The sequence below is a fragment of the Eubalaena glacialis genome, chromosome 2, assembly GCF_028564815.1.
Source record: "Eubalaena glacialis isolate mEubGla1 chromosome 2, mEubGla1.1.hap2.+ XY, whole genome shotgun sequence".
NCBI classification, from domain to species: domain Eukaryota; kingdom Metazoa; phylum Chordata; class Mammalia; order Artiodactyla; family Balaenidae; genus Eubalaena; species Eubalaena glacialis.
This window is the reverse complement of record NC_083717.1, coordinates 167,997,607-168,114,187: the sequence shown is the minus strand read 5'-3', so window position 1 is coordinate 168,114,187 and position 116,581 is coordinate 167,997,607. Positions and strand designations below refer to the sequence as shown.

General features: G+C 41.0%; 5 protein-coding genes across 20 annotated transcripts; 3 read left to right on the top strand and 2 right to left on the bottom strand.

Moving 5' to 3' along the window:
* The first annotated feature begins 2,848 nt into the window (after nt 1-2,848).
* NEK9 (NIMA related kinase 9) lies at nt 2,849-38,991 on the top strand. 2 transcript variants are annotated; one of them, XM_061181079.1, is made up of 22 exons: nt 2,849-3,199; nt 5,398-5,575; nt 7,287-7,342; nt 7,891-7,961; nt 9,603-9,708; nt 11,372-11,503; nt 13,072-13,182; nt 14,272-14,336; nt 16,623-16,673; nt 17,129-17,321; nt 19,002-19,146; nt 19,795-19,995; nt 20,892-20,938; nt 22,120-22,275; nt 23,629-23,737; nt 24,244-24,405; nt 27,960-28,130; nt 28,845-28,904; nt 31,292-31,500; nt 32,410-32,523; nt 34,085-34,294; nt 36,325-38,991. In XM_061181079.1, the coding sequence occupies exons 1-22, from the start codon at nt 2,981-2,983 to the stop codon at nt 36,445-36,447; spliced, it is 2,889 nt and encodes a 962-aa protein (XP_061037062.1). In that variant the 5' UTR covers nt 2,849-2,980; the 3' UTR covers nt 36,448-38,991. The 2 variants fall into 2 exon arrangements, with proteins under 2 accessions (XP_061037062.1, XP_061037061.1); XM_061181078.1 differs by having other exon boundaries at nt 32,410-32,571.
* A 2,174-nt stretch (nt 38,992-41,165) lies between these two features.
* On the bottom strand, nt 41,166-52,899 carry ZC2HC1C (zinc finger C2HC-type containing 1C). Of its 2 annotated transcripts, XM_061182742.1 has the most exons (4): nt 52,786-52,899; nt 50,588-51,935; nt 42,182-42,265; nt 41,166-42,076 (listed from the first exon to the last, which is right to left on the bottom strand). In XM_061182742.1, exons 2-4 carry the CDS (start codon nt 51,914-51,916, stop codon nt 42,002-42,004), a joined length of 1,488 nt encoding a protein of 495 aa, XP_061038725.1. In that variant the 5' UTR covers nt 51,917-51,935; nt 52,786-52,899; the 3' UTR covers nt 41,166-42,001. The 2 variants fall into 2 exon arrangements, with proteins under 2 accessions (XP_061038725.1, XP_061038724.1); XM_061182741.1 differs by having other exon boundaries at nt 41,166-42,265.
* Nucleotides 52,900-53,009: 110 nt separating this feature from the next.
* Nucleotides 53,010-67,516, top strand: ACYP1 (acylphosphatase 1). 4 transcript variants are annotated; one of them, XM_061182736.1, is made up of 3 exons: nt 53,010-53,328; nt 59,232-59,329; nt 67,160-67,516. In XM_061182736.1, the coding sequence occupies exons 1-3, from the start codon at nt 53,166-53,168 to the stop codon at nt 67,373-67,375; spliced, it is 477 nt and encodes a 158-aa protein (XP_061038719.1). In that variant the 5' UTR covers nt 53,010-53,165; the 3' UTR covers nt 67,376-67,516. The 4 variants fall into 4 exon arrangements, with proteins under 4 accessions (XP_061038719.1, XP_061038720.1, XP_061038721.1 ...); XM_061182737.1 differs by lacking the exon at nt 67,160-67,516 and adding an exon at nt 64,611-64,942; XM_061182738.1 differs by lacking the exon at nt 53,010-53,328 and adding an exon at nt 58,355-58,825 and having other exon boundaries at nt 67,160-67,511.
* Nucleotides 67,517-69,039: 1,523 nt separating this feature from the next.
* On the top strand, nt 69,040-97,970 carry MLH3 (mutL homolog 3). Of its 10 annotated transcripts, none has more exons than XM_061181069.1 (13): nt 69,059-69,174; nt 70,546-73,897; nt 76,588-76,686; nt 77,390-77,475; nt 78,216-78,320; nt 79,358-79,430; nt 85,018-85,089; nt 86,371-86,482; nt 87,491-87,650; nt 94,326-94,349; nt 94,455-94,533; nt 96,455-96,606; nt 97,568-97,970. In XM_061181069.1, the coding sequence occupies exons 2-13, from the start codon at nt 70,609-70,611 to the stop codon at nt 97,688-97,690; spliced, it is 4,374 nt and encodes a 1,457-aa protein (XP_061037052.1). In that variant the 5' UTR covers nt 69,059-69,174; nt 70,546-70,608; the 3' UTR covers nt 97,691-97,970. The 10 variants fall into 10 exon arrangements, 9 of the variants coding, with proteins under 9 accessions (XP_061037058.1, XP_061037057.1, XP_061037056.1 ...); XM_061181076.1 differs by lacking the exon at nt 69,059-69,174 and having other exon boundaries at nt 72,681-72,805; nt 73,450-73,897; XM_061181073.1 differs by lacking the exon at nt 86,371-86,482 and having other exon boundaries at nt 69,053-69,174; nt 87,568-87,650.
* Nucleotides 97,971-107,280: 9,310 nt separating this feature from the next.
* Nucleotides 107,281-113,965, bottom strand: EIF2B2 (eukaryotic translation initiation factor 2B subunit beta). 2 transcript variants are annotated; one of them, XM_061182735.1, is made up of 9 exons: nt 113,720-113,965; nt 113,480-113,600; nt 113,194-113,342; nt 112,077-112,240; nt 111,020-111,115; nt 110,263-110,400; nt 109,146-109,212; nt 107,826-107,842; nt 107,281-107,482 (listed from the first exon to the last, which is right to left on the bottom strand). In XM_061182735.1, the coding sequence occupies exons 1-9, from the start codon at nt 113,880-113,882 to the stop codon at nt 107,450-107,452; spliced, it is 948 nt and encodes a 315-aa protein (XP_061038718.1). In that variant the 5' UTR covers nt 113,883-113,965; the 3' UTR covers nt 107,281-107,449. The 2 variants fall into 2 exon arrangements, with proteins under 2 accessions (XP_061038718.1, XP_061038717.1); XM_061182734.1 differs by having other exon boundaries at nt 107,281-107,842; nt 113,720-113,964.
* Nucleotides 113,966-116,581: the final 2,616 nt, after the last annotated feature.

Sequence of the window (116,581 nt, the reverse complement as noted above, 5' to 3'; positions counted from 1 at the left end):
TTGGCTGTGAAAAAGAGATAGAGGTTTAGTTAAATACAAGCACAGCGTACGTAGATCATCATGAAGTCTGGTACAATAATAGAAAAAATGGATCCAGATCAAGGAGGACAGAAGTCCTTTGTACCCTCCTATTCAGACCCAAAGTGGAAGGTTATGCAGAGTGTAGGATATCATACTTTAAAAGGAACATTGATGAACTCTAGAAAGGTCAGGGGAATGTGAGCTCATTAGCTCTCATACCCTTCACCCCATTCTACCAATTCTCTTCCTCCTGTATTTGCTGTCACTATCCACCTAAAAACCTAGATGTGAGTCTCCCGGACTCAGATTTGCCTCACCAACCATATCCTAACTGAGCACAAAGTTCTAAATGTTCCTCAGATGAATTTCTTAAATCTGGGCCCCTTTTCCACTCTCAGTGATAGTACCTCAGCGCTTGTCTCCCGGCCTCCAGTCTTTGTCTTCCATATTGTCATGAGAGTTCTTTGTAAAGTATAGCTTTGGTCTATGTAAGGTGATCATATTGGTTTTTGTCTGTGCTGGGCACATGAGCAAAAGAAGACTTACTAATTATGCGGGGGGGGGGAGGTATAAATTGGGACATCCCCCAGCAAATCAGGACATATAGTCACACAAATCATATACTCCCCTGCTTAAAAATCTCCAATATTTTCCATTGCCCACAGGAAAAGCCAAATTCTCTAAATAAACGTTTGAGGCCTTGTCTTCTGCTTCTACCCCACATATGCCATGGCCTCCGGCCACACTACCTTCTCTTAGCCCCCAAACATCCTGCTCTCTGAAAGAGAGCTGGAGCCATGTTGCTGGGTTTGACTCCCAGCTCCCCTCACTACCTATGTGACACAGAGCAGGTTACTTAACCCTTCTCTCTCAGTTTCTTCTGTAGAATGGGAATACTATGAGGATTAAATGGGATTATACATAGAAAACCTTTATTTTTTTTAATATTTATTTATTTAGGCTGGGTCCGGGTCTTAGTTGCAGCACGTGGGATCTTTGTTGCAGCATGTTTTAGTTGTGGCATGCCGGATCTTTTTTAGTTGCAGCACGTGGGCTTCTTAGTTGCAGCAGGCATGTGGCATCTAGTTCCCCCACCAGGGATTGAACCCAAGCCCCCTGCATTGTGAGTGGGGAGTCTTACCCACTGGACCACCAGGGAAGTTCCAAGAAAACCTTTAGCATAGTGCCAGGAACATAACAATAAATGTTAGTTGTTATCTCTGTAGGACATATTCCCACAATTTTACGATTAAAAAGTAACCTTGGGGCTTCCCTGGTGGCGCAGTGGTTAAGAATCCGCCTGCCAATGCAGGGGACACGGGTTCGAGCCCTGGTCCGGGAAGATTCCACATGCCTCGGAGCAACTAAGCCCGTGCGCCACAACTACTGAGACTGCGCTCTAGAGCCCGCGAGCCACAACTACTGAGCCCGCATGCCACAACTACTGAAGCCCGCGCGCCTAGAGCCTGTGCTCTGCACACAACAAGAGAAGCCACTGTAATGAGAAGCCCGTGCAATGCAACGAAGAGTAGCCCCCGCTCACCGCAACTAGAGAAAGCCCCGCGCACAGCAACGAAAACCCAATGCAGCCAAAATTAATTAATTAATTAAAAAAAAAAAAGTAACCTTGGAGGTGTAAAGTTGCCCAAGGTCACATAACTGATGGAACATGTTTTTCCACTGTATTGCAATTCTTTTAGTGACTTGAGGGCAGGGAGCACCTTTGCAGATTCCCCACCTCCAAATACAGTATCTGGCACTTAGTGCTCAAAGAATGTTGCATGAGGTCAGTTCGTCAAAGATTTGGAAAGACACGTGGAAGGAGAATGTGAAATCTGGAAAGAGTGTCAGGAGAGTTGACTTAAAATATTCTTGAAGTTATGTGGAAGATGGAGGGACCCAGCGTAGTCCTGGGTAGTTCTGGAAGAAACAACTGGGCCCACTGATTGAGATGACAGGAGGCAAGTATTTCCGCTGGGGGGGAAAAAGGTATAAATTGAGGGGAAAAGGTATAAATTGCTTACTAAACAAAGAGCGCTGTGCGATGTTGGAAGGGACTGTTTCCCCCGTCACTGCCCTTGAGATAGGCCTGGCGCCCATACGAGACTGGATGACCTCTGGACATCGAAACTGTCTGAGCCTAGAGTCTGTCATACAGAGTGAAGTCAGAAAGAGAAAAACAAATACCAAATACCATATGCTAATGCATATATATGGAATGTAAAAAAAAAAAAAAAAGGTACTGATGAAACTAGTGGCAGGGCAGCAATAAAGACGTAGACGTAGAGAATGGACTTGAGGACGTAGGAGGAGGGTAAGTAGCATGGACATATATACACAACCAAATGTAAAATAGATAGCTAGTGGGAAGCAGCTGCATAGCACAGGGAGATCAGTTGGGTGCTTTGCGACGATCTAGAGGTTGGGGATAGGGAGGGTGGGAGGGAGGATCAAGAGGGAGGGGACCTGGGGATGTATGTGTGCATGTGGCTGATTCACTTTGTTGTGCGACAGAGGCTAGCGCAGTATTGTGAAGCAGTTATACTCCAATGAAGATCTATTAAAAAAAACCAAAACTGTCTGGGGACCTGGCCAGCAATCAGGGGAGGGGTCTGCAGACCCGTCGATGACGCCCTTGCCCCCGCCAGAGCCACTGGACTGCACGCGGTCTCCACCAGGCGCCGCCAACCCCGCCCGAGGCCTCGCTTTCCCAGCCGGCCTGGAGGAAAAGCAGCCTTGCCGCTATGCTAAACGAGCGACCAGCGAAAGCGGAGGAAACCCCGCCGGGCCGGAAGCACCCAGAACTGCTTCCGGGTAAAGGGGGAAGGAGCCACCATGGACCCTGGCTGGGTGGCGGGGTGGCTGGGCTGACGGGGCCGCGGGCTGGCGTCTGAAGCGGGAGAGGCGCAGCGCCGTCAGCGCCGCCCGGGACACGCAGGCGGGTCCCGCGGCCGCCGCCATGTCGGTGCTGGGCGAGTACGAGCGACACTGCGATTCCCTTAACTCGGACTTTGGGAGCGAGTCCGTGGGTGGCGGGGACTCGGGCCCGGGGCCCAGCGCTGGTCCGGGGCCCCGAGCCGGCGGCGGCGCGGCGGAGCAGGAGGAGCTGCATTACATCCCCATCCGCATCCTGGGCCGCGGCGCCTTCGGGGAGGCCACGCTGTACCGCCGCACCGAGGTAGCGGCCCCCGGCTCCGGCCGCCCCCGCCCCGCCTGCGCGGCCGTGCTCTCCCTGCTCGTCGTCCTCGCTTAGTGTTAGGGCCCCGCAGGATATTTGTCTCGGGGTCTTCATCACTCGTTCAACTCTCCTGCACTAGGAGTTCGTTAGAGCATTGGTTTTACTGACTGGTCGTTTTTGTTTAAATCAGGCAACTGAGCAAGTGATTGAACCTTCTCTGAGCCTTAGTTTCCCCATCTGTAAATTGGAGTTAGTGATAGCTACGTACCTTAAACGTAATATTTATTTTTTAAGGTTATTTTGAGAATCGAACAAAGATACTTTGCAAACTGTAAATTAAAGTAGTTTATGAATGTGAGGTATTGTCAAAACTTCCTTCCTATTGTGCTGTACAGCTCTCCAAGGTCGAGGTGGAGAGGAGGGGATAGCTTCAAAATTCCCACATCCGTGGCAGCTCCCCTGCCTTTGCCATATCTTTATGTTCAGATATGAACACTCAGTTGGAGATTTTTCTTGAAGATCATGGGGAAGATTGTAATGTGTTAGTTTCTTCAGTGATTATCCAGCAGCGTTTATGCGTGGGAAATACTTTTTTATTTTGGTATATTCTAAGCCATTAGTTCTTAACTTTGGGAGGGCTAAGGACTCCTTTGAGAATCTAATGTAAACATGCCCTCCCCCCAGTCCACTACTGCACACATACAAGTCCTTTGAAGAGATTCGTGGATTACTGACCCTCAAGTTCAGAATGTATACTGATTAAAACCCTATACTGGGGAGTCTACTTCCAAAAACTAATCATAACAGGGTTTGATCACTAAAGTCTTAAAACTCTAGTTTTAGAATAGGTAAGCATCAATGAGAACTTGCTGGGGTTGCTGAAGGTGATTGATCTATCAGTGATCTATCTGTCTGCAGTTCTGGTGTGTGTTCCAAGGTACTTTTAAGGCTAAAAGATGGAGGAGGAGAGAGGTGGTTGCAAGATTAATGTATAATGTTAGAGTTACTGTTAGTATTCTGTTTTCTTATTTGTACTCAAAATATGGGAATGAGGAGATGAGCTTTGGTATTCCTATTTTATAGTTAAAGAAACTAAGATAGTATATTTAAGGACTTGCCCGCTTAAATTAGAAGCAAATCCTGGGCTAGAATGGAGTTTCACATCTCCTTGTGCATGCCTTTCCATTATTATCATGTTGAACTTAATTACCAAGGTTGTTTTAAGTTTGATTGCACTTTCCCTAAAATTGCACAGTATTATCCCTAACACCAAATGTTTATTACATCTGTGAATTTACAGGGGTTTAATTAGAAGCAGCCCTTTCCCTCAAGAAGCGTGTATTTCATTGGGAAGACATGTTAGTCTTGTTAGTAACAAATAGCATTTAAGTTGTATGTGTATATAAGGGGAAAAGAATGGACAAATATTTTAGTGTATGAGCTCTGAAAATTAAGGAAATGCCCAGTAGAAGGTTCATTGATCTTCCCCCAAAGTTTCAAAGGCCTAACGAAGCCATTCTAAAGGATAGGGAGGGTTATTTAGGTGGGGGTGCTCGCGGGCTGGGGAGCAGTATCTGTAAATAATTAGAGAGATTATAAAACGGAGTGAATATTGGGAGCCACAGGTAAGTCTTCATGAATAAAGGAAAACATGATAACATAAAAGTGACAGTAGAAACAGTTGCAGAATGGGACAGGGTGAGGAAACTGAACTCAGAGCCCTTAGACCTGGCTTATTCTTATCCAGAAAGGATAAATGAAAATCACTAGAAAAATCTAAATTTATAAAATTAGAGGCAATTTTAACATTTCTATTTTACAAGAAACTGTGGTCAGCCATAGGTAACCATTTTCCAGTTCTCTATTTCTCCAATACAATCCTCATCATGACTAGCAGTCTTTCATAATGTCCCTCAATAGAATCTTTGAGACCTACCTCCATCCCATATTTTTTACCTGGAATTGACATCATGTAAATTAAGTGTAGAAACAATGTAACAGCATCTTAATGCTTTCCCAGGCCTGCAGTAAATTATGTTGCTTGGTTGTATGCAGAACCTTTTAAAGTCTGTTCATGTTTAATGGAAAAAAAGGAGTCAGTCTAGGAAGTTTTCTTTCTAGGCTTACAAAGATCTGGGTGTGGATTCATTCTCTGCCAGGCGCGAGGAAAACATGATAGCTCTATTACTGTGTTACAGGATGACTCATTGGTCGTGTGGAAGGAAGTTGATTTGACCCGACTGTCTGAGAAGGAACGTCGTGATGCCTTGAATGAGATTGTTATTCTGGCGCTGCTGCAGCATGACAACATTATTGCCTACTACAATCACTTCATGGACAACACCACCCTGCTGATTGAGCTGGAATATTGTAATGGTAAGGTAGAATTCAGTGGGACTTCCTCCAGTGAGACATTCTTGTGCTTATACTTACCTTAAGGGGGATAGAAAAAGAAGATACATAAACAAAGAATAAGAACTTTAAATGGATTTCTAGAGTTTAAGAGAAATAGTTCAGGCCCTGGAGAGTTTTGAAATGATCTACAAAATGAGGGGAGGGATTTTCCCCCTGCATACTCAAATTCTCCTTTGTGATGATCATTCCATCTTCAAATTACTTGTTCAGTTGAATTTTACATTCATTTTTCAAGGTTTTTTCCTTATGAAATGACATTAGTCAGGCATTAGAGACATAGCATGGTTTGACACTTGATATAATATATAATGAAATGACTTGATATATAATGAAATCTTGTAGGTAATATTTATTTATATTGACTTCAGCTAAAGCCATCCTATTGAAAAGTGGTTCAAAGATCATAGCTGACTGAAAATGAAAATGATTTCTTTGAACCCTTTTGCTTGTAAAATAGCAGTATAGCCTGTTTGTTAAGAAAATAGACCCTGAACCCATATCCTAAGCTTCACTACATTTTAGCTCTGTTATCTTGCATGAGCAACTTAACCTCTCTGTGCCTCAGCCTCCTTATCTTAAGTGAGCTTGTTGATAAGCAATAGTTACCTCCTAGGGTTGTTGTATGAAATGAATATGTAAAGCTCCTAGCATAGTACTTGGTATGTAGCAAATTTTTGATAAATACTGTACAAGCTATTATCCTTATTATGTAAGAGAACCCCCAAAGCCCTTTCTTGAGCTGCATGCTAAAGAGGTCCCAGCATATTCTTGACTTAAATCTCTTAAGAGAAAGCTCCTAGACTTCTAACTTTCTTACTGGATTCTTGTGTACCATGATTGTTCCTTTGTTCAACCCTAAATGTATGAGATTATATTAGAAATTTTTGAAGTAGCAGAAGCCTCAAGTAGCTAACTTCCTTTGTGGTTAGGAGGAACTAGAACGAATGGTGTATTTATTGAAACTCTGAGTTACTAAATTGCAAGGGGGAAAAAGTTGTGAAACTTAACCAGGACTACAGTGTAAGTTACAGCTGCAGGTAGGAAATAAAATGAACCATCATCATTTGCAGTCTGTATTACTTGATAATGAAAGGGAGAAGCAAATTCAGACTTACTCTGCAGGAAGGAGTTAGTAAAGGGAGTAATGATTGGAAACAATCTAGAGTCTACCCTAAATTTTGGGAAACCTTTTCAGCATGAAGTGGAAAGAAAAAGAAGTTGATGATATACACCTATATATACAAAACATCACATCACAGCTGTAACCCAAATGTTCTAATAGTCACACTGAGAGAGTTGTTACCAAAACATTGCAGATTCCTTTAAAAGGAGTTTTGGAAAAGAAAATCATCTGATTTTGAAGACTTTCAAAGTAATTTTATAAATTAGGGTACTATAGAAAGTGTCTTTACTCTCATCGTTTCTAAAAATGCTGTACTTCCCGTTTTCGTATTGAGTCTCTTCTGTTAGGGAGGGGAATCTCTGAAGAATATTTCAGATATAGTCCTTGACCGATGGGAAGAATTTTGTACCCATGTACCCAAGAGCTGAGAAGGAAGAAGGGGAATCTTTTAAGAGGAAGCAGAATCCTTCACTTACTGTGGCACCTGTTAAAACCCTAGGAGCGTTGATCTCTATTAAGCAATTCAAACCTGTTTCTTGTTTATTGCAGGAGGGAACCTATATGACAAAATCCTTCGTCAGAAGGACAAGTTGTTTGAGGAAGAGGTAATTCATATTTCTGTGGAAAGAAGCTAGAATTGTAATGTTGTGATTCTTGCATTCTAGTTCTGTATTTACTCTTACAACAATGAAGAGTGTTTTTTTCCTTTTATTCAGACTCCTTCCAGGCTCTGATTGATATTCATGAGAAAGGAAACCTCTAACAAGGAAGCTGTCTATAGCTGCTTCCTAAATGGTTTACCTCCACATCATGATTCTCTATGAGCTTTCTTTCCTGGTTCTATTACTGCATACTGGTATGCCCAGTTTTCTATACCTTTGCATTCTTCCTGGATTTCTTTCCACAAGTCTGCTTCATCATACTATATAACAATATTGGAACTATTTTATAATGATCTGCTTTTTTTTTTTTTTTTTAAACCCCTACCACTTTTCTTTGCCTACTCAACCTACAAGCAAGAAATGTCAAGTCATGTTGAATCATAACCTCTGGTTGCAGCTTCATTTATTTTGTGTGTTCGAGTGTGTGTGTTTATTTATATGGTTTTTTTGGTTTGTTTCCAGTCCAAGTATAATTTATTTTTTCTCTGCAGATGGTGGTATGGTACCTATTTCAGATTGTTTCAGCAGTGAGCTGTATCCATAAAGCTGGAATCCTTCATAGGTAATGAGTGAAAGAATGTGGGATGTATTCCTTTCCACCAATCCAACCCTCACCTTGGGTACCTCCCATCAGCACTATTATTTTCTTGATTAAGCAGTCAAGGCTTTTCCGTTGATATAATTTAGGAAGGAAACAGTGAGTAATGAGGGGCGTTATCTTCACTTCCTAAAGTTAAACTGTTTGTGATCTAGGAAGAACCTCCTCAATAACTAAGTACTGCTCAGTCATCTCTTTAAGAAGTATTTTAGAGGTGAGTTCATTAATTCATCAGTAAAGCCTAGAAAGCCACTATAAAAGTGGTATTAGATTGGTTGGAACTCATTGTAAATGTTTTCTCTGAGCAATAAAATGGGCAATTGTTTTTAATTTTATAATTAAGTCTTTTAATTTAAGTAAAAAGGGCTTCCCTGGTGGCTCAGCGGTTAAGAATCCGCCTGCCAATGCTGGGGACATGGGTTCAAGCCGTGGTCCGGGAAGATCCCACATGCCACGGAGCAACTAAGCCCGTGTGCCACAACTACTGAGCCTGCGCTCTGGAGCCCGTGAGCCACAACTGCTGAGCCCACGTGCCACAACTACTGAAGCCCATGCACCTAGAGCCCGTGCTTCGCAACAAGAGAAGCCACCGCAATGAGAAGCCCGCACACCGCAACAAAGAGTAGCCCTCGCTCACCACAACTAGAGAAAGCTCGCATGCAGCAACGAAGACACAATGCAGCCAAAAATAAATAAATAAGTAAATAAATAAGTAAAAAACTTATTCATTTTGTACAATTAATTATACAGTTTTACCAGAGCTTTGGCCAGGGGAAACAGCTTTCTATTCACTTCTAGCTATAGGAGAGAACCATTATAAGAACATTTCCACGTCATTATACCCTGCTTAAGTGAGTCATGGATCATTGTTAGAGATTAATGTTAATACACTAGCATTTCCCTTTTTATTGGTTTGTCCATTCAGTTACCGTATATTTCTTGATAGCTGTCAAGTGGCTACAGTTGTGCATTGTTACTTTCTTTTTGACAAAGAATATTGTTCTGTTTTTTTCACATCTTTCAGTAAAGGAAGCCAGAGTATGAACTAGACACAGTTTATTTGTGTTACTTATGGTCAGTTCATCTTTAGAAAGATAGACAGTGATTTTATTTAGGTGACCTACATAGCCTAATCATTTTGCTGCTGGGATGTGCTATCTCTTCTGTTCTCTTGCCTTAACAAATTTGAAACTTTGGCACCAACCAAGTGTTAAAATTGCCTTGATAATCACTTATTTCAAGGCACAAGTGTTAATTGAAGAGGCAGTACACCTTATAGGAATTATGATTACCTAGGGCACCATTTTTTTTTTTTTTTTTTTTTGGTCTGACCCTCTCAACTTTTCCTAACGACTTCAGTGTTTTGGGGGACATGCCTGTGCTGCAAAGCCATGGAGGATGAAGTTAATTCTCTGCCTCCACTCCCCCAAGTCCCCTTCTCAATGTTAAAATGTATGAGAAAGTGATGACCACTCTTTGGGATCCCGTAACAGCCTGAGCAGTGGTAACACACTCTTTTTATTTTGTACTAATTTTGGGCGGGAAGGGGGATGAGATAAAATAGTTGAGTATATGGGCTTAATATACAGCATCTTTTTTTTTCAGAGATATAAAGACATTAAATATTTTTCTGACCAAAGCAAACCTGATAAAACTTGGAGATTATGGCCTAGCAAAGAAACTTAATTCTGAGTATTCCATGGCTGAGACGGTAAGTATGTGTTATCCTTGACTTGGTTGGTTTTGTTCTGTTTTGTTTTGTTTTTTGGTGGCACTGCGCGGCATGTGGGATCTTAAGCGAAGTCCTAACCACTGGACCGCCAGGGAATTCCCCCCCGACGTAGCTTTTTTCTTTTCCTTTCCTGCACTGTGAGATATAACTATACCCCCTAAATTTTGCACACTTTTCTCCATATTTTTGCAAGTTCTCCATACTTATAAAGCAAGTCTTCAGGAGTCTTTTTCCTGGACCCACTAACAGTCATTTACATGCTCAGGTGTTTTTTCAAGAGCCATTGTCCACATAACAGCTCTGACATCATTGCCCTTTCCAACACTGACTAGAGACTCTTCTAAAAGCAATAAAATACTTTACCATTTTTTCCAGCCTAGGATCTTTAGTAGATTTCACTTTATCTCTCATTTAATGTTTGTTCTTAGGGTGTTAGACATCTCTTGTTTTTCCTTTGAGTTTTTTCTGGTTCAGAAACCCTATATTACAAATAAAGGCTGATGCCCAGAGAACAGTCTCATCTTTAATATGATACACAGTCTGAACCGCAGAGCTCCCTTCTTACCTGATCCTATGAAAGACCATTTGTAAAGAGTAGACATAAGCTGATCTTTAAAGACAGTGATCTGATCCTTCTAGGACTTATAAAACCCAATTATTACTCTTCTGGTTTCACCATGCTTTGTCTTTAAAAGAACTTGAAAATGTAAATTAATAAAATTAATTTTGTCCTGATGATTATTTTTGATAATGTTGAGATGTGCCTGCAAGCAATCTAGAAACATCCAAGGATACTGATAGCCAAGGTTGGGAGTCGGCTTCAGGGACTCAGTTTGCTTGTATGACGGTGCCATATTGAGTTTCTGAGGAAGTAGTCATGTTGTTGCATGGATTTTTCTCATCAAGAGTAATCCGATAACCAAGATTTAACTTTTTTAAGCCAGTTAAATGCAAAGAAGGAACGATATGAAAATTTATAAATACCATGTAAGCCATCTGAAAAACTGCTTTGCCTTGCTGATGAAAGATGGCTATCAGTTTTATTAGAATTTCCAAGGTACTCATTGTCTCTCATCTTGGGAGAGGCTGACCTCCATTCAGGGCATTTTTTTTCCTTCCAACACATTCTTGAACTCAGAAGGTCTTTTTAAATTTGGAAGAAATTCACTAGCTGTGTTAGTATTACAAATGTTAAATTGAGCCATTTACAAAGTTTCACTACTATGCATTTCAGTTAGAACTTTTAACCCGTTTATTCAATTATCATCTCCCTACTACCAGTTTTTTTTTTTCCATTAGTGAACTTTTACCAAGTATGCTTTTTACAAAGTCTGTGAAGTCTTCAGTGGGTCTTGAATGCCTAAATCCTCTGTGATCCAGGAATCACAGAGCTTTTCTGTCTCCCAAATTACCATAGGCCTTTACCACAGAGATTGTCCCTTTATAATTGGCCCAAGAGATCTGATATGAATAAGATTTCTCCTCATAGTGGTATCATCTCATAAAAACCATTTTGGGATATGCTGATGAATGTTTTGTAATGGTTATCACTAGTTCTAGGAAATTTAATTTAGTTGTTGAAATATTAATATAGTTACCTCAGAAAAGAAGTCATTTTTTGATTGCTTTCTTTGTTGTTCAGCTTGTGGGAACTCCATATTACATGTCTCCAGAGCTCTGCCAAGGAGTGAAATACAATTTCAAGTCTGATATCTGGGCAGTGGGCTGTGTCATTTTTGAACTGCTTACGCTAAAGAGAACGTTTGATGCTACAGTAAGTTGATGTATTATCCCTGCATTGTCCTTGCAAATGGTACAGCTTGGTTGAGAGAATCAACTTTATCCCTGAGCTTCTGATTTCTTGAACAGAAATCAGCTGTAGGAAAAATAACCAGTATTCAGGCACTGGCTTAGTAGTGTATTACTAAAATTCTATAGACAAGATTTATTTCCAACTTGAATTCCCCACTGAAATAATCGTAATCAAGTAGTTTGAGCACGGTCCTTGAATCCGTTGACTGTAATTTTAAAACTGGCTCTAGGATCGACTGTGTGATGCAGCAATTTAGATAAGCCATTTCATTTCTTACGCTTCAGCTACATCGTTTTATAAAAGCTAAGGCAAGTTATATAATACTCATTAAAGTGTTTTGATCTTTTTTATGAAAAATTACACCCTGATTCTTGCTAAAGATTGCTACTGTTTTATAAACAACAAATCCCTTTAAGGCTCTTTTCTTCTTAAGTAAAGCCCAGTATAAAGCAGTGCTTCTCAAACTTTAATATACATAGGAAATCACCTGGGCATCTTGTTAAAATGCAGACTCTGTTTTAGTGTGTCTGGAGCGAGGCCTGAGATTCTGCATTTCTGACAGACTCCCAGATGATGCTGACGCTACTCGTCCATGGATCACAATCTGAGTAGCACAAGTGGATTCACATCCAATATCCTCTGCAAGCCAGATGTGAGAACTTAGGCAAATCACTTCATCTCTTTCATTCTCTATTTCATTAGCTATAACAAGGGAAAAAATACATATTCCTCTCATAGAGATGCTCTGCTAATGTACATGAAAATGCAAATGTAAGGTAATGCAGAATTCTTTGGCCTTTTATGAGACCTGTTTATTTTTCTAAGTCCTGAAGTTTATTCTGATCTATCATCTAGTTCTCTTAAATAACATAGTGGAAGGAAAATGAGTTTTGGAGTCAGATAGACTTTGGTTGAAATTATGGCTCAATTTTTTACTATCCATGTAGTCTTGGGCAAGTTACTTTACGTCTCTGAATTGGTAATGATAACCTTGCATGTTGTTTGCAAGGGTTAAAAAACATTATATGTGCAACTTATGTTTCTATTGGTCTCAGTAAAGGTGGTGGTGGCACTGTTATAATAATTTCTTATCATTATGAACTTATTATTCATTGCCTTGTCTGTTACAGCAGAGTATCACTTGTATAACCATTATTAGGATATATAAATTAGGAGGCAAATTAGTTGGCAAAGGACATACTTAAAGCCAAGAAGCATAGCTAACCTTGCTTTCCTTTTTCTTAGGATTCAGTTGAAGGGTCAGATTATAATATACTCTGAGTATTATTCTATTGGTCACATAGTCATACCTCCATGTTGGCCAGTTGGCTTCATTATCTGACAGCAGTAGTGCATCCCTAACCATTTCTTGCTGATATATACCAACAGTTGTAAAAAGAAGTCAGACCCAATTCAGAACTATTGCCATTTCTTTATATGATAGTCACAGACATCTCAAAGCCCCTACTAGTAGATTATATTGTCATCTTTATATAACCAAGGACAATACAATAATCATTTTCTCATAGAACCCACTCAACTTGTGTGTGAAGATTGTACAAGGAATCCGGGCCATGGAAGTTGATTCTAGCCAGTACTCTTTGGAACTGATCCAAATGGTCCATGCATGCCTTGACCAGGTAAGCGTGACTTAACATATTGATTTCAATTCAGTGCTTTCCCTTCCAGCCTCAGTGTTTGGAGTATGGCATAGATGAACCTGCACGAAACCACGTCCACTTCCCCAGGGTAGGATGTATTTGTGGCTATATCCGGGAGAATAGGCATTGGCAGTTCATGATAGTTGTGTGCTTCAGCCAACAAATTCTTCCTTTACTAATTTGCGAAATGAATTTACCATCTCAATTGTGCTCCATTTTTTATGATCAAGATTAATTTTTTTAAATTGATTTTATAAAATAATAGTTAGAGGTAATTTAGAATTCCTAATGTGCAGAATGTATACAGTTCTAAATGTCACAGTTGCCTTGCAGTGCAGTTCTAGGTCAGTATTATTCAAAGGTGGTCCAGGAGCCACAGGCATTAGAATCGCCAGGGGATGGGGGATTTTTACAAGAAGAAAATGAAGATTCCTGGGTCCCACCCCAGACTGACTGGATCAGAATCTCTGTGGATAAAGCCCAGAAATCTTTATTTGTAACAGGTACTCCAGGAGATTCTTATGTACTATGTATACCGAAATTTGAGAACCACTGCCCTAACAGTTAAAACAAGTGAGGAAGGTGCATTCTCATTCACATATAAGTGTTGATGATAGTGAGCATGAAGCATGGAATGTGACATAAGAAATAGGTTTTTTGAAACAGAAGGATGATATACAGTGATCTTTGAATAACAAACCTACAGCCTTCTAAGAGGAGGTAAATGTGTCTTTAGATCCCATTTTGCCCATTCCATTTATTTATTTATTTATTTAAATATTTATTTATTTATCTAAATATTTATTTATTTATTTATTTTGGCTGCACTAGGTCTTCATTGTGACGTACGGGATCTTCATTGCGGCATGTGGGCTTAGTTGGGGCACATGTACTCTTAGTTGCGGCATGCACACTTCTTAGTTGCAGCATGCATGCAGGATCTAGTTCCCCAACCAGGGATCAAACCCAGTCCCCTGCATTGGGAGCATGGAGTCTTACCCACTGGACCACCAGGAAGTCCCTTGCGCATTCCCTTTAAGTTAAAACTAACCCACTGATACTTTTTAGGATCCTGAGCAGAGACCCACTGCAGATGAACTTCTGGATCGCCCCCTTCTCAGGAAACGCAGAAGGTAAAGAACAAAGAAGTTGCTTCATTTTCTTTCTGTAGATGGCTGACTGACTATTAGAAGCCTGACCAGAGTACTACAAAGAGAGGGTGGTGTTTCCTGACTTTGCCACTCTGCTGCTATTTTCTTCCAACATCTCTGCTTTCATTGCTTGATGTAGTTCCTGACTTTCACCTCCTTAACCTGTGCTACTTTGTTCTGAATTGATACTGATGAGACCCTAGAGCCCTTCACTCCTCCCCATCTTCTGTGAGTTCTAATCTAGAGTTTGGGCACTAGAGTGTAGTAATTAAGAGAGGAGGGCTCTGGACTCAGACATCCTTATGTTTGTATCTGAGTTGTGTCATTATTTTTGTCAAGTTATTTAACATCTCTGTCCCTTAGTTTTCTCTATAAAGTGAGGTAGGGTGAGGATTAAAGGAGGTAATGCATATAAAGTGCTCAGCCCAGGGCCTGGCACAAGGTGCTCAACAATTGTTGGATAGTAGTGTGGGTTTGGACCAGGCCTTTGCTTTTTAGTGCATTTGTTTAGATGGTAGATTGCAATTGGAGGGGTCCTCTTCAGATACCTTTTGCCTGTTTCCTGTAGTCGAGGTTGATTGATTCCTGACAGGTTATTTCCTGAGGTTTATTTAGTGTTAAAGGTCTCTAGAGGTAGGAAGAAGGTCCTTTATCCCTCACTTTTTGTAGGAGGCTTCAAACCCTAACTCAAAGGAAGAGGTGTTCTTCATCCTTCTTAAATGCTCTAGTCTCTGTTTCATCCTGTTATACTATTTTTGCCTAACAACCCTTCTTCCTCCTCTACCAGTTCTTTGTTTTTGAGTCTTCCCAATATTCAAACATGTACTGTGCTCTTTTTCAAGTGTTGCCCTTAGATGCATTAAGTGTATACCTAATTCCATAATCTCTGCTGTTTGGTCAGTAACCTTTATTCTGTTGTATTAAATTAATCTTTTCTGGTTCTCCAGTTGATCTCCAGCCAGTGTTTTAGTGCATAGAATTATGTATAATACTCCAGATGCAGCACTGTAGCCTTCCATTTATGTTCTATTCGTATTCAGGCAATATCACCCTCTAGGGCTGGTTAAGCATATTCTAATTCTTTATCTGGCTTATTTTCCAACAATATAATCACTGTTTAAATCTCTTATTTAAATATTTCCATTGATAATGCAATTTTTATTGAGAGAGTTGGAGATTTACATGTAGTACTTTGTTAGAACTTTGTTCTTTGATGGAAAAACAGAAGACAAAGAGCTTTCCAGATAAAGCACAGACACAGGGAATTGTGGAAGTATTCAGGAAGCACTAAGTCCTGTTTGGCTAGAGGTTCTAGACCTGGCGTTCTCAATAGCAACACCTCAGGAACTTTAAAGAAAATGCTGGTTCTCAAGCACCACCCCAGGTCTTCAGCTATAATTGATTTAGGCAGAATGAGAACCCTGAGTTAGAGCATGGGAATGGAGACAGGGAAGGAAGGCTGGAAAGGTAGGCAGAGAATGTTGAATGCCAGATGAAGGAATCTGTGCTTTATTCGAGGAATAGTACGGAAGTGTTGGATATTTATGAGAGGGCAGTTCATGTGATGAGAGATGCGCCTTAGGAAGAGTTATTTAGCAGTACTGATATCAGTGTTAAATCAGTATAGGACTGATAAAAGTGGATTAAAACTGTGGTGAGACCAATTAGGTGCTACCACAGCCCAGTTGGGAAGTAAAGCTGCCCAGCACCAAGGTGGTGAGACTGGGAAGGAGACGTGAGTAAAAGGGCGTTGTATAAGTAGAATCTATAAAACTTGAATATTGAAGAAAGGAAGACAGCTGAGTCCAAAATCACTGAAGTTTTAAACCTAGTTCACTGGGAGAATAGAGGGTGCCCGCTATAGAATTAGGAGAGTCAGAAAGAAAAGCTGTATTGGAAAAAGATAATGAGCTGAGCTTTAGAGATGTTGAGTTTAGGGAGTCAGTGAGCAGACTAAAGGAAGATGTCAGCAGGTTCCTAAAATGAGCATCAGAGGTTCTCAAGGCTCTCTGGTCCGGCCTGGAACATTCCTCAGAGACAGAAAACAAATGGCCCCAGACTGCTGGCCCCCTTGTATTTAATGAATTGTCTAATGCTAGGCCTATAGAACTGTTTCAGTTGTATCGAAGTACTTTCCTAAAAGTATTGTAACATTGTGGGAGGCATATGGTTTATAGAAGATTAAGTCTGTGAAAGGTTTTAAAGAGACACTAGTGCAATATAGGAACCTATTATTTCTCTCATGTATCTTTGCTTTTCTTTTGGTAGAGAGATGGAGGAAAAAGTCACACTGCTTAATGCACCTACAAAGAGACCAAGGTAATGCTCAAGAGACTCTTGAAAAGTAATATATCTTAAATTACCACCAGCGGGTCTTTCTTTCTTGGGTCTGGACATTGTTTGATCCCAGTAAGAAGCCTTTGGCATCCTTTCAGAAGCCAACACCTGCTTAAATGTCAAATAGTCATTTCAGAGAAAAAGAAAGCTATAATTTTACCCTCATGCTAAAGTGGACATCATTATCATGATGAATGTTGAAAAGTTGAAAAGTGTAGGTGTTATGGATCAGACTGCTATCTGATCTGGCTGAGCTGTGATGAAGCCTTAAGGCAGGAATTGCAAAGCCTGCTATGATAGAGGGTTGAAATAAGTTGTCGAGAAAGAACATACTTTCTCATACCATAATTGGCAGTTCTCAGGGAAAAGACTGGAAGCATTTTTCTTTGATATAATTTTTATGATAAATGTTCCTTTGTTCTGGGGGTTGTCGGCAGGTCAAGCACTGTGACTGAAGCACCCATTGCTGTGGTAACATCCCGAACCAGTGAAGTCTATGTTTGGGGTGGTGGGAAATCCACTCCCCAGAAACTGGATGTCATCAAGAGTGGCTGTAGTGCCCGGCAGGTGTGTGCAGGGAATACCCACTTTGCTGTGGTCACAGTGGAGAAGGAACTATACACCTGGGTGGTAAGTGAAAGCTACGTACTTTAGAACAGTGACGTGCGCCTCATTGTTTACTGGGCCCAGGATGTCTAAGAATTTTGTTGGTTGAACATGTGCTGCAGAAGTGGCAGCATGGGATGATGGGATGTAAGCTCTTTTGAGAGTAGGGATTTTGTCTGTTTAGTTCACTGATGTATCCCCAATGCCTGGTACATGTTAGGTCGCTTATAAATGTTTTTTGAATGAATGAATGAATGAATGAAAGAGAGAGAAAGAAGGAGAGAAAGAATTAAAAGGCTTGGACTCAGGAGATTGGATTCTCATTTACCACTGGGTGATTTCAGAAGGTCACTTAATTACTCTGTTCTATTACCATGCATTTCAGAGCAACTCATACCTGTGAAATAGCTTTGTAAACAAATGAAGCAGTGTACCATGTCAGGAAAATTCTAAGACCTCCATCAGTGATTGAAGATGGAATATCTTGAGTAGAATTTTCCTTTGTTCACCTCTAGATTCTATCCTCTCTCTCACCTCGAACAAACTGCCCATATTTGTTGTCTCTTTTCTTATCTCCCACTCATTCCTCATTCACCTACAGTGCAGCTTCTATCCCTCCACTCAATTGAAACTACTCTTGACAAAATGACCTATAAATTGTGAAAATAAAACAGATAGGTACACTTGAGTCCTTGCTTGATCTCCTGTAGTATTTGACATAGTTGGTCACTCCCTCCTTCTTGAAGCCTGGTCTTCCCTTGGCTTCCACAAGAGCATGTTCTCTTGACTTTGCTCCTGTCTCTTCCGCTGTGCCTTCTCAGGCTCACTTCAGGCTGCTTTTTCTTTACCCAACCTTGTCTTATCTTAGGTTCTCAGTTCTTCCCACTCTTCCTCCTTCCTGCTCTTCCTCCTTTCTGAGGGAGCTCATTTTTTCCAGTAGTTTCAGATAACTTCTCCACGAGGACAGGCTTTATCCCCAGTGTGTGACAGAGTAGACACTCAACTATTGATTGATTGAGAGAAAGAATGAGTGATTTGGCCTCTATTATAGAGTTTTAACTTGCTGTTATTTCCTAAAATCCTCTCACTTAAAGAACTAGTTTCTGGGGGGCTGCCAGAGGTGGATTGAAATTAGTGCCTTAAAAAACATTTGTGTAAGGACTTACAGTTGAGTTATTGAATGGGAAGAATTACTTATGTCTTTAAAACTGTTGAAAAGTCATGTAGGACTATTCTCAGTGCTTTATAGCAGCGTCTTTGATGTAACCAGATTCCTTATGACGGTTACATATTTCAGGGAAACTGTGACCAAAATTTGTAAAACTTTTATAAGGATTTCCAAGAGACTGTACTCCTGTAAAAAAACAATCAAATTAGACTGCATAAAGAATTTTTTCATCATCACCCATAATTAAATAGACAGTTCACCTTAGACTTGAAGAAGAAAGACAAAATTGAGAATGGGTCCTTTTAAGGCCCAATGGATAGCAGTCTGGATACTTTAAAAATCTTTATCTGTTGGCAGGGGTTTTTTACTATCTACCATTAAAAGGTTTAATCCTCTTACCTTTTTTTTTTTCCCGTTTCTATATTTCCAACTGATTTTTTTCCTACTGTTTTTCTTAATAAGAAGTGATATTAAAGACTAGATTAAAGATTTGGCGTGAAAAGTTTAAAACTTCACAAGACCTGTTTATTTCACAGAACATGCAAGGGGGTACTAAACTCCATGGTCAGCTGGGCCATGGAGACAAAGCCTCCTACCGACAGCCAAAGCATGTGGAAAAGTTGCAAGGCAAAGCTATCCATCAGGTGTCATGTGGCGATGATTTCACTGTCTGTGTAACAGGTAAGCCAGCAGCAGAAAGCACCCAGGTGCATTTAATGTGGGGTATTTTACTTAATTCTATGCAGTTTTAGTTGGGATTTTACAACAAAAGACAGTATCCAAAGAACCAAAGACAGTGAGCAAATATTATACACATTAATAACAACATGCCCAACTTGCTATAGCATTAGAGTAGTGATGAGCAAGGAGAAGGCAGATGGATAACAGAGAAGAGGTGGGATTAGCAGAAATATATCATATGTCCCAGTTGTGGGGGGAGCAGAAATAACCTCACTACCTAGTCAGGTGTAGATAACGCTGAATCAGGAATCGGGAGCTCAAATTTAGTTTGGGTCTTGCCATTACTTGCTTTATGATTCCTTGGTGCTTCCCTTTTTCTCTGTAAAATAGAGATGGCCCCGGTAAAATTTTAAGCCTCTTTAATATATCATCCCACCATTCTTTTTTTAACTGTTACTGTAACAGTACACATGACCCCCTAAATACCAACAACTCTAGGTTTGATAGACAGTCTATCAGATTTCTCTGATATAATCATCCCATGTGAGCTCATTGGCTGAGGTCATCCTCATTCCAGCCCTGCCCAGCTTTCTGATTAGACAAAATAAGTCATTCCTTTGATGGGTTCTGCTTTCCTTCCTTTCACAGATGAAGGTCAGCTCTATGCATTTGGATCTGACTATTATGGCTGCATGGGCATGGACAAGATTGCTGGCCCTGAACTATTAGAACCCATGCAGCTGGACTTCTTCCTGAACAATCCAGTGGAGCAGGTCTCCTGTGGAGATAATCATGTGGTGGTTTTGACACGAAACAAAGAAGTCTACTCTTGGGGCTGTGGTGAATATGGTAGGTGTAGCCTTGACTCTGTCCACTTATTCCCAGGCAGACAACCTGACCTCATGCTTGTGTGCCTCTAAACACATCATGCAGCCTCTATTTAAGAAGTGTTAATTCAGTAAAAGAGAATCTTTTTTTTATTTATTTATTTATTTTTGGCTGCATTGGGTCTTTGTTGCTGCGCGCGGGCTTTCTCTAGTTACGGTGAGTGGGGGCTACTCTTCGTTGCAGTGCGTGAGCTTCTGATTACGGTGGCTTCTCTTGTTGCAGAGCACGGGCTCTAGGTGTGTAGGCTTCAGTAGTTGTGGCACACGGGCTCAGTAGTTGTGGCTCGCGGGCTCTAGAGCGCAGGCTCAGTAGTTGTGGTGCACGGGCTTAGTTGCTCCGTGGCATGTGGGATCTTCCCGGACCAGGGCTCAAACCCATGTCCCCTGCATTGGCAGGCAGATTCTTAACCACTGTGCCACCAGGGAAGTCCAGTAAAAGAGAATCTTATAGAATATTTTCATTGGGAAGGAAGCACTCATTTTATTTTATTTTATTTTTTAAGTTGAGAGGTACAGTAGATTTTATTTTATTTTATTTCTTTTTTATTTATTTATTTATTTGGTTGCACCAGGTCTTAGTTGCAGCAAGTGGGCTCCTTAGTTGCCGCTTGCCGGCTCCTTAGCTGCAGCACATGGGCTCCTTAGTTGCAGCTCGCAGGCTCCTTAGTTGTAGCTCGCCAGCTCCGTAGTTGTGGCATGCGAACTCCAAGTTGCAGCATGCACGTGGGATCTAGTTCCCTGACCAGGGATCCAACCCGGGCCCCCTGCATTGGGAGCGCAGAGTCTTATCCACTGCACCACCAGGGAAGTCCCTGGAAGCCCTCATTTTAATGATTTTCTTTCTTATGTGTGTCTCAGGAAGGCTGGGTTTGGATTCAGAAGAGGATTATTATACACCACAAAAGGTAAAATCAGAGGCAACTTCTTCCTAGAGCCTATCTAGGTCACACAGACTCCAGTAATATGTCCTCTTTACCTGACTCCTCATATCAAGGTGTTTATCCCTGAAATATTTCCTATCTGGGAGACTGACAATCCAGGATTCCTAATTTCGCACTATGTGGTCTTGTCATCTGACTAAATCATCAAAAGTTGCGAAAGAAGATGCAGCCACTGTGGACACTCTGGAGTCACATCTTGCTTGGGGATGAGCACTAAAATCAGAATGTATAACGAAGAAGTCACATTAAGCTAAACACACCCTGGATGGGAAATATTGGAAAGCAATAGAGTATCCCTTAACCCAGCACAGCCATTTCCCTTCCCCTTTCCACAGTTGGATACCAAATGAAGTAGTTGTTTGTATTTAGGGGTCATATTGTATGAAATGTAATAGCTAATTCATCTCAGTACTGCAAGAGCTGGCACTGTAAGGGCTGGCACGGGAGCTGAAACAAGCAGAGAGAGCACGGTCACATGCACCGTAGGACACAGGCTCACCCACTGTTCACTATTAACAATGTTTATTTACATTTTAAAAATTAACATATATCTGTGGGACCATTCTCAATCAATAGGATTCACAGCTATTCCTCTTCTCCTGAAAAGACGATAGGAGAAGGTTTGAGGTTTGAGTTTTCAGGTTTCACAGACATCCATCATGTCCCCCCACCATTCTTCAGCCCTGTCTAGTTAGCTGCAGAGGGATGTGAGCCTTCAGAAGTCTTGGCTGCTGCCTCAATCCTTGGTCACCTCACTTATTATATGACCAGACTGGCACCCCACAGGGCTACTGAGCTGCTTCTATAACTATCATGGGATCTCTGCATCTCAGAGGGCTAAATCAGTAATAGATCGAAGCTTCTCTTTTCCCAGTGTTTTCTGAGAAGTCTTCCTAAGTAGGACCTATTGCTAAAACTTTTAGCTGACCTGGAATTGCCTTCTTTTACTTTATTATAAAACTTGAGCTCCTTGTTGAAAACAGTAGCCTCTAAGCTGCTGGGCAAATCTGAAGAAAATAGAGCAACCTTTATTTCCTTGTAGTCATTCTGCTAAATGCAGAACATCATTTTTTAAAGAATTTGAGGGTTTTTCCCTAATACAAGTTATGTTTGGGAGATTTTCTGATTTTTTTTTTTTCTTGCAGGTGGATGTTCCCAAGGCCTTGATTATTGTCGCAGTTCAATGTGGCTGTGATGGGACATTTCTGCTGACCCAGTCAGGCAAAGTGCTGGCCTGTGGACTCAATGAGTTCAACAAACTGGGTCTGAATCAGTGCATGTCTGGAATCATCAATCATGAAGTGAGTACCCTGTTTGGTATCCTAAGTACATCATCAGAACTTCTCTAGGTTGGAATTTCTTTGGAAATGCTATTATTGGTTTGTGACCGTGGAATTTGACTTAAGAATAAAGTGACGATCTCACAGACATTATGTCCAGTAAAGTAGCCAGCCACAAAAGTGTAAATACTATATGATGCCCATTATATGAAGTTTAAGAACAGGCAAAATTAACTTATGATGGCAAAAGTCAAAACAGTGGTTACTTCTGGGAAGAAGGGCATAGGTGTTAACAGAAAGGGTAGGAGGGATCCTAGGGTGATGGAAATGGTCTATATCTTGATCTGGATGGTAGTTTTACATTTATATACCTTTAGAAAAATGTATCAAGCTGTACAATATTGTATAGTACGTTATACCTCAATAAATAAATTGACTACAAACAATCAGTGATGGAATTCAGATTCTACCTTATCACTGAAGTAGGTACAAGAAAATTAACATTATGAAAAGAAACATTTTTCCATGTATCACCTCTCTAGGGAGTTTTTATGATTACTCTCAAATCACTGATCCTATACAGGCTTATTAAATGTAATTACCATTCACCTCCTTCAAGGATGTCATAAATTCGCCACTGATATTAAGTACTAGTCCCCTCTTTGTGTTAGTATGATGAGTTTTTGTCATTTTCTAAAGAGTCATATTGAGACAAGTTTGCTGTCTCAATGGAAAAGACGAGAATTTTTAAGCAATCTCTAAAGTAGTGATTGTGAAATGGGAGAGTGCAAATTTGGAGCAGGTCTGGGGAGGGTGTCCATGTAGTTTGAAAAGGCATATTCAGAATTACCATTACTTGATTTGGGTTTTGTTATAACATTGTGTTTGTTGTGAAATTTTAAACTTACATGGGAAGATTTATTTTTATGCTAATCTAAAGGGAACGTGGGTTTTAACAAGTTGAGAATATTGTAGGTAAAATTAGATCACAGTAAACTGATGGGCTGGACAGAGTCTTCAGGATTTTAATTCCTTCCCCTGCTTTTGTTAGGTATGTAGAGTGTATAACCAAGACAAAAGTCAATGATTCTATCCTTATATAGATGCCTTCTGGGATGGAGAGTTCATGTTTTGCATACCCTAATTTAGGAATCTTAAAACTTTTGTGGTCAGAAAGTCCTGCCTCACACTAAATTCTCCGATTACATATTGAGCTTATTTCTTCTTTAATCTATTGGAGATGAAAAGCTACCTGGCACCTTCTTAATAACATTCACTTGAAAGGCCTTTTGGTTACCACGACAACATTTTCAGCCTGTTTCCCCTCCATTTTTTACTTCATGAGTCTTTGCTTTGTGTTCTACCTTGTTTCAGGCATACCACGAAGTCCCCTACACAACCTCCTTTACCTTGGCCAAACAGTTGTCCTTTTATAAGATCCGTACAATTGCCCCAGGCAAGACTCACACTGCTGCTATTGATGGTGAGTTGATGTACGACTGTGTACACAGGCCTTAGTATTTCAGGTTCTTTTATTCTATCAAGTAGTAGCTCTTCTTAACTATATGTACATTCTCCTGATTTCCCCCCATCATCCAGTATTATCTTATTAACAAATTGGGCATTCGAATAAATGTTTTGTTGGTAATCATTATAAGTATATAATCAATACATTCCTTAATGAGAATGCCACACCTATAATTTCTGGCAACTGCTATTTGTAATTAGCACCATCTATAAGTTTTCTAAGTTAAATAGTACCCATTTTCCACGTTTAAAATAGAACATATAATATTGAGTCACTTCCTGGGTCTAATTGGTCATAGTTCTAGATGCCCTAGCTGCCCTAGGTCCAGGATTGTGTAGCTAGCTTTATATTTGTATACTCTAACAACCAGAAGCTAGTCTATGGGACTCTGCATTGTCTGCATTTTCCCTCTGTTTCATGACCCATTTGTACCTGGTTATTTATTTTTGCTTCTGTCTCAGAGCGAGGCCGGCTGCTGACCTTTGGCTGCAACAAGTGTGGACAGCTGGGCGTTGGAAATTATAAGAAGCGTCTAGGAATCAACCTGTTGGGGGGCCCCCTAGGTGGAAAGCAGGTGATTAGAGTCTCCTGCGGTGATGAGTTTACCATTGCTGCCACTGATGGTGAGTCTGTACATGTTATTTCAGGCTTTCTGGATAGATGGCTATATTTTAATTTTTGCTTGCAAAAGAGGTGGACTGGTTATTTGTGTAGCTGGATCATATGTTTACTTTTTTATCTGTGTTAAATTGGTGGCCAATTTTTATGCCTGTGGAGCTTCATTAACTTTTCATGTGTCCAACATAGTGATTGCTGTAAAAAGGTCAGATTTCTAGAAAATGGCAAGTTAGTACTCTTAAATCCCTACTTTTTTTACTTTAACTTTTTTGGTACAATGTTTTAAGAATTATTAAATACTTATACATATACCTTGCCCAGTACCATGTTGGTTCCAATAAATGTTGGGTGGCTAGAGAGGAGAACAACATAATTTAACCTTGCTCCTTGGTTGGGGTCAGCTGCACTGCAGTGATGTCTTTAGGGACTGCTAAGGCTTGAAGGGCTATATACCATGTGTTTCTCAACTTTCTGAATTGGTCTAATGGAATTTTCTTCTCTCTTTCCTCTCAGCTATTTCTTCTCCTCAGCATCCTGCTCCTATCACCACTTCTTTACTGCAGCTTCTGCTAGCCTTCACTCCCTTTCCTCTTTCTTGTGCTTTCTTTTTTTCTTTTTTCTCTCTTCCTGTATCACCTTCTAAACTCTCTTGATTTTTGTAGCCACTTCTTTCTTGTGACTAGTGAATAACAAAAAAACATATTTCATCTTCTTATCTTTTGACTCATTTTGGCTTTTTTTGTTATTGCTCATGCTCTGGCATGTCTTTGTTTTCTTTCAGTCTGTGCCTGTCACTTACACAAGAGCGGTCCAGTGATAGTGTCAGATAAGTGATCTGTTACCATATTTAATTAAGTGAACCAGCCTTCAGAGTAGCACATTAACCTTCCCTGCTTGTCCCAAAACAAGTGGTTTTAGGGAACAGACTGGTTAGTTCAGGCTAGATAAATGGAAATGGTACCTAGAAAGACAGAATCAGGATGTCACTGAGGATTAAAAATAGTATAGCAAGTTCAGTAGCACTTTCTGACAGGGCCTCAGAGAGGTAATGTTTCTTCAGTATCTGTGTACTTCTCAAGTTAAACTTCAGAATGACGAGTATAGAATTAGACTCTGTGTCTGGGCATATTACCTGTTGATAAATGTTCCTCTACTCCTCTGAACTGTACTTGATCACCTCATTCACATGGCAGACATAAACTGAGTGCCTGCTATGCTCCAGGTCCTCCTTTAGGCTCTGGGACTGTAGAAGTGAGTCTCAGTAAAATTAGAACCATCATATGATCCAGCAATTCCACTCCTGGGCATATATTCGAAGAAAAGGAAAACAGTAATTCGAAAAGATACATGCACCCCAGTATTCATAGCAGCACTATTTACAATAGCCAAGACATGGAAGCAACCTAAGTGTCCATCAACAGATGACTGGATAAAGAAGATGTGGTACATATATACAATGAATGGGATATTACCCAGCCATTAAAGAGAATGAAATTCTGCCATTTGCAACAATGTGTATGGACCTAGAGGGTATTATGTTTAGTGAAATAAGTCAGAGGATGGCAAATACTCTATGTTATCACTTATATGTGAAATCTAAAAAATAAAACAAATGGATAAGTATGACAAAACAGAAACAGACGTACAGAGAGAGTGAGAACAAACTAGTAGTTACCAGTGGGGAAGAAGAAGTGGGGAGGGGCAAGATAGGGGTATGGGGTTAAAAGATACAAACTACTATGTATACCATAAATAAGCACCAAGAATATATTGAACAGCACAGGAAAATATAGCCATTATTTTATAATAACTTGAAATGGAATATAATCTATAAAAATATTGAATCACTATGTTGTATACCTGAAACTAATATAATATTATAAATCAACTATACTTCAATTTAAAAAAAAAAAGTGAGTTTCAGAAAGCCCCTGTCCTCAGGGAACTCACAGTCTAGTAGGGTAGGGGAGACATACATATAAACAGATTAGTGCAGTCAGGTAGGTTCAGTGCCATGATTGTAGTATCCAAGTCTAAAGCCTGGAGTGTCCAGGGCTCAATCCTTCTCTCCCTTTCTTTTTTTTTTTTTTAATATTTATTCATTTATTTGGTTGCACCAGGTCTTAGTTGCGGCAGGTGGGCTCCTTAGTTGCAGTTCCCGGGCTCCTTAGTTGCGGCATGTGAACTCTTAGTTGTGGCATGCATGTGGGATCTAGTTCCCTGACCAGGGATCACACCCGGGCCCCCTGCATTGGGAGCACAGAGTCTTATCCACTGTGCCACCAGGGAAGTCCCTCTCCCTTTATTTTCTAAGTGAGCTTATTACCTTAAATTCTCCCTGAGCACTGATAGCTTCAATTACCATACCTGACTTCTAGACTCACTGATTCAACAGTCCCTTGATTTGGATGTCTAAAGATAAAGTGGCTTTATAGCCCGGTCTTCCCAGGTTGGTCCTGATTCATGCCTACTGTCTGGGCTTAATCATTAATAGCACCCCCTTGTCATTAAAAAATGCCCTGATTTGGATAAGAGGTAATGGGCATCTCAAACAAACTTACTGTATTCAAAATCAAATTTCCGATCTTCTGTTCAAACCTGTTCCTCCTGCAGCCTTCCTGTTTCAGAAAATGGCAGCTCTATCCTACACCCCACATCCCATCCATTAGCAAATTCTATAGATTATCTTCAGAATATATCCAACCACTTTTTACCATCTTCACTGTTACAACTGATCTCCCTGCTTCCATCCTTGGGCCCCTGCAGTCAGTTCTCCTCATGGTAGCCTGGGGGATCCTTTTAAATACCTACTGTTCAGAATCTCTACTAGTTTCCTATCTCAAACAGGAAAAACCAAAGTCATTGGAATGGCCTGCATGACCCAGACTTCAGTCACCCCTGACCTCTTCTGTGGCCACCGTCCCCTCCTTTACTTTGCTCCAGCTGCAGAGGACTTCTGTGTTGTGTTTGTGATACATACTTTGCACTTTGCTATTCCCTCTGCCTGGAAAGCTCTTCCCCTAAATATCCACCTGGTTCTCTCTCACTTCAATCAGGTCTCTGCTCAAGTATCAACAAGTACTTCTCTGACTACCCTGTCTAAAGTAATGATACCCTACTATTATTGTTTATTTCCACTTTTCTTTATTGTTTATCTTCCTTCTTAGCACTTAATGCTACCTGAAGTAATTTATTTATCAGTCTCTCCCCACTAGAATGTCAGTTCCACAAGGGCAGCAACTTTGTTTTGTTCTCTGCTCTCTTCCTAGCACTTCCAGCAGTGCCTGTCATGAAGTAGATGCCCAATAATTATTTGAATGAATGACCAAAAATGTTGAATGAGTGAATGAATGGATAGCAGTATGTAGGAGCGGTGGTCATTTTTACCTGGGTGGCATCAGGAGTTGTTTAGGCTTTATATAGGGGAATAAATAGCTTTCCCTTGTTTTATACATGGTGGAAAATCTTTTTAGCTCCAGGGCATAAAGATGGGGAACCCAGAGGAGTTGGGAAGCCAGTGTTCTGTTCAATTGTCTGCTGTTTAAATTTTTTTGTCTAGATAATCACATTTTTGCCTGGGGCAATGGTGGTAATGGTCGCCTGGCAATGACCCCCACAGAGAGACCACATGGCTCTGATATCTGCACTTCATGGCCTCGGCCTATCTTTGGATCTCTGCATCACGTCCCAGACTTATCTTGCCGAGGCTGGCACACCATTCTCATTGTTGGTAAGGGTTCCATATGTGTTGGTTAGGATGGCTTTGACAGAGGATAGACCCACATCTAAGTTACTGGTGGTCACATTCTGGCAAACAGAAGTGTCCTGAAGAAAAGAAGCTACTTGTGTAAGTCTTAATAATTGTCAGTGATGCCATATCTAGTGGTAGGAATAGAACATTGTCGTTTGCTGTCTTATGATAACTTCGGGCTCTGCCCCCCTCGCCGTAGAATTTGTTACTTCTAGTAGTCCACTAATTAGTTTATCTGTGCTCATGCTTTTGTGAGAAACATACAGTACACCTTTAAAAAGAAACTAAATCATAACTGCTTTCTGCATAAAGATTCCTTTGTTATGAACAAATTGTAAAGGTCTGTGTGAGGGTTTACAAGTTCATTCTTTAGGTCAGTGGTTCACAACCTTGGCTGCGCGTTGAGGAGTTTTTAGAAATCCCATTGTCCTGACCAATTAAATCAGAACCTCTGGGGTGGGACCTAGGCATTTCTACTTTCTAAAGCTTCCCAGGTGATTCCAAAGAATAGTTAAGGTGGAGAATTGCTACATAGTTGAATATAGTTAGAGTAGCTATTGGTGCTTGGCTTATAATATTTATATCTGGTGTGAGAGATAGCAGTTATCTCCTAGATTAACTCCCTGTCCTAGGCTGTCACTTTTCCTGTCTCTGGCTGTAAACAATGCTTACCTACTGAATATTTTTCCTCAGAGAAAGTATTGAATTCTAAGACCATCCGTTCGAATAGCAGTGGTTTATCCATCGGAACTGGTAAGTAGCAGTATCTCAGGTACCAGTGGTTTTCTGAGGTGTGAGTCTTTGGGTTGAATTCCGTGCAGTCTCCCAAAAAAGGAAATAGGAAATATCTTTGGGAAATGAGGAATACAGTGATCAAGAGGGAAGGTCATAGTTTGGTAGATTTCACAGTAAGTTATGACTTTTACATTGCGGTCAGAGGGAGAGTACGTCTTTGCCACCACACATGTGGGAGTAATTATGTGGCTTGCCCAACATTGTATTGTGACTTACGTACTGTTTCTTTTCTTACAATGCTAGGGGCTATGGGTTCTGTCTACCCTTTACTTCCATAGTGTTCCCAGGGGTATTCCAATCTATAGAAGTAGTCCTTCAGAATAAGCCCTTAGAATTAAAAGTTGGCTAAACTTTCAGTGTAGTTGGGAAAATCAGCCCAAACCTCTCTAATACTTTTCCTTTGGCTGCTTTCTTCACGGTTCTCTTATTTGGGGCCATGCTAGGAAATTGAATCTGTGTTCCTTTTGGTTTTCCATTAGCTAGAGTACCTGTAGTCTTTGATGTCTCAGAACTGGATTCTGATATTTTGTGCAATCAAAACAGATGAAGACCCAGAATGAAAGCAGACTAATCCTCCAAAAAGACAGTTGAAAATCTGATCTAGACTTGTTGAGCTCTAGTTTACACAAACACACATCATACCTTTTATTAGTTTCCTTTAGTAATCCATTGCTCAGCATCTGTTTGTGCATATTAATATCTGTCACAAATGATAAAATACCTTTTTGCTAAGCACAGCTGTTACATTACAGCTCCGTTTTACTGGAACAGTATTTAAAGGAAAAACATAAGATTAAAAGCAAATGTCCATTGTCTGGAAAATATAAACTCTGTAAGGGCAACGATTTTTGTCTTTTTTATTCAATAATTTTATCCACATTGCCTAGAAGAATGCCTGGCAAATGGTAAATGCTCAATAAATATTTGTTGGTTGAATATGTTATAACCATCCAGTGGAATATTATATGTGTTAAAATGAACAACATCTACAAATATTTCCATAATGTGAAATGTAAAAAGCAAGTTGCAGCAGACTACCTGCCTTTTTATAAAGTTCAAAAACAAGCAAAATAAATAATATATTGCTTAAGGATACCTAAGTATGTGATAAAGTTTTTTTTTTTTGCAAGAAGAAATGAAAAATACAAAATTAATCAGAGTAGTTATATGTAGGTAGGAGGCCAGAGAAGGAAGGAATTCACAAGGCAGATGGAGCAATACAGGTAATATTCTTGTTCAGCCCTGTCCCATAGCTCTTTCTGCAATAATGGAAATGTTCTATGTCTGTGCTGTCCAGTATAATAGCCACCAGCCACATGTGGCTGTTGAGCAGTTGAAAAGTGGCTCTTGCGACTGAGGAACTGCATTTTTCATTCTGTTTAAATAACCATATTTGGCTAATGGCTACCGTATTGGAAACTAATTGTACTTTCATGTAGTAGATGCATGTATGGTTATTTTGTTAGGCATCAAAACTTACACATACGTTAAAAATAGTCTTAATATGTATGTCAAATGTAACATAATTTTTAAAGGCCATTTAAAACAAAAAGCAAGCTTAAAAGGTTATTTTGGCATCTACAGTTCTGCTGCTTCGGTAAGATCACAGTGTGGCATAGTCAGTCCTCAAGCCAGGTTAGCTGGTGATCATAAATAAGCTTTTACATTTAACTTCAGAATATACCATGCAATTTTTTTTTTTTTTTTTAGCTTTGGCAAATTACTTTCTTAGTTATATTTTTCTTTGGTCCATATTAAAACTCAGTTTCATTTCCTGACTGTACATCAACTCATCTTCATTAAATGTAATTCGGAATATGCTGCATGATATTTAAAGAACCAGCCATCATATTTTTAAAATTCTTACGAATAGTCATTAAAGAATTTAATGAATTTAACGGTTGAGGACTTCTCCATTCAGGTGTTTCCCCGGAAAGGGAGTTAATGGTGAGTTTATCTGGCAACTTTAAGAGGTGTTTGGCTCAAATGTGAAATAGCTTTGTATATAAGATGAACCTCTATGAAGGATGTTGGAGTCTGGGTATATCTGTTAAGGCATGGATGCTGTGGTTGGGGTGAGTATTCAGTAATGCTGTAGAACATTGATAATCTGCTGTGGACATAAGGATAAGCAAGTTTGGAAAGTAGAAGTGAATATTGCTATAAAGATACCGATACACAGTACCTTGTATAAAACTAAAAATTTAGTCCCAAGTATCTGACTTACACTGTTGCTGTTCTGCTTCACGCAACTCTAGGAACCTCTCCAGGGGTCGGTGGGGCTATCAGATGGTAAATCTTGCTGCATAGCAAAGCTTTCTATTTCTGTGCTGTGTATCTGTCAGTGGTTCAGAGCTCTAGCCCAGGAGGTGGCAGCGGTGGCGGTAGGGGAGAAGAAGAGGACAGTCAGCAGGAATCTGAAACTCCTGATCCAAGTGGAGGCTTCCGAGGAACAATGGAAGCAGACCGAGGAATGGAAGGTTTAGTCAGTCCCACGGAGGCCGTGAGGATCGGTAGTGGGGCCAGCAGCTCCTGTCCTGGCTGGCTTCGAAAGGTAATTCCTTTGGTAGAGGTACCTCTGTAGGGACTAGAAAGGATCTGTTTCCCATGTCCTATCCAAGCGTTTTGCAGCAGGCATCTAGGTTTCTGATTTCTACCTGAACCGAAATCACCAAACCTCTAATCCTTTTTCTTCCTGACAAGAAAAGATATAAGATGTGCTCATACCTGTATTACTTAAATGAATGGAAATTAATGCAGCCTTCCTTGAAGGCAGTTTTTATAATGCATGCATGCAAAGATTAAGCTTCTAGATTTTGTACTGTGGTTCGTAGAAGTAGAATATTGGGGCAATTGGAATGCCTTATGGTAGAGAAATGCTTTAACAGTGGTTATCTGTGGGTGATGGAATTACTGGTGATTTTTATCATCTCCCTTTGCCCATCTGTATTTTCACATTTTCTACAGTCAACATTTATAGTTAGAGAAATTTTAAATTTTTTACACTCCCCCCCCCACCAAAGAGAGAACCTGTAGATTTAAAGCTCCCTCTATAATAAGGTTAAACTTGATAGCTACATAGGAATATGAATGGAGGAAGCAGCACACAGTTCTATCTAAAGCTTTAGCCTCAGCCTTTAGCAACCTGGCAGTTGGCCTCACTGCCATCACCTTAGAGCTTCCCAACTTACTGAACAGCCTGTGTAGACTGAGTGTGTTAGAGAAACATGTCAGACTCCAAAATGTTCTTGGATTTGAGTTTGAATTCGCTTCACTATTCACTCCTCAGAGGAAGGAATGGCAGGATGTTGACAGGTAGGGCGAGCTATGTTGAAACCACAACTGTCCTGCTCCACTAGAGGGTGCTGATGTCACGACAGAGTGAAAGCTATAGCAAGAAGGGAATTTGGGCGAAAGTAAATGGCTCAAACAGAACTGATGAGATTCTTTCTCTTATACATAGGAGCTGGAAAATGCAGAATTCATCCCTATGCCTGACAGCCCATCCCCCCTAAGTGCGGCTTTTTCAGAATCTGAGAAAGATACTCTGCCCTACGAAGAGCTACAAGGACTCAAGGTGGGCTCTGAAGCTCCTTTGGAACACAAGCCCCCAGCAGGAGCCTGGGTAACTGAGCTTTTGCCTTTAAATCACAACTAGGTAAACAGTGGCTGTAAGCTCTGCCCAGTTCTCCTGGCCTCACTGTCTTCCCCTCTAGCTTCATTGGTTTCCCAGCTGCCCAGCATCAACTCATACTGTCTGTTCAGTAGTGCTTAAAGCCTCTACGCAAGGCTAAACTGATTTCTGTGGAAAAGTATCTGCCCTTTCACATTTCTGACAGGCCCACATCTTTCTATACCAGATGATTGTCTTTCTTTTCTCTCTGCCTCAGAAGTACCAAAACTGAAATTCCAAAATTCAAATCCAATTTTTCATGACACTGCTGGGGTAGGTTGGAGGTTCTAAATGTAAGTAAGAAATAATACTTGTAGTCTACTGGGGGAGCAATGCATGTATACCTAACTTCGGTAGAAATCAAATTGTGGTAAATATCTCAATAAAACTGTAAACCAGGGATCATCAAACTTTCTCTAAAGGGCTACATAGTAATTATTTTAGGCTATGCGGACCATACAGTCTCTTGCAACCATTCAATACTGATATCGTAGCACAAAAGCAGCCAAAAATAATGCATAATGAATGGGCATGCTTATGTTCCAATAAAACTTTATTTACAAAAACAAGCAGTAGGCTGGATTTGGCCCATGGGCTATCATTTGTTGACCCTTCCTATAAACAAAGTACAGTAGAAGAAGGGAGAAAAATCCAGGCTAGGATAATTGAAAAGCTTCCCAGAAGAGGAAATAAAGCCTTTGAAACTTCAAGGTAAACATTTTAATTCCTCTGTCAGCCGTCTTGAATTGTTTTGGCTATCCTGTTTACTGAACATCTCTTAAATCTCTTCTAAAGTGTGATCCACTACATTTCATGAATATTGACCCGTTGAATCATGGTGTCCTCACTGTGATCAGAAAGACTTGTTCCATCTGGGAAGATCCCACATGCCATGGAGCACATAGAGTAGAGTGCGCCACAACTACTGAGCCTGCGCTCTAGAGCCTGCGAGCCACAACTACTGAGCCTGTGTGCCACAACTACTGGAGCCCGCATGTCTAGAGCCCATGCTCCGCAACAAGAGAAGCCACCGCAATGAGAAGCCCGCACACCACAACGAAGAGTAGCCCCCGCTTGCCACAACTAGAGAAAGCTCGCGTGCCAAAAAAAAAAAAAAAAAAGACTTGTTCCAAACCAAATTGTGCATTCTCTCACTTCAGCATTTTAAATCGGAAGATATCAATGACTTTAAAATTTTTCACAAAGTTCTCCAAAATAGATGATTATTCTTTTACCTTACCATAATGCAGACTGAGGCACTGAGAGTTCTCTTGCTCTGTTGTGTTAGAGCCAGGTTCTACTGTAATCCCAGCAGTTTTCTGTTTCTCTTCCATTTACTTCATGTGTATGTGTTTTATATTGTTACTGTAAAAGTAAAATCTGGTAGCACTTAGAGGACATTTGGATTGGGGAGCTGTAGCATCCGGGCAGAACCTCCTATGACCCTTTCCTCCTGTCTCTCTAGCCACCTCGGCTGAATCCTGCAGGAACATGCGCTGGGAAGGGAACACCCTTGACTCCTACCTGTGCATGCAGTGCTCTGCAGGTGGAGGTTGAGAGACTGCAGGGTCTGGTGTTGAAGTGTCTGGCTGAACAACAGAAGTTACAGCAAGAAAACCTTCAGATTTTTACCCAGCTACAGAAGCTGAACAAGAAATTAGAAGGAGGGCAGCAGGTGAGAGCATTAAAAGAATAATTGAATTTCTAATTCTGTTTTGAAGAATCACAGAAACAAAACACCAATGCCTGAAATAGGCTTACTTCTTTGCAAGTACTTACCTTTTGATGATGTAACATTTGTAATTAATCCCAGATGCTTGGTCCTTCTTCAGGCACCTGGATTGAATCATTTCATCACCTAACTTCCATTGTATTTTTGTTACCTTTGTTTTTTCTTCTACTTATTATGAAAAACTTTAAACATTACAGTTCGGTGGACACCCATACATCCACCATCTAGGTTCAACCGTTGTTAACATGTTGCTGTAATTATTTCAAATGTGTTTGTGTCTGTGTATGTGTGTATGTTTAAAATATGTGTAGGTATTTATCTGTATATTTGAAATATGAGTGTGTGTATGTGCGTGTATTTTTTTTCCTTTTTCTCTTTTTGCTAAACCATTTTCAAGTAAATTATGAAAGTCATGACATAGCCTCCCGAAATACTTTATTACACATATCTAAAAATAAAGATGTCATTCTTCTGGAGAACCACAGTACTATTATCACACTTAACAAAAATAACACTAGTATTCTCAATTCTCATCTAGTACCCAGTTGATACTCAAATTTTCCCAGTTTTCCCATAAAAATGTCCTTTATAACTGTTTTTATTAGACCAGAAACCAGTCAAGAACCCCCTTTTACACTATTATGTTTCTCATTTCTTTTAATCTAGAACAATTCCCTCCATCACCACTCCTACCCCCCCTTTTTTTTTAACATTTTAAACTTATTTTATTCAGTGATCCATACTTCCCTCACTGATTTGAAAGATCACATTTAATATATTGTAAATATCCAAATACACACGGGTTCATTTTTAGGCTCTCTGTTGCTTTGAGCTATTTAATTAGTCCTATTTAAAATACTAGAGTTTTGAATGTCTTGATTCCCAGTAAGGAAAGTCCTGTGCTCCTTTTTGTTCTTTTCCGGGGTTACATTGGCTATTTTTGCACATTGCTTCTTCTGTATGAATCTTAGAATTCCTCAAAAGTGAAGTTTCTCAAAACTCCCTTTGGTATTTATATTGGAATTTATTAGATTTGCTTTGAATTGTATCTTTATTTGAGTAGAGTTGACACGTCTGTAATGCTGAGTCTTCCCAGCCTTGAATAGTTATTTATTCAAGTCTTCCTTTATGTTCTTACATGAAGTTTTATCATTTCTTAGAAGTCTTGTGCATTTCTTTTTGGATTATTGTTGTTGTCATCTACCCCCGTTTTTAAAAAAGATTTCCATGGCATTGGTTTGTTGAAGAAACAGGGTCAGTTTAACAGAATGTCCTACATTCTGGATTTGCCTTATTTTCCTGAGACATTGCTTATCTTATTCTTCTGTCATCCTGTCATTTCTGTGAACTGGAAGTTAGACTTAAGGCTTGATTAGGTTCAAGTTAAACATTTTTGGTAAAAATACTTCACCGGTGATGCTGCTTGCGTCGTTTTTAAAGGGCCATAGTATAGCTCTATATAGAGTGAACTAGGTTAGGGAAATACTGTCAACCTTGGCTTTGCCATTTACCAGGTTTATGTGTTTGGACAAATTACTTTGTTTCTCTGAGCCCTGGTTCTCACCTGAAAGAAGAAAATAGTTGTTGTATGGTTGTTTTGAGGATTAAATGAAATAATGTCTATGAAAGTACTTTGGAAAGTAATATACACACTTGAAGTAAGCATGGAGTGATTGGCAGCTGTAGGAGGGAGGAGGATTGTTTTGCCTAGGGCTGTTTGAGTTCTAAAACTGAAGAGTTCTGCATCCCAGAAAATCCTGCAGTCCTGGGCAAACCACGACACTTGGTCACCCTACCTGCAACAAATGTACGAGTGTGGACTTTATCTAAGGTCCTATTATTAAGGTAGTAGTATGAGCTCCTCACAAAACCATGGCTACACATTCTTAGAGGTCGGCATTGAAAATCTAGTCCTGAAATACTGTAACTAGGTGGCAATGTTGTTAACCTGGACCTGTGTTTTATCTGGACAGGTGGGGATGCATTCCAAAGGAACTCAGACAGCAAAGGAAGAGATGGAAATGGATCCAAAGCCTGATTTAGATTCAGATTCCTGGTGCCTCCTGGGAACAGACTCCTGTAGACCCAGCCTCTAGTCTCCTGAGCCTGTATAGCCTCCAGGAAACTGGAATCCAAAGACCTTCACAGCACACTTACTGAACGCAGAGAGCGCTTTCCTGGCTTCGTTCACTTGCAGACAAGGAGCGGGCGGCGGAGGCTCTGAAGCACTTTCCATGTACACTTGGAGAGTAGCATTGCCTATTAGATAGGATCTAGGAGTGGTTTTGTGTTGGAGAATGGAAGGGCCCCATGGCCCTGGCTTTGTCCTCAGTGACTGCCATAGCAACAGCAGCTCTGTACCTCATCTGGTGATCCCACCTTTGAAGAGGAGACACAATGCTTACCTTAATTTTGCTGGTAGCAGCTTACATCCCACTTACCATTTTCACCATTAATTGGAAGCTGCCTTGGGAATTCAACACCAGGCATTGCACCTCTGGGTGGAAGAGGTTAAAGTGTAAAGCTGGAGTGGGCTGGAACCAGGTGTGGCGCATCCAGGGTCATCTGGAGAGTGGTGAAGTGTTCTAAGCCCTCTCAGGAGCCTTAGTCCAGGAAAGTATGGTGGAGTCCAGGTGGAGTCAATCTCCGGCTTGTTTTCAGAAAGTTCAATTATTTTGTGCAGCTAAATGCTTGAGGAGGAGCAGTGGGCTTAGATGGCTTTTCCTCTGAGGGTTGAGTGAGACTTCTTCAATGAGGAGTAGAGAAAGAAGGGTAGGTCCCTCCTCGTCACACAGCAGGAGTGTCAGGCTGTGGCCAACGCAGGGTGGGATTTCCTAGCTTTGGAAGATTCCTCTGAGAGATGAGGCATCTCGTAGAGAATTGAGTCCGTGGGGCAGTAGGAATGGACTTCAGAGGAAACCGTGAGGGGAGGTCCTGCTTCAGCTGCCTCTACTCGGTGTCTTCGAGAGGGCCAAGAGTGACTGAGTCTTGTGCCCCTGAGAAGACTTCTTGTGCCTCTGCCTTCATGGCTCTTAGGGTTCTAATCTTGACATCAGCAGCCCCAACCGCTCCCTTTCTATATGTCTAGTCAGTATGTTTCCCCTTTTGGTGTTTTATGAAGCCATATCAGTGAATCTGTATCATCTTTCCTACTTGAGCGGCCCAAAGCCAGCCCCCAGACCAGGTAGTCCCTGAAGCCTAGCAGAACAGGAGGAGCCTGCCAAGTGAGAGGAATTTGGCTGAGAGCTCCCTTCCGATCCCCGTGTCTTCATGTCCTTGTAGACAAGAGCAAGCTAGTTTTCCCAAAGAGAGAAAGTGTCCTAGAAACATTTGATGGCTTTACTTAAGGATGTGAGCATTGTGGTTCCACCTAGCCTTTAGTATTTTGAGTCACAGGAGCTGCCTTGATGAGTCTCATATCCTACCTCCGTAGAAAGAGCTAAATTAATTTTTGTTTCATTTTCCCCAACCAAAAAATGAATGTTTGATATCTATTTAATATTTTGGAAGGACCTGTGCAATGGAAATTGCCATTTCCCTAAAACTGGTGGTGTAAAGGCTGCTGCTCCGGGAAAACCCCTCAGCTGGGGATGGGCAACTCTATTCAATGGGATCTTCTCTGGTTTAATATTCCCATTGTTTTCTCAATTCTGGGAAGCCTAGTACAATGGTACTAATGTAATCACTGAAGCCTTTTCTTAAAATAAGGGAAGGGGCCAACCCTGGATTAAAGTTGCAAGTTCTGGGGACTTGGGGTTTGCAACAAACCCTAACAATGGGTTTTGATTCATCATGTAAATGCAACTTTGATTTTTTTTTTTTTTTTTAAGGACTGACTGGCCTTTCACGTTCCTGTATCCCTCATGCTCACCATCTCAGCAGGCCTGAGAGGCAGGGTCATTTTGGGTGTTAATCATGAGTATTGCTTCTGCCATGGAACCGAGGAACATGGGCACGTTGCTGAGACTATGGGATGAAAGTGAGCACTGAAGGGAGGGTGAGAGCTGGGCTCTTGGTCCGGAGGGGAAGTCACTCTCTAGCAGTGGAACGCTGGGGTCGTTTTCTCTAGCATGTTCCCTTGGGAAGTCTAGGTTTGCTGTTAATCTGGCTGAGAATCTAAGTTCTGTGCCTTAGAGACAATTTGCACTTTCCCAAATTGTGCCTGGGATAGCCATATGATTTTTCCCACCAAAAAGCTACGCAAACAGAAACCAGTTCAAAGGTGGTAGCCATGCATCAGATAAAAAGTAAAAGGTGAGGCAGCAGAAATGCCTTTGAATGGTTTTCTGTAGCTAATTCTCTTAAATTGCGTCCTACTTTTCTTCTTTATGTAGCCCTAGGTGTTTTAAGTTTTCCAGTAGTATTGCTTTTGAGTTATAGTATAACCCGAGTTACTCCTCTGCTCTGACATTGTTGCTGAAGAATTAGCTTATTGTTAGCCAGATGTTTGAAAGGTTGAGGGTGGAGTGGTTTGACATTTCTGTTTTAAATAAACATTTAAACTCTCAATCAGTGCTATGCCTCAGTGAGCCTACGCATGGACCTTAGTCACTGGGGATAAAACACGCAGACTCTAGGCCTTCGTGAATTTTTGATTCAGTGAGTCTTTATATAAATAAAGAAATAAATGGTCTTGTAACAGAAACAATGCAAGGGACATTTGCACAGAAATAATCTTTGCTTCTTGCCAGTTTCTTTTTCTTACTAATAGAATCATTTTTGCTGCTGCAACTTTTTTTCCCCCCAAACTTCTACAATATAGTGCTTAAAATGCAGAAGGAGAAAAAGATGAGCCATTAAAAGAGGAAGGGTCATGTCTTGTACTTATCTCCACAGTGGGCTTTTTCAAGTGATACTGCCAGTTTATGTTTGTAAAACTGTTTTCCCTCACAAAGGCTGAACTGTATTTGGTCTCCCTGGCATAGCCAAGTTGTAACTTCTCTTGGCTGAACATTTCACTGAAGTTTAGAGCAAGAGCAGACTTAACTCACATTTCATTTGATTTTGCCGTATATTTGGAAACATTCATAATAGAACAACTCTGGTGCAAGGATGTATTGTAAATGAATTATTTCAAATGAGCATCCTTGGGCCTCCAAAGAAATATTATTCATGATAGTGTCAGGGCAGAGTGGGCTGTAGTCAGGACCACGAAACAAGTTCCTTCCTGCCACAAAGCAAAAAAATCATTTATTGCTTCAATGATTAACTATGGAAATAAACATGCTGATCACTAAACCTCACAGAATTACGAACATTAGGGAGAAAAACACTGTATCACATCTCTGCTACCTCCTGTGTAGTTGTGAAAAGTGACAAACTGATGACCTAAAGCAAATGTTGGCCAAAGGTGCTGTGCTGCATTCAATACACTGCATATACTTTTTAACGAAGTGAGTTTCACCGTAAGATTTTTTCTCATTGCTTAACCTTTTGAACTTTAAAATTTATAGCATCTACTTGCACTAAAGGTTCTTGGATAAAGTAGTATAACACACGGACATTAACAAGCAGCATTTATTTATTCTCTGTCATCCTCTGCTATCTAGGAAGAGACGTAGATAGAAAAAGGTTCTTCTTCCCAAAGATCCGATCAAGCTAAATTTAAAAGGCTAATAGATATTCCTGATATAATCAAAGGCCTAAACATGTTGAGATCGAAGGGAACACTATGGCATTGACGTTTGTTCCTCTAGCAGCATAACAAAGCACTCCCCACACACACAACAATTGTTCTCCCTGGAGGCCCCTGGTCTGTGACCTTTATAACGTCATCCAGGGGTTCCAGACCAGGCAGACAAGGCAAATAAGTGAAGCACGCCAGGCGGGGCTGTGGTGATCTGCGTGCTCCACCCCATCTGGAAGGAGCAACTGATTCTAAACCCCACTCAGTTGGTGCTATATAGGGTTGCAGGCCCAGGGTTTCCAGAACTTGCAGTTTTTCAAAAGATGCTCCATATCCTAATTTTTTAACGTCGGATTATATTTTTAATACTGTGTCAGTCAAATAAAACATACCTGCGGGGCAAAGCAGTCCACAGGCTACCACTGTGTGACCTTGGCCACCACTCATTCTAGTCACCTATTGCTTTTACCATCAAGTGTGAAACTTAAAGTGGGTACCTCATTAAACTTGACTGGAGGATGTATATATTGGGTTAAATATCCAGTGTCTCTCTGTGAGTTTTCTTTAAATGACCAACCAAAAGCCCTATTATGTGATACCTCTCTTTCTTTGTAACAGTTATGAAGAGCATAAAGCAATATATGCTGTTTTTTGAAGCATATGATTTTTTTTAGCCTAGTGTCTAGCAGCTTCACAGCTAAAGCCTTAAACTTGCATATCAAATTGGTCTGATCTGTTAGCCCAGCCACTCAGCAGAAGCTGCAGAGGAAATGGAACAAGAGTGAGTGGCCATCTGTAGTTTAGTAAATGTGGTTTTGTGGTCTGCACAGTCCCCTTTGCCCAGGTCAGGTTAGGTGATTTTTCTCCAGTGTTTTAAACTAACAATTTGAGTGATGCTCTCAGGACAGTAATCTTACTAGTATTTCAAATCTGTTGTGTTAGCTTCATCCTACCTGAACTGATATCTCCCCCATCAGACATTACCTTATCACATCACTTCTCCTGTTTGACAAGTCTAAGACTCACTCATTTTATTATTTGTTTAATTTTAAATTCCCCAAACCCATTTATTGAAGGCCTAATTATGAAGGTTACTTGCAGTAGGCACGATTCTGCCCAGAGAAAATTTTAGATCTGGTATCTTTTCCTTCAAAGTTTAGTTTCTAGAATAGAAGTTTACTGTGATGTGATCAGCAGGGACATGTGACACCAGAATGTCCCAGGTTGCTTTGATGGTACATTTTGCTGCTTCATTTTAAAAGTCGTTAAACCAACCTGATTTGAAAGCAGAGTGCTAGCAATAGCTGAAACTGAAGTTCCTTCCTTCCTTTTTTTTTTTTTTTGGACATATGAAATCCATTAGGAAGGAACAACTACAGAGACATAGTGTGCTTTCCCCCATCCCTACCCTGTAAAGTATTGTACATAAAGATGAGGTTCCCTTTATTACACGGTACAACATGGGGAGGGTTTAGGACATACTGGCGCCTGAACCTTCCATACTTGTATTGACTTTTGGCCAGGACCATGTATCGGGGAGGTCATTTGCCTTACAGCAAAACTGTATTTTTTATAAGATACCGTGATCCTCTGATACCAACGAGCCAACTTCTTGCAAGAACAAGAGGAGTTAACAGAAGCCATAGACATACATGTAGAGGCAGCGGCAAGAAGGCACAGCAAATGCAGGCACTTAACTAGCACAAACCACAATCAGGCTTGCAAGAAGAGAGCTTTAATGTAGCCTACTCGCTACTCTTACGTGTCCTCACCCATCAGTTCTTAGGGCAATAACATGAGGCACACCAGCCGGAGGCGGTGATTTAGTGGGAAGCTGAGGCTTCCTGTTGCCTTCTGCTGCTGAGCAATGGGTCTCTCTTCACCGATTTCAGCTCTGCAGGCAGACCTGGGAGATGTAAAAGTTGTAGTTCTTTCTGCTCTGCATCAAATTATTCTACTCCCATTTACTGCTGAAGAGAAGCAGAGCCTTCTGGACTATCGAGGAGGTTTCCACTGCTGTCTGCTCAACTGCAGTGCTTCCTTGGAGGCGGAGGGCGGTTCTTGATGGTCGTACACTTAGGAATGTGCCACTCTGCCACCTTGGGAGCAAAGTGGCGGCTACAGTGAGGACACTGAATATAGTCTGGATTTTCTGCAGGCAGGATGGGAGGCAGGTCGGAGGGGTTTCCACCCTTGGCAATTACCTGCTGGACCTCTCGAGCCTGACGGAGGGTACGGATGAAAGATTCGTGCTTCTGTTTCCAGTTGCTCTTCCAAGGAGGTTCAGCCTGTAAGTTGAAGGAAGACTGATCATTTAACTTGGTGTCTATCTCATCCCCTTCCTGAGTCTCCGTTAGAATGACAGGAAATTAAGGTCAAAGAGAACAGGAAAGAAGCAACAATGATAACTGACTTGCCAGAGTGGAGGCACTTAAACCAGGGGTCCCCAATGCCCCCGGGGCTGCGGACTGGTTCTGGTCCGCCGCCTGTTAGGAACCGGGCGGCACAGGAGGAGGTGAGCGGCGGGTGAGCGAGCAAGCGGAGCTGCATCTGCTGCTCCCCCATCACTCGCATTACCGCCTGAACCACCCCCCTCCCCGCCCCATCCATGGAAAAATTGTCTTCCACGAAACCGGTCCCTGGTGCCAAAAAGTCTGGGGACCGCTGACTTAAACTAAGGGCCTGCAAAGGCGGATAGTACTGAGAGGCAAGCCGTATTTCCCAGCAGAACCCCTGAGAGGCTCAGTGCTTGGAAATACAGGTAGTGGGAAGGGGGAGGTACAGGGCGGAGAACAGGTTGGCTCCCAGGGCTCCTCTCCACCTTGCACATCCAAGTGTCCAACACTTCCAGCACCCTCTCTGGAGAAATTGAACCAGACAGGTTTCAGACTCAGGACATCCAGGCACAGTGGAGAACAGGGTTAATCTAGGGGCTGAAAATGGAGATTAAGGGCAAGTGTACACAATGTATTGTGGAATTAACTGTCAGCTTCCTTCCCCAACTCAGCTCCCAGAGTACCAGACACAGGTGCCCTCATAGGAGGCAAGAGTTCTCTGGATGCACCAAGCAGTTGAGAGAAAAGGTGAGATGCTGATTCTGAGGGACCCCAATTAAAAGGCTCACTGTTTGATAACCCTAATATGAAAGCCCTCAGTCAACAAGCCCCACTTAAGCTTAAATATGAACGGACAGTCAGTAAAGCTCTAACAAGGAAGAGACCAAACAAGTACATGAACACACATGCATACACACTCAGGAAGTAGCAACAAGGCAGGTAGCAGAAGAAATTTTTTTTACAGAAAATCATAACATCAACAAAGGAGTGTTAGAAGAGATTTTATCTATGAAACAGGAATATATATACTATGAAAAAGGAATGAGAGAACCAGAAAGAACTATTATAAATTAATACTGCGATAGCTAAAAATAAAAATAGAACTGTTGGACCAATCACAAGCACTGAAATTGAAACTGTGATTAAAAATCTTCCAACACACAAAAGCCCAGGACCAGATGGCTTCACAGGCGAATTCTATCAAACATTTAGAGAAGAGCTAACACCTATCCTTCTCAAACTCTTCCAAAATATTGCAGAGGGAGGAACACTCCCCAACTCATTCTACGAGGCCACCATCACCCTGATACCAAAACCAGACAAAGATGTCACAAAGAAAGAAAACTACAGGCCAATATCACTGATGAACATAGATGTAAAAATCCTCAACAAAATACTAGCAAACAGAATCCAACAGCACATTAAAAGGATCATACACCATGATCAAGTGGGGTTTATTCCAGGAATGCAAGGATTCTTCAATATACGCAAATCAATCAACGTGATACATCATATTAACAAATTGAAGGAGAAAAACCATATAATCATCTCAATAGATGCAGAGAAAGCTTTCGACAAAATTCAACACCCATTTATGATAAAAGGCCTGCAGAAGGTAGGCAGAGAGGGAACTTTCCTCAACATAATAAAGGCCATATATGACAAACCCACAGCCAACATTGTCCTCAATGGTGAAAAACTGAAACCATTTCCACTAAGATCAGGAACAAGACAAGGTTGCCCACTCTCACCACTATTATTCAACATAGTTTTGGAAGTGTTAGCCACAGCAATCAGAGAAGAAAAAGAAATAAAAGGAATCCAAATCGGAAAAGAAGAAGTAAAGCTGTCACTGTTCGCAGATGACATGATACTATACATAGAGAATCCAAAAGATGCTACCAGAAAACTACTAGAGCTAATCAATGAATTTGGTAAAGTAGCAGGATACAAAATTAATGCACAGAAATCTCTTGCATTCCTATATACTAATGATGAAAAATCTGAAAGTGAAATTAAGAAAACACTCCCGTTTACCATTGCAACAAAAAGAATAAAATATCTAGGAATAAACCTACCTAAGGAGACAAAAGACCTGTATGCAGAAAATTATAGGACACTGATGAAAGAAATTAAAGATGATACGAATAGATGGAGAGATATACCATGTTCTTGGATTGGAAGAATCAACATTGTGAAAATGACTCTGCTACCCAAAGCAATCTACAGATTCAATGCAATCCCTATCAAACTACCACTGGCATTTTTCACAGAACTAGAACAAAAAATTTCACAATTTGTATGGAAACACAAAAGACCCCGAATAGCCAAAGCAATCTTGAGAACGAAAAATGGAGCTGGAGGAATCAGGCTCCCTGACTTCAGACTATATTACAAAGCTACAGTAATCAAGACAGTTTGGTACTGGCACAAAAACAGAAATATAGATCAATGGAACAGGATAGAAAGCCCAGAGATAAGCCCACGCACATATGGTCACCTTATCTTTGATAAAGGAGGCAAGCATATACAGTGGAGAAAAGACAGCCTCTTCAATAAGTGGTGCTGGGAAAATTGGACAGGTACATGTAAAAGTATGAAATTAGAACACTCCCTGACGCCACACACAAAAATAAACTCAAAATGGATTAAAGACCTAAGTGTAAGGCCAGACACTATCAAACTCTTAGAGGAAAACATAGGCAGAACACTCTATGACATAAATCACAGCAAGATCCTTTTTGACCCAACTCCTAGAGAAATGGAAATAACACAAATAAACAAATGGGACCTAATGAAACTTAAAAGCTTTTGCACAGCAAAGGAAACCATAAACAAGACCAAAAGACAACCTTCAGAATGGGAGAAAATATTTGCAAATGAAGCAACTGACAAAGGATTAATCTCCAAGATTTACAAGCAGCTCATGCAGCTCAATAACAAAAAAACGAACAACCCAATCCAAAAATGGGCAGAAGACCTAAATAGACATTTCTCCAAAGAAGATATACAGATTGCCAACAGACACATGAAAGAATGCTCAACATCATTAATCATTAGAGAAATGCAAATCAAAACTACAATGAGGTATCATCTCACACCGGTCAGAATGGCCATCATCAAAAAATCTAGAAACAATAAATGCTGGAGAGGGTGTGGAGAAAAGGGAACACTCTTGCACTGTTGGTGGGAATGTAAATTGATACAGCCACTATGGAGAACAGTATGGAGGTTCCTTAAAAAACTAAAAATAGAGCTACCATACGACCCAGCAATCCCACTACTGGGCATATACCCTGAGAAAACCATAATTCAGAAAGAGTCATGTACCAAAATATTCATTGCAGCTCTGTTTACAATAGCCAGGACATGGAAGCAACCTAGGTGTCCATCATCGGATGAATGGATAAAGAAGATGTGGCACATATATACAATGGAATATTACTCAGCCATAAAAAGAAATGAAATGGAGGTATTTGTAATGAGGTGGATGGAGTTAGAGTCTGTCATACAGAGTGAAGTAAGTCAGAAAGAGAAAAAGAAATACAGTATGCTAACACATATATATGGAATCTAAGGAAAAAAAAAAAAAAAGTCATGAAGAACCTAGTGGCAAGATGGGAATAAAGATACAGACCTACTAGAGAATGGACTTGAGGATATGGGGAGGGGGAGGGGTGAGATGTGACAGGGTGAGAGAGTGTCATGGACATATATACACTACCAAATGTAAAATAGATAGCTAGTGGGAAGCAGCCGCATAGCACAGGGAGATCAGCTCGGTGCTTTGTGACCACCTAGAGGGGTGTGATAGGGAGGGCGGGAGGGAGGGAGATGCAAGAGGGAAGAGATATGGGAACATATGTATATGTATAACTGATTCACTTTGTTATAAAGCAGAAACTAACACACCATTGTAAAGCAATTATACTTCAATAAAGAAGTTAAAAAAAAATAGAACTGTTGTAAAATAATGTCAGAAAAGTTACGCAGAATGGGAAAAAGGATCAAGATGGAAAGTAGAAAAGATTAGAAAATTAGGAAGTCAATCTAGAAAGTCCAACACTGACTAACAGGAGTTCCAAAAACAGAAAGCACAAGGAGGAAATTATTAAAGAAAGAAGACAATAAACATTCCTAGAAATAAATATCACTACCCTTGAGACTGAAATGGCCTACCCACTATCCAACACAATCATTGTAGAATTTCAGAATAAAGAGAGAATCCTATAAGCTTTAAGAAAAAGAAAAAAATCTATAGGTTTCATATAATGGAGCAGAAATCAAAATGGTATTAGATTTCTCAACAGTAACATTGGATGCTAAAAGCTAGTGGGAAAATGCCATAAAAGTTCTAACAGAAAATAATTTTCCAGCTAGAATTCTCTACCTGGCCAATTCATCAATCAAAAATAAAGCTATTATATAGATATTTTAATTCATCCCAAGACAAAAAATATGCCTCCCATGCACCTTTCTTAATAAAGCTTCAGCAAAGCAAATAGTAAAGCAAGAAAAAGGAAGACACAGGATGCTGGAAACAGGAGAGAAGCAGAGAGAAGTTCCAAACAACAGGTCTGCACCAGGCCTGGAGAAGAACCAGTCTGGACTGGAGCAGGAAGAAAAAGAATGGTGGGATGGAGGTTCCAGAATAAAAAAAAGTCAAACTGATAGAAAAACATTAACAGGTGTCTGATACTGGGCAGATCATTCAGGGGAAAAAAAATAGAGTTAGGTATGTAGGAAACCAAGCAAATTAAAACATGGGTCAATTATTAACTCTGGGTGCATGTGGGCAGGGGCAGAATCTGTTCACTCAGCAGTGAACAAAATTTATGTGGTTATTATCACATAAATAGCTGACTACTGGTTTAACCCAAAACTGTGATTTCACTACAATGGAAGGATAAGGGAAGGAGAAAAGTGGGAGGAGAGGGGATATGAACCCAGAGTGTCCATAAGAGGAGGTCAACAGATAATGTGCAAAATTGATAAATCAAGCAAATAAGTATATTATTTAGAAATATGGAAATGCATACCAGAAGAGTCATCTATCAGAACTGCCTGTGGGAGCTAGATGAGGGGCCAGAGAGGGATGAGGCAGAATACTGTTGATCTGCATTATAGGTCACTTAGTACTACATGATTTTTTAAACGTATTCAAATACTACTTAGATGAAAATAAAATTAATTTTAAAAAGAAGAAAAAGGAAAGCAAGCAAGTAGCTGCTTGGTGATGAATATAGGAAGAGATGTTATCAAAGGAAAAGGAAGGATCCATCAGGAAAATCTTACTGAAACAGACAAGGCAAGAGAATCAGAGTGTTAGAGATGGTATCTAGGAACCTTTAGAATTGAATTAGGGGAAAGTTCCTCAACTATATGATACTTATACTTTAATTCTTCATTGTATTGAAGTTTATTCAATTAACACTTATTAATCACAAAGCACAAAGATATAGTCTCTATGCTCAAATACATAAGGTCTAGTAGAGAGACAAGAGTATGAATGTGCTGGAAGTTATGTGAATATTAAAGGATAAAAGAAAGATCACCTGTTCTTGCAAGTACACTGAAGGAATAACAGAGAGACACAAACTACTCAGCTTACAAAGGCACAAAGCTTTGGAATAAAACTTGGGACAGTCCAAGGAGAGGAGTCCATCTCAATCCAGATCCTTTCTGCCTTGATGTCCTCAATGCAACATATTTCCTCAAACTAGTTTCCACAAAGCTAGGGCATCTGATCTCAGAAACCCATTTTTTTTTTTTTTTTTTTTGCTTTATTGCTACTGTATTTGGGAATTTAAGAAACACAAGATTCTTTTAGGTTCTGGCCAGAAATAAACCACTATAGTGGGACAGAGAATACCCCAGTGGATTATTGGGTTGACCAGAAAGAAAACAGGAAAGAACAGGAACTGATGATCATATCATTATCTGCAAGGGCAAAATGTTGACTTCTCGTTGGAAACCGGATTTCAGGGAGATGGTCGCTAAACATGGAAAGGACTTTCTTGTAGTGATCTCCCATATCGTACTGAAAGAAATAACTAACTGCAAAAGACTTCTCTTAACAGGCACCACATAAACTTGAGTTTTTAAAGGCCCCGCAAATACACACGTAAACTGTAAAGTGCTAACGGACAAGAGGTGCTAGCGTGGCAGTGGGAGGGTTGGAAGGAAATGAAAATAGAATAACACTCTCATAGTTTACGAGACTCAGAGCTGGACGGGGCTTTGAGATCATGTGGTCTAGGCTTTGGCGCATTTTGATCATTTGCATACCACTTTCACTTCATCCCCCTTACTATTTTTCTTTAAATTCATGATTCCTAGAAATCAAGGGCTTACTATGTTTTACTTTTCTAATACACATTACAATTACTGAAATAAAAAATGCATGTCAGCATGCCACACTTTGAGAAACACTCGTTTACAACCCCAGTGTTATAACCTTGACAAGGTGGTAGAAGCTTCACCAGACAATCTTCTCCAGATCTGACTGTCCAAATGTGCCTATGAAGTTCCCCCAAATGTAGGGAAGTGTCTCAAAGTCACTTTTTACAACATTTTTCTGCAGCTAGGAATGTTCACCAAAGATGAAGTCCTCTAATCCAGCAATCCCACTTCTGAGCATACATCTGGAGAAAACCATAATTCAAAAAGATACATGCACCCCAATGTTCATAGCAGCACTATTTACAGTAGCCAAGACATGGAAGCAACCTAAATGTACATCAGCAGAGGAGTGGATAAAGAAGATGTGGTACATATACACAATGGAATATTACTCAGCTATAAAAAAGAATGAAATAATGCCATTTGCAGCAACATGGATGGACCTGGAGATTGTTATACTGAGTGAAGTAAGTCAGACGGAGAAAGACAAATATCATATGATATCACTTATATGTGGAATCTAAAAAAAAAAAATGGTACAAATGAACTTGTTTCCAGAACAGAAATAGAGTCACAGACGTAGGGAACCGACTTGTGGTTGCCAGGAGGGAGTGCTGGGGGGGAATAAATTGGGAGATTGGGATTGAGATATATACACTACTGTATATAAGATAGATAACTGGACTTCCCTGGTGGTGCAGTGGTTAAGAATCCTCCTGCCAATCCAGGGGACACGGGTTCGGGTCCTGCTCCAGGAAGATCCTACATGCCACGGAGCAGCTAAGCCCATGCACCACAACTACTGAGCCTGCACTCTAGAGCCCACGAGCCACAACTACTGAGCCCACGTGCCACAACTACTGAAGCCCGCGTGCCTAGAGCCCGTGCTCCGCAACAAGAGAAGCCACTGCAATGAGAAGCCTGCGCACCGCAACGAAGAGTAGCCCCTGCTCGCCGCAACTAGAGAAAGCCCGTGCGCAGCAATGAGGACACAACGCAGCCAAAAATAAATTTTAAAAAATAAAAATAAAAAATAAAATAGATCGCTAACAAGGACCTACTGTATAGCACAGGGAACTCTACTCAATATTCTGTGATGACCTATATGGGAAAAGAATCTAAAAAAGAGTGGAGATATATATATATATATATATATATACGTATAACTGATTCACTTTGCTGTACACCTGAAACTAACACAACATTGTAAATCAACTATACTCCAATAAAAATTATTAAAAAAATAAAGTCCTCTATCTTTAAGGTGTTTACGCTCTAAATGGGGAGAAAAAGAATTCCAAACAATTGTGTTTCATGTATTTACTAAGAAGGTATATCAAAATTAGCCAATCTTGAAAAAATAGATACAGTTATAGGAGTGGTAGCAAGTCCTAATCTTGGGAGGTAGCAGAATATACTGCAGAGAGCGAAGAATTCTCTCAGGGTAGTGAAATGCTTCATAATATTTTTCTTTATATTTTTCATTCTCTTAAATTTTCTAAAGTAAGTGTTTATTACTTTTATAATCAAAAGGACATATATTTTTTAAGTCTAGATTTTTGGAGTAATTCTGACCCAGATTTATATGCTGACTGTCATTTAAGACTGTTTGTGATCTCAAGCAAGTCAACCTCTCTGACACTTGATTTTTGAACTGATAAAAGATAATGAAATCTTCACAGGGTTGTGGTGAGGATCATATGAAAAGCTCCCATCACTGTGACTGGCACACAGTAGTAATCAATAAATCAAACGTTAATTCTCACTTTCTCCCTATATGACACACGAAATTTTTTTAAAGAAAATGGATGAGGATATAACAGGCTCTTAAAATGATCCCCACTCAAGGCAAATCCATAAGGCCCTTGTTACCTTGACTGAGGCTGGTCCCTTCCAGTTCAAGTACTGCTCTAGTTCTGTGCCCTTGGCCCGGGCCCTGGAGGAATCAAACACTTTCCTCTTGGAACTCTGCATCCTGCGGCAGACGTTGGAGTGTCTCTCCAGCCTGAGCAAGAGAAACTTTCGGCCACAGTGGCTGCACTCGCCCAGTTCTGGCTCTTCAGTGGAACAGCTGGAGCCCGAGGAGTGTGGTGCCCTAGACGAGCTAGAATTGCTGGTGGACCTCCGCAAAGCACTGAGTGGCGCTTCTGAAGCTTGAGAAAACGTCTCCTTCAATTGCCCTGAGAATCGGTCTCGGATGTTGTTATTGCTTGCCACCAGTCTTTCCCTTTTGAGCTTCTGAATTCCATAATCAGAGAACTGGAATGGACTAGAATTTTCTTGAGACCGTCCCCAAGTTTCATCCTCTCCCGTGTCTCTACTGAAGACCTCCTCAGACATGAATTCTGGGGAGAAGATAGGTTTGTATGTGGTATTGCTATTGCCTTTAACTCTCCTCCCGGGGAGTACCATTCTCTGTAGCTCTCTTTTTTTGTTTTCCTCAGCCTGTTCTTTTTCCTTCTGGATCCTTCGGAGTTCCTCCTCTGTCTTCTTCAGCTTTTCCCTCAGAAGGGTCTCTTTTCTGCGGATTTCCTCCTCTAAACTCTCCCCTGCAGCTTCTAGTCTTTGGATCTGCGTCCACTCCATCCTGTTGGGGTTTGCCATGACCCTGTCCTCCTGACTGGCAGCAACTGTACCAACCACAGATGAATTCACCCAGTTCCTTGAACCAAAGCTACTGTATGAAAACTTTCTTGGCTCAGGGGGTCTTGGAGAGACATTCTGGTCCCCATCAGTGCCAGCCTCACCTGTACTATGGGGCTTCCGATGAAACACAGGTTTCAGTGGGTATGCCCGGTCCACCCCAACTCGCTTCTTTGTAAAGGAGATGAATTCCTGGTTATTTGCTTTGGGATACCGGGATTGAGGGTCTGGTGAGTAAAACAAACACTTTGCTTGGCCCTGGGGATTGCTTCTTGAATCTTGCTGGCTGATTCCAGCACAGCGGGGATAGGAGTAGCTCCGGGGTTTCGTGCAGGTGTTCCATTTGGGGTGAGTGTAGAGATTATCCAGCGTCAGCTCTTGGTTGCTCAAAAGCTTCTGCTGGAAATTGTTCCTCGGGTGCCCCATAGAGGACCGCTGGGAAGAGTCACCTTTTTCAGAGGGGTCTTGCTTAGCTGAGTGGAGCTCTGGAGCTTCCGTTTTATTATGTGGGAGCATAATGCCCACAGGCAGAGGCAGTGCCAGCTGGAGACCAGCCATTCAGGGCATGGACTGAAGCCTAAGGGAGATTTAAACCAGACATATGTGAGGAGTTTGTCTGAGGTTCACCTCGGTTGCTAAAGTAAACTGTTACTACATTTGTCCTACCCACATTTTCCCTTAGACTTTTTAGGGACAGTGGTGCTGGGTCTGCCAGAGCTTTCACTCAATAAGCATTTGGTGAACACTTATTATGTCTTGCGGGTGCTTATTAGGTCCTGAGGATAGAAAAAGGAATGTGATACAGGTGTTCCTGTCACCTGGCTTTCCTTTGCATCAGTACCAGCCTCTGCCATACACAGCATACTCCGTAGCAGGTGGAAAGAGCTATTGGATTGAAAGTCAGTTTTTAGGCCTGTGACACAGGACAAGCAGCTTCCCCTCGCTGGCTCCAGTTTCTTCACCCGTAAACTGAGGGGTTCTCTCAGAGTTACAGGACTCGAATTTAGGGACCTTAGGACTCCGAGTCTAGCCCCATCATTTTATAGGTGAGAAAACTGCGGCCCATTGGTAAGTGACTGGCACAAAGAGCTCTCGGGGCTTCCCTCCTGCTGGAACAATGCTTGACCCCAAAGAGCACAGCTGCTGCAGCTCAGGGCCTGCAGCAGGTGCCTGGCTGGCAAACCCTCACCCAGGGAGTCCCCGCGGCACAGACGGCAGAAGGTCTGTAATCTGAGAGGCGGGGACCACCTGATCTGGCCGCCACGGGTTTTAGATCCGGAACGCCTAAGTCGCATTCTGTCCTGTAGGGCTCAGCCGGGAAGCCTCTACTGGAGACTCCGCTTTGGGGACAAGCCCTCGCTCTTCAGTCTGTCGGGCCCTTGGGAGGTCGAGGGGCTGACCCCATGTCTTCCCGCCCTTCCGCGTACCTGAGGCTCTCGAGGACAGCTCCTGCTCAGGGGAAACCCCAGGACTTAGTTTTCCAGACCACACGCCCTCCCTCCACCGACGGCCGCGCAGGCGCTCTCAGCCTCTGTTTTTTCGGTTGCCTGGAGACGGGAGAGCGTGGGCGCCCAGCCCCTCCTCGCCGCGAATTCCACGGTGGGCGGGTGGGTGAGGCGTGCGCAAGCGCAGTCCGCACACCACCGGGCACCGCCCCGGGCGCGGGCGCGGTCGACCAGAGTGTCGCTTGACCCGGTGTCCCGCCAACTCTGCAGCTCCGTCCAGCTCTTCCCTTAGGGGACGGGGGAATGGGGTGGGCGAGGCTTTTCTGGGGCTCCATCAAAGAGCTTGGATTTTTCTCAGAGCGATGGTCTCAGATCCTGGGGTGTGCCCTTCTCTGGCAAAAGACGGAGCGCCTAGATGTGCCCTCAAGTCATTCTGCCGCAGGATTCCGGTGTCTGCCCCCTTAGCGGGAGTGGGCCTGCTGATAGCCTTTCTTAGCACGTTCGGCTGCCTTGTACGGGCCCCAGGTACGGCTGTATACTATCTCTCCATGCTTTTCCTCGCAAATAGTTTGGAGCTTGCGTCAAATTTTAGCAACTCGGCTAGGTTTTGCTACGCAGAAGGGGGGAAGTTTTTGTAGCCAATCTAATTATTTTGATATAATGTTTTACTCTCACGTGGTAGCTCTGGCCCTTTCTTCTTAGGGCCCAAGAATGACTCAGACAAGTGTAATGATAATAAAGTTCACTACCAGATCGAAAATGCTCAGTATAGCCTGGTTTCAGCACTAAAGATACTCCATAACTTGCTAACATCAGAAGAGAGTTTGTCTTCATACTTCAGTTCATTTGTGTAAGCTCTTTGGAACAGGCAACTTACTTTTTTCCCTGTAACTACTTAAAAGATTCATGCACATGGAAAATAATACAGACAGCAGTGGTCGGTGTTAATACTTCAACATGTCATAATACAGCTTTTACATGTTATAAAGAAATGCCTTGGTGGTGCTCCAAGGCAGTCCTTTTATGCCTTGTTTTCTTTCCTAGTTGACTTTCCACTGCCTTCTCTATGTATGCATTTCCAGACATTTCCCACTCTTCTCAAGGTCCCAATTATCTCAGCATGGGGCTTGCCTGTCATCAACTCCAGAAGCTCCCCTCCAGCCTGGCAGAATTTCCCAGGGTGCCTCCCTCCGTCTTGACTTCTTTCCCTCTTGTTTATGAGGAAGAAGAATCTTTGTCTTTCCTTGAGTTCTCTTGACTTAGTCCCTTTCAGTACCCTCCAGGAACTGACTCACTTTACCCCTGCATCTTGATAACTTCAAGTTATATCTATCCACACACTCTTCTGTGGTTTTAAAATATGCTTAACTTTGCCCTGCAAAAAAAGCCTCATTTCCCTTGACCACACCTTTCACCTTAGAGTCCCATTCCCTTCTCCTCTTCTCCACTTCTTAATAGAAAACTTTACATTTCCTGCCCCCACTTCCTCGACTCCCCCTCATTGTCCAGTCCATTGTGGTCTGGTTCCCCTCTGTCCGCTTTATTAAACTGCTAGGCTACCAGTGACCTTCCAATGACCCTAAAGACAAAAGCTGCTATTTCTTCCGCCTACTCATTTGACATTGATTTTTCTCTCCGTTGGAACTCTGTTCTCACTTGCTCCTGTGTGCCTTCTTGGTTTCTTCTTTCATGTCCTTGCATTTATGTCTTTTCCTCACCTGCCCCCCAAATGTAGATGTTCTCCAAGGCCCTCGTATTTCTCATATAGATGTAGTTTCAGACATTCTCTTCCTTAATGATTTCAGCCAAATGCTGAAATTTCAGGTCTCACCTATGTTTAAATGATATCTAGCTTAGTTCTCTCTCCTTAATTACGGACTCAAATTTCCAAATTCCCATGTAGCACTTGCACATGAATGTTCCTCAGGAACCTCAAACTCAATATGACAGAAAACGAAGTTGTGATCACCTCCGCATTCCCCAATCTACTTCTCCAGTGTTCCCTCTCGTGCTGAAAGCATCAGTTATCTTCTACTCCTCCCACTTTGTCACCCCCTCTCTCTAACTGGTCAGCAGGCTCTGTTGAAGTTACTCTGCGATGTCTCTTATATATGTCCCCTCCTTTACATTTCTACAACCCTAGGTGAGTTTCTTCCTCACTTCTCACTGGGATGGCACCACTCTCCTAACTACTATTCATCTGCTCCCCAAACCTATCCTTCTGGCTGCTACCAGAATAATTATCCTGAATACTTCTGACCCCATAATTCTCCTACCCAGTGGCTTCTTCTTTACCTACAGGATAAAGTTGAAACGGGTAACTTAGCATGGTATTTCAGCTTGCCAGATTAGGTCCAGCCTACCTTTCCAGTCTTGCCTCCCCAGAGGCTAGCCCAGGGCATCTGAACCTTGGCTGTGCTTTAGGACTACTTGGAAAGCAATTTCTGGGAGTGAGGCCTGGGTATCAGTATTTTACAAAGCTTTCCCCAAGGTCCTAATGTGCAGCCAGGGTTGAGAAACCCTGGTCCAGCCACACCTGACTACTTGCTCTTTCTTACCTCAGTGGCCTTACTCCAAGCTCCACGTACTGGGAGGTGGCGGAGCATAGTATTCATGGGAGTAGTTTCTGTACTCAGACTGCTTGGAACTAAATCCCAGCTCCATCACTTACTGTTTGTGGTTGTGTAACCTTGGGTAATATGTTGGTTCCTCCAAGAATGCTTTCCCAGTCTTCCCAGCCAGAATGAATCTCTTTGCTCCTTTGTGTTCTCATAATATTTTCTGTCCTTGTTATAGCACAGGGCTGGCTCATGATGAGCTCTCAATGGATGCTTGTGGAATTGAATTAGCATGTTGTGCATTGTATTGTCATCATTTGCACGCGTATTTGTCCCTTACACTAAATAAAAAACTCTTTGAGGGCAAAGATTATATACCATCCATCTTTGTATATCCTGCAGTGTATATACATAGTAGATACTCGATAGGTTAATTCTACAGAGAAACTAGTTTTTAAAAAATAAATTTTAAATAACATCAGCCAGTTACTCTGTTCAGCATTATTTTCAAATATTACCAAGCGTAACAATTCAGTTCAGCTTCCCACCCCACTCCCACCCCAACGCCAGCACTGAGGTTATATGATTCTCCAGGATCTGGATCCTCACTTTGTAGTGGGGAACTAATGGAATAATGAATCTCCATGGCTTCCATTGCAAATCCATCTCACCTTGCCAAGTCTGCCAACCTGGCATATTCACAAATGGAATCTTATGTTGTGAAGGGATGTAAGGTACACAGGCACTCCAAAGAGCAACAATAAACACCACAGTTTTCCTTCATACACATTCTTAATCTTAAGGGTATCTGTATTCAAATGCCTTCAAGGTGACCCTACTTTTTTTTTTTAATTAATTTTTATTGGAGTATAGTTGCTTTACAGTGTTGTGTTAGTTTCTACTGTACAGCAAAATGAATCAGCTATACATATACATATGTCCCCTCTTTTTTGGATTTCCTTCCCATTTAGGTCACCACAGTGCATTAAGTAAAGTTCCCTGTGCTATACAGTATGTTCTCATTAGTTATCTCTAAGGTGACCCTATTTTTTTTTTTTTTTTTTTTTGCAATTGACAAGGAAATTTAGTTTTTTCTGAGATATACATTTTAAAGTAATAACTAGAATTATGACTTATAACATTATACCAGAATATATAAGATTTTTAGAAATTTCACGTAATGTCTGAAACATTTATATTAACGTATTTCCATACAGATAACCCAATGAAAGTTTAGTATTAGTTGTTTTGTTTGTTTGTTTTTTTATACTTACATCAATCATCAATTAATTAATCATCAATCCCATACAAATCAGTGTATACATGTCAATCCCATACAAATCAGTGTATACATGTCAATCCCAATCACCCAATTCAGCACACCACCATCCCCACCCCACCGCAGTTTTCCCCCCTTGGTGTCCATATGCCCGCTCTCCACATCTGTGTCTCAACCTCTGCCCTGCAAACGGGCTCATCTGTACCATTCTAGGTTCCACACACATGCGTTAATATACGATATTTGTTTCTCTCCCTCCGACCCACTTCACTCTGTATGACAGTCTCTAGATCCATCCACGTCTCAACAAATGACTCAATTTCGTTCCTTTTTATGGCTGAGTAATATTCCATTGTATATATGTACCACACCTTCTTTATCCATTCGTCTGTCGATGGGCATTTAGGTTGCTTCCATGTCCTGGCTATTGTAAATAGTGCTGCAATGAACATTGGGGTGCATATGTCTTTTTGAATTATGGTTTTCTCTGGGTATATGCCCAGTAGTGGGATTGCTGGATCATACGGTAAATCTATTTTTAGTTTTTTAAGGAACCTCCATATTGTTCTCCATAGTGGCTGTATCAATTTACATCCCCACCAACAGTGCAAGAGGGTTCCCTTTTCTCCACACCCTCTCCAGCATTTGTTGTTTGTAGATTTTCTGATGATGCCCATTCTAACTGGTGTGAGGTGATACCTCATTGTAGTTTTGATTTGCATTTCTCTAATAATTAGTGATGTTGAGCATCTTTTCATGTGCTTCTTGGCCATCTGTATGTCTTCTTTGGAGAAATGTCTATTTAGGTCTTCTGCCCATTTTTGGATTGGGTTGTTTGTTTCTTTAATATTGAGCTGAATGAGCTGTTTATATATTCTGGAGATTAATCCTTTGTCCGTTGATTCATTTGCAAATATTTTCTCCCATTCTGAGGGTTGTCTTTTCGTCTTGTTTATGGTTTCCTTTGCTGTGCAAAAGCTTTGAAGTTTCATTAGGTCCCATTTGTTTATTTTTGTTTTTATTTCCATTACTCTAGGAGGTGGATCGAAAAAGATCTTGCTGTGATTTATGTCAAAGAGTGTTCTTCCTATGTTTTCCTCTAAGATTTTTATAGTGTCTGGTCTTACATTTAGGTCTCGAATCCATTTTGAGTTCATTTTTGTGTATGGTGTTAGGGAGTGTTCTAATTTCATTCTTTTACATGTAGCTGTCCAGTTTTCCCAGCACCACTTATTGAAGTGACTGTCTTTTCTCCATTGTTTATCTTTGCCTCCTTTGTCATAGATTAGTTGACCATAGGTGCAAGGTGACCCTATTTTTAACAATCATCACCCACAACTCCCCTTGACAATTCCCTTCTCCCAAAAGAAATTCATGCAACTTGGTCACTTGGCTTAGATTGACTGCTTCAGTTGTGATTATGGGTTATTTTGCTTGTGCTTGTGATTGATGAATTGATTGCTTTAGATAAGCATTGTTTGTAGTTTTCTTAGTAATGTAGACTCTGGTGGGCCGCTTCCAGAATCACAGAGGGAGAAATAACATCCACTGGGACCTCCTATACACTTATCTCCGCTGCTACCAATTCCAGACTTAGGCATGACTCAGAATTGGAGGAGAACTGAGAAAAAGGGCAGAAAAGTTGTATGTCTTCTATTTAATTTGTTTGTTTGTTTATGACGTTTAGTGTTTATCATCTGTCTCCAGAATTTAATCTCCTCCGGTCCAGGGATCCTTTTTGTTCATTAACGTATGTCAACCACCTAGAACTGTGCCTGGCACACAGAGGCTCTCAGTAAATATTTACAGAATGATTGGATTTATCTCAAGTGTTTCTTCGTCTTTGTCTTTATCCCCGCGAGAAAATGAAAAAAGGCGTGCGCTTAGTGACCGAGGTGGGGTGAGGGCTCGATCTGCAGTATCGTAGCCGATACCCTGGACAGATCCCGCCCCCCTGCCAATCGGAGGCTCTGGAGCTACTAGACACTGGCGTCCCGAAATCCCACCCTCTGGGCGGGCTCTGGGCTGAGCGCGCCGTGCGTGATTGGCCGACGGAGGTGATGGGCATGAGAGACAGCGAAAGAGGAGCCGCGTTCTAAGCTACCGGCCGCGGCGGTTACGCAACCGGGGGAACCGTTGGCCTGGTGGTCTCCGGGTTAGTCCACCGGAGAGGAGGACGAGGAGGGTGAGCCTGGGACAGGGCCCCGGGGCGTGCCCATCAGTTCGATTAGCCCTAAAATATTAATAGGAGGGCATTCTGGTAGGGGCGCGGAAGCCAGGTTCGTGTGGGAAAGGGAGGGATGGAGAGGGAGCGGGATCGGGGATGGGTGTAGGGAGGTAACTGGATAAGCAGGTAATTGCCCCAAAAGAGGCCTCTGTGGGCTCCCTTGCCCGGGTGTCTTCCTGTTAACTTTACACACCCGCGCTTACACGTGACCAATTACTTCGAAGTACTGGCACCTTAAGGTCAGGGAGAGGTCACAGTGGTTAACGATGGAAAGGTGTGTGTGTGACCCTTTCTGCCTCAGGATTGGGGGCCCGGGAATAGGATAATGAGTCCTTTACTTTTCTGCTTTCATGGTCTCTGACAGGTCTGAGCATGAGTATGGCAGAAGGGGACACCCTGATATCAGTGGATTATGAAGTTTTTGGGAAAGTGCAAGGTGTGTTTTTCCGCAAGTACACTCAGGTATGTGGCTTACAGGCTTTGGGGACATACCTAGGTTATGAGCATGGGAACAAGAGACATGTTCCTGAAAAATATGCATTGGAGAAGCTTTCTGTTTGGTAGCTGGCTGGCAAAGAGGTGGTTTGTAAAACAATGGGTATGAAAATGCTTTGCAGTGGGTAAAACACAATGCAAATGGAAAATTTGTCTACTGTTACTATTGGTCTTTTCTAACAGTGGTACTTGAGTACCTAGACACATATGGATGAGCTTCTCTTTTCCAAAGGGGAATAGAAGGCTTCCCCAGTTCTCCCTGTTGTGGCATCATCAAACCAAGTCACAATTCTTGTAGGAAAGTTAACATTGATCAAAGAGATGGCATTTAAGTGAACTTGTGACATTTAATTGCTTGCTCTGCAGCTGCTGCATTTTCTTCAGACCTCTTTCCTTTTTCAACCTCTTCCATTCCCCTATGTAATTCCTTTCCACTCATTTTAGCTTTTAAAGAACAATTACCTTTTCCAGGTGAAGCTTTTCTAATGAAAATACTTTATCCATTCCAGGGTAAGTAATGGTAACATTGAACATGGAGCCTGGTATTCCTATTTGATATTAGGGAGTAGTTGAGGGGATGAACAAACTATTGACAGCCTCTGTCTTAATATCACTAATCCTCCCTCAATGGGCACACACAGATGCAATCTCAGTTTGCCTTCTGTCTTCTATAGAGGGGTATCAGGCTATTGCCTTCCCAATGTATCTCCAACCCCAAAGATACTGAGTTAAGACTGCAGAACTTGCCACGTGTCACATTCCTGGGACTGTAATACTTAAAATTCAAACCTGAATCTTTGAAATATGAATGTTAAATATCACTATCTCTTTTTCCAATTACTTGCAAATCATTTCCTCCTGTTTCATGCTCATATATAAAGTGCCTGTTGGAAAAAAAGAATTACTGAAAGTCATAGCAAGAGCTATGTTCCAATTAGCTTTGCTACCAATTTTGTATGGTAAGTTCCTGTGATTTAGTAAATGGAGGTGGCAGCCTCAAAGATTAATTAAAGTTGTTGAGCGAAAAGGACCAGATGGCAGTATACTCCATCTTTCTCTACTGCGCCTCCCACCCCTCAATTTAAAGAGAGAATAAAAGAATGCAGAAAAACAAATATTGATTTGGAAAACTGCAAGGAAAATGGCATCCTTTTTTCCCCTTAATTAGACTTGTAGCTTATTCTTGACTACTTATAATCATTTTATTATATGTGTTCATTTTAACAATTATTTTGTTTTGCTACAGTCTTTTTTTTTTTTTAAGATTTATTTCTTGATTGATTGATTGATTGCTATGTTGGGTCTTCATTTCTGTGCTAGGGCTCTCTCTAGTTGCGGCAAGCGGGGGCCACTCTTCATCGGGGTGCGCGGGCCTCTCACTATCGTGGCCTCTCTTGTTGCGGAGCACAGGCTCCAGACGCGCAGGCTCAGTAGTTGTGGCTCACAGGCCTAGTTGCTCCACGGCATGTGGGATCTTCCCAGACCAGGGCTCAAACCCGTGTCCCCTGCATTGGCAGGCAGACTCTCAACCACTGCGCCACCAGGGAAGCCCCTGCTACAGTCTTTTTATGTGTTGATATCATCTAGCCTCTTAATTAAATTCCATCACTCCTAGAATGAATGATGAGAATACTTGAAGGGATTTTTTTTAAAAGTTGGAATATAATTCACATTCCATAAAATTCACCCTTTTGGGACTTCCCTGGTGGTCCAGTGGTTAAGAATCCACCTTCCAATGCAGGAGACATGGGTTCGATCCCTGGTCGGGGAACTAAGATCCCACATTCCGCGGGGCAGCTAAGCCCACTCGCCGCAACTACTGAGCCCGTGCACCACAACTACAGAGCCCACGTGCTCTGGAGCCCGCACGCCATAACTAAAGAGAAGCCCGCGCACCACAACGAAGAGCCCCTGCGCTGCAACGAAGATCCCACTTAAGGCAGCTAAGACCCAACGCAGCCAAAAATAAATAAATAAATTAATTAATTAAATAAATATTTTTTTAAAATTCACCCTTTTAAAGTGTATAATACAGGTCTTCCCTGGTGGTGCAGTGGTTAAGAATCCGCCTGCCAATTCAGGGGACACAGGTTCGAGCCCTGGTCCGGGAAGATCCCACATGCCGCAGAGCAACTAAGCCCGTGCACTGCAACTACTGAGGCTGTGCTCTAGAGCCTGCGAGCCACAACTACCAAAGCCCGCGTGCCTAGAGCCCGTGCTCCACAACAGGAGAAGCCACTGCAATGAGAAGCCTGTGCACCGCAACAAAGAGTAGCCCCTGCTCGCTGCAACTAGAGAAAGCCCACACGCAGCACCGAAGACCCAACGCAGCCAAAAATAATAATAAATAAATAAATAATAAATAAATTTATTTTTTAAAAAGTGTATAATACAGTGGTTTTTTAGTATTCATAAAGATGTACACTAATTCCAGAACATTTTATCACCCCAAAAAGAAACCCCACACCCATTAGAACTCACTCTTCATCCCCCCAGGCCCTGGCAACCACTAACCTCATTTCTATCTCTATGGATTTGCCTATTCTGGACATTTAATATAAATGGAATCATACAATATGTGGCCTTTTGTGTTTGGCTTCTTTCACTTGACATGTTTTCAAGATTTATCCATGTTGTAGCTTATATCAGTACTTCATTTCTTTTTATGGCTGGGTAATATTCCATTGTATGGGGAATTCCCTGGCGGTCCAGTGGTTAGAACTCGGCGCTTTCACTGCCAGGGCCTGGGTTCAATCCCTGGTTGGGGAACTAAGATCCCACAAGCCTCGCAGTGTGGCCAAATAAATAAATAATAAAATAATTGTTTAAAAAAATATTCCACTGTATGGATATAACACATTGTATATATCCAGTCATCAATTCATGGACATTTAGGTTGTTTCTACTTTTTAGCTGTTATAAATAATGATGCTGTGAACATTTATGTACTTGTTTTTATGTAAACATTGTTTTCAATTCACTTGGGTATATATACCTAGGAGTAGATTGCTGGGTCACATGATAACTCCATGTATAACTTTTTGAGGAACTGCCAAAGCAGTTTTCCAAAGCAGCTGCAGCATTTTACAGTCCCACTATCAATGCATGAGAATTCCAGTTTCTCCGAATTGTCAACAATTGTTATTGTCTGTCTTCTTTATTATAGCCATCCCGGTGAGTGTGAAGTGGTATCTCATTGTGGTTTTTTGTTGTTTTGTTTTGAAGTATCAATGAATTTAAAAGGATTTAAGTCATATAAAGCATGTTCTCCTATGACCATAATGAAACTAAACTGCCATCAATAACAGAAAACTGGAAAATTCCCAAATATTTGGAAACTATAGAACACATTTTTTTTAATTGTGGTAAAATAATGTAAAATTTGCCGTTTTAACCATTTTGAGTGTACAGTTCAGTGACCTTAAGTACATTCATATTGTTGTGGTACCATCACCATCATCCATCCACAGAACTCTTTTCATCTTGCAAAGCTGAAACTCTGTACTCATTAAACAATAACTCCTGATTCCCCCTTCCCTAGCCCCTGGCAGTTACAGTTCTACTTTCTGTCTCTATGAATCTGACTACTCTAGGTAACTCATATAAGTAGAATCATATAGTACTCGGTTTTTTTCCTGACTTGCTTATTTCACTAGCATAACATCCTTAAGAGTCATCCATGTTGTAGCATCTGTTCAAATTTCCTTCCCTTTTAAGGGTCTGTAATATTCTGGTGTATGTGTATACCCTCATTGTGGTTTTGTTTGCCTTCTAATGATTAATGATGTTGAACATCTTTTCATGTGCTTATTGGCACATGAAAGAAGATATTTCTTCTTTGGAGAAATGTCTCCAAATCCTTTGCCCATTTTTTTTTAATATAAATTTATTTATTTATTTTTGGCTGCTTTGGGTCTTAGTTGCTGCACGCGGGCTTTCTCTAGTTGTGGTGAGCAGGGGCTACTCTTTGTTGTGGAGCGTGGGCTTCTCATTGCGATGGCTTTTCTTGTTGCGGAGCACGGGCTCTAGGCGCACGGGCTTCTGTAGTTGTGGCACGTGGGCTCAGTAGTTGTGGCTCGCGGGCTCTAAAGCACAGGCTCAGTAGTTGTGGCACGTGGGCTTCAGTAGTTGTGGCGCACGGGCTCCGCAGCATGTGGGATCTTCCCAGACCAGGGCTCGAACCCGTGTCCTCTACATTGGCAGGCGGATTCTTAACCACTGCACCACTAGGGAAGCCCTTTAATACCATCTTTATTGGAGTATAATTGCTTCACAATACCGTGTTAGTTTCATTTGCACAACAAAGCGAATCAGCCACACCCATACACACGTCCCCACATCCCCTCCCTCTTGAGCCTCCCTCCCATCCTCCCTATCCCAACCCTCTAGGTCATCGCAAAGCACTGAGCTGATCTCCCTGTGCTATGCTGCTGCTTCCCACCAGCCAACTATTTAACATTCCGTAGTGTATATACGTCGATGCTACTCTCACTTCACCCCAGCTTTGCCCTCCCATCCCATGTCATCAAGTCCATTCTCTATGCCTACCTCTTTATTCCTGCCCTGCAACTAGGTTCATCAGTACCATTTTTCTTTTAGATTCCATCTATATGCATTAGCATACGGTATTTGTTTTTCCTTTCTGACTTACTTCACTCTGTATGACAGACTCTAGGTCCATCCACCTCACTACAAATAACTCAATTTCATTTCTTTTCATGGCTGAGTAATATTCCATTGTATATATGTGCCATATCTATGGAAAACATTATGGAGGTTCCTTAAAAAACTGAAAATAGAACTACCATATGACCCAGCAATCCCACTACTGGGCATATACCCTGAGAAAACCATAATTCAAAAAGAGACGTGCACCACAGTGTTCATTGCAGCACTATTTACAATAGCCAGGACATGGAACCAACCTAAATGTCCATTGACATATCATGGGCAGTTTTTGATTACTAATTCAATCTCTTGTTATAGGTCTATTCAGATTTTCTATTTCTTCTTAATTCAGTTTCTGTAGTTTTTGAGTCTTTCTAGGTATCTGCTCTTTTAATCTAAGTTATCTAATTTGTTAGAATACAACTGTTCATATTATTCCCTTATTATCCTTTTTTTTTTTTTGTAAGGTTGGTGGTAATGTCCCCTCTTTCATTTCTGATTTCAGTACTTTGAGCCTTCTCTCTTTTTTTTATTGATCAGGCTAGCTTAAGGTTTGACAACTTTGTTGGTCTTTTTAAAGAATCAACTTTTGGGGGCTTCCCTGGTGGCGCAGTGGTTGAGAATCTGCCTGCCAATGCAGGGGACACGGGTTCGAGCCCTGGTCTGGGAAGATCCCACATGCCGCGGAGCAACTGGGCCCGTGAGCCACAACTGCTGAGCCTGCGCGTCTGGAGCCTGTGCCCCGCAACGGGAGGGGCCGCGATAGCGAGAGGCCCGCGCACCGCGATGAAGAGTGGCCCCCGCACCACGATGAAGAGTGGCCCCCGCTTGCCGCAACTAGAGAAAGCCCTCGCACGAAACGAAGACCCAACACAGCCAAAAATAAATAAATAAATAAAGTAGCTATTAAAAAAAAAAAAAAAAAAAAAAAAAGAATCAACTTTTGGTTTCATTTATTTTTTCTTTCTTCCTGCTTTCCTTCCTTCCTTTCTTTTTTTCTTTCTTTTTTCTACCTCTATTAACTCCTGCTGTAATCTTTATTATTTCCTTTTTTCTGCTTGTTTTGGATTTGGTTTGCTCTTCTCTTTCTAGTTTCCTAAGGTGGAAGTCTAGGTTATTGGTTTGAGGGTACTTTCCTTTTAGATTGAGACTAGAGTTGGTGATTATATTCGTTAAAATGTTTCCAGATGACCATCCAAGCAGAAATATTATTATGAGGGAGAATTAGCTTTTTGGAATTTTCTTAGGAGAAAACACTGCTTACTTGTTTAGATATACATTCAAAACTGAACATGACTCAGCAACATTATGTTATCATTTAAAAATAAAAATAGGGACTTCCCTGATGGCACAGTGGATAAGACTCCATGCTCCCAATACAAGGGGCCTGGGTTCGATCCCTGGTCAGGAAACTAGATCCCACATTAATGCTACAACTAAGAGTTCGCATGCCACAATTAAGGAGCTGGTGAGCTGCAACTAAGGAGCGCACCTGCCACAACTAAGACCTGGTGCAACCAAATAAATAAATAAATATACATATATATGTGTGTATGTATATATATAAAATAAGAACAGAATCGAGTGCACAAATAAAACCCATAGGAAATCCCCATTCTCAACACCAAAGTTGGGAGTGTTTTGTTCACTCTCAGAGTTCAGATAAATCACATTGCAATTTAAAATTTAAATAAATTAGTTTTGAGCAGTACTGTTATAACCTCCTGCTCAAAACTCAACACAATCATTCCTATAGCTAATTACCATATAAGGTAACTAAGAACTAGGGATAGCCCATTCCCCTAGGTTAATATGGAGTAGAAGAGTGCAGTTGTTACACAAAGTCAGCTGGATGTGGAGTCTTATTCAAATCCATTCTCTGCGTTCTTTTTTAATGCCACAATCTACAACACTCAATCATGCTGTAGGTATCTCTTATTTTTCTTCATTCCTTAATTTCCTCTGTATCCTTTAAATTGTTATTTATTTGACCAAAGTCTCTTTTGTTCATTATGCAAACACATCTTTGCTTTGAACGTAACTGATTTGATGAATACTTCAGTTCCTCATCAAACAAATTTTGCTATGCATAACCTTTTCTTTGGCCAACTCCAGCAATTTCCCATATTTACTAGGTCACTAGTCTGGCATTTGGACATGCAATCAAGTTAACTCCCGTTTTCTTTTGTAATCTAACCCCTTCTATTTAGATAGAATGTAACAATCAATAACTTTTATAATATCCTTAATTGGAAATTTTACAAAAATAAAATTGCCTCTAAAACATTGCTACCTTTCCCCAATTTTCAGTCATTCCACAGTTAATGATTTAAAGGAAAGAACATTGGAAAGTCTAAGAAAAGAGCAACTACAGTGATTAGATGATTTTCATAAGCTTATGCAACATTAAAGACATTGTGATTATTTAGACAGAAGAAAGTCAAGTGAAAACAATAGTTAATGTAGTCTCATGAAACTTTGGTGTTTAGAAGCTGATCACCAGCTGCTTTTTCCTTCTCTAGGAGGATGAGAGAAAGTGGGTTTTGGATGCAACATAAAGACCTTGGGTTAGACAGTTTCTTTACAGTGAGAACAATGGATTGCGTTGCCCAGGAAATTGTAAAATACTCTCTAATGATCTTTAAAGAGATATTGGACACTTAATCATCTGGATTTGTTTAGGTGTGGTCTTGGTTAAAGAAAAAAAGAAGGATCAAATAGCTTCATGCTTTTCTATTTAATATACCCAGTAGATTCTTGATTAGGAGATGGAAAATGAACAAGATATACTCCAGTATCCTAACAACTATCAGCCTTAGGGAACCATTTTGAAAGCATCTGATTTGGTCTTAAATCTTTAGTACTTAACCAGATTGACAACATAGTGAAAAATTCTGGTGCCTGGTTTTATAGGGTGGAAGAAGGAAATGGAGTCAAGTGGTCAACACTGCATGTTAAGATCAGCAATGAGATTCTCCTTGCTGTAGTTCTGTTTTGACTGTTCTGGACAATATCAAATTAGTTTCAGTGGCTTGATTCTAGGCCAAGATTCTGGCAAGAGATTGTAGTCTAATTTTGTTTTGTTCAATCTCACTGGATTTCTCTCTCTTGTCTATTTCTTTCCCTTAGGCTGAGGGTAAAAAGCTTGGATTAGTAGGCTGGGTCCAGAACACTGACCAGGGCACAGTGCAAGGACAATTGCAAGGTCCCACCTCCAAAGTCCGTCATATGCAGGAATGGCTTCAGACAAGAGGAAGTCCCAAATCACACATTGACAGAGCAAGCTTCAACAATGAGAAAGTCATCTTAAAGTTGGATTACTCAGATTTCCAAATTGTTAAATAACGGTCTGAATTTAAATTTTCCAAGATACTCAGTGGTTTTGTTTTTTTATTTTTAATAGAGATAGAATTATTGTGTTCAATATTAGAATTTGTCAGTAAGTTATTTTAGTATCAGACACTTGATAGTTACTGTATATTATGTGTATGATGGAAGGATTACAACTGTACACAATTCTAATCAATAAAAACACAGAACCTTCCGTGTAGGATACTTATTTTCTTTTTGGTAAACTTCATTTTGGGCAAAATAAGAGGTATTTACTTAATAAACATCTTTGGGAAGAGAATTTTGAGGTAATTTAAAGAAGTCTGAAAGAAAAAGCAGTTACTTTTAATCATTTCTTTTTAATAGTTTCCATGAGCTTTTCTTCAGGAAATTGCACCTAATAAAAACAAATACCACAAGTTCAATTTGTTAGCTGTTCAAATGATATTTTGGACTAATTGTTTTTCATTTTCTGGAGATTCTGCTGTCATTCCTGTCCTCTGCATAAGGAATTCACATAAATTGATGTTATGGGCTAAATTATCCCCCCCCCCAAATTCATATGTTGAGTCCTAACTCTGGATACCTCAGTATGGGACTACACTTGGAGACAGGGCTTTTATAGAGGTAATTAAGGTTAAATGAGGTCATTAGGGTGGGCCCTAATCCACTATGCCCCAGTGTTCTTATAAGAAGAGGAAATTTGGACACAGCCCTGTGTGCACAGAGGAAAGAACATGTGTGAAGACAGAGGGAGAAGACAGCAATTTTACCAGCCAAGGAAAGAGGCCCCAGAAGAAATCATCATTTCAACACTTTGATCTCAGATTTCTAGCCTCCAGAACTGTGACAAAATAAATTTCTGTTGTTCAAGCCGCCCAGTTTGGTACTTTGATATGGCAGCCTTAGCAAACTAATACAAGCAATAAGCATTTTGCTTCATCAGACTTAGATAATCTCCTGATTTGGTTTAGTCAGCCATTTAAAAAAGTATATATCAAATGCTTATTGGGTTTGACAAGTTTGTCATAAATTCCAATTTTTTAAAATACAAGGTTTCAATGAAAACAGGACAAAGCAAAAACTGAAGGTTGGTTAACGAGTCCCAAAACACCTATTCTCACAATGCCCTTAGAGTTCCACTCTCATTCCATTAGAAAAGAAAGCTGCGGTGGTATTGGGAAGATACCAAAAAAGTCAATGAAGGGAGTCTTGTCCTCATCTGTAAATTAAGAATAGAGCTATATAGTTTCTCGGTCTTTTCCAGCTCTGAAATAATACTATAGATCTCTAACGGAAGGCTTTGGATTTATTAATTAATTGAGTACCTAACATAAGCCAGGCACTGTTCTTGCCATGGGGATACAGCAGCCAACAAAAATAGACAAAATCCATACCTTCATATAGCTTACATTCTAGTGAGAGAAGATAGACGATAAGCAAATAAAATATATATTGAATTAAATGGTAGTACGTGCAAAGGAGAGATGAGAGAAGGGGAAAGAAGAAAAAACAAGTAAAAATTGCTAGAAACAGCTTTTCACGCCATGCTAAAACGGGATAAGGATTGAGAATTCGGGGTACTAGTGAGAAGAGACCTTGGGACACATGAGTAACGAAGCCGGGAACACCTGGTGCGCATGCGCATTGGGGTGTCAGGGACGAGAGGGTGTTCTTGGCGGGGCAGCTGAGAAGCGCATGCTCGCGGGCTCGCGCGTGCATGAGCCTCGCGTGCACGAGCTTTGCGAGCCAACGTGCGCGCGTCCGGCGTCCGAGGCGGTTGGTGTCAGGGAGTTGTTGAGGCGCGATACGAGGTGACTTGGGGAAAAGCACGCGACGGAAGGATGATTCCGGGAGCTCTTCTACCACTAGAAGGGCCCTGGCGACCGCTGCGGGCTAACTTTACGGACCCGCTGCGCAGGGGCTCCGGGAGGCCCCCCGGCCTGCCTACAGCTGGGCGCCCGAGCCTGGGCAGGCTGGGGTTTCTGGTTGCCAGCTGGGGGAGGGGATGGGGGTGGAGCTTGGGTCTGGCGGGGTAGGCGGCCTCCGCCCTGCTCCCCGAAGCTTTCTTATTAGCTCAGAACCCGGATGGAGTCGTCCCGTTTGTCCCAGGAGCCCTGAAAGGACTGGGATATAATCAGGAAATCGTTGAGTTGGGTAGCAGTCGGAATACTTATTAAACGTTTACCTCTCATTTTTTGCCGGCTGCAAAGTTCATGATGTTAGAAATCATCAGATCGGCAATTATCGCTCTGATTTTACCGGGTTTGAAAAACTAGCCCTACCACTTGCGAGAGGTCCCCCCCCATGCTGCTCTCAGCTGTGAAGGGAGGGGACCTTTAATTGCACTATAATCTTATTTTTTTTACCTGCCAGAAAACTTAAAATCAAGTTTAAACAGCCCCTTGCCATCATGATTATTGCCAAGGTAGTTTGAAGCCATCTGTAAAGACCAAAATACAAAATAATAGTAAGGGCCTTCTGAAAACTTATCAAAGTAATACATGAACAAGATTTAAAAATCAAATACAGAACGGCTTATAATGACAAGGAATTTTCCTGCCCTATCCTTTCCCATTCTTAGTCTGTTTCCCCTGAGATAACTACATTTAGCCAATAATAATAATTATTATTATTAATCTTAATCTCTTCTTGACATAATTTGATTTTATTTTCTCTTGTTCCTTCACCCTAGTTATTACAGTGTCTTAACACTTCATTGTAAGTTTTTTCTAAAAGTCATGGTTATTGTGTAATGTATAAATGTTATGAAACTAGCTTGGACTTTTTTTTCATGAATAATTTCTAGCTAATGTTTCTTAGCGGAATTTAGGCATCTGTTTTTGGTGAAGTGATTAGCATTTTGAACATGTCTTTGCAGGTCAACTTCAAGTGTGATTATGATTTCACTTTAGGGCATATGGGATTTAGAGAGGAGCAGTAAAAATTATGAAATTATGAATGCTGTTTTGGATGTTAAATCCACTGCACCAAACAAGAGCTGTGTGATCTGCCTAGAGATCAGAGCTATACTTTGTTTTGTTTTGTTTTACAATGTGGTTTAGTAAGAGATTTCATTTACCTCAAATATTTCTTTATAAAGCTTGAGAGAAATGGTTGATGCCATGTAACTCCGAAGCTTTAAATGTGTGTGTGTGTGTTTTGTTTTGTTTTTCCTCCCATAGGCAATTATTTCCACTCAGAAAAGGGAACCAGTGCCTGGCTTTCTCACCAGCTTTCTACCTGCCATGATCAAGTGCTTGTCAGTTGAAGTGCAAGCCAGGTTGCGTTCTGGTTTGGCTATATGCTCCTTAGGCCAATGTGTTGAGGAGCTTGCCCTCAATAGTATTGATGCTGAAGCAAAATGTGTGGCTGTCAGGGTAAACATGGAAACCTTCCAAGTTCAGGTGATAGACAATGGATTTGGGATGGGGAGTGATGATGTAGACAAGGTGGGAAATCGTTATTTCACTAGTAAATGCAACTCTGTACAGGACTTGGAGAACCCAAGGTTTTATGGTTTCCGAGGAGAGGCCTTGGCCAGTATAGCTGACATGGCCAGTGCTGTGGAAATTTCATCCAAGAAAAACAAGTCAATGAAAACTTTTGTGAAGCTGTTTCAGAATGGAAAAGTCCTGAAAGCTTGTGAAGCTGACTTGACTCGACCAAGTGCTGGGACAACAGTCACTGTATATAACCTATTTTATCAGTTACCTGTAAGGAGGAAATGCATGGATCCTAGACTGGAGTTTGAGAAGGTTAGGCAGAGGATAGAAGCTCTCTCACTCATGCACCCTTCCATTTCTTTCTCTTTGAGAAATGATGTTTCTGGTTCCATGGTTCTTCAGCTCCCTAAAACCAAAGACATATGTTCCCGATTTTGTCAAATTTATGGACTGGGTAAGTCCCAAAAGTTAAGAGAAATAGATTTTAAATATAAGGAGTTTGAGCTTAGTGGCTATATCAGCTCTGAAGCACATTATAATAAGAATATGCAGTTTTTGTTTGTGAACAAGAGGCTAGTTTTAAGGACAAAGTTGCATAAACTCATTGACTTTTTATTAAGGAAAGAAAGCATTATATGCAAGCCAAAGAACGGCTCTGCCAGTAGGCAAACGAATTCAAGTCCTCGGCATCGGTCTAACCCAGAACTCCATGGTATATATGTAATCAATATGCAGTGCCACTTCTGTGAGTATGACGTGTGCCTGGAGCCAGCAAAAACTCTGATTGAGTTTCAGAACTGGGATACTGTTTTGGTTTGCATTCAGGAAGGAGTAAAAATGTTTTTAAAGAAAGAAAAATTATTTGTGGAATTATCAAGTGAAGACCTTAAGGAATTTAGTGAAGAAAATGATTTTAGTTTATTTAGTGCCACTCTTCAGAAGCAAGTGTCCTCTGATGAGAAGTGTGACCAGGTCAATTTCCAAGAAGCATGTAATAATATTTTGGATTCCTGTGAAATGTTTAATTTGCAATCAAAAGCTGTGAAAAGAAAAGCTCCTGTAGAAAACATAAACGCACAGAATTCTAGGGATTCGGAAGCTATCAGAAAAAAGACAAATGATTCATTTTTGTACACTTACAAATCCGATGGGCCAGCCCATAGTAAAATGGAGTCATCTTTACAAAACGAAGATAGCGCTTGCTCAGAGTCAAGGATCTTAGAACAAGAGACAGCTGAAGCATCAGAATCAGGAGCAAATGAGAAACATAAAAAATCTTGCTTGGAACTTAACTCTTCAGAAAATCCATGTGGAACCAGTTCAGAAATGTTTGCAAGCCCTTTTCAGACACTTTATCACTTTGAGGGGAGTGGAGAAGGTCTAGAAATACAGAAAGTAAGTACTACTGCTCATGGCATGGCTGCCAACATCCTGAAAAATAATAGAATTCAGAATCAACCAGAGAGATTTAAAAATGCTACTGACATGGGATGCCAACCTCTGCCTGTTGAGACGACATTATCGGGAGCACATGGTGCTCAGAGAGAAGAAGAGAAAAGAAAAAAAGAACCTAGTAATTGTGGAAGAATAAATGTTTTTAGTTATGGGCAAGTTAAATTATGTTCCACTGGCTTCATAACTCATGTAGTACAAAATGAGCAAACTAAATCAACTGAAACAGAACATTTATTTAAAAATTATGTTCAACCTGGTCCTGCGAGTGCCAAAGAAACATTTGGAAATAGAACACGCCATTCATTTGAGACTCCAAACACCAAAGATTTAACCACCACTTTAAGTAAAGAATTTGCTCAACTGCCCAACAAAAGATTGTGCAGAACAAATATAAGTTATGGGCTAGAGAACAAACCTATAGCAACTTATAAAAATTTTGCTGTTTTTCAGGAAAGTAGTGAAAAATCGCACACAGGTTGCTTACTACCTGACGCATCCTCTTTCTCTTGGGGTAGACATGTTTCAAATGGTACTAAGAAAACAGGTAAGTTGATTTGTTCTGCCAAACCCATAGTTCATAAGAAGCTAAGCTTAAGTTCACAACTAGGATCTTTAGAGAAGTTTAAGAGGCAATATGGGAAGGTTAAAAATCCTCTGAATACAGAAGTGGAGGAAAATATCACTTCAGAAATCACTACCAATCTCAATCCTCAGGTTGAACCTGACATTCTGTGGAAAGACAAAAACCACTTAGACAACTCTGGTATTTGTAAACTCACTACTATGAAACATGATGATTCAAATAGTAGTTGTCAACCAGTAAGTCACATGTTTTATTCAGAAAAGTTACCATTCTCCAAGGAAGACAGTTGTTTGGAAGAACAGATGCCTTGCTTAAGAGAAAGCCCTATAACTCTACAGGAGTTATCTCATTTTAACCGAAAGCCTTTGGATGTTGAGAAGTCACCTGAATCACTAGCCTCTAAATTATCCAGATTGAAAGGCTCCGAAAGAGAGACTCAAACAATGGAGATGACGAGTCATTTTAATGAACTTCCACAATCAGATTCCAGTAGGAAAGACAATGACTTGTCCAGTGGGTTAACCCTAGATTCTTGTAAGTTATTTAAAAATGAGCATAAAAAACCAGAAAGTGGCAACATCCCAATGTCAGACTCTGTCACACAGGGTAATCCCTTCAATAAAGACAGTGAAACATATTCTAACAACAATACAACAGAGAACTCTGTGATGTCAGAAACTCCTTTAGTACTGCCCTATGATCATTCTACAGTTATCGGTAAGGATTCAGATGTTCTTACAGCTTCAGAACAACAGATTGGAAGTCCTGACTCTCTGAGTAGAATGTTAGTGAGTCACGGAGAAGATTCCACCGCTGGCCAAAATGGAACTTGTTGTCAGAGTGAGGAATCTATAGCAAGAACTTGTTCTGAAAATGAAGAGTCGAACACATGTTCTTTGGATTGGCAGCAGCATTTTGATGTAGCCCTGGGAAGAATGGTTTACATCAACAAGCTAACAGGACTTAGCACATTCACTGCTCCTACTGAGGATGTTCGGGCTGCTTGTACTAAAGACCTGACAACTATGGCTGTGGATGTTCTACTTGAGAATGGTAAGTATACGGTGTTCACTGGCATGAATGCTTTGGAAGGTGGGAATAATGGCTGAGGAGTAAGATAATCATGTTCAAAGAGATTATCTCAGCAGATAGAACATTTTGAAGTTTAATTATAAAATGTATGTGAAAATTCTCCAGGTCTATTATTATTTAAACATAAAAATACAGTGAAAGAATGGTACAGAATGGAAGTGTATGTATATGTGTCTATGGGTGTAGGTATGTGCAAGAGGGTGAGACAGTTTTTTTTTTTTTCTTTTAAACATCTTTATTGGAGTATAATTGCTTTACAATGGTGTGTTTGTTTCTGCTTTATAACAAAGTGAATCAGTTATACATATACATATGTTCCCATATCTCTTCCCTCTTGCATCTCCCTCCCTCCCACCCTCCCTATCCCACCCCTCTAGGTGGCCACAAAGCACCAAGCTGATCTCCCTGTGCTATGCGGCTGCTTCCCACTAGCTATCTATTTTACATTTGGTAGTGTATATATGTCCATGCCACTCTCGGTGAGACAGTTTTTAATGAAAATGGTGCTATTGATCGTTGAGAAGATCTACAGTGTTTCCCTACCCCACTTTCCCCTCTCTCCCAAACACACAGCTCTCTAAGAAATTTGTCTTTAAAGGCACCTGCAATGCCAGCGTGGTATTTTTCTGGAAGTTGCTCTCTGCAGCTCCCAGGTAAAGGGCCAGAATGATCCTGTAATCATCCTAGGTTTCCCAGGAAAATCTATGGCTCAATACAGTAGTATATTTATAAACTTTTTTTTTTAAAGAAAAAAACTTGACCATAAATTTTGGGGAATATAGTTTAAGTATGTATTTTTATAATCATACTTTTCAAATGTACTTTATTATAATACATATGCTAATAATCTTGATCTGTATAAGTGGCTGTTATTCAGAAAGACAGTAATGTGGCTTTTAGATCAGACCATAAGGCCACATTGGAGCCTAGGCTAGGACTCTGAGTTCCCAGGTCTCAGTCAGCATTAAAAGTGACATTGTTTTGGCAGCGTGTTGAGATCCAGATGTTGGGAGATGGTAAAACTGATTTCCATCTGGCAATAATCTTGGTTTTGCATCAGGATGATAAACATTAAATGTTCATCTGTATTAAAAGTCTTGAATGTTGCAAAAGAATGTAAATAGTATGAAGGTAATTGCAAATTAACTTATAATTTCTTCCTAGGATAAGTATCTCTAACAGGAGGCTCTGATTTATTTAAGGTTAAATAAGACTTTTATTTTTCAGTGGTTTCCAGTTTTTTTCCTTGTGAAAAAAAATAATCACTGTAGTAACTTTCAAAGAATTAAATAGAAGAAAACTCTTTTCTTCAGTGCTGCTCCTGAGACTAGCAGGCGGCTCGTAAAGACACACGTGTTTTTCAACGTATGTAGTTTTGTGTCCTGATTTATAGTGAATGCTTATCGGAGGTAAATCTAAGGCACTGGCACCTCGTCTTCCTGAAACGCAACTGCTTCTGATATGGTGACAAAAAATAACTGGATCACATTAAACTGAGATGGTTGTTGCTAAAAACAAAGGGGGGCAATCTTGGCTGCCATACTCAACCTAAACACCTGCTCCTGTTAAACAAATCTAGATGTGTAAAACACTTCTACCTGCTTAACGTCTGCATTAGCAAGTCTTGTGGTGAACTTTTGAGAGTCATGTTAAGTCAGAGATTCATAATGACAAATTAAGTAGTTAGGGTCTAGAAACTAGTTCGAAGAAAAGATGGCTTCTGAGCACCCTCCATTCACAGGGAGGGTTACCTTTCTGGAAATGGCTGTTGCGTAGCAGAACAGTAGGACTTGTTGAACCACACATAAAACATCACATGAGATGAACTGTTAAGAGGTAAATTTAATTGCACAGAAGAGAGGATCTATAAAGGTAATTTTAAGGAATAGTGTCAAGTCTCCAAGCCCTGGTAGTTTTTTTCTTTAAAATGTCTTTAACGCTGTCCTCTCTGTCAATAGTGACACAACCTTGTTTCACCTCACACTTTACTTTTATCATTCTGAATTTATCTCTCTCCAGTTTTTGTCCAACAGATTTATCTTTTTGAAATAATAGTTTCATCATGTTTTGCCCCTGTTCAAAACTGTCAAATTCAGCGTTGTTCCTAAAACTCAAATCTTATCATCCTTCAGATAGGAGGGTAGAATTTGGGCCAGATCTTACTGGACTTTGGAATTTAAGTTGAGAACCTTTCATTCATTCATCTATTCATTTATTCACTCATTTGCTGATCATTCACACTGTGCTTGGAGTTGCCACATTGCAGATTAACTGGCTTTGCTTTCAAGAGTCCACAGTCTATTAGGGAGGACAGCCATCTAAACAATTGTAATATGATGAGATAAATGTTAGACACGTACTGGGCACACACACATATAGAGAGACACATATATTGGGAATAAGAGGCATGTAAATTGGGGATCTATTCTTCCTCATTCTGTCTGGTATAGATGGATAATAGGACTAAGCATTAGTGCAGATTCCTAAATTAGCAGAATAATTTCATTAAAGAACTTCTGACTCAATCTGTTGTTTAGTAGTCTGCCTTATGTCTTAATTCAGTTTGTGCAGAAAGAGATTTTACGTAACTTAATTTTTTAATAGTTTATTTTTTGAGTTCAAATGTCTAGATTTTTCTTTTTTATATTTAGGATCTCAGTACAGGTGTCATCCTTTTAGAAGCGACCTTGTTCTTCCTTTCCTTCCTAGAGCTCGGGAAGAGAGGACTGTGATGAGACAGAATAACAGAGGTAGGGGCATTAACAGAGATTGCCAGAACACCTAGTACATACTGTGCCACCTAGCTTAAAGAAAACAGAGCAGGGTTGTGTTATTGAGCTTGATCAGTGCCAGCTGTGCCTTCCTGGAACCAGGAATTCCCCACAGTCCTATTTAACAGCAGAACTAAGTAATTCAGTGCATGCATTTAGATCAGAAATTACTTTTCCAGAGGAGGTCAGTACTGTGTGATCATGCAGTCTGTGGTGTCTTGTGATTGAGAAAATGTTTCTTATTTTTAAAGATTGGAGCTGAGTCCATATTGCATTAGTTTTATATAAGCAAAATTCTGATCTGCGAAAAAAGCTACAGACATTTATCATTTTTCTTTTCTTCATTTCTAAAAATAGATAAGGTATATTTTTACCTAAAAGAAGTGAGGCTACTAATTTGAACTGGTTTTTCTTCTGGGCTTGTATTCTGAAATATCTGGTGAAAATAGTTTGGAGAAAAAGCTATAATGCCAGAAGATACAGTCATCAAGTTTCATTTAAAAAGTAACAGATCAAAACAACTTAGAGATACAGCAAACACTGCACATTTGCAGAATGTGGGAACAATGTGTCTGATCTTTGGTCTTGAGGCTGCACCACACCAAGCATGAGACACCATTCACCATTCACCCTCTTCCCTGAGGCTCTTGATGCCAACTTTACTTGTCCCCTTTTGCTGTAGCTACTGGGGACGATGCTGTTGGTCCCGAATCGCTTCAGTCTTTGTTCTCAGAATGGGACAACCCAGTATTTGCCCGTTATCCAGAGGTAGGTCTGCAGCAATTCTTCTTTGCTTGTTATTTAAAAATTTGAATTTCATTTAAATTGGGTATGGGCATGAATGACTATATTCATTTGTAATTATGAATGGCAAGTGAGCATGTTTCCAAATAATTTACTTGGAAATTAATATTTACTGTAGAGAGGAGGAATCAGAATTCATAGCAGTTTGGAAGCTCGGACACTTTGGATTAGACATGTGTAACCACTGTGTGAATAGTGAATGTGTTTACCACTCTCAGAAACCCTGACTTGCAGCTTTGGCAAAGTATTTAGGGTGGTGGTAATAAAAACTGTTATCATTAGATAAAGCAGTGAATCTTCTGCTAGAGGAACAGTTCACCATTGGACCTGAGTGTGCATCCTCTCCTCAGTGGGTTATCACACAATGTGCTTTGTGTGTTGTAATACGGGTGTAGAGTATGTGAGCATTTGTTACTGATTCATCAGTTAAGATGTCTTTAAGGACTTGCTCATGAAGCGCAGGCAAATTGTTATTCTGAAAAGTATTGGTGTTTGTCAGTAATTTTGTGTATAAACAAAAATTATTATTTAAGAGTAATAATTCATAAAGCCTTTTGAATTTTTATAAGTTCCCTGAATTCAACCCACCTCTAATAGGTTCTGTGAAAATGAATGTTTGTAAAGCACTTTGAGATCTTTGGTAAAACAGTTCTGCAGACATAAAAGATTACAATGTAAATGACGTTTGTTCTGGGTCTTTCTAGGTTGCTGTTGACGTTAGCAGTGGCCAGGCTGAGAGCCTAGCAGTTAAAATTCACAACATCTTGTATCCTTACCGTTTCACCAAAGAAATGATTCACTCGATGCAGGTAAAAGATTGACTTTAAAATCTCATTAAAATATGTATGTATATATATATATATATATATATAAGACCTAAGCTAGACTAACTCTTGTGAAATTGGATTTATTGGATGATATAGACCATCCTGGTCAAGGCACACGTGTTCTTTTTAATCTTTCTGAAACTTTTTTCATCAGAAGAAAAAGCGAAGGATTAATTATAATTACAAAGAAAAAAGTGTCCTTTGTACTGTGAGCAGGTTTGGAGGGATGAATTATGGATTCAGGCTCACAGTTTCAAGGATTATATATTGACTTTCTATACTGACAATAATTTGTAAATCGACTAAGTAATGTAGAGACATTGTCCTTAACTGTGCAACAATGCCCCTTTTTAAATGACCCTCTATTGTATGAGGCTACAAATGATATGGCTTAGGAGACCCCAGATTGAGGAGTTCCATTAACAGAAGGGACCCCTTCTCTCATCTGCTTTTCTAGTTTGCCCTCTCTCTACACCACTCAGGCTGTCTTCATCTCCTTATTTTCAGTATGGAAACAAATTAGGAGGTTAGACCGATCTAGGCAGAGCAGAGCCACCAAGGTCTGAAGCCACCGGTGGCTTTTAACTTACTGCTTTAATGGACTAGCTCCTACAAAATGGGTTTCCTTGCTTTTGCATACATTTTCCAAATTTTTTTCAGACCTATTTGTTAGCAATCTCTGGTCATATTAATAAATCTCTGGTCATATCACCTGTTAATAAGAGTCATTCTGTTGGGAACATTTCAAGTCTACTCTGAAGTTTTATTAGCATAACCCTCTTAGATGCCTCGGTCTGTTTCCTTGTAGTCTCTCCTTTTGTCTTCTGATCACTCTACTTGCCTATTCTTTTTTCCTTCCTAATGACTCCCTCAGGTTCATCAGCACCTGTCCTCAGTCTTAGATATGAATGTTATAATGCAGACAACTTTAAATTAAGTACAGTTTTGTCTCTCTCTATGCAGATATGCCTTTGTTAATCTTTATTTAGTATTGTACCACTTATTTGAATGTATGGCAGGTTCTCCAGCAAGTGGATAACAAGTTTATTGCCTGTGTAATGAGCACTAAGACTGAAGAGAATGGTGAGGCAGGTAAGAATGAGGTTTAGCCTCAGTAACCAGCTGGTCTTCTTTTTTTTTTTTTTTTTTAAATTTATTTGTTTATTTGTTTGGTTTTTTTAATTTTTGGCTGCGTTGGGTCTTCGTTGCTGTGCGCAGGCTTTCTCTAGTTGTGGTGAGCAGGGGCTACTCTTCGTTGTGGTGTGTGGGCTTCTCATTGCGGTGGCTTCTCTTGTAGTGGAGCACGGGCTCTAGGCGCGCGGGCTTCAGTAGTTGTGGCACGTGGGCTCAATAGTTGTGGCTTGCGGTCTCTTGAGCGGAGGCTCAGTAGTTGTGGCGCACGGGCTTAGTTGCTCCGCGGCATGTGGGATCTTCCCAGGCCAGAGCTCGAACCCGTGTTCCTTGCATTGGCAGGCAGATTCTTAACCACTGCACCACCAGGGAAGCCCCAGCTGGTCTTCTGACAGCCTCCTTTTAAGGTTATTTTTTTATATACGATACAGTTTCAATGATTTGGACAGATTAGGGAAAACCAATCTAAATTAATATTATGAAACAACAGTTTTAAAGTACATTTAGTTTTATATACATACACATAGACATGTATATACATGTTAAACTATTAAGAGTGGTTACCTTGGGAGTGAGAATGGAAATGGGCAGAGGGGAAATTTCATCTTTTACTCTTTAAAATATTTTATAGTCTTTGACTTTTTAATAATGTTTTAATGTGTTCCCTTTATAATAATAGAAAGTTTATATGATGAACTCTGATAGATTTATCAAGAGTTACATATAATCTCTTGGTGACCTGCTTTAATAAAACAACAACAATTTGTAAATAATAACATTAACTCATTCAACAAATACTGATTGAGTGCCTATTGCATGCCAGGGGCTGTGCTAGGGATACAATGGTGGGAGAAAATATACATGCAAGAGAAACAGATAGTTACACAAACAATTAAAATTTTAACTCTAGTGTTATGGAGGAGAGAAACAAGATGCTGTAAGAATCTATATTGGGAGATTTGATTTAGTAGGGAGGTCAGGGAAGGTTTTGTGGGTAAAGTGAGATCTGTAGTATAAGTTAACTAGGTAAGGAAAGGAGGGAGGAGTATTCTGGGCAGAGGGAATAATATGCAATTTGTGCTTTCCTCTCCTTCAGTGATAGGAAGCAGGGCAAGCCCTTCCTTGTGTGAGAGCAGGAGACAGGCTAGACAAGTAGGTTGCAGCCAGATCTTTTTTTTTTTTTTTTTTTAATTTTTATTTATTTATTTTTTTTTATTTTTGGCTGTGTTGGGTCTTCGTTTCTGTGTGAGGGCTTTCTCTAGTTGCGGCAAGCGGGGGCCACTCTTCATCGCGGTGCGTGGGCCTTTCACTGTCGCGGCCTCTCTTGTTGCGGGGCACAGGCTCCAGACACGCAGGCTCAGTAGTTGTGGCTCACGGGCCTAGTTACTCCGCGGCATGTGGGATCTTCCCAGACCAGGGCTCGAACCCGTGTCCCCTGCATTGGCAGGCAGATTCTCAACCACTGCGCCACCAGGGAAGCCCTGCAGCCAGATCTTAAAGACCAGTTACAAGCTTTGTCTTCGTCCCAACACCAATTGGAAACAATGGAAGGCTTTTTGTTTTCTTTTTTATTGTTTGTTTTCGCAGCGGCACATGTCACATCACATTTGCATTTTGAAAATACTGCTCTGGCTGCAGTGTGGAGCCTGGAGCGGGTGTGGAGATGGAGTGTCAGTAACTGCAGAGAGACTGTTAGGAGGATGTTGCAATATCTAAGAAATGATGGTTAGCTGGGATCAGGGTGACCTAGAGAGAAAGATATTTAGGAGATGAAGTCAGCAGGACTTGGTGATGGATTGGATATGGGGAAGGTATATCAAAGATGACTCCTGGTTTTCTGACCTATGTAACTGAGTGGATGATGTTGCAGGACGAGGTTGGAGAAGAAGCAGGCAAGAAGGGTGAAAATCATGAGTTCAGTCTGAAATCCCTTTGAAATGTTCAAGAATGTGTCAGGAATATTACAGGTCTAGGATGCGAGAAGCATTCTGACATGGAGATCTAAATCTGAGTTGTCAGCATAAAGTCGGTCACTGAAGTCATGTGTATAAATTTTATCACCTAGAAGAAGAGTGAAGAGTGAGGAAGGGAAGAGAGATTCTGAATCTAGAGTAATTCCGCCATTTAATAGCTGGGTAGAAAAGGGTGAACCAGCTAGAGAGATTATGAAGGAACAGAAATAGGAAGAAAACAAGCAAAGGTTGTGTTGCAAAGCCAAGACTTTGTACTAAGTGCTGCCGAGAGGTTAAGATGAGGACCAAAAATATCTGTTAGATTTCCAGACAGTGGAGGTCAGGGACTTCAAATGAGAGCTGTTTCAGAGAAGACATAGGACAGGAGAGACTCCAAAATCTGTGATATGGAAGAGGGACTAAGGAAAGTGAGGGTGCGAGAAGGCTTTTTTTTTTTTTTTTTTAACTGGGAGACTCTCGAGCCATTTACAAGGAATGCTTGATCCTGTCAGGTTCTGGAAAAGGCCTGAGTGGCTGAGTCCTGAGCACCACTGGAGGAGTTGGCTCCCGATGGGTAGACCTGCAGGCGAGAGCTTCTAAAGTTTGAAAGCAGTTCATTCTCTTTGTATTTCAAAATATTCTTTTTTATCTTGTTTACAGTATAAATTTATTTAGTAAATGTCATCACAGATCAAAGGTAAAGTAACCAAAAGTTTTGTCGTAATTATCATAAATATAGAATTAGTGAAGGTCAAATTCTAGTAGTCTTACTACTTCTAGAAAGTGAATAGATTGTTTTCTAAAGTTTTGATTACCTGGAATTCTTTGTTGTTTAATACCAAAATCTCTACCAATGGTACCTGAGATGGGTGTAGCCACAAAATCTCCAGATATTTAAATTTCTCTTGAGATTCTGGATTGTCACTGTATTGGTTAGCTGCCACCAAGGAGTATTTTTATATAAAAAAATTTTTCTAAATCAAAATATAAGTATTTTTATTGTTGCTCACAAATACCAAAAGCAACCTATTCCTATAATTGACTTACTTTTATTTTAATATTTGCACATATTTTTTAATGGTTAAATATATTATTGTTTTAAATTATTGTGAAATTAATGCCATATAATGGCATTTTTTATTGCATGTTTCCACCTATAATAAAACTCAGTTGTTCAGTTATGATCCTCTAAAGAATAAGGATTCAGGGCTTCCCTGGTGGAGCAGTGGTTGAGAATCTGCCTGCCAACGCAGGGGACATGGGTTCAAGCCCTGGTCTGGGAAGATCCCACATGCCGCGGAGCAGCTGGGCCCGTGAGCCACAATTACTGAGCCTGCGCGTCTGGAGCCTGTGCTCCGCAACAAGAGAGGCCGTGATAGTGAGAGGCCCGCGCACCACGATGAAGAGTGGCCCCCGCTCGCCGCAACTAGAGAAAGCCCTCGCACAGAAACGAAGACCCAACACAGCCAAAAATTTAAAAAAATAAAAAAAAATAAAGCATTAACCTAACATTTAAAAAAAAAGAATAAGGATTCATTCATTTATTCTGTAAATATTTATTGAGTGCCTGTTATGTGCCTAGTGCTATTATACATGCCAGGAATATAACAGACAAAAATCCTTGCCCTGATGAAGCTTCTATTCTGTTATTTTGGAATATCAAAAATACAGCTCTGACATGAGTAAATTACCTTCATATATTCTGCTTCATTCAAGGAATGGAAAATGTCATGAACATTTTGTAGACTATAAATCATTCCTCCAGAGTCAGGTGCAGGATTGATTTCGTAGGGTCCCTGACTCTTGGTAATTCACATTGGCTCAGGTTTTGAGTTTGAGGTTACTCCCTCATAATTTATTACTTATTCCATTGTTCTGCCCAATACAGGATGTTCAGTATTCATCACAACCAGCTGCAACTCCTCCTATCCTCAAAGGAGTTTAAAATTCAACATTTTGGGGCCTGTTCTGTGGTTGAACATGCTGTCAGAAAAATTATAATCTTTTTATTTTTCAAGTCAGTAGCTCTTACGCCATGAATTTGATGGTGTCATACAAACAATTTTTTTAATCTTTCGTAGAAATAGGAAAAACAGGCATTATCTAGTTTGATCAAATTCAAGAGGAGAACTTTTATTTCAATATAATCAGTAACAATAAACCTCAACCCTTTGGCCAAAAGTAATAAAATTACAAGCTAAAAAGATGTACTAATGTAATTGAGAATCAGTCCTCCTGTCAGTGAGAAAGGGATTTATTTCCCTGTAGGTTTGGCTTTGGGGTCAGGACATTCTGCTTCTCTCTTGCACCTGAGAGTGTAAAGCCTTGCTACTCAAAATCAAGGTCTGTAAATAACATCACCTGGGAGTTTGTTAGACTTGCACAATCTTGTGTCCCACCCCTAACCTACTGAATCAGAATCTGCATCTTAATAAGATCCCCAGGGAGAGTGGCATGGACATATATACACTACCAAACGTAAAATAGATAGCTAGTGGGAAGCAACTGCATAGCACAGGGAGATCAGCTCTGTGCTTTGTGACCACCTAGAGGTGTGGGATAGGGAGGGCGGGAGGGAGGGAGATGCAAGAGGGAAGAGATATGGGAACATATGTATATGTATAACTGATTCACTTTGTTATAAAGCAGAAACTAACACACCATTGTAAAGCAATTATACTCCACTAAAGATGTTAAAAAAAAAAAAAATATATATATATATATATAATTGAGAAGTTATCACAAAAAAAAAAAAAAAAGATCCCCAGGTGATTTGTCTGCTGTTCAAAGTTTGCGAAGCCTGAGTCTAAAGCAAGGCAAACTGTGGCCTGGGGGCCGGATCCAGCCATAACCTGTTTTTGTACAGCCAGGGAGATAAGAATGGTTTTTACTTTTTTTTTCAATTGAACTGTAGTTAATTTACTGTGTTACATTAGTTTCAGGTATACTACATTTTTAAATAGTAAAAAAAAAGCAAAGGAAGAGTTATATTTTTGACACATTAAAATTATATGAAATTAATATTTCAGTGTCTGTAAAAAGTTTATTGGAACACAGCTACAATATTCACATGTCTGTGGCAGCTTTGGTTCAGAATGAATATTTGAGTAGTTGTGACAGAAACCATGTGTCCCAAAAGCCTAAAATATTTACTGTCTGGCCTTTCACAGAAAAATATTGCTGACCTCTGATCTAAAGTGTAGTAGAATGCTTCATGGGTTCTGGGGTAGCTTGCGAATCAAGGTCGGCTGATTATAAAATGTGTGGTTTAATGATCCTTCATTGTATCAAATTTGAATTAATAAAGCAAAATCAGTATTTAAACATTAAGAATGTAGGGCTTTCACCATGTTTTAGAAATGAAATACTAATGAACTAAAGAGTTTTTCATCAGGGATACATTTGTTGTAGTTTTTCCCATAACTTTAACTTTTTTAGGAAATCAAAGATACAGTTGTTACTGCTCAGTTTGTATGCTTCTCTTATGCTCACGTTGTTAAATAGTTTGAATTAAGCTTTTTCTCCCTCAACACAACATGATTATTTTAATCTTGACCTGAGAATTTGAAACCCGGTGGTGCTTGCTGGTCTTCTAGGTGGAAACCTGCTAGTCTTGGTGGACCAGCATGCCGCCCATGAGCGCATCCGATTGGAGCAGCTGACCATTGGTAAGGATCTGCTGAGGACTAGGAACGATTCGAGACTCCCCAGCAGAACTAATGTACCTGAAAGAGTTTTTCTAACTGTGACTGTTGTGAAAAAAGATGGATTGTACGTTTTAAAAAATGAAGCTGAAAAAAAAAAACTATTAAAAAAAAAATGAAGCTGAAGCCTGCTGGTATGGCTTCTTTTATAATTGAAAGAATGTAGTGGTTCACTTTACTAATTCAAACATGTGGGTCTTAACACATGGTCAAAGGCATATTTGCTGTATCCTTATCATCAACCCTAAAGATTAGGCTACTTTATTACAACTTTCAGCACAAAGATATACCCCTCCACATGCCCATGTGATCTTGGTTTACCTTCACAGTTCATCAGGCAGAGACTACCAAGCAGCTCAGAAGGCCCAATATATTGTTTTTATTTTAAAATTTAATTTGTTTTTGAATAGGTAGTATAATCCAATAGGCTCAAGTCTGAAAGGTACAAAAGGGAATAAAATAAGGTCTCTTTTCTACCCTTGCCCTTCATCCAACCTAGTTTCTCTCCCCAGAGGCAACCTGTATCACTAATTTGTTATGGATTCTTCCATAGTCAATATGTGCTTTTTAATCTTTGCTACCCATTTTTCTCATATGAGGCAGTCTGTTCCCCAAGGTGTAAAATACCAGGAAAATCTTTACTCCTGTGGTCACATAATAAAAAACCCAAATGTTGTAGAGTTAGGTGAGGACCTAGGGAGGTATTTCATGGACGAATGGCAGTGATGTTACTTCCATGTTCACTTTTCCTTATAAAATGAAGACCTAAGAGTTGGGAAAGATACAGTAAAAGGTGTTAGAAAAACTTTCTTGCTCTAGGCCCTGGACCATTTGAGAATAGTACTGACTGATTCTCTTCAGAGCCTGGGAAATCCTTCTGGAAGAATGAGGGAGCCTTCTTGAGCCACTGGGTTGTGAAGTAAACCCCTTTTATCTCCCCAGTAATCCATATTAGTCAGCCTGTGTTACTGAAACCACATTTGTTGACTATCTACAGGAACATCGCATTGTTCATTTGAATGTAAGATTAAGTCTTATATTTCTTATTTAAGAAAATACTGCTAAAATGAATAAACAAACTAGATATTTACTAGTTTGACTTTAATAATGGAAATTCAAAGCCTAAAACTGAACATTGAACATGCTGCTAAGCATTATAATAATTCCATGACTGTGTCTTCATTTTTATCTGAATCTGGAAGACTTCACTTCCTGCTCTTAACCCATTCATCTTTCTCTCAATAGGTTCCTATGAGAAGCAACAGCCACAAGGCTCTGGTCGAAAAAAATTACTGTCTTCCACTATAAGTCCTCCACTAGAGATAACAGTGACAGAGGAACAAAGGAGACTCTTATCGTTAGTACCACCATGAGGTTGTGATGTTGCTAATGTACATTCTCTGGCCAGGGTATAAGCATAACTATTGTTCCTTATCTCAGTTGAGGCACTGAGACCAAGAGAGGTTACATGACTTGTTCAAGGTCATAACAAGTTTTAAGTGGTGGAGCAGGCACTCAGATGCAGGTCGTCTGACTCCAAATGCTGTTCTTTCCACTATATCACAGCTATTGAGTATAGGATAGAGTTTCCCTGATAATTTTTTCCAGCAGTTGGCTTAGAGTACTCTTACCATTTCTTGGAATGGTCAATATTTATGCTGTGCTGTTTCTGAAAGTGAAGTTACTGCAGTAATTGCTTCCATTCTGCTTTGCCTTGGTACATTCTAGATTCTTAGTTTTTGTTACCATAATCATACTGGGAAGAAAGTAAAACACCAGGCCACAAGGAGGGGGCAAATCATATAATGAGTCACAAGATAGGACATTTTCCTACTTCGGGGTGGCACAAATTATTGGAAATAAAAAAGAGAGAATTGTCTCTAAATTTATTTAAGGTTTGGGAATATGCCACTGCCAATAAATCTTTTTCCCTGGGGTATAATTTATATTAGAGGCAGATCCATTTATTTACATCCCGTTAATCAGGACTTCTCAGTTCCTCCGGCTGTTAATTATCTCCCTGCTTTTAATGCTGATTCAAAACATTCTTAGCCCTTTTATTTGTGCCAGACTTCTTTAAGTGCCAGCAAGGAGAAGTTAGCAATTCCTCAGTGAAGAATAAAAAATTTAAGAACAAGACATAGAAACAAATTGATTCTCTCAATGGAAAAGAGGGGAAAAAAAAAAGGTTACTGTAAATCAAAAAGGAAATTTGATAATAAAATCTAAATAAACAACCATAAGTGTGAGAAAAATAGTATAAGTTTTAAAGCTTGTGGCAGCTTTTGAGAAACTATCAAGTATTTGGAACTGATACTGAAATGTGAATGAAGTAATTCTTTTACATTTGAGGTTATCTCTTTAGGTGTTACCACAAAAATCTGGAAGATCTGGGCCTTGAAATTATATTTGCAGACACTAGTGATTCTCTGGTCCTTGTAGGAAAAGTACCACTCTGTTTTGTGGAAAGAGAAGCCAGTGAACTTCGAAGAGGGAGATCTACTGTGACCAAGAGCATTGTGGAGGTAAGACAGCTGCAAAAGCTGAGAAAACTGCTGAGTGCTAAAAACCTCCTACTTTGTTTAGAAATTCTCTATATTCATCTTTTATTCAACAAGCATTTATGAAATAACCTGCTGTGTGCCAGGTGCCAGAGATTCAAAGATGAATTAGCTCAAGGTGAGGGAGAAGGACATTTAAATAATTATACTATAATGAAATTTGGCCAGCAGAGGTATGTTCAAAAGTGCTATGGAAATACAGAATATTTACTGTGCCCAGGAGGGTGGAGGTCATGGAAACTATCACAGAAAAGCATTTGTTTTTTTGTTTGTTTGTTTCAGGAAAAGTCTTGTAGAACAGTAGGAGCCTGCCAAGTACAGAAGAGGGGATAAGGTCATTCTAGACAGAATAGCAGATATCAGAGACTTGAAGCAGATCCCGTGCTTAGGGAACTACCAATACACATGGCTCGAATTAAGATACACACAAGGTAGTGGTGGGCCTAGATGAGGCTAGATAGGTGGTTAAGGCCAACTCATAAAGGGATTTAGCATATTCAGCTGAATAGTTTGCATTTCATCCTGTAGGCAGCCAATGAAGAAGAGCAAAATACACTTTAGCACTGCATTTTAAATACTTTACTTACGTGTTTCATTTTTTTAAAACAATTTATTTTGTATTTGTTGTCTTTTCTTTCCTCCTTTCCTGTTTTCTATTAGAGTTTTCTTTATTTCTCTTTTTTTCCCCTCTACTGGTTTAGAAGGGGAATTTTAGCTTGCATATATAACACAGTTTAAAGGTAATTTGTTCTTCTGTTCTCTTCATAAACCGTACACAAACCTTACCACCCTTTCTCTTGTACCACTTTTCTCCCATCTTCCATATTGTTGCCTATTTTAGTTCCACCTTGTCTTTAATCCCCCTGGTAGACCTTAATTTTATAGTAAATGTTTATTTAGCTTAACCAAAATGTTTTCCATTCTTTGTTCACTATTGCTTCTTGCATCCTACTTATTCTTTGTGTTCAGTTTTCTTTTCACTGAAGTAAATCTCTTAAAAGTTCTTTTGTTAAGAGTCCAGGAATAAAATATCTTTGAAAACATCTTTATTCCACCTTCACATTTGCATGATTGTCTAGCTAAAAATAGAATTCCATATTCTTATTTATCCCTCAAGCATTTCAAAAATACTCTGTTACTTCTGACATTCTATTTTTGCTGCTGAAGTCCATTGTCAATTTTATTATCATTACTTTGTAGGTAACCTGATTTTGTCTCTGGTTGCTTTTAAGATTTCTCTGTCTTTGGTGTTCTGCCATTTCCCTATGATATATCTTTGTGTGGATTTATTTTGATTTCCTTCTTGAGATTCATCTTACGTATCAATTTGGAAAATATAGTTATTATCACTTCAAACATTGCTTCTTCCCACCTTCTCTCTCTTGCCTCCTAGAAATGCTATCAGATGTCTACTGGACCTTATCATTCTATTCTCCATGTCTTTTGCCTTCTCTTTCATATTTCCCATGGTTTTATCTCTCTGTGATGTATTCTGGGAAATTTCCTCATTTATCTTCCAGTAAACTAAGTTCACTCTTCATCTACTATTTAATTAGTTGTTTAACTTGTCCACTGGGTTTTTTATTTCAATGACTATTATTTTTTCCAGAAGTTTTATTTGGCTCTTTCTCAGATCTATCTGTTCTTTTTTCATGGTGTCCTTTTTTATTCATTGTGGTTTCTTAACTCCTTCTTTAGCTCTTTCTGTTTGGAGCACAGGAAAATCCACATCAACTCAGTCTATCATTTTTTCCAGAAATCTGAATTACTTTAGTAATATTTAAAAATAAAAAGTAGAAGATAGATTTAGTGGATAAAGTGTGGGATACATGGATATAGGAAAGATTTGAGGTAGAGAGCAGTTGAGAGGCTAGTGCACTGGTGCAAGTAAAACACGATGAAGATTTGACTAAGTCAGTAGCAATGGGAATGGAGAGGAGGGACACATTTGAAACATAATCTGGAAGGTAGAATCAAGAGGACCTGGTGAGCAAGAGAATATAAAAGAGATAAAGGAGAAAAGATAAGTAATGATTCTGAGGGTTCTCACTCAGATGACTAGAGGGATGGTGCCGTTGACAGAAAAAGGAAACAGAGGAGGAGAAGTACACCTGGCTAGGGAGTGAGATTATGAGCCTTAGTTTAGACACATTGAATGTGCCTTCAAATGGAGATGTCCAGTGGATGGACAGACTTTGAGATCTAGCACTTGGGAAAGAAGTCAGGGCTGTAGTATCTATTTGGGGGTTAACAGTATACAGTTGGCCCTTGAACAACATGGGTTTGAACTGTGCGGGTCCAATTATACTCGAATTTTTTTCAAAAAATACACACTACACTACTACAGGATCTGCGGTTGTTTGAATTCCCAGGTGTGGAACCGCGTCTACGGAGGGCTGACTGTAAGGTTATACAAGGATTTTCTACCGCACAGAGGGTTGGTGCCCCTAACTCCTGTGTTGTTCAGGGGTCAACTGTATATATTTTGATAATATCAGAAGCTGGAGAAGGGTCTAACAGACGTGCGATTGTTCATGGAGAATATGAAGAAAAAAAGAGAGCCAAGCATGGAGGCTGTGGAACACCAGCATTCAGGGTGTATATGTTTTGGCAAAGGTCCGGAAAGCTACTGCTGAAAAGAAGAGACTGTAAAGGATGATTGAAAATATTTGGTCAGAGAAGGAGGAGGAAAACCAGGGAAAGGTAATATTGCCACAGCCAAGGGAAGTTTTAAGCAAGAAGGGAATGGTCAACAGTGGCTGGAGAGTAAAGCTTGAGGAGTTGGATTTGACTGTCGGGGGACACTGCCTGCCTTGTGGAATCTGTTCCTAGGGGTGGGCAGGGCGTCAGGAGTGCAGGAAGGGAGAAAGGGGAGCTAAGGAGCCCTCTCTTTCCAGGACTTCGGCTACATACCGAAGAGATGGGGGCGACAGCTAAAGGTTAAGGTTGTCAGGAAGTATGGGGCAGGACACAGGTGGAGGAAAGGTTTTTGTTTCTTTTCAGATGGGAGAGACTTGAGCATGTTTGTAGTCTAAGTGTGAGAAGACATTTGAGAGGAAGAGGCAGCTAACGTGCCAGCTTTGGGATCATCTTGACTTTACCCTTCCCAGCATTGCCCTTTGATCAGACCACCTCTGCTTGGCTTTCAGCAGCGCTCTTTTCTCCCAACAGAGCTTATTTTCTCCAAGGCTCCTCCTCCAAATTGTCTTAAATCCAAGAGATAGGATCTGTTAGAATCTTTTATAGTAATTCAATCCTTAAGTATTTAATGAGAAAATTATAATGAAAACTTTTCCTAAAGTGACTTCAAAGAGTACTGGCAAGAAGTTTACCTCAAACTGAAACAAGGCTTATGGTTTCAGCAAGTCTTGATTATGTTAAGTCAGGCTGATCAGGAGAGATTTTGTTGATTCTGAAAGAAGCTGGAACAGTTCTGGTATCTTGAAGAAGAGGTAGTTACTTGGATCTAGCAGTTGAAAGATCACTAAGACGTCTTTCTATAAAGCTCTATCCTCTAGCCTAATGAATGAGCCTTTAAAATATTAAATTATCTAGCATTAATGTTCAATTTGAAATTGAACATTTGAAATATGAAATGAATAGAGAATAAGATCCGTTTCCCCTTCTCCATGCTTACAGACTGATGTTTTACAAGTCCCAGATATATAAGCACAAGAGAGAATAGCAAAGAAGTTAGGTTTGATCTGTATCCACACTAAACTTTGTTAGTGGGTCAGGTATTATGAGACATCTTTCTATTTAGGTTTGTTTGGGAAAATATGTGGCTTTTAAAAACTACATAGTATCTACCAACTAGCTCTTGGTAACTGTGCTCATTTATAAGTATGGTGGACTAGTCTGTAAATGAGGCAGGGAAGAGAATTTTCTTTTTTTTTTTGAAGTTTTAAACTTTTAAATTCTTTTTATTTTTTTTATTGGAGTATAACTGCTTTACAATGTTGTATTCTGCTGTACAATGAAATGAATCAGCTATATGTATACCTATATCCCCTCCCTCTTGGACCTCCCTCCCACCCCCCTCCCCCATCTAGGTCATCACAGAGCACCAAGCTGAGCTTCCTGTGCTTTATAGCATGTTCCCACTAGCTATCTATTTTATGCATGGCAGTGTATATATGTCAATCCTAATCTCCCAATTTGTCCCACCCTCCCCTTCCCACCCCCTGTGTCCATATGTCCGTTCTCTACATCTGTGTCTCGATTCCTGCCCTGCAGATAGATTCATCTGTACCATTTTTCTAGAGTCCACATATATGTGTTAATATACGATATTTGTTTTTCTCTTTCTGGCTTACTTCACTCTGTATGACAGACTTTAGGTCCATCCATATCTCTACAAATGACCCAATTTCGTTCCTTTCTATGGCTGAGTCATATTCCACTGTATATATATACCACATCTTCCTTATCCATTCATCTGTTGTTGGACATTTCGGTTGTTTCCATGTCCTGGCTATGGTAAATAGTGCTGCAATGAACTTCGGGGTACATGTGTCCTTTTTTTTTTTTTAAGGCATCTTTATTGGAGTATAATAGCTTTACAATGTTGTGTTAGTTTCTGCTGAATAACAAAGTGAATCAGCTATATGTATACATATATCCCCATATCCTCATAACCCCTTCCTCTTGAGCCTCCCTCCCACCCTCCCTATCCCACCCTGCCCATTTTGAATTATGTTTCTCAGGGTATATGCCCAGCAGTGGGATTGCTGGGTCATATGGTGATTCTATTTTTAGTTTTTTAAGGAACCTCCATACTGTTCTCTATAGTGGCTGTATCAATTTACATTCCCACCAAGAGTACAAGAGGGTTCCCTTTTCTCCACACCCTCTCCAGAATTTATTGTTTGTAGATTTTTTGATGATGGCCATTCTGACTGGTGTGAAGTGATACCTCATTGTAGTTTTTTAAATTTACTTTTATTTATTAATTGTTGGCTGCGTTGGGTCTTTGTTGCTGCGTGCAGGCCTTCTCTAATTGCGGCGAGCAGGGGATACTCTTCGTTGCGGTGCGCAGGCTTCTCATTGCAGTGGCTTCTCTAGTTGTGGAGCACGGGCTCTAGGCATGCGGGCTTCAGTAGCTGTGGCTTGTGGGCTCTAGAGTGCAGGCTCGGTAGTTGTGGCACATGGGCTTAGTTGCTCCACGGCATGTGGGATCTTCCCGGACCAGGGCTCCAGCCTGTGTCCCCTGCATTGGCAGGTGGATTCTTAACCACTGCGCCACCGGGGAAGTCCCTCATTGTAGTTTTGATTAGCATTTCTCTCATGATTAGTGATGTTGAGCAGCTTTTCATGTGCCTCTTGGCCATCTGTATGTCTTCTTTGGTGACATGTCTATTTAGGTCTTCTGCCCATTTTTGGATTGGGTTGTTTGTTTTTTGATACTGAGCTCCATGAGCTGTCTGTATATTTTGGAGATTAATCCTTTGTCTGTTGCTTCGTTTGCAAATATTTTCTCCCATTCTGAGGGTTGTCTTTTTGTCTTGTTTATGGTTTCCTTTGCTGTACAAAAGCTTTTAAGTTTAATTAGGTCTCATTTGTTTATTTTTGTTTTTATTTTCATTACTCTAGGAGGTGGGTCAAAAGAGATCTTGCTGTGGTTTATGTCAAAGAGTGTTTTTCCTAAGTTTTTGGGAAGAGAACTTTCTGAGTGTGGTTTAAAAAAAGTCTATCATGTTGTAATCTTAGGAAGCTCATTTTTTTTTTTTTTTTTTTTTTTTTTTTTTCCACATCGCTTGGCTTGTGGGATCTTAGTTCCCCAACCAGGGATTGAACCCAGGTCCCAGCAGTGAAAGCTCTGAGTCCTAACCACTGGACCACGAGGGAATTCCCAGGAAGCTAATTTATACATAGCCATTTCTAGGAGTAAAGAAATCCTGTGTTTTCTTATAAAGAAATTTTAAATGTACCATATCTCAAAACAGTTTTTAACCTCCAGAGGGTAAACAAATTAGTAGCATGAAATAGTGTCTGCTTTAAATTTCTTTAGTGCTTTTGTAAATATTAACATCTGCAGGGATGTTACTATTGAAAAGGCTACCCTAGGGACAGAGATATGCAAAGGAGGAGAAATTTCTCAACAAAATGCCTCAGAGAGTAAGCTTTTTGACCTGAAGGGAATTGTCACACACAAAAAAAATGCCTGTGGGAACTAAGTGACTACTTATTTTTATGATATTTAAACAAGTGTTTTACTGAGTGCATAGTTGTATTGACGATTGTTGTGTATTTATTCTGTTTATGTGCAGTATTAAACATGTTCTAGCTAAGATTATAAATGCAAACAGACAGCCTCTTAGTGAGAAACCTCCCTGATATTCAGTTGAGTCATTAGGCTACCAGTTATATAACCTCATGAGTTGATGAGCTATCTCTGGAGAAAGCTTCGGTAGCTAAATACATTCTCCATTCAGTAAGAGTTCTTTCAGTTGTCTTGGTATTTCGTATTCAAAGTGCCTTACAACAAATAAATTATTTGCACCTAAGTGCTATATTGCTGGAACTCTTTTCTTCAAGAGGCATATTTTAAAGAAGAAAATTGGAATATTTTGTAAATTATCAAAGGGCAATTATAACATAGCAATCGATTAATGCCTGTTTTCCTTTTTCTCCTTGTAGGAATTTATTCAAGAACAAGTGGAGGTAAGCTTTTCTCTTATTTTGGGGTTTCACACAGAGACACCGCACACAGAAGGCTCCATTGTCCCATTTGCTTTTCCATTAACAAAGGATGTGTTTATGCATTAGCTACTCCAGACCACAGGAGGCATCCAAGGGACTTTGCCACTGACTGTCCAGAAGGTGTTGGCATCCCAAGCCTGCCATGGTAAGACTCTCGACACACCAGCTATTGAGTGCCTTTGCATGCTGTGCGCTGGCAGGGTTCAGCATTTATGAAAGAAGTAGAAGACACGATTATCACCTGCCTCTTGGAGGGTTCAGTTTAGATCAGGAAACAATACACTAAAAATGAACCCTAAAAAATTACTTTTACAAAGCAAAATACCACCATATATATTGGACCATAATGCAGACTGACTTATATGAGTGGAGGAGTAACTGCATTTTGAGTCAAGTTTTGAATGAGCTGAGGGACATGGATTCAGAGGAAGGGAGAGTTTACTACAGGGGAGGAAATAGCCTGTGCAGAGATCCAAAGGCAGAAACAAATTAGTTATATGAGGAGCAGCAAAGAATATCAGGATATTAAGCTGGTGAGGAAGCATAGAAACCTAGAAGGTCACAGCAAAACCTTTAGACTTTATACAGAGGGCAAGAATCATTGAGGGTTCTTGAGTAGCGCAATGATAAAATATAGAAAACGGTATTGTAGGAACTTACTTTAGGGATCATGACAGCCACAGAATCCCCTGCAACTATCATTTAACCATGGTGGGGTGTCCACTCCAGACACCCTCCCTCCATTTGATCTCTCCCCATCAACCTTCTCCTCTCTTCACTTCCTGTCTTTTCTGGCTTTGTAACCTCAGTCCCTCATTAGTTTGTCTCCTATAAATATCACAAACTCCTTCCCCCCTTTATCCTATCTTTACTCCTCGTATTACTCCATCCCCAATTTCATCATCTCTGCCTTCAAAGTGTATCTTAAATGTCTCCGATGTGATCAGTTTCTACTGCCGCCTCCCTAGTTCTTGCCACTGTTGAGTCCTCTGACTTAGTCTCCCCACATCTATTCTGGCTCCCCTTCAAGCCATTCTTCCCTCAACACCCAGAGGAATCTTTTTGAAACATTCCTCTGAGCATGTCATTCTTCTACCAAAAACCTGACAATGACTACCCATTGCTTTTAGGATGAACATTTTATTCTTTACCATGGCCTGCAGGGGTCTTCATGGTCCAGCCTCTGCCTGCCTCTCCAGTTTCTTCTCACATCACTCTCCACCTTGCCCTTCACATTCCAGCTTGCTTCCTTGGTCTTGGTCTTGGTCTTGGGTGCTAAATTCTGCGCTTGCCTTTCTCCTCTGTCTGAAATGCCCTTCTGCTCAGTCTTCAATTAGCCATGTTTTTCTTAACCTAAGATCTCAGATTAAATATCATTTTGTCAAGAAAGCCTTCCCTGACCCTGCTAAACTGGGTTTGGCCTTCCGGTTATATATTCTTTGATATTCTATATTTTATACTACTTATAGTTTAAACTATTGTGTAACTATTTGTTTAATGTTTGTCTCACCTATTAGATTGTAAGCATCATGAGGGTGGAGGGCATCCATCTCATTCACTGCCTGGCATAGCTCCAACACAGAGTATATACTTAATAAATATTTGTTGACTGAGTGAATTAATGTATGCATAAAGGCAGTTTCTGACAATATGAGAGTTTAGAGTAGGAAGATTATGCTAGAAATAGAAAAAAGCAGCAAATAAAATGGACACTATAGGGAAACAATTAGAGATCTTGGTGATAGATTGGCTCTGGATGAAAGATGACCTTGATTTCACAAACCTAAGAAGTAGGCAAAAATATTGCTCTTGCCTCTTTGAAAAAACTCTGAAGGCAAAATCCTAACAAGTTAAGGAATGCCTGCTACAGGGATTAGACAGACAGTGACTCCATAAGGAAAAGCTGAGCGCAGGTCGGTCCTGAAGCCAATTTCAAGCAGTATTAAAGTCACATGAAAGAAGCCTCAGAACCACGTTGCTCTTCCCAGATATTTGGCTCTGACCCAGGGCCAACACCGGTTTCCCACCATACACACCATACCCTCTTGTTTCTGTCTTTTGTTTAGGGGCCATTAAGTTTAATGATGACCTGAGCCTAGAGGAGAGCTGTCGCCTTATTGAAGCTCTGTCCTGGTGCCAGCTGCCGTTCCAGTGTGCTCATGGCAGGCCCTCCATGCTGCCGTTAGCTGACATTGACCACTTGGAGCAGGAAAAACAGGTAGAGCAATGACTAACAGGAGACTAGTTCCTATTAACCAAATGTAATCTGTCTTAATCCTTTCCCAATTACGAGAGTTTTGAAAATATGCATTGGAAGTTTTCTTGGAAGTCTCACCATTTCATCTTCTAGCTCAAATTCAAAATGGAGTTTAGGCTGAACTATCTCATTTTACATATGATGCCTTTGTATTTTTTAAGTTTACCACATGTACAGACTGATGTATCCTGAACATTTGTTGCCTACGGGCTCTAGGTTTGATAAGATGCAGAAGTTCTCTCTGGGGCCACAGAAGGTTGGTAGAAACACAGCGAATTCACTGCTGGCAAATGTAGCCGAAACAGCCAGTTGCTTGATAGTACTTACTGGAAATGGTAGCCATCTCCAGGGATCTCTAGAGTAATGATTTGAGGACCTTCAGGCAGGAAACCAAGCTTGGGACATTTTCACATTATGCTTTGGCCCTGATTGCTCAGCAGTCCAGGAACAATGATGTGGATAATGCAATAGAGGCACCGAGTGGTTTAAACTAAAGAGCATTTTCTGTCCTTGTTATAATCTTTAATGAAACAGAACGTGAGAGCATAATAGGAATGTCTACGTTGCCGCTTTCCAAAATCTTTTATTTTGCTTACCTTTCCTGTCAAGGGCTATAAAGTCTTTTCTTGCATGGAGTTTTCAGGTACCAATGTTTTCTGACTCATCTAGTACATTTTACTCCATTAAGAACTTTTTGTTTCATATGACAGTGAAAAAAATGAAAAAAGTTTTGTCTCCATTCCCGAACAGATGTGCCCCTAGACTGAGTTTTCAGTCCCACTTATCCTAAGGAAATCTATAATCTTTTCCGAATCCAGAAATTAGAAATCAAAACTGATTTGAGTAGCCATAATTAAGAAATACTTATATGCTCCTTGGCTTTTCATACTGCTAATTGGAGTTATTCTCTTTCTTCCCATAGATTAAACCCAATCTTGCTAAACTTCGCAGAATGGCTCAGGCCTGGCATCTCTTTGGAAAAGCAGAAGGATGTGATACAGGGCAAAGCCTGCAGGCATCCGCGCCTCCTTGTGAGCTGCCATGAGAACAGAATTATTGTCTCTAAGGAACCAAAGGGATGCTGGCTGTAGGCCTCTGGGCAGAGAGTGTGAGCAGCAGGCACTGGCAAGGTCTTGACTGAATGGGCCCAGGGCACCAATCAGCATCTCCATCTTCCTTGAGCAGATGATCCCTCCAGTTAAGTAGCCAGATGGAATTCAAGCCTAAAGACAGTTCATTCATTGGCATCCATGGACACTGGAGGTTGCCCTATAATATCTACTTTTTGTAATTTATTTGGGGATAAAATCTAATGATTAATTGTCTGATTGTCTGGTTGTCTGTGGGATTTTTGGGGGGTGGGATGGGGTTTTTTGGTTTTGTTTTGCAATTTTTTTCCAGCCTCATAGTTTGCGCTGATGTGATCTACCTGATGCTGAACTCCCAGGGGTCAAGCCTGCCTTCCTAGACCTCCCACAGCCTGCTCCCTCAGCCCCTCCTTCCCCCCCAGCCTCCTCCACTTCCCTCTGCTGCTGCTTTACATTCTGTATCTCAGCCTTAAAGAGTTTCTCCACGCTCATTAAAAACGTGCCGGGTAGTCTTCCACCAGGCCTATAGTTGGATTATTTTAAGGATAAAAACGACTGATAAAGAGAAGCAAGGACCAGGATGGAATAGAGCAACTGTAAAGCACTGCTCCTCGTTCTTTGTTTTATTGCCTCCTTAAAACCCTTCAGGCAGGCGCAAGCCCACAAGGGGCGGTGGCTGGAGCTGGCGCCCCAGGCGGCCCGCAGCTCCGGAGCCTCCGCCTGCCCAAGAGGGGAGCTGTCAGCTCCAGCCCCGCTCTGTCACAAGCTTGTTGATCATATGAAAATTCTAGAAACGGGTCCCTCGACAAGACATCTAAACATGTTGGGACTGGATTTGTGGGGGCTGTACACGTGGTGACATAATGATATTCCAGATTCAAGTGGATGAAAAGGGGACGAACGTGGACGCCAGGTTTAAGATTTGGCTGTGGTTCCGATTGCCTCCAGCCGGTGAGCCACCCCGTGGGTAAAAGGGAACCGGCAGAGGAAGACTTGACCATCAAAACACGGACATAGGGACTTCCCTGGTGGCGCAGTGGTTGAGAATCCACCTGCCAATGCAGGGGACACGGGTTCGAGCCCTGGTCCAGGAAGATCCCACATGCCGCGGAGCAGCTAAGCCCGTGCGCCACAACTACTGAGCCTGCGCTCTAGAGCCCGTGCGCCACAACTACTGAGCCCATGCTCTAGAGCCCGCGAGCCACAACTACTGAAGCCTGTGCACCTAGAGCCCGTGCTCCGCAACAAGAGAAGCCACCGCAATGAGAAGCCCACGCACCGCAATGAAGAGTAGCCCCAGCTCGCCGCAACTAGAGAAAGCCCATGCGCAGCAACAAAGACCCAACGCAGCCAAAAATAAATAAATAAGATAAATAAATAAATTAAAAAAAAAAAAACAAACCACTGGCATAGCCAAGAAACTCTCCTTCCTCCTGTGGCTGCACTGTTCCCTGCTGGCTGAAGGTGCAGCCCAGGCCGCCCTGGAGGATGACACAGGGAAACAAGAACCCAAGGGGGCAGAGGCGGAGAAGAAAGGAGCCCTTGGCGAAGAAGCCTCTGCCAGGTCGTATCAGCTGTTTGCTTCCCCTCTCCCACAGTAAAAGAGCTATGGGATACCCACATGTGCTGTTCACAGTGTGGCTCAAATGCCAGCAAAATACACAGTTTAATTGTTCTGAATCCTGTGGTTTCTTTCAGCCCACATTTATCACCTTAACCCAGTTCATGTATATTTTGAATTATGTATATGATCTCAAAACTGAAATCAATAATGAAGTCTCAAGTTCTGGTAGTCCACGAAGTGCACAAATATCTGATTTCACCTGAATCTATTTTGGGGAAGATTACCAATAGAATGTCTTGGTCTGATCATTTGATAGAACCAATTATTGTACATAAAACATATTTGCATATATATATAAAATAAAAGAATGTAAGACAAAAAAATAAACCCCCTTTCAGAGACTGATATTGTTCATATCCCAAACCAGTAAAATGGTGAAAGTACTATGCACTTGTTTTAGAAAACATTTTTTTGTACTTAAGTATCTCTATGTGAAAGCAATCTTCATATCAAAAATGCAGCATTTATTCTTTCAACCTAGCCAGATATATTCTTTACACTTTTTCAGGAGATAAATGTTATTTTGGTCCCTTTCCAATTGTATCTTGGTTTCATTACATATGCCTAACTAATGGCCTCGTAATTTCATTTGGGACCAGGACTGATCTTTCTGCAGATGCTTGTTATGCCACTCTTAATCCGTACTTCCCCCACCTTTTTAGATGACTTGATTTCTGGTTAATAAGACTCAAAAGACTGAAGTCCTATAAAAGAAAAAAAGAAAAAGCAAAAAAACAGCTGGTAATGTTTTTTGCATCTGGGATGCCATACAATGAGAAAGATGTTGCAATGAGAATATCTACTTTTGTATTTCCTGACCAGCCTGCTCCCACTGGCCTTTGTAGCAAATGGAATGATTTTCTTCGTTTTTTAATACAGGAAACAAATTTGTGCTTACGGGAGAAAAATTCGTTTGCCGGCAGCCCTGCAGTGAATCTTACGGGAGTGATGAAGTAGTGCATTCACAGAAGGTTTAGGGAAAGCCTTCACTAGTTTTCAAGGGGATCCTCGTAGATCCTTGTAGAATTACGTAATTGGAACCCTGAAGAATAGGCACCACTGGCCTTTATTCTTCTAAATATGTATAAGTGGTTTCATAGACTGGGAGGTATAGCCTTAGAAAGGAGGGTATTTTCAGGGGCTCAGCCTCCAGGCCCGGTGGGGTGCCGTGGCCTCTGGACCTCTGTCTCCCTTCTCCAGAGCCACATGGAGGTCAGCTGTCCTGGGAGGTTTTTTTTGTTATTTATTTATTTATTTATTTGTTTGTTTATTTATGGCTGTGTTGGGTCTTCGTTTCTGTGCGAGGGCTTTCTCTAGTTGTGGCAAGCAGGGGCCACTCTTCATCGCGGTGCGCGGGCCTCTCACTATTGCGGCCTCTCTTGTTGCAGAGCACAGGCTCCAGACGCGCAGGCTCAGTAATTGTGGCTCACGGGCCCAGCTGCTCCGCGGCATGTGGGATCTTCCCAGACCAGGGCTCGAACCCGTGTCCCCTGCATTGGCAGGCAGATTCTCAACCACTGCGCCACCAGGGAAGCCCTGTCCTGGGAGTTTTAAAAATCTTTTTAGGTCAGACCAATCTGTATGATTAAAAAAAAGCGTTACGATACTTCTTATATTAGGGTGATGGGGTGCGATTTCACAAGGTCTTGCTAATAATCTCAAACCCCTGTGTTCTTGAGAACAGCAGAGGACTAGAAAAAGTTCTCCAGAAATCATGTAACCAATCATCCTGCCCAGCCTGACTCTAGCAATGCAAGAGATAATTATCCTATCTTAATAATTTATGAACTCAGTAGCATGTATCAGCATAAAACCAACCAATTAGCCAGAAATATCTAACATTACTTTTATTGCCTGTTAGGGTTCTGTTTCATTCTGTTTTGTTTTTTAACTCAGGTGCCATAAGAGCAGAGATACATTTAATCTTCAAACATATGACGGTAATCATTAACACCTATATGGTGTTTTAAGGTTTACAAATAATATTTGCATAACTTATTTGAATTTCTTGGCAACCCATGAGATAAGGTGGTATTATTCTCCCCATTTTACAAAGTGGGAAAGTAAGTCTGAAAAATATTCTCTAAGATCACGTAGCCAATAAGTAAAGCGGAGAGTGGTATCCAAGTTTTCTGGCTCCAAGAACAAGAATACTAGCTACCATTTTTTTTTTAAGATTTTATTTTATTTTATTTTTAATGTTTATTTATTTCTTTGGCTGTGTCGGGTCCCGGTTGTGGCACACGGGCTCTTCGTCACAAGCTCCTTTAGTTGTGGCATGTGGGCTCCAGAACGTGCAGGCTCAGTGCTCACGGCACACGGGCTCCGTTGCCCCACGGCATGTGGGATCTTACTTTCCTGACCAGGGATCGAACCTGCGTCCCCTGCATTGGAAGGTGAATTCTTAACCGCTGGACCACCAGGGAAGTCCCAATACTAGCTTCCATTTACTGAGGGCTCACTATATACCAAATGCTTTGTATACGTGATCTCTAATCCTTACAACAGTTCTCTTAGGAAACTAGTATCTCTGTCTTGCCGTGAGACTACTAAACCTCAGAGATGTTAACCGGTTTGCTGAGAGGGAGAATTCCAGCCCAGGTCTGTAGGACTTCACACTGCACACATTCCCATTATTACCCACACTGCCCTATATCTTTTTAATTTATTAGGGATTTATCAGTTTGTAAACTTAGTGGTTTAACTGTACTTGATTCTGGTTAGCGGAGGCTTTGTTAACTTGAGAGTAAAACTTGAGAGATGAGATGTGTAACGAAGCCATTCTTAACAACTTCCTTTGTCAGAAACACTCATCAGAATTGTATTGAGAAATAAAGGTGCATACCGTCAAGAAGCTTAGCTTCAGTCAGGGAGAGAGACAAGGAAACTAATGATAGACTAGGTAACTTCCTCTAGTGTAGGAATCACCCTGAGTTACAGCTATGTCTTTATTACTGAAATAAATGGAAATTAACAATTCTACCGTCAGAATTAAGACTATATAGATGGCAATAGGAGCTAGTATCAGAAAAGCTTAAGGCAAAGCTTAGAGTGTAGGCTAGAAGGAAAAGGAGAGTCTGGGGAGGGGGCTAGGGCAAAGTCCAGAACCCACCTGGGGATCTGGAACGCCATGAGTAGTTGAGAACGGAGAGGGTCTAGCGATCAGACGTCAGAGCAAGGCAAAAGGTCAGACACAAATGAACAGCTGGGATCTGAGCCTAGCAGATAGTAAAAAGAACAAGGCAACCAAAACAGGTCAGAGCAGGAAGGGGCCCAAGGCCAAGTTCTAGAGATGTGCAGGGGGCTGCGGAAGCCATGCCAAGCAAGAACAGATGCAGCCCATCAGTTCCTAGACGGCACTGACAACCAGGCTCAGCCGGAGCTTCAGGTGGGGGCCAGTACCGGCGTATCTGAAGGAAGGGAAGAGCAGTTTCTGGCACAAAGAACCAGACTCTCCCTACCTGTTTTCCACTGAAGTGCACCTCCTTCCATCAAAACCCTTCACAAAAGCAGGTTAACAATGAGAACTGACTGGTATGTTTGCCACTGTATATCGTGCCAATTTTCACCCCTTCTCAGCTGAAGTTGCTCATCAACAGTGAGATGGCAAAAAGGTGGGCTCAGAAGAGAGGAAAAGCAAGCCTGGGAAACCAAAAATCTGGATAATCTGCACCAAATAAACCCTTCCTTCCTTCTATCTCTCCATTTATTCATTTATTTATCATTCAGTAACATTTAGTGAGTCCCTTCTAAATGTATTGAGGCAGAAATTGTGGAAGAGATAAAGAAAAAAGAAGTTAGGGGGCTTCCCTGGTGGCGCAGTGGTTGAGAATCTGCCTGCCAGTGCAGGGGACACGGGTTCGAGCCCTGGTCTGGGAAGATCCCGCGTGCCGCGGAGCGGCTAGGCCCGAGAGCCACAATTGCTGAGCCTGCGCGTCTGGAGCCTGTGCTCCGCAACAAGAGAGGCCGCAATGGTGAGAGGCCCGCGCACCGTGATGAAGAGTGGCCCCCACTTGCCGCAACTGGAGAGGGCCCTCGCACAGAAACGAAGACCTAACACAGCCAAAATAAATAAATTAATTAATATTTTTTAAAAAATGGAGTATAAAAAAAAAAAAAGAAGTTATCTTATGGTTTAGGATTTTTCAAGCCCTTGAATCACTTTCATCCCATGCCCATTTGTCACAGAGCACTCAATCTTATCCAGAAACATCTGATAAAGTTCAGGCAACCTGATCAAAGCCTGTGGGGATCTGAGTGTCTTACATATTGCAATCTATCGAGCCAGCAAGCTAGCATGACTCAAGTAGCAGTGTGAAGAAGCTGGATTTGGCCAGACTTTCCCTGTACAACTTGCCTGACTAAACAACTTGCTCCAAGGAGCATCCAATCATGATCAAAAAAAAAAAAAAAAAGGTAGTTTGGCGTTAGCTACTGCTATTAGTTTATCATTACTTAAGTATCTCATGACCTCTCTTTGTTAACTGCAGAATTTTACATATAAATTATGAATGTTTGGAATCTTGTCAAGTTTTTAAGTAGCTTCCTTCTTCTCTAGGCAGGTCTTAATTCTAAATGTAACTAGGGACTTCCCTGGTGGTGCAGTGGTTAAGAATCCGCCTGCCAATGCAGGGGACACGGGTTCGAGCCCTGGTCCAGGAAGATCCCACGTGACGCGGAGCAACTAAGCCCGTGCGCCACAACTATTGAGCCTGCGCTCTAGAGCCCGTGCACCACAACTACTGACCCCACGTGCCACAACTACTGAAGCCCGCGCGCCTAGAGCCTTGATCCACAAGAGAAGCCACCACAATGGGAAGCCCGCGCACTGCAATGCAGAGTAGCCCCCGCTCTCTGCAACTAGAGAAAGCCCGCGCACAGCGACGAAGACCCAACACAGCCAAAAATAAATAATAAATAAATTTATAAAATAAATAAATAAATAAATGTAACTGACATGCCTGCAAAAACACTACTGAAAGGCCTCTTCTCGTCAGCACAATATTTAATTTAAACATTAGGCGATCGTCGTTTCAAGTGTGGTTAGGCTTGAAGGCAGCCCTCTGCTGTGTGTTGTGAAGACTGAAAGCTTAGACTATAGCTCTATATTGGTTGTAATCGCTTAGCCATTGCACAACATCCTGGAACAACTGTTTGGTGAATGAAAGGATAATCCAAAGCAAAGTAGACAAGATAAAAAAACACTTCCAAACCACATTTCAAAATAGCTCCTTTGTGTCAACTAGATGCATGTCTGCAGAGGGAGTTTTTGCAAGGACAGGTGGATAGTGTACGGCCTTTACAATAATTACATCACCATCTGGTACTATCTTTATGGCAAAGCATTCTGATGTACCGAGTTCTACATATGCGGTATTACAGAGTCATGGAGCTCAATGGTGGAACTGTGAGCCTGGCAGCCTTCATAAACCCAAAGACTGCTGCAACAGATTACTCTGAGAAGTGGTTTTGAAGCACATCTGTGAAACTTATGATCTTGTGAGTACCGGCATTTTTTTCTTTGAGGTATCACTTTACATTTCAGTTTTTCTTGGTAAAGTATTTTTCAGAGACTTCTCTTAAGAGGCTATGTTGGGAATTTCTATTCCTTATTTGAGTTCCAGGAATTGTGCCTTTCCTGCCCTCCGTCCAAATTGGAAGACATAAACCGTGGGAAAAAGCGTCTTTACAACTGTATTAAGTGATCTAACTTGGTTTATTTAGCATATTCAGGAAGACCTCCACGTCCATGGAATCCTCTATTAATTCTCCAAGCTACAACAGTTTTTAAATGAGCTTCTGGATTCTGCTGCAAAAGCAGGGGTGGGAGGCAAGCCCAAACAAAGGCTGATAAGGTAGGAAGCTGACACAAATGCCTTAGCTTCTCCCTGTTCAGAACAGGTTCTCCCTTTCCAATATTTACTCTTCCTCAACTGGGAAAAGGGAGAGAAATAGAAAAACTAGACATATAAACAGCTTTGTGGGATTTACTTGACTGAGGTTCTAAAGAGTACGCATTTGTGCAGTTCTGTTCTAGGCACTGTAGTGTTGACCAAAGAGACAGCCTCTACCCTGGTAAACTTCGTCCATCTCAGTTCTGCCTGGGCAGGATGTTGGTGCTAATTTTAGACCCAGAGACCAAGATGCACAAAGGACAAGCATCATAAAGCACTTTTGGAGCCAGAAACAGATTTAAGTTCCTTGACTCACTGCTGCTCTTACTCCAGAGCACATGGTCGTACCCAAGTGAGCTGCCGTTAAGAATTGGTGCCTTCAGAGAAGACAATCGCTCGAAATTGGTAGCTATAAGCCACTTCACTGAGAAAGCGTGGGGTCTTAGATGCTTTAAGAAATAATTGACAGAGACCTAAGTGAGCCAGGCTCTTCTGTGTCAGAGAGCTTTTAGGTCAGCCCTTTAGACTGACCCTCTTCAGTCTTGCCTTTTCCCTGTCTCAGGGAAGATAAGAGTCCTAAGGAAAAGATCTGCCCATGTCAAGTAGCTAACAGAGAGTAGAGGCCTTTCCCTCATCGTCTACCTCTGGCCAGTGTTTATCAAAACAAGGTTATCAAATGCCCTGTTAAAATCCCTTGGGTTGCTTGTTAAACATGCAGATTCCTAGAACTTCCTCCCGTACCTCATAGACACTGCTACAAGAGGCAGGAGGCCGGCTTTGTGACAAGCATCCCAGGGGGTTCCCCCTGCACACTCAGTGGACCTTGGACCCCTGTTTTGGACCAAACTTCCCAAACATGGCATCCAGATCATCTCGATAACCTGGGGAGACTTTTTGAAAACATAATTACTAAAGTAGTACACATAAAAAATAGAAACAATATATAAACACACTAAATAAAATTAGAAGCTGTCCTCCTTCTTGCCGTTTGGTGTTATTCTTCCAGACTTTTATCCTATGCATGCATATATTTTGTTTTAAGGAAGTTAGGGTCATATCATGCAGATTGCTCTGCATCTTGTTTTCCCAGCTTGATTTTGGTTTTATACAGAATATAAAATAGACTTGCTTACAAATCTATCCCATTCATTAACACAAGGGTCACCACTCAGATGCCTACAAGGGTTCGGCAGACAACATAAATGAGTTTAGTGGACATGGCTTGGAACTGCAGAAAACTGGGGGTTTTCCATTTAATGGAATTAGAAGCTACTCAACTGTAGCCAAATGCTGCCATTTGGGAATGTGGGCCCAGAGTTGCCAAATCTTCAGGAGAAGCAAGAAATCTGAATTTGTTTAATGTGTAACCTCCAGATTTTAAAATACTGGTAAATAATTCAAATTAAATACTACATGAAGCAGCCAAAATGTCTAATCCGGACACTGGTCTCAAGCCGCCCTTTGAAACCTCTGTTGCAGTGTATACATAATGTTCCATGGTACATCATACTTATGTTAAAACCTGTCTTGTTTTTAACTAACAGAATACAAAATGCTATATTGCTGGACACTTAGGCTGTGACGTTACAGCTGCTACAATGGATATTCTTGTCTGTGTCTTTGTGTGCTTGTAAAAATAATTCTAGAAGACTCAAAATTGCCCTGGAAAAGGTTGTACCAATTTACAATCCTATTAACAGTACACGAGGGGGTCCTTTTCTGGGGCACTCTAAGCAGATTCCCACGTGCCATCCCAGAGATCAGATGCAGTAGGTCTGGGATTGTATATTTTCTTAAACTCCCAGATGATTCTGATGATCAGTGATTTTGGAACCATTGTCTTGGATTATTAACAAGTTGTTTGGGATGAATTCCAGTCAATTAGAAAGGAATCATAAATACTTTCATCTGCATTTCTGTTTTGGGCTGTTACCTCTGATTATTGCCCGCTATGAAAACACCAAAGGGCTCTGCTGCTGCTGTTGCAGGCACTTCAGTCAGAGCAGGACAATAAATAAACCAACTCAGGAACCTTCGAGCAGCTTTTATTGGCACAGCCTCAGAAAAGGCGTGGCAGTCATTTCTGAGCAAAAACCTGTAGCCCAGCAAGGTCTTCAGTGTTGTGTTTAACACACCACTGAACCAGAAAGTTTTAAGTTCCTGAAACAGACGCCCCAAGTCACTAAGAGGCTCCAAAATCAATAGGTCAAGCCCTGCTGCTCTGTTGAGACCTGAAAGGCAAAAAATAGTCCTGGATGTGCGTCCTGGTTATAGGATGACTGAAACGGCAGGGAACATTATCCGTATCAAGTTTTCTCAGCTTGACTCCAGATCACTCCCCCATTACAAGGAAGATGTGTTTCAGCCGTGGCGCTGAAGTCTCCACTCCACTCTGTGTGTGCCTAAGCAGCTTCTGCTTAGGACGAGTGGTGGTCATAGGACATGATCATCAGGATGGTAGAGTTCACTCATCAGGCGGTAGATGTAGGAAGGTGCATTCCCACCAATGTTGGAGATAAAGAGGGTAATGAGCTCTGGGGGGACGTAGTCAAACACAGGGCAATGAACACTGACCTTCTCCAAGATGTCCCCTGAAAGGTAATCACACGAGCGAAAGATAAAACCAAGGCTCCTGTTCTAATAATTAAGTATCTTGTAGATTCTAGGCTCAGTAATGCAAGTATACTCGCCACCCCAAGGAAGGGAAACTGCAGCAACATGCAAACCAGAAGAGATGACTTCAGATCATGATACACCCTATGCTTATAACTCTCTAATGCCTTTCCATAGATAACCCTTAGAATAATATTCAAATTTGGGATTGCAACCTTCAAGATCTGGCCCCTCGCCACCGCACTACACTAATTATAGTTCATATTACTCTCTCTCTTGCTCATTACTCTCTAGCCACATGGCCATCTTTTTCCAACTGGCTAAGCATGTACCTAACTCAGGCCCTTTGCACCAACACCTGGAAAACTCTTTCCTTCATCTTCACATAGCAGGCTGTATTCCTTCAGGACTCAGCTGAAATGCCATCTCATTAAGTCCCTTCCCCAGACTAAGGTAGTCCCCTCGTCACTTTCCATCTCATCCTTCGTATTTGTTTTCTTCCTAAAACATCCCATGACCTGACATATTCTTGTCTGTCTTTTGAAACATAATGTAAACTCTGGGGGAGCAGGGCCTATCTATGTTATTCACTGTTATATCCCTAGTGCCTGAAATAGTGTTGGATACACAGTGGGTACTCAAGAGTCATAAATATTTCTTGAAAGAATGAATGTTTGGATAAATGGTGAAGTTATTCAATTTCCAAGAAGAATCAGCACCCCGAGTACTATGCTTTGCTCCAAGAGGGGGTTAAAGCCCATGCGAACTGTTGATGAGGCAGCAGGCTCACTGAGCAAAGCTGCCTTCAGAATATGTGAGAGAAATGGACCCCAACACACAAAGGTGTCCAGGCTACAGGCGAGTTTCAGAAGTAACATTTCAGAGCCTGCTTTCTTTGGCAGTCACCTTAACGGTACCAAAGTGACTCCCTGCAGCAGCCGAAAACAAGAACATTTTATCATTGGGTTGTCGCCTGTGTTTCAAACAACTTTCAAGGCCAAACCCAGTCAGTGCTGGGTGATCCAACCCGCCATGGCCCCAATAACTCAGCTAAAATATATTAGTTTTAGAAGAAAATGAACATGGATTAGATCAGGACCCCAAGCACTCTAAGCTGCTAAAGAGAACAGTCCCCACAAGAAGTATGATAAAAAAAACACAAACTGACGGCATTCAATCCCATTGGCCACCAAAACCAAAACCAAAAGACCGAAACACACATACACAAAAACCCAAAACACACAAGCGCGTGTGCCACATACATTCAAGCAACTTCTGTACCTTCTGTGAAAGGCAGGACTTCTTCAGGAGCCACAAACTTGTGAAATGAATCTTCTTCATTGGGGAACTGGAAAAGAATTAGGGAAAAAGAAAAAAAAAGAGAGAGAGATCTGACACTTCCACTTTTAGGTATACACCCAAGAGAAATAAAAAACATACATCCACAGACATTTGATTACAAAGGCTTACAGCAGCATTATTCACAAAAGCCAAAAGGTACAAATAACCCAGATGCTTATCAACAGATGAATGGATAATTAAATTGTGGTATATCCATGCAATGGAATACTATTCGGCCACAAAAACGAACGAAGTACTGTGCTACAACTCGGATGAAGCCCCAAAACATTATGCTAAGTGAAAGAAATCAGAAACAAAAGGGTCCATATTGTATGACTCCTTTTATGTGAAATATCAAAAATAAGCAAATCCATAGAGACAGAAAGCAGATTAGCAATTACTAGGAGATGGGGAGAAGGAGGAATAGGGAGTGATTACTCAATAGGTACAGAGTGTTTTCCTGGGATGATGAAAAAGTTTTGAAGCTAGAGAGTGGTAGTTGCACAATGCTGTGAATGTAGTAAATGCCACTGAACTATACAATTTTAAATGGTTAATTGTATGTTATGTGAATTTCACCTCAATTTTTAAAAAAGTAAACACCTATAGATAGGCTGATATGTTCAAAGCAAGTAGTTTCTATCACTGGTGACATTGCTCTTCACTTAGTAACTTCTTGTATTCAGGCTACAGAGGACAGTCCCTGGAACAAATAAAACCAATTCTATGTTTCTAGTTTCAACTTACTTGGCATTTTCAGAAATGGTGTCAGCAAGTGGTGGCAATGTAAACAAAGGGCCTTCCCCAACTGCGTATTGTCCTGACCTTACAATTTTGACTTACTGAAGCTGACAGGTTGTAACTATCAATGGCTTTTCCTGGATCAAGACTTCTGTGGCTTTTTCCAGCCTCAACTGGGTCTAATCCACTGAGTAAATGCAGACAAAGAGAAGCCCCAGAGTGAGAAGGTTGAAGGCCCAGAGTTCAGACCTACACCTTGACTTCCTTCTCTTGGCTAGAGACAGACGAGAGACCAGCTGGAGACGGACAGACATACCTGTGGGGAAAGCTTGAACATAGGTGCACAGACGATGAGTGGGGTGGAATGGTGTTTTGCTGCCAGTGCTAGAGTATGAGTTCCTGTCACAGCTCTCAGGGCACCGTTGGCCAGGATGGTCTTTGTGCCAATGATCACCTTTGGGACAGGAAAGAAAATGTGAGCCATCCTGGGAATAGAGCCTTAAACAGGCCATTGGGCACAAGAGCCTGAATGCTCAGCCTCAGTCTTGTACTGGGGGGGTCACACACTGGTACACCCAAGGGAAAGGGAGTCTAGGCTCAGACCACAAGTTCTAGCATAAAAGTGGGTTCGCAAGGGAAGAATGAACATAGTACAGGACAGGAAACTGCAATATCTACTGTTCTTAGCCCTGTCTTTCCTGGAAATCTATCTGTCATACCTCCTGAGAAGCGGGGAGCCTTTCTTCCACCATCCACCAGCGCCAAGCTCTCTGAGCAGAAGTGAGCAGCCCTTTACCAGATCCCTAGCAGCTGACACACTTCACTTAGTCCCACTTAATTCTTTTCAATGCTTTAACCAAAATGAGGCTCCTCCAAGTGAGGAACAATGATTCAGATAAAGGGGGAAACAAAATCAGTTAATAGATTAAAAAGGCCCATGTATGTATTTTTAAAAGGTACTAGAAACTTTCCTCTCTTCTCATGGATATTGGGGGTGGGGTGGGGGTGGAGAACCAACATTTTAGAAGTATAATCTTCATGAATTCGACATACTATAACCCAAATACACCCACCTTGTTGACTCTTGACATAACAGCAAAAATGGCAGCATCCGTCATGACAGTTGTCTCAATACCTGTTTTGGACAAATTGACTGCCATCTCATGACCCTGCAATAGGAGAGAAAGGCTGATGCTGGGAGGAAGAGTGAGAGAGAATGAAAGAGCTCTGGGGGATTCTGTGATACTGGGCATATCCAACGCGCAATTTCCAACAGATAACTAACTCATCTGGTAGGTATTCTCTGGGAAGCGGGAGGAAGCCCAGGGGACTCTAATAAATGTTTATTACTCCCCAGCAGCACTAGGACAGCCACAAAACTGGAAATATGACTTGCTTGCATAATCCAGCAGAGCTGACGAGACAGATCCTAGCTCATTATTTTACAACACCTTTGCATCCTTACATATTTCCTTTTTTGGAGACCTATTATTTACCTAAAGATTGAGTGAGGTTAGACCAAGCATCAGTCATCCTCAAGGTAATTTACCCTATTTTGATTCCTAAAACAACCAATATTTATCTTTTCTTGGGCCTAGCAGCTCACCCAACTTTCTTTTTTTTTTTTTCTTTTTTTACCCAGTTCTATGAAAACATTTATTGAGCCTTTATTTTACAGAAGTGAATACCGCCGACTCTCTCAAGGAGTTTTTAGGAGAAGCATATATATAAAACTCTAACATGCAGTAATAGATATAATAATAGAGGTACTGAAGTAGGAAGTAGTATAGAGCTAGAATTGATTCATTTTCTATTGGAAGGGTTGGGGAGAAGGGGGAGAAGAATAGCCGTGAAAAACAGTTTCCCAGAGGAGATGATATCTAAACTGGGTCTTGAAGGTTAAAAACAAAGGTTTCATTCTTTATATGGTATGAAAAATATGTCACCTAACTTTCCTAAACCAATGTTTAAGAATGTTAACAGGATGAACAACTTGAAAATTCCCTTAGTGTTTTACTTTGTCTTCTCACTGTGCCTTGCTTATCAATTCAAAGATGGCATGGAGCCCACCTACGCCTCCTTTATTCTCTCATTTTAAATTTTTCTTAGCGACTCCAGCAGTCCCCGTACCTGACAAAAAGGCGCACACTCTGCCACGATGACATGGAATTTCCTCTTTCGGGCAGCCTCTTTGAGGAAGGCCTCCACTGTTCGGGAGAAGCCAATGGTCATGATCACCTCATTGGAGTGGATGTGCTCCAGAGCCTGGGCTGCGATGTTCTCCGTTGTCCCTTCTGCAAGAAGCCAGTTTTTCAAGGAAAATATGACACTGCCACGCTACAACACAGACAGACACGACAGAAAACAGAAAGGGATGTACGCCCTTCTCTAGACTGCCCACCTAGCAGACCCTGGTAACACGTGGTCAATGGACTTAATGTAGAATGTCACCTTTCCTTAAAAGCCCTGCTCCTCCATGATCTTCCAACTCCCAAGTTCTCAGTCTACCCTCTTGCCCAGCAGCACCCCTATTCATCAACTTACTACCCTCGCCCCTGCCGGGTCCCAACACCAGCTCTTTACAATTGACTTTGAAGACAATGAATTTAGGCAAGAAATGGTCCAATTTGGGAAATTCTAAAGTGCTGAGCATGGGGTAAACAGAGCTTCCCCCTAAAAGAACTCCTCCAAAAGGTGGCCACAACACCTCCACCTGACAGGGAGGCCATGGCAGAAAAATTGGGGGGGGTGGGAATTTGGAAGCAGCAGCTCAGTGCACAGACAGACCCGGCTTCTTCCTCCCCTGGGAACGCTGATTGCAATAAGTATCTGCAGTTCTCCCGGGTCACAGAGACAAGGGGGATGGAGGTGGCCTGTGTGTATGTGTATGTGTATGTATATGTGTATGTGTGTCTGTATAAAAATTCAAGAGGAAGTTTAGTGAAGGAGAGTCTTTCAACTGTGGTTTTCGGGGGTTCATCTTCTTTAAAATAAAAATAAAGCTCTTCCCAAATAAAGTCTCTGCCACAGCGGATTTGCAGTCGATAAGGGGTTAGTCTGTAAGGAAATGTAAAGAGGGTTATCTTAGTCTGCCACCTATTCCAACCCTTCCTAATCAGGATGAGGGCAAACTTCCGAGAACCAGAGGACTGGTTATCTCCCATCTCTGCTGATGAACAACTTCCAGGGTCTTCTGTTCCCTCATCTGCCTGCCACCTGTCCTGTCCACCTAGGGATCAGGACTCACCCAGTTCCACAAGCAGCTCATTAATTGCTTCAATGATGTTGGACTGGAGTTGAGCATAATGGGAGCGGAAATCCTCGCTCAGGCCCCCCGATGTCAAGAGTTTGTGCAGGGACTCCTGCTGATCGCTCTCGTCGCTGCGTCCGTGGAGTCTATGGAGGCAACAAGACCCAAAGAGGGAGGTGGGGAAGAGATGTGGTCATTAAGGTAACAGCTGCTCAGCTCCAATAAAGGCTCCATGCAAAAAGCGTCACTGGGTCCAACCCCCGGCCCAGGACGTGGGCCTGACCTGCCATACTCCTCCCGGATGATCCTGAGCACTCTCCGCACCATGTTGCCCACAGTGGTCTCCGAGGGTTGAGCGGCCGTCATCCTCCGGCCTTCTCTGCGGATCAATTCCATCAGCTCCCCTGTCGTCCAAAGAGAGAGGGTAAGCGCGGCAAGGGCGCGGTAGGGCCTGGGCGACTTTCCGCCCGAGGATCGGAAACGGAAAGTGGCGAGGGAGGCGATGGAGCTAGGCCTGCCTCACCTGCATTGCTCCAGCGGTGGTCCGTGATGATCCGGCGCAGCAGCCCCAGGGTCTCCCGGGCCATGTCCTCGGAGCTGTGCCGCCCGCCGCCCCGCTTCAGTGCCTCCACGAAACTCTCGATCCTCTCGGACAACTCCGAGCCCTTGGCCTCAGCCCCCGGCATCTCGAAAGGAGGCGCCTCGCCGGCGGAATCCACACCTGCACGACCTCCAGGCTTGCACTTCCGGGGCAGGAGAGGTCGGCTTCCGCTCTGCGAGGAAGACTCCAGTTTGGGAGACGGCAGGGCCACGCCCCTCGCTGCCACATCCCGCCCCCCACCTGCCAGAGCCAATCAGAGACTTGGAGCTCGATTTGTTCAGTTACGGCCGAGCGTCCGCGCGCCTCCGAGGTTGGAGGAGCGGAAGTGACCGTTCATGGCTCCTCAGACGATGAAGACCTCGCAAGTGAGGTCTCAGGAGGGTGGCTGGACCAGTTGTTGTGGAAACAGCCAGTCTGAACGTCCCCCACCACTACCCGAGGCTACGCTGGAGAAGTTGCCGCCCTCCTTCCCGTTCCCTCAGCTCCGGTGACGGCCCAGCCTCCAGACACAGACGCTCAGAGTGTGCGTCCAGGGTCAGCTACCCCATGGGCCGACGCCCCATTATAATGCTGTTACACTGCGTGTTACTGGTTCGTTTGCGCCTCTGTCTCTCTAATAGATTGAGCTCCCTGAAGGCAGGGACAATATATATATATTTTGTTTGTTTGCCTTTGCCTTTTCCTTTTCAACGTCTAGCACGCATAATATACGACAGAGGAATCGGGGATGAGGAGATCGAATACCCACCAATAAGGAGATTCAAAGTGGGAGTTAATATGGGAGCAAAGATGATGTCCTTCCATCTGGACAGACTACAGAGACTAGAGAGTATAACATAACACCAAGAGCTACCATTTACTTAAAGCTTACTAGGTGTTGCACACTGTGTGTGAATTGTCTCATCTAATGCATCTCTGTGAGGTAGGTCCTCTTATCCTCATTTTGCAGATCAGGAAACAGAGCCACAGAACTTAAGCAGTTAGTAAGGGGATGCGTTTATATTTAAATCCAGGTGTGTCTGAACCCAAAGTCTGTGTGTAATGAGAATCTCTAAGTATTTCCTTAAGATAAATCCTTAGAAGTGAAGTCCTTGGGCGCACACATTTCTAAGACTGTTGTTACAGTTGACAAATTGCCCTCCAAAAAAATATATCAATATGAAAATCAGACAAAGATAGTACAAGAAAAGAAAACTACAGACCAGTGTCCCTCATGAATGCAGATACAAAGATCTGCAACAAATTATTAGCAAACCAAATCCATCAGTACATAAAAGATTAATGTATAATTATCAAGTAGAATTTAAACCTGGAATGCAAAGCTGTTTCAGTATTCGAAAATCAATTTGAGAAACCATATTAATATTCTGAAAAGTAAAACCACAGGATCATATCAATTGATGCAAGAAGCATTTGACAAAAATCAACAGCCATTGAATTAAAAAAAAAAACACAAAACCTCTCAGACAACTAGCAGTAGAAAGGAAATTCTTCAGCATGATAAGGGGCATCTACAAAATCCTATACCTAACATCATACTTTATGGTGAAAGACTGCTTTCTCTCTAAGATCAGGAACAAGGCAAGGATGTCCACTGTCACTACTCCTATTTAATATTATACTCAAAAGATCTAGCCAGTGCAATAAGGCAAGAAAAAGAAACTTTAAAAACATACAGACTGGAAAGAAAGAAAACTGTCCCTATTAACCGAAAACATCATTGTCTACATAGAAATTCCCAAAGAATCAACAATAATAAGAAAAAACCTCCTAGAACTAATATGTGAATTTAGCAAGGATACAAGGTCAGCACACACAAATTTATCATATTTCTGTATACTATTGATGAATAATCAGAAACCAAAATTGAAAACATAGTAGCTCCCAAAAGCCATAAAATATTTGTCAATTTTACTGTGTTTTAAGTTTAAAATGTCCAAAAAATTCTATGAGTTTACATGCTTGCTGGCACTTATGTTCTGGCCAATTTTGGATATTGTCATTATTTTTCCAGGTATAAAGCCATTAAAAAATAAGGTACGTACTATTTTATACATACAAAAGAATATGCGCGCATGTGTATATAGTATGTATATGCAAGTTATGAAACTTGACAACAAAATGAACACCCATGGGCCCATCTGTCAGCTTGAAAACTAAAAATCTCAAATTCATAGACACAGAAAGTAGAATGGTGGTTGTCAGAGGCTTGTGGGAGGGATTATTTATTGTTTGATGTTCAGAGTTTCAGTTGTACAAGATGAAAGGAATTCTAGAAATGGATGGTTGATGATGGATGTGCATTTATATTGTACAACAATGTAAGTGCATTTACTGAACTGCACACTTAAGGGTTAAAATGGTAAATTTTATGTTACGTGTATTTTACCACAATTTTAAAAAATAAATAATTTGTGATATTTTAAAAAACACCTAGAATACTGCCAGTACCATCACATCAATGTGTGTGCTATTCTCCTAACCCATTTCCCTGCCTTCTACCACACCCAAGGATAACCACTAAACTAAATTTTGATTGATATTCCTTTGCTTTATGAAAAAATAATTTATATTTACAATCCCTAAACAACATAGTGATTAATTTTGCTTGTTTTGGAGTTTTTTTACAAATGGTATTATAATGTAATCTTCTACAAGTTGCTTTTTTTTAGTTAGTATGACATTGCTAAAAGTCATCCATGTTGTTATATGTATCTGTAGTTCTCTTGTTTGCACTGCTGTGTAATGTTCCATCATGTGACTATACCACAATTTATGTATTCA

Coding starts and splice junctions, on each gene's coding strand:
- MLH3 (XM_061181069.1), top strand. CDS start 70,609: ATGATCAAGTGCTTGTCAGTTGAAGTGCAAGCCAGGTTGCGTTCTGGT. Junction 77,476..78,215: donor TATTTGCCCGTTATCCAGAG/GTAGGTCTGCAG, acceptor GGGTCTTTCTAG/GTTGCTGTTGACGTTAGCAG. Junction 85,090..86,370: donor ATTGGAGCAGCTGACCATTG/GTAAGGATCTGC, acceptor TTCTCTCAATAG/GTTCCTATGAGAAGCAACAG.
- ACYP1 (XM_061182736.1), top strand. CDS start 53,166: ATGGTCTCAGATCCTGGGGTGTGCCCTTCTCTGGCAAAAGACGGAGCG. Junction 53,329..59,231: donor CTGCCTTGTACGGGCCCCAG/GTACGGCTGTAT, acceptor GGTCTCTGACAG/GTCTGAGCATGAGTATGGCA. Junction 59,330..67,159: donor TTTTCCGCAAGTACACTCAG/GTATGTGGCTTA, acceptor TCTTTCCCTTAG/GCTGAGGGTAAAAAGCTTGG.
- NEK9 (XM_061181078.1), top strand. CDS start 2,981: ATGTCGGTGCTGGGCGAGTACGAGCGACACTGCGATTCCCTTAACTCG. Junction 3,200..5,397: donor CGCTGTACCGCCGCACCGAG/GTAGCGGCCCCC, acceptor ACTGTGTTACAG/GATGACTCATTGGTCGTGTG. Junction 14,337..16,622: donor CTTCTCAGGAAACGCAGAAG/GTAAAGAACAAA, acceptor TTCTTTTGGTAG/AGAGATGGAGGAAAAAGTCA.
- ZC2HC1C (XM_061182741.1), bottom strand. CDS start 51,916: ATGGCTGGTCTCCAGCTGGCACTGCCTCTGCCTGTGGGCATTATGCTC. Junction 42,266..50,587: donor AGGGACCAGCCTCAGTCAAG/GTAACAAGGGCC, acceptor TTCAACTTACAG/GCTGAACCTCCTTGGAAGAG.
- EIF2B2 (XM_061182734.1), bottom strand. CDS start 113,882: ATGCCGGGGGCTGAGGCCAAGGGCTCGGAGTTGTCCGAGAGGATCGAG. Junction 112,241..113,193: donor TGAGCTGCTTGTGGAACTGG/GTGAGTCCTGAT, acceptor GGCTTCTTGCAG/AAGGGACAACGGAGAACATC. Junction 110,401..111,019: donor TTATGTCAAGAGTCAACAAG/GTGGGTGTATTT, acceptor CCTGTCCCAAAG/GTGATCATTGGCACAAAGAC.